Source organism: Myotis daubentonii, chromosome 4 (assembly GCF_963259705.1).
Source record: "Myotis daubentonii chromosome 4, mMyoDau2.1, whole genome shotgun sequence".
NCBI classification, from domain to species: domain Eukaryota; kingdom Metazoa; phylum Chordata; class Mammalia; order Chiroptera; family Vespertilionidae; genus Myotis; species Myotis daubentonii.
The window spans coordinates 79,419,575-79,523,381 of record NC_081843.1 but is presented as its reverse complement, the minus strand read 5'-3'; the positions used below and the strand labels follow the sequence as shown (position 1 = coordinate 79,523,381).

At 41.5% G+C, this 103,807-nt stretch overlaps 2 protein-coding genes, 2 long non-coding RNA genes and 1 other non-coding gene across 14 annotated transcripts; 2 read left to right on the top strand and 3 right to left on the bottom strand.

Moving 5' to 3' along the window:
• The first annotated feature begins 8,436 nt into the window (after positions 1-8,436).
• Positions 8,437-50,008, top strand: OCLN (occludin). Of its 5 annotated transcripts, none has more exons than XM_059694413.1 (9): positions 8,437-8,576; positions 16,558-16,668; positions 17,544-18,219; positions 22,086-22,247; positions 35,525-35,670; positions 43,060-43,275; positions 44,891-45,062; positions 47,397-47,438; positions 48,966-50,008. In XM_059694413.1, exons 2-9 carry the CDS (start codon positions 16,619-16,621, stop codon positions 49,086-49,088), a joined length of 1,587 nt encoding a protein of 528 aa, XP_059550396.1. In that variant the 5' UTR covers positions 8,437-8,576; positions 16,558-16,618; the 3' UTR covers positions 49,089-50,008. The 5 variants fall into 5 exon arrangements, with proteins under 5 accessions (XP_059550396.1, XP_059550397.1, XP_059550398.1 ...); XM_059694414.1 differs by having other exon boundaries at positions 8,490-8,628; XM_059694415.1 differs by lacking the exon at positions 8,437-8,576 and adding an exon at positions 8,645-8,760.
• On the bottom strand, positions 10,575-11,148 carry LOC132233571 (uncharacterized). Its single transcript, XR_009452665.1, has 2 exons — positions 10,779-11,148; positions 10,575-10,745 (listed from the first exon to the last, which is right to left on the bottom strand). It is a non-coding gene; the product is annotated as an uncharacterized LOC132233571 (long non-coding RNA).
• Positions 32,571-32,682, bottom strand: LOC132233932 (U6 spliceosomal RNA). Its single transcript, XR_009452782.1, has one exon. It is a non-coding gene; the product is annotated as a U6 spliceosomal RNA (small nuclear RNA).
• Positions 50,009-50,543: 535 nt separating the features above from the next.
• Positions 50,544-55,357, bottom strand: LOC132233570 (uncharacterized). Of its 2 annotated transcripts, none has more exons than XR_009452664.1 (2): positions 55,243-55,357; positions 50,544-54,410 (listed from the first exon to the last, which is right to left on the bottom strand). It is a non-coding gene; the product is annotated as an uncharacterized LOC132233570 (long non-coding RNA). The 2 variants fall into 2 exon arrangements; XR_009452663.1 differs by lacking the exon at positions 55,243-55,357 and adding an exon at positions 54,934-55,068.
• A 171-nt stretch (positions 55,358-55,528) lies between these two features.
• On the top strand, positions 55,529-82,466 carry GTF2H2C (GTF2H2 family member C). Of its 5 annotated transcripts, none has more exons than XM_059694425.1 (16): positions 55,529-55,645; positions 58,235-58,322; positions 61,340-61,417; positions 61,708-61,744; positions 61,936-62,022; positions 62,605-62,655; positions 62,986-63,040; positions 65,094-65,199; positions 66,902-66,992; positions 67,303-67,390; positions 67,844-67,951; positions 69,688-69,751; positions 73,806-73,909; positions 75,997-76,099; positions 79,212-79,251; positions 81,241-82,466. In XM_059694425.1, the coding sequence occupies exons 2-16, from the start codon at positions 58,267-58,269 to the stop codon at positions 81,358-81,360; spliced, it is 1,188 nt and encodes a 395-aa protein (XP_059550408.1). In that variant the 5' UTR covers positions 55,529-55,645; positions 58,235-58,266; the 3' UTR covers positions 81,361-82,466. The 5 variants fall into 5 exon arrangements, with proteins under 5 accessions (XP_059550408.1, XP_059550406.1, XP_059550407.1 ...); XM_059694423.1 differs by lacking the exon at positions 55,529-55,645 and adding an exon at positions 55,943-56,071; XM_059694424.1 differs by lacking the exon at positions 55,529-55,645 and adding an exon at positions 56,304-56,784.
• Positions 82,467-103,807: the final 21,341 nt, after the last annotated feature.

Sequence of the window (103,807 nt, the reverse complement as noted above, 5' to 3'; positions counted from 1 at the left end):
AATGAAATGCAAGGAATGACCCATGACTGGCTCCTGGATTAAAAAATAGGAAACCACTGAAACCGGTTTGGCTCCGTGGATAGAGCGTCAGCCTGCGGACTGAAAGGTCCCAGGTTCGATTCCGGTCAAGGGCATGTACCTTGGTTGCGGGCACATCCCCAGTGGGGAGTGTACAGGAGGCAGTTGATCAATGTTTCTAACTATCTTCTCCCTTCCTCTCTGTAAAAAATCAATAAAATATGCCAAAACCAGTGGATAGAGCGTTGGTCTGCGGACTGAAAGGTCCCAGGTTCAATTCCTGTCAAGGACATGTACCTGGGTTGCGGGCACATCCCCAGTGGGAGATGTGCAGGAGGCAGCTGATCGATGTTTCTCTCTCATCAATGTTTCTGACTCTCTATCTCTCTCCCTTCCTCTCTGTAAAAAATCAATAAAATATATATTTTTAAAAAATCAATAAAATATTTAAGAAAAAAAAACAAAACAAGAAACCATAAAAGGCTTTTTTGGGACAATTGGTGCAATGTGACTATGTGCTGTATATTAGATAAGATTATGTATTGCTCTTCATTTTGTGAGGGTGTGTTAATGGGATGGTAGTTATGGACTGAATGGTGTCCCCCACCCCCAATTCACATGTTGAAATTCTAACCCCCAATGTGATGATATTAGGAGGGAGGGCCTTAGGGGAGGTGATTAGGTCATGAGGGTGGAGCCCTTGTGAATGGGATTAACGTCCTTATAAAAGAGATCCCAGACAGCTCTCTTGCCCTCTGCACCATAGAAGGAGAAAGCTGCTATCTGCAACCCCAAAGAGGATTCTCACCAGAACCTGCTGTTTAGGGGATCCTCCCCTAAAACTGAGAAATAAACTTCTGTTGTTTATAAACCACAGCCTATGGCATTCTATTATAAGCAGCACAAACTAAGACAGTGGCTATGTAGGAGAATGCCTTGGTTCTTGGGATATGCATGCTGAAATATGTAGGGGTGAAGTGTCATCATATCTGCAAATTACTTTTAAATGGATGAACCAAAAAAGTATGTGTTTGCATATAAGTGGTTGAGCAAAAAGAATATACCAGGTACTGTGCACATTGTGTGTATGAGAAAACAAGAAAACGTGGACAATGCTAACAATTGGTGAATTTAGGTGAAGTTTATACTTCATATAGTGCTATTTTATCAGCTTTTCTAAAGGTTTGGATTTTCCAACATAGTAAGTTAGAAAAAAGTGAAAACATGTCTTTTTCCTAATTGTCAAACATAATATATGCTTGTTCATTGAGGAATTTTAGAAAATCTAGAAAAGAAGCATGAAAAATAAAATAATCATGTGCTATGGCAGAACTTCTCTTACCATCTCCCTTTCCAGTCCCTCCACATCTTGTGTGTCTTAGGCAATCCTTCTAATTAAGATTCAAGCAGGAAGATGAATAGGAATCATTTACATTTCTCCAAGATCCTATCAGTTGGGTTTCAGATTACCTTGGCTCTTTCTCAGGTTTAATCCTTTCTATTCAGAAGCTACACACTTTAAAGATAAATCCTCAAGTGTTAAAAAAAAATTACTTTAAAACAAAGGACAGTTCTTAGGTTGACACTAAAAATACCACAAAATTCAAAACATAAACTCATCATTATGAAATGGCTCAAACCCTCTAAAGTGTTCCCATTGCAGTTAGAAGAAAATATACACGCCGGTGGCTCAGCTTCCAAGATCTAACTGTTGCCTGCCTCAGTGTGTAAATGTTTCCCCCACGTCCTGCGTGGTTCAGGGTTCAGGATCTGGAAGAGGGCCGCACGCAAATGAAAGAGACAAGACAAGAAATAATAATTTGGAAATATTGGGGGGCCAGGCGGGCAAGTCCAACTGAAGGGGAAGGACTTCCACTGGTGCTCAGGCCTCACCAACCTTTAATTGGCTTGGGATACACCCATAGCCCTTAGGCAGGCAATTTCCAGTAACAGGCAGACTTGCAAGGATTTATTTTACATAATAATAAATGGGGAAGTTGCTTCAGCTACCATTGTCTGGACTAACAGTGGGTGCACAGCCCTGACCTTTGCCAGGGCTTCAAGGGTCACCAGCCTTCCGGGTTCCTTGTCCATACCTCTCTGCTAGTGAAGACAATAGGTGGCTTCCCACACCTCAGACTTCATGGCCCACACTCTCCCTTTCTTCTGGCTGCTGTACTTTGAATCTCCAAAATGATCCTAGATTTTGCCCTGCGGTGTTCTTGGCCCAGATTTTTGCTGGGTTGGCTTCTTCACATCATCAAAGTCTCAGCTCAAATGTTATCTCTTCGGAAGGGGCCGCCAGCAACCTTTACCTCAGGCAGCTCCTCCCCTACTACCTCTCCCAGTCCTCTCCGTCCCCCTTAGCCTGTTTTGTTTTTTCAAGTCACTCACTCCGCACGCACTATCTGAAATTATCTTGTTCATTTTCAGTTTATGCATCTTTGTTTTTTGTCTTCTCCCAACTAAAATATAAACCTCCATGAACTACCCTATCTATCTTAACTCCACTGGATCTCCAGGACTTAGGTCAGGGGTCCATACACATCAGGTACAGTGTAAACATTTTTTTTTTGACAGAATAAATATTCCTTTGCTTTTACAATTCACAAATGTGCCACTTTGACCACACTATGTGGGTTGGCATCAGCATTTTGATGTAGTCGTCAGTTAGACAGACAGGAGCAGGGTAGGAACGGTAAGCCTGGGAGGAAAGGTCACCAGGGTGGGAAGTTTCAGGTGCTTAGCAACTAGTAAGGGACAACTCTAAGGTGGGAACTTGCCTCCAGGGTGGCCTTTCCTTCCCTGGCATGTTGGTGGTCATGCCCTTAAAGGAGGAACAAGGGGACCAGAGATCGCCTCATAGGACTCCCATAGAAGCCCTTGCATGGCTACCCCCTCACACATTAAGCCCTAGAGTTAACAGCTAGGTCTCAGCTGTTTTTCAGCTCTGGGCCCGAAAAGCAGCAACGCCAGGCAGGGTGACACTAACATCAGGACCCGCTGCTCTGGCACCAAAGAATGAGTAGAGACCACCCTAAAGGGACAAGGCACACCAGGAAAGCTGATGAATATTCTAGAGAGATCCTCCCCTGAGGCCAACCACCAGGTAAAAGCCCTTAAAAGGAAGGACCCAGCATAGTTTTCTCTATTTTCTTCCCTCAAGGTACATACCTTTGCTTTCATTTTCTTAAACTCCAAGGCCTCTTCTTTTGCCTCTGTAACTTTTTTCCTGAGCCCACACAGCCCAGCTGGCTCACTTCACCCGTGGCTCACTTCTTCTACCTCTTTGACTTTCTAAATAAACTTTTGCTTGTATTTGAGTCTTGGCTCTAAATTCTTTCTTAGCCAGAACTCAAGAACTGAGGTCTAATATCTTGTGCTATTTGCCATTAACAATTGCAGGAGGTACACCGAGTTTCTCTGTGTAGGATCCTAACAGCCAGGTAACCTGCATCCAGGTGAAGAAAGAGAATATTGCCAGCACCCAAAAGCGTCTCCACTCTTTTCTTCCCATCTTTACCCGCTCTTCCCTTCTGGAGGTCACCACTATCTTAACTCTTATGATAATAATTCCTTTGCTTTTCTGTGTAGTTTTACCACTTACATATAGAATCCCCAAATGATGTAGTTTAGTTTTGCCTGTTTTTGAACTTTATATAAATGGAATCATACTGTATTTTGGGTGTCCTCATTTATTTTGTTCAATATTATGTTTGAATGATTCACCATGTTGTTATGAGGAGCTCTAATTGGTTCATTCTCATCCATAACACTCCGTTGTACCCCAATGAAAAAATTTTAATTGATTTTTAGAGAGAGAGGAAGGGAGAGGGGAGAGAGAAACAACAATGTGAGAAGAAAAATCAATCAGCTGCCTCCTGCATGACCCTTACTGGAGATTGAGCCCTAAACCTGGGCATATGCTCTGACCCAGAATCAAACCGGCTACCATTTGGTGCATGGGATGACACTAAACCAACTGAACCACACCTGCCAAGGAGATTATTTTTTTCTATGGCTGCACTCTGAAATCTTTTTATAGGTAGTTTAAAGGCATTTGGGTATTTTTTTTTTAAGAGACAAAAAGCAGTAAAATTGTTAAGAATATTAATTTGGGAATTAGACCTGTGTTTGAATACGGATTCTATAATTTAGTAGATTATCTTGAGTACATGATCAAGCCTTTCTGAGCTTTAGTTTTCCAGAAATGGGAGAAATAACATTACATCATAAGATTGTTGAAAACACACACACACACACACACAAAAAGTCCATAAAGCACTTAGTACAGTGCCTAGCACATGGTCACCCTGAGTAAATGATGATGATTACTATTACTCTTGGTCTGCTTGCTGAAGTTCCAGTTTAGGGGCTGACTCTGTTTAACCGTGGCTCCTCCTTGAGGATCTTGCTTAATATTTAGGAATTGAGGAGGTAGAGCTTTACTCTCCATACGTCATCATCCTCTCAGCAATTGCCTTCCTGGTGACTTCCTCATAAACTCCTCCATGAATCTGTCAAGGAAACTGTCCTGTGTGGACTAGGAGCCTCCCACCTTGTAATCAGGTGGATAAACTATAGGCCCTTCCCACCAGGCCCTCAACAACTCCAAACTGAGTTGCTCTTGAACAAATACCAATCCTTCGATTCATTCATTAAGCAGGTGAGGCAGAGTGGAAGTATTCTAATCCCTTTTCTTTTCTTCTCTAAGACCTAGTACTAGAGATGTAAGCTTCAAAATTCTGTTAAGGAATGTGCTGTTTTCACAATGGCAGGAGACTATCAGAGAGATAGACAAGACTCCACAGGTATGTTGGATGCAAGAATCAGGGTTATAATATGCTCATTCAACAAGTCTTTTTTTTTAATATATATTTTTATTGATTTCAGAGAGATAGAAACAACAAAGATGAGAGAATCATTGATTAGCTGCCTCCTGCACATCCCCTACTAGGGGGGCGGGGAGGGGGGGGATTGAACCTGTAACCCGGGCATGTGTCCTTGGCCGAAATTGAACTTGGGACCCTTTAGTCTGCAGGCCAATGCTCTATCCACTGAGCCAAACTGGCTAGGGCTCAACAAGTTTTTATGGAATAACTTTGTGACAGGAACTGTTTTAAGCTACAGTAATGATTTGGTAAATTTATTGAGACTTGTTTTGTGGCCCGGCACATGGTTTATCTTGTTAAATGGTCCATGTGCCTCTCAACAATCTTATGAAAAGTGTGATATTTATTATCATCCCAAATTGACAGTGGAGAGTAATGAGGCTTATGTACTTCAACTTCCCTTAAGGATTAATTCTATCCAGCTAGTAAGTGGCAACATGATATTTGAACCAAAATTTCTGACATCATATTCTGAGCTCTGAACTTTCTCCTTTACATATAAACTGAAGAAAAAATGGTTCTATTTTTTTTTTTTTTTTTTACCATGCATTTGCCTGTAGGGAAAAATCAACAATTTCTAATCATACCCCTAAGAACAATATTTCCTTTGTTTGAGTCATGAGGATTTTAATCAAATAATGTTCAATAGTGGATCATAGTCCATAATTCTACTGAGTTGCCAAGAAGGAATATTTGATTAAAAGTAATTAAATATTTGCTACAATTTATGATTATGTAAGATGATTGCATTGAGCATAGCATCATTAAGCATCCAACAAATTTTGTTTTGCTGTTGAAGAATGATGTATTTTAGGTTTTGAAGCTGGATTTTCCTTCTGAACATTTTCAACTGATACCTAGTTGCACACTATTAGGCAATAGTTAAAACAACACAGTTTCTAGATTTTTCAGTTTTATGAGCATCATTTGGAAAATTAATCTGAAAAGAATAAAAATGACACACAACAATCCAACAGAAATTTAGCTTAGTATTCAGTTAACCTTCATGAAAATGCCATTTGTAGTTAAAAATGATGAACTATTTCTAATTTCATATAGTTCAACTTAATAAATTCTCATATTTCATATGCATGAATTCAGCAGGAAAGTAAGCTCTGCTAAGACAGGACTCTGGGTTTTGTTCACTATTGTGCACATGGTAGTCACTCAGAAAATGGTTGTTGAGTGAATGAATAAGGAGAGCAAATAAAATGTGGTAACTAACCTTGCATTCTTTTTTAAAATAAAGTTTATGTTTTTATTGATTTTTTTTAGAGAGAGACATCAATGTGAGAGAAAAGGCCATCAGTTGCCTCCTGAACCTGCAACCTTGCAGTGCATGGGATGGTGCTCAACCGGGCCACACCGGCCAGGCCTAATCTTGTATTCTAATACAACATGCCTTTGGGTTTAGGTTTGGTGTGGAAATAAGAACAATATCATGATATGCATTAGAGTAAAATGATAAAAATTCTAATTAAAAACCCTACTCAAGAAAATTAAAAACATATGTCCGCATGAAAACTTGCCCATGAATATTCATAGTAACAGTATTCATAATAGCCAAAAGTGGAAATAACCCAAATGTCCATCAACTGATGAAGATTTAAATAAAACATAGTATATTTATTCATTGGAATAGTATTCAGCCATAAACAGGAATGGTAGGTACTATAACATGAATGAATTTTGAAAACATTATGCTCAGTGAGAGCAGCCAGATACATGTATTATTTATTGACATAAGATGTCCAGGATGGGCAAATCGATACAGACAGAAAGTATATTAGTGGTTGCCAGGGTCCAGAGTCAAGGGAGAATGGGGAGTGACTGCTGATGGACACAGAGCTTATTTTTAAGGCGATGAGAACATTTTGGATTTAGATAGTAGTGATAGTTGTATATCCTTGTGAATATACTAAAAACCACTAAGTTGTATGTATACGTTAAAATTAAGGGTGGCCCTGGCCACTTTGGCTCAGTGGATAGAGTGTCAGCTTGTGGACTGAAGGGTCCCAGGTTTGATTCTGGTCAAGGGCACATGCCCTGGTTGGGGGCTCAATCCCCAATAGGAAGTGTGCAGGAGACAGCCAATCAATGATTCTCTCTCATCATTGATGTTTCTATCTCTCTCTCCCTCTCCCTTCCTCTCTGAAATCAATAAAAATATTTTTTAAAATGAAATTAAGGGTGAATTTTATGGTATGAGAAACATTTCAATTTTAGAAAGTAGGGAAAACACTCTAAGTTCTTTTCAGAACATGTCAACATACACTATAAAATAATAGATATGTGTTTATAAATAAGCGTATTAAGAAATGTTCCCTTGTTTAATTATAAATCGAGTGGAATGTTTGGGGATTTCAGTAATCTGACAGGGAACATTAAGAGGATTAACCTGACCCCCAGTGTTAATGCCACCAACTTAAACTGCATCACTCAAAAACTACAGTCATATTAAAATAATTGTAGAAATGACTTCCACGAAAACAATACCCATCAGCTTAATTACCCATTAAGGTTGTCATCACTTTATTATTATTTTTTGTCATCAATTTAAATACCTTATATTTATATAATGCTTTTACTTCCTCAAGTATTGAATTATGGCTTAAGATCTATTGTATGGGAGAGTCACATCTCTAAGCATTTAATTAAAGGCAGAGAAGTGGGTGGGATTGGACAGAAATCTATTAGCAATGCTGGCATTCCAGACTGGAACACAAAGTGAAGCACGATTTAAGAAACCTGCAGATGGTTCAATAACAAGAATTAAAACTGCTACATTCTACTACTAGTTAAAAAACATATTGAAGTACAACATACATATATATTAGTAAATGTGTATACATCCTGAAGTGTAGACTACGAATTTTCCTAAGTGAACACTCCTTTGGAAACAGCCTCCAGATCAAGAGAACACAGCAGACAAAACTAGTTTTTGTTTTGTTTTTAAGCCAAAGAGAATATTAAAATTGTTTAAATCACGCCCCCGAGATTCTCCATCAACCACAGTTAAATTTGGGAGAGGACCCTGAAGTGGTAATACTGAATACCGTGGTGTGTGCTTAATTTTGATGGCAAATCTACCGACACCAATATGTAGGGTACTTCACCTTCATTTAACTACTCCTTTTTCTGGATCCAGAGATTAAAAACGGTTCCTAAATTTACGCATGGCTTTTGAAAATCTCCCACATCTGGATTTCCAACAAAACTTGAACCAAATTTTTGGAGAAGGAAAGTGCTATGCGAGACGTGGTTTTCCTGCCAAAGTGCGGAGCAAGCCTGGCCCCTCCCTCTTCAGGAGGAAAACAGCCCCTGCAGAACTCACTCCGAAACCCGCGGAGCTCCGAGCGCGCCTCGGGGTGGCCCACGACCACCCCCGGGTTCCCGGGAGCCCGAGCCCTTTCTCTCGCTGGGTCCCCGCACCTCCGCCCGAAACAAGGAGCTTTTCCTTTAACTCCGCGCTCTGCAAGGGTGTGCGGAGCAGGCCGGCTCCTCCCGCCTCCTTCTCCACCTCTCCCTTCCCCCTCCCATCCGAGTTTCAGGTGAATGGGTCACGGAGGGAGGAGGCTGCCACACTACACCTCCACCTCCGGCGCAGACGGCGGACTCCGGGGAGAGCTGGCCAGAGCGTCGAGGAGCCCGTGCCGGGGACAGCAGGTGGGGTCGCCCGGGCGGGGCCGCCCACCTCCCGCAGCCCGGCCTGGCATTGGTGCGCATGCTCGGGGGCTGGGCGGCCGGGGTGGGGTGGGGGGACCCAAGTGGAGAAGGAGGAGGGCTGAGTCCCCCAGCAGGTCCTGGGGTGAGCGCCGGCGGTCCGCACAGCGTCAGGTGCGCCGGCCAGGTGAGCGCGCTCCTCGGCTCCCGCCGTCCCTGGTGGATCTGGTGGGTCGGGCTGGGCTGCTGTTAGTTGGTGAGAGTTGGGCGCGGCGCCCGGGGCGCACGGTACCCCGGAGTCCCCACTGGCACCGCGGCGCCTCGGTCTGGTAGGGGAAGCGCGGGGGAAGGGCGCTCGGGGCTGGTTTCGGTGGCGGTTTCGCCCCGGGACTGGGACTCGCGGGAACCGGGGAGGCGCGGGTGCGCGGAGCGAGGCTACCGTGGACGCTGCGCCCCAGAGCCGGGGCCACTTGGAGGCGCCGATTAGCTTATTTGGCGGAAACGCTTTATTGTACCTGTGCCCGGGCGCGGACAACTTTTCGTTTTCGGAGGCGGGAGGTTCGCGAACAGTGAGACTCCTGGGCTGCGCTCTCCGGGCTGCAGTTCTTGGGGGTTCTCAGGGAGAGGGGCGCGGCGCCCGGCTCCTCCGGGGTCCTGAGCCCAAGGGCTGGAGCGATGGGGGCGCTCGCTGGCCAGGAGGCTTGGATCCCGGGGGACCTCGCCATCCCCGCCCCCACCTCACCTCTTTGGGTATCCCAGGGAGAGAGGGTGGCTGGGTGGAAATCTTGAAATAATGTATTCCTGGAGTGACGGGGCGCGTCGACCGACTGTTTTGAATTTTGAGCGCACTTAGTGGAGCTGGCTGAGCCCCCGTGGATTTAAGCTGGGGGGACGGGGATTTCATTTCGAGTGAGGCAGTACTTCGAGGGAATCTGCTCACGCTCGGATTCTCAGCCGTGACCGAAGGCCTCGGGCGGCCCTCGCCCGGCCTGCGCGCCCCGCCGCCGGGGGTGCTCCTGGGCGCGGCGGGGGCGCGCGGGTCCCGGACCTGCCCCCGGCCGGCCGCGGGGTTTTGAGACCTGCGGGTCCAGCAGACATGTTGCCTTTGTCGGAGGAAGAGCGCGGGGGGGGGGGGGGTTTGAGGGGCCAAAATGGCCTCTGCACCTTGGGGCTGGAAGAGCAATTCCGAGCCCCTCGTGTCCCAGGTGAAGCGACCGGGCGGGAGCTGCCCCGGGGCCGGCTGGGCAGGCTGCCCACCGGGGAAGTGACCCGGAGCGGGGAGGAGGCAGCCTTCCAGGTTAGTGTGTGGCCCTCGGGCACAACAGGTGTATTATTGGGATCCCTGGAAAAGAGAAACCCTTACCTTTAAGGCACTGCTGGCCATTCTTGCTGTGATTGAAATGAGTTCTTTTTATCCAGAGGTAGATTTCTCAAACTGCTCATTCTCAACTGTAACAATGTTTCTTTTGCATTGTACATTGGATCTTTATTTTAAATTGCTGATATTTAAAAAAATAGATATTTTAAATGATGGAGCCACAGTAATAGATAACGCCTCAGACAAAGCAACACTTTTTTTTTGTAATTTTTCATTTATTGAGCCATTAGATGCCTCCTTTGTTGGGTGATGGAGAGGATAGTGAGATTTAGACAACTCGAAGCACTGTTCTAAAGGCTTTTGTACTTCTATCATTTAATCAACCACTCTGAAAGGTAGGCCTTATTAGAATTCCATGGTAAAGGTGAGTAAACACCTTTAAACCTAGTTACCTTCTCAATCTTGAATGTGGTATGAATCACCTGGGGATCTTATTAAAATACTGATTCTGATTCAGTATTCTGATTCAGTAAGAAGTGGGGCCTGGAATTCCGCATTTCTAAGGAATTCTCAGGTGATGCCCACATGTTTGTGTATTTCACCCTTTTCTCTCTTTTTCCTCTCAGACTGTAAGCTCAGTTATGTTTTTGAACTGTTAACGTAAAAAACCACTGAAACCTGTAAAGAATTTTTGTGAGTTTATTTGAGCCAAACTGTCGACATATGCCGGGAAGCAGAACCTCAACGAATTGAGATAGTGCTCCGGAGAATGGCAGGGTTACATCCGTATTTATACATGAAATTCATTGGTGACAGATTTAAGGAGGTGGGATTAATCGAAGCAGGGGAAACCTCTGTGATAGGATAAAAAATAAAATGATGGACACATACTTAGGTGGGTGCAGGATCAATTAACATGATAATGAAGGAATTTGTAGTATCTGTCCTGGCGCCCAGAACATTTGGTTGTGCCCCAGGGGCTCCAGAAAAAAGGGAAGTTACAAGTTACCCAGACATTTCAAGGGTATTGTTATCTTAGAGGCAAAAAGGCAAATGGGCTCAGTAAGGATCAAAGTTGATCTTGTCAGTGAAGATACTGGCTTAGGACATAACTGCCCACCATAACTGCTTTTAGTTAAGGTTTAATTTCAGACCATCCTTTGTGGTTATTTTAGGTCTCTGAGTCTGCTAGGCTGCCACGCAGGCCTTCCCTGAGCTTGTCAGGTCAGCGTGTGGCCCCTTTCATCCACAGAACTTAAAGGATTGTATTTACTGGTGTTATGAGTAAAGAACTTCAATCTGGTCACTGGTGGATTGAAACCCCAGCTGTAATATGGGCTGTTGGTCTTTATAGATCAGGTATTGGTAGATCATCACTTTGTACCAGGGATCAGGGATAACAGTGATGGTTAAAACAGACATCTGAGTGCTTGTGAAGATGGTATTCCAGTCGGGGTGGAGAGGGGAGGGGGAGAAAGAAAGAAAAGAAAAGCTAATAATTTAGTTGGTGGTGGTGGGGGGAAATGCTCTCTGAAAATAAAACAGGTTTAGTGGATGGAGTGAGTGACGGAGAGGGCCTCTGAGGAAGTGAGACACTTGCACTGAGAACTGAACCACAGGCACTGCCAAGTGAAGATCTGAGTGTCCTGGACAGGAAACACAATATCAACGCTTTGATGTGAGACAGTGATTCTCAGAATTATGGTGTGCTTAAAAATTATCTGGAGAGCTTATTTAAAATGCAGTTTCTGACACAGAGCTCAACTATTTCAAAGTTTGCCTAATTTCAAAAATTTAGGCAGTTTACTAATGAAGTGCCTATAACCTAAATATCAGGCACAACTTTAAAAAAAAAAACTTCTTAGACACAAATTAACTATTGCTGTATGAGATTGAGAAGGAGCAGACTGCCCTTCAATACAATGAAGTTTATTTTTTATTTTTTTGACAGTTTGCTTTAAGGAATAATTTTGGGCATAGTATTTTCAGACTTTTCTACTTCATCTTAGCTTGTTTTTGTTTTTTTGTTTTGTTTTGTTTTTAGGACTGCTTTGGACCAGTAAACATTTTCAAGAAGAGAACTTTTGTTATATGTTAACATTAGCTGGCTTTCAGCATAACATTCTACAAGTGTTTGCTGCTTCTCTTTTGCCCCCGACTTTTACTCAGCTGTTTGACTTATGTCCCTTTCACTGTCACAACTTGCTGTGCTGGACATTGGACAACAGTCTGTTGTATCTTGGCTCACTTCCTACTTTGGCTGTCGCCTCAAAGCACAGTCGCAGACTGCCTTGAGAGAGACCTTTTAAGTCCCGTCCAGTCCCCCCAAATATCAAACAACTTAAGCTTTGCATAATTGGCATCAGATCAAGTTGTTAGTTGTTATTTTTTTAGAGGGTGTGTGGGGTCAGGGTGAGGGAGAAACTTCCTAACATTGAGAGGGAATCTGACCCTGGTGGTGGTGTGTGTGTGTGTGTGTGTGTGTGTGTGTGTGTGTGTGTGTGTGTTTCAAATACCATGTCTAGGACGACAAAGGGGGGTCTTCAGCTATTTGAAGGTTGCCAGAGCGGTCCTTCTAATGTTGAGTTCTCCAGGCCAAACATTTCCTGTTTTTCCAATCATTTGTGTTAAGACATGATTTTTCCTGCCAGCACCAGTTTGGCTCAGTGGATAGAGCGTCGGCCTGCGGACTGAGGGGTCCCAGGTTCGATTCCGGTCAGGGGTATGTACCTTGGTTGCGGGCACATACCCAGTGGGACATGTGCAGGAGGCAGCTGATCGATGTTTCTCTCTCATCGATGTTTCTGACTCTCTATCCCTCTCCTTTCCTCTCTGTAAAAAATCAGTAAAATATATTAAAAAAAAGACATGATTTTTCTAGATCTTCAATAATCTTAATCACCCTTTGGAGAGGTAGTTAATTGGAACATGATACACAGGTTTTAAGATATTGCCAAGGTTTGCTTCTTTTTAATTACTGTGTCATTCCTAGATTCAAGCACTATCTCTGTGAGTACTATTTGAGTTTGGAATAATATGTTAACTTTTGTTGAAATTCTCACCAAGGGAATGCACTTTTAAAAATGGACAGTTATTAAGCCAGCTCTCCTTATCCAGTACTTACACTATTAATTTTTAAAAATTGAGTTAACATTTAAAAAATGTTTTTATTCATTTTAGAGAGAGAGGAAAGGAGAGGGAGAGAGATAGAAACATCTATGAGAGAGAAACATTAACATCGATAGGTTGTTTCCTGTACGACCCCTACTTGGGAATTGAGCCGTAACCCGAGCATGTGCCCTGACCTGGAATCCAGCTGTGACCTCTGGGTTCATGGGTGGATGTTCAACCACTGAGCCACACTGGCCGGGTTAATTCATTGTTTTATTTAGTTATCCCACCTCAGAGCTTAGGGTTAGCCCCCATTTGACAGAGGAGGGCAGTGAGGCTCAGAGATGAAAAACTTGTGCCAGGCAATGAGTTTTTACAACCACTAGGTTTCTTTCAATCATCCTTTCATCCTTCCGGCCTTACAGAGAACTTGATCAGTGTGGATAGACTTGTAGCCAGTGGGGTCCTTAGCTGCAAATCTGGATAAGCTTGTTGCCTCCACTTTGTGTGTAGCAGAACCACTAGAGACCTCCCTCCAGGTGGACATAAATGGTCCATTCTTTTATCCTAATTAGATTCCATTCTTCAGTTCCTTAGAAATCTGCCCAACACGGTCTGTACAGCAAGGATGTGCTCAAGATTCTCAGGATTCTCTCTGCACTTCCTTCATCTACCAGCCTGGTAACCTCCAAAAAGGAGATGAAGTTGGTGTGGCATGACTTGTTCTTAATTAGCTTTCTAAAATTAATTTGCTTCACAATTTGAAATCTGTTATTAGAGGAGTCATGACAACTAAACTCTGAATCTAGGAAATAGTAGTTTGGAAAGGGATTTTCTTGTTTGGATTTTTTTTTTTAATATATTTTATTGATGTTTTTACAGAGAGGCAGGGAGAGAGATAGAAAGTTAGAAACATCAATGAGAGAGAAACATCCATCAGCTGCCTCCTGCACACCCCAGACCGGGGATGTGCCTGCAACCAAGGTACACGCCCTTGACCGGAATCGAACCTGGGACCCTTTAGTCCACAGGCCAACGCTCTATCCACTGAGCCAAACCGGCCACGGCTCTTGTTTGGATTTTTGACAAAACTTAAACTGTGGTCTGGGTCTGGATTAATTTAGAATGTTCAAAAGCCATCATTGAGCCTGGAATTTTTGGCATAGTCTTGAGTGAGTGAGTGAGAGGTATAGAAGGAATAAGATTCCTCCTCTCAGGTCAGTCAGTCAGTATTTGACATTCAGCTTCAGAAATAGTGTCTAAATTCAGTTTTTCTTAATATTTTTCTCAATCTCAATTAGGGAGACATTTAACCTGGACTTTGACTCTTTTTTTAAAAAAAATCTTTATTGTTGAAAGTATTACATATGTCCCCTTTTTTCTCCCATTGACCTCTTCTAGCCCGCCCCCACCCTCCCCCCAGCCCCAGGCCTGCACTACCCTATTGTCTGTGTTCAGAGGTTATGCATATATATGCCTACAAGGTCTCTTCCTATCCCTCAACCACCCCACCCCCACCCCCACCCCTGTCTTCCCGCTGAGATTCGACAGTCTGGACTTTTACTCTTATAGCACCATAATATTTTGGCCTAAATTGCTCATTTATATGTGTGTTTGGATGCTAGTTATAGGGCTTTGTACACCTATGACTTGTGGACTTTCTGTATGTTTCAGTCAATTAGGTGGTTTTTAGAAGTAAAAGAATGTAGAGAAGTTGTCTTCCCTCTTTGTGTTTGGAAAAGTTATGTTAACTATTGATGTTACTAACATTCACTGTATTTCCATCTTCGAGGTTTTATGTAATATACATTTAGGCAGTATTTTATTCTAAGACATTTGGAATTCATTGTCCTTAAGGATGTAGGCAATAGCTGCTGTTGCTTTTAAAGAATAAAGTTTAAAGAGTTTGAATTGATTCAGTTTCTAACATAGTGATGCAAGATTACACATACTTTATTTGAGAATAAAAAACATTGGACACTTTAATATATTCAGATATAGATTTTTTAATATTTCTTTTTAGAGAGAGAGAAATATCAATTTGTTGTTCCACCTATCCCTGTATTGATTGGTTGATTCTTTTTTTTTGTCAGTTCTCATTAAGGATATTTTTAGAGTGGGAGGGAGGGAGGAGTGAGAGAAAAAGAGAGAGAGAGAGAGAGAGAGAGAAAGAGAGAGAGAGGTGTGAGAGACATATCGATTGGTTGCCTCCTGCACACACCCCAGTCTAGGTCAGGGATCGAACCTGCAACTCAGGTACCAGGAATGGAACCTGCTACCCTTTCGTGCATGGGCCAGCACTCTAACCACTGAGCAACGCTGGCCAGGGAAGATACAGGTCTTGCTCACTTGTTCTTCCTTCCTTCCTTTCCGCTTCCTCTTTAAGTCTTTGGTCATCCCCATGCTGCACTTTATCACATAATTCGGTCCTAATTAATGCCTGTTGCAGTAGGCTGGGTGACCTTCAGGAGGACTTTGTCTCATACTTAATTTCCACAGGTCCTGTGGTACAGCAGAGGCACTTAATAAATACTCGTTGATTGAATGAAATTGGGACAAATTGAGAAATGTTAGAACAAAATCATTCTGCTTTTGCCTTAGAGGACTCTTTAATACAATGTGCATTTAATGTTTTTCCCCCCATAATTTATAAAAATTATGCCTGGTTTTGAAGATTTAGAAAAGCAGAATGGGAAACTAACTGTCCACAATCCCACCATTCAGAGATGCATCTTGTAATCATTTGTAATGAGAAAAATATACTTTTTAAACCAGCTTATGCTATAGTTAACATTGATGGCCTAGTATGTGTTAGACTCTGCTAGATATGCACTTTTTTTTTCTTTTAAAAAAATGTATTTTTATTGATTTCAGAGAGGAAGGGAGAAAGAGAAACATCAATGATGAGAGACAATCATCGATCTGCTGCCCCCTGCGCACCCCCTACTGGGGATTGAGCCTGCAACCCAGGCATGTGCCCTGACTGGGAATCGAACCATGATCATATGTCGATGCTCAACTACTGAGCCACACCAACTGGGCGATATGCACTTTTATATGCATTCTCATTTTATATGAACTTTCCAAAGTAATATGAAACAATATATTTAAATAATGTTTTTTTCTCATACCCATCTTGTTATTTGAAGAGACTGTTTTGCCCTAACCGGTTTGGCTCAGTGGATAGAGCATCGGCCTGCAGACTGAAGAGACTGTTTTAAAAAAGAAATACAATTTTTTACCTATGCTGTAGAAGCATTGTGAATTTTTTATTAATACAATATAGAATTTCAAAGTAAACAGTGTTTGTACGCCAGTGATGTACAGAGCATGGTGTGAGGTGCTGTGAGGACTCCCAGGCTGAATAATTCCTGTGCCCAGTGATTTCCTCTGCTTAAGGAATTAATGGTCCAATGTATAAAATAGTAATGGGAAGGACCAGAGAAATAAACATGGTGTGAGAAGTTACTTGAGATTGGTATCACTAGTTTTCTTAGTGATGCAAGGAAACTCTGAGCTCAGTAGTAATGCCATTACTCTACTTATGTTGCTTAGATTGGCTTATCTTGGGAGCTACAGGACATTGCTCATCTTGAAGATCGGGTGACCACTGACCATGTCATCGAGGCCTTTTGAAAGCCCCCCTCCATATAGACCTGATGAATTGTAAGTAAATATTTCTTCAGTTTTCCTTTTAAAAGTCTATCACATGTAAAAAAAATTGTACCTATTGTTGAAATTTTCATCTATTCTTTGTTTGCTTTTAAAAATAAAATATGTGTATTCAGTGAAAAATGAGTTTCCCTCTTACCCATAACTTCCAGGATGAGTTTTTCTCTGCAAAGGCAGCTATTGTTACCTGTTTCTAATGTTTACTTCAATATAGTCTAGGCTTATATTTGTATGTATATTTATTCCTTTTGTTTTCACAATTGTTATGACACTTCCATATTAATGCTTTGTTTAAATCACCATTGGCAACATGGCATCAATTTTTTATAACACTTTTTTTGAGGTATAATACATCATACAATCCACTCATTTAGAATGGACAGTTCAGTGATTTTAATGTATTCACAGTGTTGTGGAAGCATCACTATTTTAGAACATTTTTATGACCACCTCACCAAAGACACCCTTACCCATTAGAAGTCACTCCCTATTTCCCCCCTGTACTCAGCAACCACCAGTCTACTTTTCTGTTCTAGGTTTGTCCATTCTGGACATTTCATATAAATGGAATCATACATGTGGTTTTATAATATACTAGAGGCCCGGTGCATGAAATTTGTGCACGGGGGCGGGGGAGGGAGACCCCCTCAATCTGGCCTGCACCCTCTCCAATCCGGGATCCCTCTCGCAATCCGGAACCACTGGCTCCTAACCACTCACCAGCCTGCCTGCCTGATCCCCCTAACTGCCTAACTGCTCTCTCCTGCCAGCCTGATCCCCCTAACTGCCTAACTGCGACCTTCCCCCTTCCCCCTTCCCCCTTCCCTCCAAAAAGTGCTAACTTAACATTGTTTTCATGTGCATTTCAGCAAACCAAGTCATTACGCACCAAGCAATGACATGTACGGTGGGGAGATGCATGGTCGCCCAATGCTCTCTCATACGGCATATTCTTTCTACCCAGAAGATGAAATTCTTCACTTCTACAAATGGACCTCTCCTCCAGGAGTGATTCGGATTCTGTCTATGCTCATCATCGTGCTGTGCATTGCCATCTTTGCCTGTGTCGCCTCCACACTTGGCTGGGACAGAGGCTATGGAAGTAACATTCTAGGAGGTGGTATAGGTTACCCTTATCCTGGAAGTGGCTTTGGAAGCTTCGGAAATGGCTATGGTTATGGCTACGGTTATGGCTATGGAACAGGCTATACAGATCCAAGAGCGGCAAAGGGCTTCCTGCTATCCATGGCTGCCTTTTGTTTCATTGCTGCATTGGTGATATTCGTTACCAGTGTTATAAGATCTGAAATATCTAGAACAAGAAGATATTACCTGACCGTGATAATAGTGAGTGCTATCCTGGGCTTCATGGTCTTTATTGCCACAATCGTCTATATAATGGGAGTCAATCCAACTGCCCAGGCTTCTGGATCTATGTATGGTTCACAGATTATTGCCATCTGCAACCAGTTTTATTCACCTACAACTTCTGGGATGTACGTGGATCAGTATTTGTATCACTACTGTGTGGTGGATCCTCAGGAGGTATGAGTAATTTTGTTTTTTCACACCTTGCGTTAGAGGCTCAACTCGGGATGCTTAATAGAACCACATTGGGAACTTTTAAACAATATTGTTGCCAAGTCCCCACTTCTATTTTAATCAGACTCTGAGAGAAGGGCTAGGTGTCATTATCTATACTAATAAAAGGGTAATATGCTAATTAAACTGGACATCTTCCAAACGACCTTCCATATGTCCTTCCGGACAAGGCCACTGTAATGGGGTCAAGGCAGAGGTGGTTAGGGGGATCAGGCTGGCAGAGGAGAGCAGTTAGGGGGATCAGGCCGGCAGGAAAGAGCAATCAGGGGAATCGGGCCAGCAGGGGAGAACAGTTAGGGGTGATTGGGCAGGCAGGCAGGTGAGCAGTTAGGAGCCAGTGGTCCCAGATTGCAAGAGGGATGTCCGACTGCCGGTTTAGACCCGATCCCTGTCTGATTTAGACCTGATCCCACAGGGATCACATCCCCCGGCAGTCGCACATCCCCCGAGTGGTCCCAGATTGGAGAGGGTGCAGGCCAGGCTGAGGGCCCCCCCTCCGTGCATGAATTTCATGCACCGGGCCTCTAGTCTACAGTAATAAAAGTGTAATATGCTAATTAGACTGGACAGCCGAATGACCTTCCAGATGTACTCCCGGACAAAGCTGGGCCGCGGCTGTGAGGGCCCAACCCCTTGCATGAATTTTGTGCATAGGGCCTCTAGTTGAGATATAATTAACATACCACGTAATTCATCCATTTAGAGTACAGTTCATTGGTTTTCAGTATATTCACAGAGTTGTGCAACCATCACCACAATCAACACTTTCACTATTCCCCGGGGAACATTTCACTAATTCAAACAGTCAGTTGTCATTTCCCGAATTCTTCCCAGACCTATTCTATAGATTTGCCTATTCTGGATTTCATATAAACAGAATCACATAATACATACGCAGTTTTTTATGATTGACTTAATTTAGCATAATGTTTTTTTTGTTTGTTTGTTTTTTTTAAAATATATTTTATTGATTTTTTACAGAGAGGAAGGGAGAGAGATAGAGAGTTAGAAACATCGATGAGAGAGAAACATCGATTAGCTGCCTCTTGCACATCTCCTACTGGGGATGTGCCCGCAACCCAGGTACATGCCCTTGACCGGAATCGAACCTGGGACCTTTCAGTCCGCAGGCTGACGCTCTATCCACTGAGCCAAACCGGTTTCGGCTAGCATAATGTTTTTAAGGTTCATGTTGTAGCAGGTACCAGTACTTCATTCCTTTTTATTGCTGAACGTGGCCTGGTGCACAGATTCGTGCACAGTGAAAGGAAGCGGGGCTGTGCTCCCTCCTCTCTGGTTCCGGGGTGCGTCGCCCGAGAACCACCGCTGCCAAGTCACCGCAGCTTGGCAGTAAACCAGTTCAGGGCTAACAGTGCCCCAGCAACAGTGTAACCCACGGCCCGACCGAAGGTGGAGTCACGTGGCCCCGGGAGGAATCGGGCTCCCTCCTCTCTGGTTCCAAGGTGTGTCACCCGAGAACCACTGCTGCCACCACAGCTTGGCAGCTCCTGCGTTCAGCATCTGCCCCCGGTGGTCAGTGTGTGACATGTGTACCGGCTGGTCGGGACTGTTGGATGGTTAGATGGGCACTTAGCCTTTTATGTATATAGATAATAGTTCTTTATTTGGATATACCACATTTTTTTATTCGTTAGTTGATGGACATATGGGCTAATTCCACATTGGCTGTTATGAATAATGCTCTGAACATTTGTGTATAAGTTTTTGTGTGAACCTGTGTTTTAATTTCTCTTGATTCTATACCTAGGAATGGAATTGCTGAGTCTTATGGTGACTTTGTGCTTAACCTTTTGAAGAACTGCCAGACTTTTCCAAAGTCGTTATATTACTTTAAATTTACCAGAAACATATAGGATTCCAATTTATGCACATTCTCACCAACAGTGTTTTTGCCTCATTTTGGTTTGGATTTGCATTTCTTTGACAGCTAATGAAGGATGTTGAACTTGGTTTCTTTGTGCATATATCTTCTTTGGAGAAATGGCTATTAGAATCTGTCAGTTTTTTAACTGGGCTACTTGTATTTTTATTATTGAGTTGTAAGACCTCTTTGTATATCTGAATACAAGTCCCTTATAGATGTGTGATTTGCAAGTATTTTCTCTCATTTTGTCATTTTCATTTCACTTTCTGTATATGGTTCTATTGTTCTCTGCACAAAAGCCTTTCATTTTGATGAGGTTTGATTTTTCTTTTGTTTGTGCTTGTGGTGTCATATCTAAGAACACCTGACCTAATTCAGAGTCACAAAGATTTACTCCTGTGTTTTCTTCTAAGACATTTAATTTTAGCTCTTTCAGTTAGGTCTGTGATCCATTCAGTTAGGACATAGTATAAGGAAGGAGTCTAACATTCTTTGTGCAGTTATATTAGTATTATTTATTGAAAGGACTATTTCACCATGAAATTGTCCATGCCCTAGTCAAAAATGAATTGACAATAAATGTCAGGATTTATTTCTAAACTCTCAATTTTATTCCATTCATCTCTATTTCTGTCCTTATGCTAGTACCTCACTATCTAGATTACTGTAGCTTTGTAGTATGTTTTGAAACCAAGAAGTGGAAGTTTGCCAGCTTTGTTCTTTTTCGAGATTGTTTTGGCTAAATTCTGGGTCTCCTGTGTTTTCATATGAATTTTGGGATCAGCTTGTAAATTTCTGGAGGGAAAAAGAAGCCAGCTAGAATTTTAATTTTGAAGGATTGCATTGAATCTATAGATCGATTTGGCGAGTATTGTCATCTTTACATCAAGTCTACTAATACATGAGCATAGTATGTCTTTCCATTTACTTAGGTCATCTTTAATTTCTTTCAGAAGTGTTTTTTAATTTTTAGAGTGTAAGCCAGTATTTTTAAAAGCTATCCAGGTGATTCAAATGTGCAGGTGGGGTAGAAAACCCTGCCTTCAGTAGCCATGAGTCACCCCTTAATTATATTCAGAAAATGTTTCTGGGTTACTAACTGACTCAGGAATTCTCATTCTTTTGCCTCTTTTGAAGACTGAAGTGTTTTTCCCTGCAATTGTATGTTTTCAGAATGTTTGTGGTTGACATTCAGATGTATCTATGGTAAACAGGGCTGATGGTCGGTACTCCTGTCTTACCACAGTCCCATCCTTTTTAGTCCTCCTACTACCCAAACCTGTACTCTTTAAGGAAGGATATCACTGTGAGATAACTGCGGAGAGAGCCTACTGCTACCCATATATCCAGGGCAGAGTCCTGGTGCCTGCCTCAACTCCAGGTGCCTCTGGGCCAGCATACCACTTAACACATCTACCGGGCACTGGGAGAACAGTCATGGGTAGGGTTTCCTTGTCACAGAGCCCTTTCTAGTAAGTAGGTGAAAGACTCCAAAACAGAAACACCTGCCAGACTAAATGAGTCATTAGTCAGGTTCCTCTAATTTATAGCTCGGTTAGATTATGTCTGCATACTTAATGGTAAGGCTGATCCTCTGTAAAATACGGCCCTTTGGTGCCCAAGCTTTAGTTGGGAATAGTTTCCTGTAAAATTCTGAAACGGGGATGATGATAGTACCTAACGTTAATTAACTGTATTCTGAGGATTGAATTAAGGGGGGTGTGTGTTTTGCTAGCATTAGCTTAACTAGTATGGGTTGGTTTTATAGTTCTAAAATGTAGCCATTTGTACCAGTTTTATATCAGTTAAGTCACAGATATTTAGTAGGGTATTTGTAGAGGGTGGATTAGGTACTTGTAGAGGGTGCATTGAGCTGAAGTAAGCAATTAAAATGTAATTATATCATTATCTTTCTTCTCTTTAGGCCATTGCCATTGTGCTGGGATTCATGGTTATTGTGGCTTTTGCTTTAATAATTTTCTTTGCTGTGAAAACTCGAAGAAAGATGGACCAGTATGACAAGTCGAATATTTTGTGGGATAAGGGGCCCGTTTATGATGAGCAGCCCCCCAATGTTGAAGAGTGGGTAAGTATTAAAAAAATCAGCAAGCATCCAATCTTTCATTAAACCCCTAGGTTTCTGTCTCTGAACTTGACCTTTAGTGCTTTGTGAAACTCTGTTCTTAGAATTATTGTCTATGTTGCAAAAGTTTTGGTCTCAGGTTTTCCTTTAAGAAGGTGGGATAAGTAGAAATTATTTTACTACAAGGTAAAAATCATATTTCCATTTTCAAGAAGTAGATCTAGGCACTGAAAATGGATTGATTCTAAAGTAATCGTGGGGGGGGAAATAAGTAAACTAATCACGTGGAAGGAACTAACACAACTCAAACAACTCCCCACCCCCACCCCGTCACCTTTTACTTTCCTGCTTACCCTTTGGAGGGAAACACTATTACCCAGGGTACTCTCTGGGGTCAAGATTGCCAAAGGGTGTTTTTGGAGAGGTAGCAGGTGGTGGCAGACTTAAACTTTTTACATGGAGAACAGCCTGGTGAATCCCAGTGTCTGGTTCTGCACTAATATTCACGGTATCTATGAAATACTTAATGAGGCTAAGCGAGATTAGAGCAATTTCCTTTTTTGTATATACTGTTAACCTACTGGTAGGCAGCTTCCTATGTGATGTGATTTGCGGAAAGCCCACAAAGTCTCTCTCTTCAAAAATATCTCCCCAATGCATGTTATTGAAAACCTAACCTGTCTTTAGAGAAGTTTGGAGTAAGACTTCGTTTCTTAGAAATCCTCTGTTAGGATGCTGTTGGGAGCAACCCCAGAAACGGCCATGATAGGTTTCTTTGAGCAGATTGATTGCTTCCATGAGGGTTAGTTGAGAATCCTGGATACTGGTTCCAGGATGGGATTTTTTATTTACTTATTTGTTGGCTGGTGGGAGGTCAGTGGAAAGGGCTAAGGGTGGGTACTGCTGGTCAGGGGTAAAGATATTGATCATCCCGAAGGCTCCTTTATCTGTAGTATCGCGTACATCTTGTGTTGGAAGGATTCTAGAAATGTAGATGAATTGTATATTTTTACTGATTTTACAGAGAGAGGAAGGAGAGGAAGAGAGCGAGAGAAACATCAATGTGAGAGAGAAACATTGATCGGTTGCTTTCTGCATGTCCTGACCAGGATCGAACCTGCCATCTGATTAAGTGCCCTGATTGGGAATTGAACCCGAAACGTTTTTGGTGCACGAGGCAGTGCTCCAACCAACTGATCACTGGCCAGGGCTGAATTATTTTTTTAGTTAAGGAGCAAAAATTAAGCAGTTTTAGGAAAGTCAGAAGATGGGGTATATGCCGTGGAAATGATAGTTCTATGTCCCTGCCCTTGCAGAAATCCTCTTAGGATGGATTGTTCTTTTTCCCTCCTCAGTTTTTCCACCCATAAAGTATGAAGGTGTTCGGGAATGTTTTCCTTTAACCTTTAGCCCCAGGCAAGGCCAACGCAGATGGAATAGGACAGTCTATTGTGAACTATGAAGTAAATGTTTCTTGGGAGTTTCTGGGCGTGTCAGTTTTCACTGGCTGTTGGATTTATTTACTTAAGGTTTCGAGAGCCTTAAAAAAAAAACAACAAAAAAAAAACCTGACTTAAGAGAGACCAGAGCCAGTAATAATAGAGTCCCAGTGAACTTTGGGCTCTCGTCTGATTTTACTGTCATGAAGGTTTAGTCAGTTTCAGGTGCTTTTGATAATTTGGCAAAGGCTAATCATAACTTATGGAATTGACGATGATGATAAAGTGGAAAGGATTTAGTTTATTAAAAGGCATTATTTTTATAATGCTTCCTCACTGAATCTCTAGAAAAATTGATAGACCAGACTAGGCTGTTTGATGTATACTTAATAGTTTCTCTGTAGAAATAACTTTTGCTGTATGAAACTTAAAGAATCATCTGTTAAATAGCAGGTATACAGTTTTGGCATACTAGTGTTTTATGTGATACTTGCAAATTCTTCATTTCTTTCCCTTTCCCTTCTCCAAATGAACTGCGTAAGGAAGGCTAGTATTTGAAACTAGAGGCCCAATGCATGAAATTTGTGCACTGGGGGGGGGGGCGGTCCTTCAGCCTGGCCTGTGCCCTCTTGCAGTACAGGAGCCCCGCAATCAATCACTCCGCAGAGGGAGGACCCGCCGAAGCCCGCTGGTCAGTGGCCTGGGCCTCCCTCTTTGAGGCGATCATGGAGGCGTGTCCCCCCCCCCCCCCCATATCAATTGTATCGCACTCGCCTTGGCACCAGTGTGTCATCATAGCGTGGTCGTCCAGACGGTCATTCTGCTGTTAGTTCTGCTGTTCGGCAGTTTGGTCGATTTGCATATTACACTTTTATTATTATAGATAAGCTACTTGGAGTTGGTTTTAGCCACACGTATATTGCTTTTCCTTTCATTCTCCGCTCACCTGCCCAAGTTTGCTTTGCTAAACTCAAAACCAGCACCTTCGACCTTGCACCCTCCATTTCCCACCTTCTCTGTTGTTCAGCAGATGAGCATCCAGCCTCTGCTGTCTCAGGAGTATTTGATCTATACATAGATGCATATTTCAATGTATTCTTGGGAGGGGCAAGTTCAGCATCCTCCTATGCTGTCACCATTTTGGACCTCCTCAGGAAATGTGCAACTTTCTAATTTCCTGTCTCTGAATCTTTAGCACAATGTTTTCTCTGCCTTCCTAGGGATTTTTAGGGTGCTTTTTTTTTTCTATATCTTGTACTTTATAAAATAAACAGACCATGTTTGCATACTGGGTGTTAACCTAGTTCTTTGAAGTTCACTTAAGCTTGTGTGCCAACATTGTTGTATTTTAAATGTTTAAAGTTTCTTTTAATAAATTTACAGACCTTTATTTTTTCTGTATGTCCTCAAACCCCAGAACTAATAGGTACTTTTTCTGAATTAAAATACAATTAGTCATTGATGAACAATGGGGATAAGTTTTGAGAAAAGCGCCTTAGGCGATTTCATCATTGTGAACATCATAGAGTAGACTTACACAGACCTAGACAGTATAGCTTACTACACATCCAGGCTATATGGTATAACCCATTACTTCTAGGCTACAAGCCTGAACAGCATGTTTCTGTAAAAAACACGGTATTAAATCAATTACAAGAGACAGTGCAATCAAGAGACACAGCAAATGCAAGATCTCTGAGGCTCCTGCCTACATAACACAGCATACTGTTTTACAGCAAACATCTACACTAATAAAAGAGGAAGATGCAAATTAACCATCACTCTGTCACTCCGCTACACCCACAAGCCATGCCCACCAGCCAATCAGAGCAACTATGCAAATTAACCCAACTAAGATGGCGGCAGCCACAAAGCTGGAGCGAGCAGGAGGCTTGGGTTGCCCCCGGCGATGTAGGAAGCCAAGCTTCCCGCCTGCCCTGGGTGGCCCTGGGCTCCGCTCAAGGCTACAAAGTTTCAATTATAGAAGATAAATAAATCCCAGATACCTGCAAAAAAAGGAGAGGCTGGGAGCTTGGGTCACTGGGGGATGTGGCCAGCCTGAAAATGACCCTCAGCCCTTTACCCAGGCTGGCCACACATCCATGGGGTGAAGGTCCCTGCTAGGGGGCTTGGTCAGCCTGAAAATGGCCTTCAGTCCCTCACCCAGGCTGGCCAGGCACCCCAGCGGGACCCCCACCCTGATTTGGGACACCCTTCAGGGAAACCAGCCAGCCCCCAGTGGTGCACCAAGCCTCTAGCTTATATAATAAAAGGGTAATATGCAAATTGACCCTAACAGCAGAATGACTGGGAATGACTGGTCACTATGACACACACTGACCACCAGGGGGCAGACACTCAATGCAGGAGCTGCCCCCTGGTGGTCAGTGCACTCCCACAGAGGGAGCTCTGCTCAGCCACAAGCCAGGCTGACAGCGGCCAGTACAGTGGTGGTGGCAGGAGCCTCTCCCGCCTCAGCAGTACTAAGGGTGTCCGACTGCAGCTTAGGTCTGCTCCCCGCTGGCAAGTGGACATCCCCCGAGGGCTCCCGGGCTTCCAGAGGGATGTCCAACTGCCAGCTTAGGCCTGATCCCCTGGGGAGCGGGCCTAAGCCAGCAGGTGGACATCCCCTGATGGGTCCCAGACTGTGAGAGGGCACAGGCCAGGCTGAGGGACCCACCATGAGTGCATAAATTTTTGTGCACCGGGCCTCTAGTTGTTTTATAAGTAGAAAGAGGACACTCAAATAACAATAAAAAGTATAGTGTTGTAACTAAATAAACCAGTAGCATTGTTCTTTATTATCAAGTACTATGTACTGTACATAATTCGGTGTATGTGCTATACTTTTATACAACAGCAGTACATAGGTTTTTTTACACCACAGCATCATCACAAACAGGTGAGTAATGCATTTCACTACAATGTTACAAGTCACTAGGTGATAGAAAGTTTTCAGCTCCATTACAATCTTACAGGCTAGCCACCTTGTTATTATCCTAACTGCAACACTTGCTGTATGGACTCTCACAGGAGAAACTGAGGTTTGCAGATGACTTAAGTAATTTGTCTGAGACTTGACATTCTAATCTGCAGGACAAGTATTATGTTTGCTGTTATAACTTGTATTTCGTGTGTGTGTGTGTGTGTGTGTGTGTGTGTGTGTTTTTCCCTCTGAGACCCAGTTTTCTTTGTCAATAGAATTGGAGAAAGTAGTATATTTTCAATGCATAGTTGGGAATCTGTGTATGGAGATGGTCAACTTAAGTTTTACATGGGGTCTGGCACTCCTAAACCCTGCATTGCTCAAGGGTCAACTGTACTGAGTATAACTAACAGATTAGAATGATAATATATGTGTCAAATGCTTATCTCTACTACAGATCAGCATACCAGTTATCAATGAGTATTTTCTGCATGTTTGCTAATTTGTACCTTTTTTTTGTTGTTGTTAATATATTTTTATTGATTTCAGAGAGGAAGGGGGAAGGAGAGGGAGTTAGAAACATCAATGATGACAGAGAATCATTGATTGGTTGTCTCCTGCATGCCCCCCACTGGGGATCGAGCCCGCAACCCAGGCATGTGCCCTTGGCTGGAATCGAACCTGGGACCCTTCAGTCCGCAGGCTGATGCTCTATCCACTGAGCCAAGCCAGCCAGGGCTAATTTGTACCTTTTTTTGTTATTGCCACATGATTATGTCAGAAGCAGGTATAGACTAAGTTTGGAAAGAGCATGCCATAAACTTGTTTCTCCATTGTTACCAAGTGGTAATTTGTTTTAAAAAGTTCTATTTTTACCCCTGGCCGGAGTGGCTCAGTTGGTTGGCCATCATCCTGTGCACCAAAAGGTTGCCAGTTAGATTCTGGGTCAGGGCACGTACCTGGGTTGCGGGTTAGATCCCCAGTAGAGGGCATACAGGAGGCAGCCCGTTGGTGTTTCACTCTCACATTGATGATTCTCTCTCTCCTTCTCACTTTCTCTCTCTCTCAAAATTAATTTTTAAAAAATCTTAAAAAAAAAAAAAGATTTTATTTTTAAGTAGGAAATACTTAAAGCTAAGTTTGTTATCTAGGTAGCTTTATTTCTAGAAGTTTCTAAGCCTTTGACATTGTGATGCAACATTTATGTAGCATTGCATCCAGCATTTACCTGACAAGGCAGGAGCTAATGAGGGTGAGTTGGCTGGTGTAGAGAAGGGACAGGGTTCCTGATCTTTGTGGTGATGAAGACTGTCACTTTGTCTGTTTATTTAATAGGTTCCTCACATATAAATTGGGAAAATACAGGTTCCACCTACAGGTTGGCTGATTCTGTAACAATTAAAGGGCTTAGGTCAGTCTGGGCCAGCACATATTTTATTAATGCCCAATACATTTTAGCTAGACTAGTAATTGTTAGCATTTGCAGTGATGAGTGTGAATAAGGGAACTTGGCTAAGAGCACCCAAAACGTAAGTTCATTTAATATTGGTTGCAGTTTAACTTAATTTTCCTCTTACTTGTAAGCTTATAAGCTAGCTACAAGTTCCGATAAAAACATTTTTTTTTTCCTGAAAGGGTATAGGCAGGCCCTGAGTAACATCTCCTTGTACACAGGATGGGGAAACAGATATGGACGGGGGAGGTGCCTGGGACTGAGCAGTGGTGGTATCAGCATTAGACATCTGAAGAAATTTGAATAGCTTTTGGCTGTTGTTGTTAATCCTCACCCAATGATATTTTTCCCATTGATTTTTAGAGAGAGTAGAAGGGAGGGGGGAAGAAAGAGACAGAAATATCAATGTGAGAGAGACACATTGATTGGTTGCCTCCCGCACATGCCTGGACTGGGACTATGGATTGAACCTTCTACCCAGGTATGTGCCCTTGACCAGGCATCAAAATCCAGACCCTTCGGTGCACCCACTGACACTCCAGCTGCTGAGCCACATGGGCTAGGGGCTGAATAGCTTTTTAATTTTCAACCACTACAAGCATTCTTTAATGTAAAAGCAGTCATTTTAAAGGGCTTCTGACTATTGGTATGCTATATTGGTATACTGTTACCTGTGGCCTCAGGTGAGTCAAAATGAAACAAAAGGGGAAGTGCCCTATCTGGCTACTGACTTTTAGAACCCACCAGCATGGAGCACTGCGACCCTGTCTGTCCGGCACCCCTGTGAGTGAAAAGGGGAGGGTGGGCGAGCAGGCCAGGGCATCCCAGGGAGCCGGGTTAAGAGTTGTAAGATGCAGCAGGAGGTGGAGCATGTGGCGAAGCTGGTGCTGCCTTTGTGGCTCTCTGAAAGCAGGAATTCCTAGATTTCAAGCACTACCTAGAACTAATGATAGGTGATAGTATAATGGTCCAAATGGGGCAGTTGTCTGCCTTGGTCAGTGGTTCTCAAACCTTACAAGCACCAGAATCACCTGAAGGAATGGTTAAAACAGCTTGCGGGGCCCCACCCCCAGAATTTCTCATTCAGGAGCTCTGGAATGGTGCCTGGGAGTCTGCATTTCTAATGAGTTTCCCAAGTCACATGGATGCTGCTGGTGTGGGGACCACACTTTGAGAACCACTGCCCCGCAGAGCCAAGCTGCACTGCGTTAAGGTAGGCACAGGGCCTTTTCCACATCCCCGTAACGTTGTACAGAGTCCTGGAGGAAGCTGACGGGGATTTGGAACCCCAGTGGTGACTGTCCACAGGCTCTGAGAACGAAGGTGTTCCGGGCCTTGTGGCATACCTGTTGGGGAGCGCTGGCGTGAGGTTCGTGTGTATTAAAATACAGTCTGCACCAGGATTTCCGTTTCTAGAGCAAGGAGGCCTTGAATGTTATCACTCACTGAGGATAAGGTTTCTCCAGCTCACTCTCTTCCAAAGCTCTCTTAACAATTCGTTGACTCCTAGGGAGGTTCAGAATTCATCTTTGTTGGTATATGTTAGTATTTCCCAACGGGCAGCATGAACTTTGGTTGGGGACATTGTATTTGCTAACTCCTCAGTGCCATTTGAGCAACAGAAAATGAATCAGACAGGCTCACGCCTGGGCCAGGAGCTCTTCACCTGTGGGATTAGCACAGTTGGGAACATCCGCCTTCAGGAGGCCCAGGGTGGAGAGAAGTCTGAGGAACTTTCCAGAGGCAATTTTGAGGCTCTTGTGGGGGGAGCATCTTGTGGGTATAATCTCAGAGAACAGGAAAAACAAGTTGGGCCACGTACTGGTCTGAAAGTGGACGCAGGTTGTAAAACTGGAGATGGTACTTTGAGATTAAGGGACTCCTCCCTCTGATGTCTGTTCTTTCTCCACCATAATTACCAAGCAGGAAAGGCCCTTCTGTTCCCCTTCTGAGGGTGGTGTTTCTACACGCTGACCTAAACAAAGGCACCTGGTGACTGAAGCACAGATTCACAGTAATTTTGTGTGAGAAGCTGCCTTTAAATTTTTCTAAAAGGCAAGTAAGGCTCTTCAAAATGGATTCACCTCACATCTCATTAGGGTGTGGTGAGGAGTTGAGGCAACGAGATTGACTCCATTTGTCACAGGGACTAATCAGTACCCAGACTAGATAGGCACCTCAAGCCATATTTAAATCACTGAGGTTGCAGTTTGTTACCTGAGAAAGCATTGGCCTTTGGCACCAAGTGGACTAGGGTTCAAATCCCCTGTCTACCACATCACCTTCTGTGTGACCTTGAGCAAATTAATTTAATCGTAGAGGCTCAATTTCCGCATCTGAAAATGGAGATAATTGTATCTACTCGGGCAGTGGTGAGGAATAGACAGGTCATAAACACATAACAGGTGAACTTTCCTCTTGTTCTTAGAAGCAGGTGACTTGTCAGATTGCTACGTGAGTTGGATGCAGGTGGAGCCTGCCTCTTTTTCCCTTCTGTGAACTGGGAATGAAGAGGGGATGAAAAGAAACATGGGGAATGGCTGTAAAATCTCCTTTTTGCTTCTACTAATTCCAAATGACATATGAAGTAGCTTTGCATGGAAAGAAATGGTTTCCCCAAACTGTGTTTTGGGGGAGAAAAGATTTTCTTTCAAAGGGCCCAAGAACATTGTATTTTTAATCTCATCTGTGACTTAGAAGGCTCAGGGTGGGAGGCTGGGCATGAGTCAATAGCCTTCCCACACAGGATTGAGTACGGGCAGTCCCCCCGTCCGTCCGTCCCCCCCCCCCCCCGTCCCGTCCCCCCCCCCCCCCCCCCCCCCGCCCGCCAGGCTGGAAGGCACAGTGCTGACAGGGTTTGGAGGAGGGTTGAATAGAGCCACCCTCTGTTCTCCCTTTAGCACCCCACAGGGATTTAGGATATTTTCATAAATTCTCCAAGGAATGTTAGATGTGGTTACAAAGGTGTGTTTTTTCCCCCTACAAGTGGCATAATCAGAGCTCTTCTTAACGAGTAGAATTAAATTTTGAGTAAAATTTTGTCCTCATAATTACCTCTTGTGAAGACCTTTTGAAATGATTTTATTTGAATTTATTTCACATTGACATTTCAGAAACACTTTTGTTCTTCTCTGGATTGAAATATCTTAGTATAAAACTTTTCCTGTGTCTCACCCTAAAGTAATTATTCATGTTCCTTAAACAAGGTCGGTGTGAGTGCTTGTCCTTTTTGAATATAGTCTCCAGAGTGAGTCTGAGTCACTTTTTTGGTTGTTCAGGTGTCTTTCTCCTCAGCGTGTCTTTCCTTCTGTTGTCTTATCTTTCCCTTTTACAGTCTGTATGTGGGGTGTGGGTGCCACTAGGACCAGGACTCCTCCCGCAGATCCCAGATAAGGGAAGCTGTTTGGGCCCTGCTGGGTGGGTTTCTGCTGCCTGCAGCTCCCCTCCGCCTTCATATGGGTCTCCTCCCACTGCATGCCCTGGAGGGAGGGACACTGGATAGCCTCTGAGGCTCCTCTGTGCTTCAGAGCAACAATTGCAGCATTTGATTTCTGGAATGATTGGCGCTCAAACTTTTCTTTCCTCTCAGTACTTAGTAGAAGCCAAGTCTTTCTTAATTTGTGTTTTCTTTTCTGCCCCTAATTTCTCAGAGCTGTCTCAAGGTACTTGAGGAAAAGTGTTCACCATTTGCTGCTTAGAATTAAGCCTAGTTTTTCTCAGGTTCTAAAACTTTAAACACATTTTATTTAAGTTATTAAAATGATGGGGTTTTGTTTGTGTGGGTTTTGTGTTTTTTTTTTAAACAACTTTACGTCACTGAGTCTTATGGGCTGACTGGGTGGGGATCTTATCAATAATACCGTGAAGCTCAGAAATCCTTTTTGTCCTAATAGGATGCATAGGTTGAGGACTCTCTATATAAATTACTAATAGCTGGTCACTCCACACTGGGTCTTCCCCCTTCCTTCTCCTGTCTTTTCAAAGCAGCAGGTTTGTATTCATTTTGCATGGGTACTATGAGAAAAAGTAACATTTTAGCTTTCTTTCAGAAAAAAGTGAAGTGTAAAAAGGAAAAAAATGACCTTCCTCTTTATTTTATAAATATATCTTACCTCTGCCTCTATATCCTTAAGCTCATTTTAAGGACCTGGTCTGCTTCTTATTCTTCTATGAGTCTGTATGGGGATTTAAAAAAAATTAAATTTATTGGGGTGAGCCCTGGCTGGTGGCTCAGTTGCTTAGAGCATCGTCCCAATACACCAAGGTTGCAGGATTGATCCCTGGTCAGGGCACATACAAGAACCAACCAGTGAATGCATACATAAGTGGAACAGCAAATTGATGTTTCTCTCTCTTCTTCTCTCTCTCTAAAGTCAATAAAAATAATACATAAAAAAATTTATTGGGGGGACATTTGTTAATATCATCTTATAGATTTCAAGCGCACAATTGTATATACATCACCTGTCTATTGCATTGTGTGTTTGACATGCTTGGCTGGGGATTTTTAAAAATGTGAACCTATCACAGATGTGCATGCCATCCTTTTGCAGAGACCATGCTAATAATGAATTTTCTTTGTATTACTCCAATTTTAGTATAAGCTCTGACAAAACAAACAGTACCTTGGAATTTTTTGTGCATACATATAAAAAAGGCTAAAGTAACCAAAGACCTGCTGGAGGGTGAAGTCAGTGGGCAAGTTAGTCCTGTCCTGCAAAGAGATAAAGGTCAGCGCAGAGCAGCTCATTTAATAAGATGTTTGGATATACACAATGTCGAGCAGCAGTAAGTGAGATAACCTCTGTGCAGCAAACTCTGGGTTCCTGATTTGTGCCAGGTACTGTGCTGGGCTTTGGAGACTTAAGGAGAAGGTAGGAGACTGCCCAGGGAGAGGTGGTGGACTGTAGCAGAGGCTTTCGGGGGAGCCCTGTGTTTAAATTCCACATTACCACTTACTAGGTATAGGTCTTGGGGAAAGTTGTCTGGCTCTCTGAACCATTGCTTCCTCATTTCTGAAAAAGGAATCGTAGTATTTACCTCTAAGGTTGTGGTTACTAAATGATGCATGAGTTCAGTATCTGGCACATTGTACGCAGGCAGACAGTGGTGGCTTTTAGAACAGTCGACTGCCTACTGAAGTCAGAGATATGGGAGCAAGCCATTATGCTGCGTGTAAACAATTGTTCCCACAGTGCGTTAAGTGCTGTGGTGGGTGGGAGGTTTGTGTGCACAGGTGCTTGAGGAGATGGGAGGACAGATAGATGCCTCGCCCAGCAGGGACACAGGTGGACGGCCTCCAGGAGGTAGTGGCATTACTACTCCTTGGTAGTGAGCCAAGACTTGAAGCCCAATTAAGGATTAGCTGGCAAAGAAAGGACGAAGGACATTCCATTCCACGCAGTAAGCAGTCTCTACTGGGACACCCAGGCACCTTTTTGTCAAGTTTTGGTTTCTGGTTTGTTAGAGTCAGTAGGAAATCTCCAAGCTTTGAGCCTCTGCTAAAGTTGTGAAGGGGAAAGAACCTGGAGTGTTAAATGGGTTTTAAAGAAAAGGAAGTCTTTTTAAACTCTGAAGTCTCCAGAATAAGAATAGGCCTTTGTCAAGTCCTGAGGAATTCATCTGGGGAGCCAAGAATGGTTCCCACCCGCGCCCCCTGTGGTGGGATCTAAGCACACTCCCCCGCAACCCACCCACCGGTTTCCCAGTTGCTGCCAAACTCAACTTCAGGAGGAAATGATTCCATTCTTTTCTGACTCACAGGACTATTAAACAATCAAGAAGACCTCCATGGCCTTAGAGCGCTGGGTAAATAAATATTTCGGAATGTGATATTGCAGTGATAGGAAAAGAACAGGTCATGTTGTAATGCTATGCTTAACGGGAAACAAGATGTCAAGTGTGTGTGTGTTGCAAGGAAATACACTGGGAAACAAGATGTCAGGCGGGTGTGTTGCAAGGAAATACACTGTATTGATACTGAACTTAATTGCTAGGATGCATAATAGCACAATAATCCAATGAAAAGTCTGCTGTCACATTCAAATACTTACAAAGTTCTTTGTTTAGATCCGATGACTTTAATTCCAAAACCTAGCATCTTCCGAGTTTTTACTGTGTTCATAAAGGCACTGTGCTAAATGTGATACCTTGTCATGTCACTTAGTTGTCAAAAAAACTTTATGAAGTAAAAAGCTTCTGCATTTCTTCCAGATGAGCAGACTGAGGCTTTCTAGAGCTTGTAGTTGGCAGATCTGGAGTAAGCCCAGGTAATCTGATGCCATCACCAAGCTAAAGTAGTCCTACCCTACCTAATTTTGAAAAGTTGTTCTTTTTCTCAGAAATGGTTTATGGAGTTTTAAAATTTTATTTATGGATTGATTTGAGAGAGAGAGAGAGAGAGACTGAGAGAGAGAGAGAGAGAGAGAGAGAGAAACACACTGAATTGTTGTTCCACGTAGTTATGCATTCATTGATTGATTCTTGAAAGTATATTAACCAGGGATGGAAACCTGCAATCTCCGCTTGTCGGGACAACTAACCAACTGAGCTATGGCCAGAGCCTATGGAGTTATTTTCAATGTTTTCCCATGCTTTATTTTATTCCTTTACTTTGAAACAACTCAAAATTTAGCAGTTACTTTTAATCAATTGCAAAGTAATGTGTTAAGATTTTTAGGTGAAATTTAAAGCTTGTTGGGTCTGCTTCATGAACTCTAACAATGTTGAGAATCTAATTGTCCATGCTTATTATATTTAAATTTTTCTCTCACAGGTTCTGTGGGAAACCTTTCATATTAACAAAGCATAATCTCTAATATATATTCCTTCTTAGTACAAATTCATTTATGGAGAGCAGAGAGGGACAGCAACGATGGGACTGTACTGTACAGGCTATTAATAATAGTGCTATTGAGCATGTACGTTGAGGGAGAATACTCAAATCTCAATAAAGAATTATAGCAGAAATCAGTTTGCGCTTCTTAATTTCTTCTGTGGTTTTAGTGGTCCATGTTTAGGGTGAATGGGTTAAGAAGAACCGTTGTCCTTTGCCCTAGCTAATAGGTGTTCCAAGTGTGGTCCTTGGAACTTGTTAGAAATGAAAATTCTCACCCTAACACAGACCTGACCTACATAAAATGAGACTAGTCTTCCTAATATGGGGGAGAAGCAATTGCCAGGGATAATTATTCCACCTAAACACACCAGGATGAGAACTGGGTAACTTGGATTTTTTTCCTTCTTCTTTGTAATTCATTATGGACTTGTTAAACTAGCAATAGCACCTTTATGTGTTTGTCAAAATACTGATTTGACAGTGAGCTACAATAACAAGGCAATCATTACAGGTTAATAGTATTTGATGAGCTCAGTAAATACTAGATCATTCTATATGTTTTTTCTTCCCCCTTTAAATTACAGGCTAAATAATACCTGTGTCTCTTTGGGGCTGTTTCTTTAGGTTAAAAACGTTTCTGCAGGCACACAAGACATGCCTCCTCCGCCTTCGGACTACGTGGACAGAGTGTACAGTCCCGTGGCCTACTCTTCCAATGGTAAAGTGAATGACAAGCGGCTGTATCCAGAATCATCCTATAAATCAACACCGTAAGTAGCAGCTTCTTCTGATATTCTGAGTCTAAAACATGAATACTTGCACTTGTACAAATCTGTTATTGTTTTGTACCATTTACCTTTAAAAAAAGAATCCCAACAGTTTGCATAAAGGCTGGAGACTGATCTTTGCATTGTAGGTGGATGCCTAGGGCTACTTGGAGGGTAAGAAGGGTGGGACTGTGCGGTGGGGTCCTCTTCTTCTAAGCTGAAAATGCTTTTCTCCTGATGATTTCATAGGTAGAGGTAGGTTAGGTTCTTTCATTCTAGGAATATGGTTCTCTGTCCTAGTTCTGGTTTTGAGTTTAGGTGTGGGTAAAAGCGCATTACTGATTGATAGCATAGCTTAGTGCATTTCTCAGTCTTTCCTTTTGCCTATAGTTATTAGATCTCATTTAGAGTGTTGAATAAACACAAAAAAATCAGGAAGCTTTGGCGAGAAATAAATGATGATAATTTACTCAAGGATCTTAGAGTTTGCAAGCTGGAAACATATCTAGGCAAAAAACTGAAGCGTTGCAAAGAAGAAAAAAAAGTTAAGAGTTCTTACTGTAGCCTGGCCGGGTAAGTCAGTTGGTTAGAGCGTGGTCCAGATATGCCAAGGTTGCAGGTTTGATCCCCGATTAGGGCAGGCTACAAGTATCAACCAATGAATGCATAAGTAAATGTTTCTCTCTCCCTCACTCTCTCTAAAAGTCAATCAATAAAAATTCTTATAGTTAAAGTCACATCCTTAAAAATAATCAGTCCTGCGTTCTTAGCCTTCAGGCTGGTCCAGGACTGTTATCAGTCAGAGGTCAGGCAGTCTGGAGGATGGGCACCAGGAGCCTGGTAACGTCCTGAGTCCTTTAGGGGTAGTCCGACGGTTATCTGCAGGTTTGATGTATGCTAGGCATTATCTACATACTGGTTCAGGACTGGAAAGTTCAAAAGCTGAAGTTCCCAGGTGAGTTAAGATAAAAAGAATAATTTCTTCATGCCTCAACCTTCATAATGTTAAAAAATTTAGTCGCTTGGTTAAAATGCCTTCATTTTATATTTTCCCTGTCTTCACTCTTTCCTCAGTAGAAAGGTAGATTGCTCATTAATCACCCCTGCCAACATATATTTTTATTAAACTACTAAAGGCCCGGTGCACAAAAATTCATGCACTCGGGGATGGGGGGGTCCCTCAGCCTGGCCTGCGCCCTCTTGCAGTCCGGGACCCCTTGGGGGATGTCCACCTGACAGCTTAGGCCTGCTCCCCAGAGGATCAGGTCTAAGCTGGAGGTCAAACATCCCTCTGGCAGCCCGGGAGCCCTTGTGGGATGTGCAACTGCTGTCAGACATCCTTAGTGCTGCCGAGGAGGTGAGAGAGGCTCCCCCCGCCTCCGCAGCTACGCTCACAGCTGTCAGCCCAGCTCGTGGCCGAGTGGCGCTCACTCTGTGGAAGTGCACTGACCACAAGGGGCAGCTCCTGCATTGAGCGTCTGCCCCCTGGTGGTCAGTACGTGTCATAGCAACCAGTCGTTCTGGTCGTTCTGCCCTTACGTCAATTTGCATATTACCCTTTTATTTTATAGGATTAGGCTTCATTTGAATTCAGGAATTTTGAGATCTCCTTTGCTGTGCTAGAGCCTCCGTATTGCTGATGACGCCTCTAGCTTTTGTTATATATACGGTGTAAAAAACCTCGAATTGAGTTTCTGGCCTAGAGTCGGTATGCCATTATGGTTTTTGAAATGGTATCCCCATTGTGGTTTTAGTTTACCCTAAAGCCTAATTCTAATTCAGCCTAATTCTAATGAACTAGTGAGAAATGGATATTGGAAGTATTATTAAGGACTTGGATGTCATTTTTGCCTAAGGATGATAAGCTGTGTTGCTATATTTAATTCTAGAACTCCGAATTCCTTTGTAGACCAAAAAAAGAAACCTTCCCTTTAGTTAGTTTGATTGTTCTTAGTCACAGGTGTGTCTGCTGGAAAACTTCTTGTGACTCCAAAGTTTTCTTTCCACCCTGCACCCTCATTTAGTGGGACCCACTGTGAGTGCACAGTGTGAGCACCTGGAACCCCCTAAGGTGACACCAGCAGCTGCGTTAACTATGGAAGCAGTTTGAAGGCAATAGGTTGATTATGGGAATGGAATTTGGAGACAGACGGGCAGCTGCCTTACACTCCATGTATGTTGCTTTGGTCTGCAGAATCAACCTCGCTGTTCATTCCAGCTGTGATTGATTGGGAGAAAGCATTTTCTCTGTTCTCCTTCTCTTTGGATTTTAACAAAAACCAAAGCACCTGAAGCTATTAGGGCAAACGTACATAGTGAGGATTCAATCCTTGTGAAAGTTTTGAGCGATGATTTATAGGGCTTTCACACATGCAAAATAAATACCTATAATGCATGTGACCAGCTATGCCTCTGAATTAATTGTAAGACCTGCATGGTTACATAGCATTCCCACATGTTGTCCCTTTTCATGAAAACCAAAATATTTTCAAATTCATTTACAACAATTTAAAAATCTTACTTATTCTTAAGTAAATCAATACATTCATAAGTAAAATTTAAAAGGGACAAATATGAATATTGGTATGTTTTTTCTTTAAAAAATACTAGCATATTAAATGCCTTGTTAGCACTGTATCTTGGAGAGTGTTCATATTGGTATACAAAGAGTTTCCTGTTCTATTTCATAGCTGCCTAATATTCCAGCAGTAACTTATTTTGTTATTCCCATATTGATGCACAGTTTTCCCCCAATGTTTTGTGATTACAAACCACTGCAGGGAATAAACTTGCACTTTTATCACTTTGCACATATGTGAATGTATCTGGAGAATTGCTGGACTTGCGTATTTCATTTTGATAGATGTGGTCAAACTGTATTCCATAATGGTTGTACCAGTTTATACTCCCAACCTACACCCTAGAACTTTTTTGAAGGTCTTGGCAATGCAAATGTGATGATTAATTTTAGAACCCAGAAGGGGAGGATGGGAATGGTGCTAAGGGATACGAATGTGACAGCGAATCCCACAGCGCAGCACCTGATGTGTGCGGTAGTGATGGAAGGAACTTGCTGCCTCTGGGGAGTAATAGAAATTGTCTAGTGTTGACTGTGGCAGAGTACTGAGTGCTGTGGAGGATTCGGAGTGCATCGGCTGTGGAGGTAGAGATGCACATTAAGTCATAGTATGTTTTCCCTCAGGCTTCCTGAGGTGCTAAGAACCCACGAGCACCTCTCCTCCTTGCTATTGCGGTAAGCAGAGAAGGAATTGGAATGGGAGCATTGTGTCTGAGGTCCATGGTTCCTCAATACTAAGATTTTCTTCCCCCAAAAGCATAACGTACATTCAGTAAAGAGCACTAATCTTGCCCTGGCTGGTTTGGCTCAGTGGATAGAGCGTCAGCCTGCGGACTGAAGGGTCCCAGGTTCGATTCCAGTCAAGGGCACATGCCCGGGTTGCCGGCTTGATCCCCAGTAAGAGGCATGCAGGAGGCAGCCAATCAATGATTCTCTCTCATCATTGATGTTTCTATCTCTCCCTCTCCCTTCCTCTCTGAAATCAATAATAAAGATATGTTTTTTTTTAAAAAGCACTAACTAATCTTGAGTATACAGCCTGATGAATTTTCACAGATGTGAACACTGAAGTCACCACCACTGCACCAAGAGAGACATCTCTAGCACTCTAAAAGGTCCCTCTGGTGTCCTTTTGTCCCGCTCCCCCCCCCCCCCCGCCCCAATTTTGATGCCTATCACCATCTATTAGTTTAGCGTGTTATTGGAGTATTTATTTAATGGAATCATAAACATACTCTCATGTCTAGCTCCTCTTCATCTTTATGTCCTATACGTTAGAATTTCAAGGTAGTCAGAATTAATCCTGGATTAGCTGAAGATGGTTGCCTCTTTACCCTTCCTAAGTGAATTTGGGAGAGCCCTGTTAGGTACACTCCCTAGTATACTGTCCACACCCAGGGTGAATTAACCTTAATAAATCAAGGAAGTTGAATGTTGACACTACAGAGAACTTTCAAGGCAGGATGACACCCTAGGGCAGTGGTTCTCAACCTTCCTAATGCCGCGACCCTTTAATACAGTTCCTCATGTTGTGGTAACCCCCAACCATAAAATTATTTTCGTTGCTACTTCATAACTGTAATTTTGCTACTGTTATGAATCATAATGTAAATATCTGATATGCAGGATGTATTTTCATTGTTGGCGACCCACAGGTTGAGAACCGCTGCCCTAGGGCGACAAATGAGACAGTCTGTTCTTTGGTGGTAGCAAATAGGCTGACGGGTAATCTGTTAGGGCTTTTATACAAGCCGTAGGAATTCACTGGTTCACCTAAGGCCCAGGTGTGGGTCTGTGTCAGGCATGGCATATCCAGGGACCCAGAAGATATCAGGGCCTTGTTGCTATGTTGTCTTTATTCTCAGTACAGCTTCCCTTGTAACAGGATGGGTTATCCACGTTCCCATCAGAAAATCCCTCCTTGGCAGGTGTGACTCAGTAGATTGAGCGTTGTACCATGCACTGAAAGGTTGCCTGTTCCATTCCCACTTAGGGCACATGACCAAGTTTTAGGTTTGATGCCTGTTCGGGTGCTTGTGGGAGGCAACCAATCAATGCTTTTCTCTCTCCCTCTCCTCTCTTTCTCTTGCCCCCCTCCCCCTTCCTCTCTCTCTAAAATCAATGAAAACATATTTTTAAAAAAAGGAATATCCCCCCCCCCCCCAAAGTTTGCATATCAATATCAATCTATTGGAAAGATTCTGATTGGCCTTTTGGATCATTGTCATCACCAAGGTCAGAAAGGTGAAGTTCTGTGATTAGCTAAGTTACTCCCCCCAGTAATGGTGACAGTTCTAAACACCATATATAGGGTGTCCCCAAAAATGTATATACATTTTGAATAATTATTCATTCCAATGAGTTAAATCTGAGAAGTAAAAAACATCAGTTGACCTATCAGAAAAAAGTGTGTGCACATTTTTTTGGAGGGACACCAGAAAAACAACGAACATCATTCTGACAATCAAGAAAGACACTGGTATTAATTATGCATTGTTTCTCCCCCCATTGATAGTGGGTGTCCTCAGAAAACAGGATTCATGTGACTGATGTTAACTGAGTAATTACTTTGAACGCCTGCCATGCACACAGTACTGGGCCAGCTGCCCTGGGAATACCAAGTCCATGCTCTCATGGAGGTTGCAGACTAACAGGGCGGAAGAAAGTGCACAGTGACTACATTGAGAGTCACGGCAAGATAATAGCAGCAAAGGCATGTGAGCGTGTGTGAGAGAATAAAGCAAGTAAATAAAAAGAAACAATCCAAAAGCTGCAAAAGGGGGGACTTCCAGACCTGGGAGACCGAGTTGGGTACTGCGGAAAGTATGCAGCTGGTTACTTGTTCTGGGTTATGTGGATTTTGACCTAATAGACTTGCATCTAAAAGTAGGTTAGGAGATTATTGAGAGTATACATATTCCCTAGTTCTTAAATTTATATATTCTTTTACTGCTAAGCATTTTGTGCTTAGCGTTTATGCTACATTAAGTATGTTACTTTTTAGTATTTCGAAGGGTGTGGGAAGAGGAGAGTTGGAAAACTTCCAAGGTAAAGATTTATAATATCAATAACTAATAAAAAAATTAGGGGGAAACCTGCCTTAATGTCTTCTTTTTTCCAATTTCTCTTGCCTTTTAGTTTCCTTCCCTTCTGGCGCTCAGCCTCTCACAGCCAATGAATGCTAAAGGTTTTGTTGGTCATGTCAAAGCAAGAAGCATGCATAGTGCCCGGCATTTTGGCAGTGTGTCTAGGAACTTGTTTAATTATTGACTCATGGAGAAAGTCACATTTTCCCTCCCAATAGAAGTAGCATTAACTTAGCACACAAAGCCATGCTAGCATGAATAAATTCAGAAGGAAGGAATAAATACCACCCCCAACCCCAACTACAAACACATACACACCTTTAGACTTTGACAGCAAAGTCAGGCAGTTCTGGATCACCTAGAAAAGAGAGTAAACCTTGTAGATAATGCTCCAGATCACAGTTATGGTAAGTGGAAAGAAATAAGAAATGAAAATCTTCAACTGTCTTTAGTGGTTGATTTGAATAGCAAGGCTGATGTTGGGAAGCCTCAGGTGCTTTTCTTCCTTTCCTTTCTCTTGCCCTTCTCCAGCTCAGCTACAGGTGAAAGGGAAGCTTTGCGTTTCTGTTACTTGGAAGTGGGATACAGTTGCCATAGCTCTTGGTATTTTACTCCATGTTAGGCTTTGGTTTTAAGCTTGCAGCTGAAACATGTGCAATGTAATATCTGATTCGATACTGAACAATTGCATTAGAAAAATAAGTGTAGCCCTAGCCGATTTGGCTCAGTGGCTAGAGTGTCAGCCTGTGGACTGAAGGGTCCCAGGCTTGATTTCAGTCAAGGGCACATGCTCAGGTTGTGGGCTTGATCCCCAGTAGGGGGCGTGCAGGAGGCAGCCAATCAGTGATGCTCTCTCACCATTGATATTTCTCTCTCTCCCTTCCTCTCTAAAATCAATAAAAATATATTTAAAAAGGGAAAATAAGTGTAATGGTAACCCTTCCGTTCCATTCATTCCATGTGGCTTCAGGATTAACAAAGCAATTTTACAAAAGAAGTCTTTATATATATATATATATATATATATATATACACACACACACACACACACACACATACACACACATATGTAAAAGCATGTTTAATGCAGAGAAAATGCATGGCCAGTGTAAGCACCTAAAAAGAAGTCTTAATGAGCCTTTTCATATATGACTGTATGAAGCTTTTCAGTTGTTTTTAATTTTTAGTTTTTTGAGATATCTTGGAAAGGAAATTGCTATAACGGAGTCTAAGGTTAATATTACAAAGGTCTGTCTCTGCGAGTCAGCTTCCAAAGGTAGGTATGCGTGTGCATTCATTCCTCTTCTCCACTCCACATGCCATGGAACTCGAAGAACCTGTAGAAAGGAATCATGGCCATTGTTTTCCTGACAGCCTTTTGTGGAGTGTATCCCCAGCGCAGGTCAGGTAAACACGTCTTCCAGACCAGCCTACATTAAATGAAAGCTTAGATCCATTTCACTTAGAAGGTTTATAAATGGGCTCCTCCTACAGGGGAACCGGAAAGCTTCTCTTGTGTACTGGAGGATCTGAGCTGGTGCTACATTGAACGCAGGACACTAGGGGGTCCGCTCAGTGTTGAGCATATGAGCACTGTAGGTGCTTGAGTGAATGCACCTACATGCAGAGCTCCTAATAGTTACTGTTGCTGCTCTTCGTGCTTACAGTGCACTGGCAAAGGCTTGCCGTGTGCCCGGTGATCACTGAAAAGTCATTCCTGTGTATTAGGGTGCCGGAAGTGGTGCAGGAGCTTCCCGTGACGTCCCCTGCGGATGACTTCAGGCAGCCTCATTACAGCAGCGATGGTAACTTTGAGACACCGTCCAAAAGGGCTCCCACAAAGAGAAGGGCGGGCAAGTCCAAGAGGCCAGAGCAAGACCACTATGAGACAGACTACACGACCGGCGGCGAGTCCTGCGATGAGCTGGAGGAGGACTGGATCAGGTACGCGCCGCCTCTTTCGCTGGAGCCACCTGCACATTTGATATTAGCGTTTGGGAGCTGTTGCACCCTAAACTGGGGTGGAAGGTATAATTCCATTCTTTGCCAACCAGGACCGGAGACTGGCCTTTTATGTTTTTTTCTTAGTACTCGTTCGTAATAAAGATCGACAATGGAGGGGGTATGCTTGGCTGTAACAGTGTCTTACACGGCCCCCACGCATGGCTGAGCAACTTCACCAGGGCTCTTATTTTTGCCAATAATTACTCAAGAAAGGCCTTTAAATAAATAAAATACAAGTATAGAGGAACTTTATTTTACTGATCACAAATTTCCCAGACTGGTGCTGTGGCTCTGCTTTGGCATTTACTTTTAAGCTTCCACGATGACACCAGGGATTCTTTTAAAAGTTTATCCAAAGGATTTTGGAAAACAGTTCTGTATACAGTTGTTAACAATTTAGTGTTCTGGCCAAGATTGAGGTTAAGTCCTTTGTGTGTGTGTCAGTGGTTTTGTTTTAGGCCATCAGCACAGCTATACTCGTGTTTGATGTAGCCCTTTTATGCCCAAGTATTATGAGGAATGGGATACAAATCAGAAACATTTGTGGTGTGAATGGTGATGGATGAAAACATTGCTTCTCAAGGTGTTAGGGATGCATGGCGTGGGTATAGTTTGAAATCCCCTACACCCGAGTGTTTCTCAGACCTCGTTTCCCCTCTCTCCTTAGGAGTTTTTGGCCTAGCTCAGCCATATACCTGTGAAATGTTTGTTTAACTTATAGAATATTTAAATGAAAACTTTTAGAAATTCTGAATTCTTGTTTCCCTTTTGAGCAAATCCTTTAATTTATTCTCTCTGCAAAATGAAGGTATTAGGCTGACTTAGATCTAAAATCTGAAATTCCGTATTGCTAAGAAGATCCGTAGTTTTGTGACACAATTCAGTATTTCCTCAGTGGATTAGGGATGAATAGCATTACCTTCAGATGTCAAGAACAGCTGGTATATTGAGAGATACAGTGATACAGAAACTCAGGGTTTTTTCCATAGTTTAATGCATTGCCAGGTTATTTGTACAACGAGCGTGCATTTTTATACATGGACATTTTAAAGTCTACTTTTATCATCAAAGGACTTAAAGCTATTTCCACTTAGGAAAAACAAGACCAAGATAAAAAAATAAACAACAACCCATACCCCAAACAGTCTGAAAACTGTAGGTGGTAGCGGAAAATAGCCAGCTGCCAGTGGACTGCCCTGGCCCCGCAATGACGACAACATGCCTCGTGTTCCAGAATACCAGTTCCAAGACATGCAGAATAAGGGGGTTCTTATAACTTGAACCTTAAATTTCATAAATTACTTTTAACTTTATTTCCCAAAATTATGTAGGAATAGTTTTTATTAAAAAACAACAACACATACAACATGATCAGTGACGTAGAAAGTATAATCCTTCCTAAGAGAACGATTTGCAGCCCACCTTCCTCTCCCCATCAGCTACAAAAAGAAGAAGGTCATTCTCCATGTCCCATCAGCTTTATTATCTTTGAGGAAGAAACACTGGATTTTATGTCTGCTAAGGGCACATAGTCATTTTCTCACTCAATTTTTAGGGAATATCCACCTATCACTTCAGATCAACAAAGACAAGTCTATAAGAGAAGTTTTGACACTGGCCTGCAGGAATACAAGCGCTTACAAGCAGAACTTGATGAGATCAATAGAGAACTCTCTCGTCTGGATAAGGAATTGGACGACTATAGAGAAGAAAGCGAAGAGTACATGGTAAGTTCAAATATGGTAATTATATATTGCATATACTTTACTCTGATCTATGGAGATCCAGTATCCTTTATATTGATGTTAATACAAAATGTGTTAGTAATTATAAAACTGTAATTTCATTGACGAATAATTGAAATTGAATCTTGGATGAAAGTCTTTCCAAATTGAAGAGTATACTAATACTAATTTACTTAAGAATTACAAAGCAGCCCTAGCCGGCTTGGCTCAGTGGATAAAGCGTCAGCCTGTGGTCTGAAGGGTCCCAGGTTCGATTCCGGCCAAGGGCACATGCCTGGGTTGCGGGCTCGATCCCCAGTAGGGGGTGTGCAGGAGGCAGCCGATCAATGATTCTCTCTCATCTTTGATGTTTCTCTCTCTCTCTCTCCTTCTTCCTTCCTCTCTGAAATCAATAAAGAAATATATTTTTTAAAAAAAGAATTACAAAGCAGTAGTCTACATACATATATTTCTTCCTCTTTAAAAGGAAATAACTATGGCACTTTTTCTATTTATACACCCAGTTCATTCTTTGTGTAAAAAATTCAAACAATACAGAATTGCCTAAATTCCTTAATTTCCACCACCTGTTTATCACCAAAATATGGGTTGTTGATATAGGCCCTTTGATAAGGAATCATCTTATATGTTTTACCTATATCTCTCCCGTATTTTTACTCAAAAATAGTTTATGGTTTGTTTGTTCTTTGATCACCCGGCAGAGGCAGTATTTATCTGTGTAAAGTTACTCTTCCCGTTGTAATCCCCCTTTCCATAGTATACTATTGATCATACTTAAGAATTGAAGACTTATGCTCCAGCTCTCCAAAGGAGATGTACCTACACAAATTATTTGGAATTCTTCTGCATGGAAAATGTGTCACCTCTCCCATTTTTAAAATTTATTTAGTCAGTCACTTTTCAGTAAGGGCTCATGGATATCTTATTTATACATTAGCTTATAATCAAATACTACTTTATTGTTATAGCTCTGACCATTGGGAACTCTTTCAGCTGCCTCCTTTGTCTATTTGATGTACCCCATCATTGTGGGGGGGTTTCTTTTTTTTTTTTTAATTAAATCTTTATTGTTCAGATTATTACATTTGTTCCTCTTTTTTCCCCCTAAACTCCCCTCCTCCCAGTTCCCACCCCACCCTCCGCTCCGCCCTCACTCCCCACCCACTGTCCTCATCCATAGGTGCATGATTTTTGTCCAGTCTCTTCCCGCATCTCCCACATCCCTTTCCCCCCCAAGAATAGTCAGTCCATTCCCTTTTTATGTCCCTGATTTTATTACAATCACCAGTCCATTTCATCTAGGTTGTCCAGTTTATTGGAGTAGAGTTGTTCGTAGTATTGTTTTACAATCCTTTGTATACCTGTTGGGTCTGTTGTTACTTCACCTCTTGCATTTCTGATTTTGTTTATTTGGGTCCTCTCTCTTTTGTTTTTTGGTGAGCCTGGCTAGAGGTTCATCAATCTTGTTTATCCTTTCAAAGAACCAGCTCTTGGTTTTATTGATCTTTTGTATTGATTTTTGGCCTCTTCTTTTATGGCTTTTGTATGGTGTTATAGTGTTGTCATAAACTTTAATCAGTTCAGTGAATAGTATTGATCATTATTGTGCCCTTGATGTAGAAGTACAGAAGTTAGAAAGATAACTAAAATCCTGTGTCATCCCTCAAAGAATTCATATCCTGAGAGAAACTGACATCTAAACAACTTAGACAATGTGACTAATGTCATATTCATATTATAATGTAGAAAGTACTATACATAACTGCTGAGAGAAGGAATTAGGTCTGCTGAAGGCTTGAAGAGTTTAGGAGAGGCTTCATTGAGAGGTAACCATTATAGATTCTCTGGGCAAAATAAGGTACGGGTGCATGAGTACAACAGCTTCAGGGAGAATATGATAGAAATCTGGAAGCATTAACATGATTAATTATTTAATTTGCAATTAAAAGGAATTGCAAATGATGGGTGCTAAGACTGGATAGGTAGGAGACTAGATCAACAGAGAGGTTAATGGGGAGCTCTGACAAGTTTTATAATGCTATATAACCTGATCAGAACAGTGCTTTATAAGAGACTTCTCTGGTGTCAGCGTGGCACATGGACTGGCATCGGGAAAGATGAGAGCAACAAAATAGTTACCTGCCTGTGTGAATGGAACTCAGGCCTCCTGCTGACCAGTTTCAAGAGCTTTAAAACTTCATTATTTTAATTTCCTGTATTTTTTGCATCTTTAGCTTCAAATTATAGCATCAGTAATGTTATTTTTGAACGTGGAAATGCCCATTAAACTTATTCCCTTGTGTTTCTCATTAATAGGCTGCTGCTGATGAATACAATAGACTGAAGCAAGTTAAGGGGGTAAGTATCCCAGGTTGTAAGATTCTCCGCGGAGTAATTTTTCTGTTGCATGTTTTTCCTTGAACCTTGAGAATACCTTGACACGCATGTACTGATTATACACAGAAGGCCCAACAGTTGCAAGATAAACTATACCTGAGAAGTTGGAACCTTAATTTAAGTTGTTTGCAGCTATAACCGATACTGATTTTTTTAAAAACTTTTTTAAAGGTTGAAGGATACATACATACAAGTATATATCATAAATGTCCAAGTTGGTAAATTCTCACAAAGCAACCACATACCTTTGTACCTGGCACTCAGATCAAGAAGTAAATTCCCTTGTAACTCTGAGAATGCCCTCCTGTACTCTCTTCCAGTTTTTGCTTTCTCTCCAGAGGTCACCACCATTCTCACCTCTAACATCATAGATTACTGTTGCCTGTTTTGAACTTTATATAAATGGAACCATATATGTGTGATTTCTCTTTAAAAAACGATTGATTGATTTGAGAGAGAGAGAGAGAGAGAGAGAGAGAGAGAGAGAGAAACATCAATTTATTGTTCCATTTATTTATGCATTCATTGGTTGCTTTCTGTATGTGCCCTGACCCAGGGACTGAACCCGCAACCTCGGCGTCCAGGGACGACGCTCTAACCAACTGAGCCACCTGGCCAGGGCTGGGTGATTTCTTTTGCTCAGTTCGGTGTGAGGTCCATTCCTGTTTTGGCGTGTGGTTGTGGCTCATTTACTAATTTTGTGAAGAAAACACAACTTACTCACTTCTTCTGTCATTACTGAGCATTTGGATTGTTTCCAAGTTAGGGCTTTTGCAGCGAATGCAGCGTCAAACATTTTTGTGAGTGTCTAAGCACATGTATACGCAGTTGTTAGGTACATACTTAGGAGTGAAATTGCAGGGTCATTGGGGAAGTGTGTACTCAGCCTTGGGTAGGTACTGTCAACCAGTGTTCCTGGTTTGGGCCAGTTGAGATTCCTACCAAGTTGTATAGATTCCTGTTGCTCTATCCTTACCAGCACTTGCCATTCCCAGTCGTTCTTGACTTCAAATGTTTTGTTTTAAAAGATTTTATATTAAACTTGTAAAAATTACAAAACATCGTGATTTTAAATGCCTGAGTTTAAAAGCATGGATAGTAAGTTTCCTGTCTCATTCATCATTAATCCAGTCCCCTTTTCCCAAACTGGTATCACTAGTTTGTTGTTTCACTAAATTTTTAGGCTAGGTATGTTATTAAAAAGGCCAATAGGTGTTTGTTTGTTTTTTTGTCACTTTACAAATCATTAGAAATTCGTGTGTCGTTCTGAAAACTCAGGTTAGAAGATTTTGTTCAGCAAAGAGAATCAACTGCCTATCTGGCTTGAGATACTGCCAGGCGCCTTATGTATGTTACGGCATTTCACACTCCCAACAATTCTGATGACGAATAGTCCCCTTTTTTGATTGATCTCTGCCTTCCCAGCAGCTGCACATAACTCATTTTTATTTTGTTAAATTTACCTGATTCATTTTTTTCCCTTTTTAGTCTGCAAATTACAAAAATAAGAGGAATTATTGCAAGCAGTTGAAGAGTAAGTTGTCCCACATCAAGAGGATGGTTGGAGATTATGACCGAGGGAAAACAGAAAGCAAATTCCAGATTGTCTGAGTGATGGAGAAGTATCCGACATCTCTGCAGTGGTGTCAGCATGCAAAATGACTTTGGACTCTAACCAGAAAGGCCAAACCTTTGTGATCATTACAAAGTTTTGGTAGCTTTCATATCATTGGTATGGAAGCATTTTATAAATAGCTTTTGATAATCAACTGTGCTGAACACTCCAATTAAGGATTTATGCTGTAAACACTGGTTCTGATATTAAGAACTGTTGTTTGAGGTTTTCAAACCTTTTCAGGAAGGTTGCTGAGTGTACTGTGCTGTGAACTTTCACGCCCTAGGCAGTCATGTCTTAGTGCTTCATTAGTTCCAATAGGTAATCTCATTGAATCCTCCCAGGATCCTCTCTTCATGTAACTGTTATTTATAACCATTCCTTTTCAGAGAAGGAAACTGGGTCCCTGCAGTGAAGTGAAACCACTTGTTTCCTAGCTTGCAGTTTGGTTAAGTCTGTTTTATGACTCCATTAATGAAGTCCCTAACCGTTCATATTGTAGCTACTACGGATATACATTCTACCAACTTCCCTACTGATTTTTTTTCTGTGTGTAAATGGTTAAAAGAGCTTTTTATTGTTTTATGTTATCTTGGTAATAAAGACCATATAAAAGTAACAAATTGTGAAATTTAAAGATTGTAAATATGTATTTACTTTTTAAAAATCAAAATTTAAAACCACTAGCTAGAATTTTATTGTGTATTTTTAAATACTTCTTAATCTTTTATGGTTTACATGCTTTTTTTTTCTTTCTTTAACCAACTAGGCGCTTTCATTATATTAGAGTACCTGATTACATTTATAATTCAGTTGTGACTTGAAATGTATCTTACAGGAATGTTCAAGTTCTGTACATATTTTATAAGGTATTAAACCAGGTGTTTTCTTTCTATAATATACCTGTTTGATGTCATTAGTGCTGTTAATTTTAAGCTTTGCAAAACTACACTCAGCAATTATATCTGTTACTGTTTTAAACTCTTTTGGGTGTTATGCTGGTTGCTTGTTTCCCAATCTGTTAATAAGGAAGCCGATTCGTCTGCCCTTAAATCTCAGCACTTTCTTTTCATTCAGATTTTTATTAGTAAAGTAAAACTAACTGATAATACAGGGCATGCCACTAGCCAAGTTGATTGTGGAAATATTTTGAAGAATCTGTAAATTAATCATTAGTCTGCAATTCAAACATTTAAGTGTGTCAACGTACCTGTAGAGATTTAAAAATTTTTAATGACACTATTGCAGGATTCCCCCTCCCCACCCTTTGCCCACCGCCACTCTCCCCGGCCTCTCCCTTCCTTGGCCTTTACCAAATTACTGTCCATGCCCATGGGCTATGCATATATGCCATTTTTAAAGGAGTTTATTTGAGCCAAATGTTTTGACAACATGTCAGGAAGCAAGATCTCAAATGCTCCAAGAATTACAGTTTTGCAGTTTCTTTTGTATATTTGGAAATAAGGAAGCTTACACGAAGGTCGGAGAAAGCAAGGTAGGGATTGTATCACAAGAAAAATGATGTGCTCTCTTGAAGGTGGTTATGCCTCAGAGGAGTCTGAAAAAGAGGAAGACCCTGGTATTTCAAAGGTGTGTTAACCTAGAAGCACAAGAAAATGGACAGGGCTTACGTAAGGCAAAGATAAACCTTTTACTGAAGAAGTTACATGCCACCACAATCAGCACAGGAATTTATGATCAGCCTTGGACTTTTCAGGTTTATTACAGAGCCCCTTTTTCATCTACAAGTATGTCATTTTTTATATACCAGTCTGAATCATTTTCCAAAGATAAACTTTTGTTTATTATTGATTTTTAGAGAGAGAGACACATCAACTCGTTGCTCCATCCATTCATGCATTCATTGGTTGCTTCTTCTTTGTGCCCTGACCTGGGTCAAACCCATAACCTTCACATATTGGGACAACGCTCTAACCGACTCGCCCGCCAGAGCCCAAAGATAAACTTTTAAGTAATGTTTCCATTATAACACTGATTCATTTCTTCAAAATTGAGGAAATTCTTAATTTCCCAGGTGTTTTACATATATGAGTAAAGATAATAGTCTATGCTTTTCATACCTGTTGGGCTCACATCAAATGGTAAGGACTCTCTTGAGCCACTTAGCTGATTTTTACGTGTGCTAAAATTTTAACTTTGTGCTTGGAAGTCAATGTAATTAGTTTATGAAGGCAAGCTTGCCAGTGTTCTGACAAAACCAATTCAGCTGAATACAGAAAATCAAATAGCATAAGTCTGCGTTGTAAAATTGTGCCATAAAATTGGACTTTGAAATACAAAAACAAAATCATTTTGCAAATGTGGTACTTACTACAGACCACTTCAGGAGCCAGGATCAGGGCGTTTCTGATGGGATTGACATTAACTAGCTGGCTAGAACTGAAAAGCCACTCAAGCAGTTTCCTAGTCTGGAAAGCAAGAGGTTTAGATTTGATTTCTGAGGTCTCTTCCATCTCTGACCTGTGGTTCTTATGTCTGCATATACTTGTTCAAGGTCTTGTTGTGAAAGCATGTGGTCTATTTGATAAAGGTTCACTGCATAAGATTTTCTTACATGTGTGTTTTGTATTAAAACTAGATGACATCAACATTTTTATTTATTTTGAAAAATTTAAAGAAATATTGAAAACTATAAACATACCTGTACCTACCACCCAGAAATAAAAGGTGTTAGTTTTGTCACATATGCTTTGTATTTTTTGAAATAAATTTAACTCTTAGTATTTATAGTAAAAGTTACATTCTGTATACACGCACACATACACAGAATATTTAATTTCTTACAACAGTTCTATCGACTTGCAACCATTTCTCATTTTACAGTAAAGTAATGATCTGATGGATTCACTGGTCCATTGTCACATTCTATCAAGTGACTAAACTAGGTATCTTTGATTATGAGGTTCTATACTCCCAGCCACTTTAGCTTGATTTTCTTAATGAATTAATGGGTTGGATAAGGTAGAGTTGCTCTGTCCTTTTTAATTTTGAGTGCATTTTAAGTACTTACAATAATGTGAAATGTTTTCATATAAATATCTGAGGTTTCTATAACGACCTGAATGGGGGGCATGCATGTATAAAGGGTCAGGGCAGAAGAATTCTTTAGTCATGGTTCCAGGGATCTTAGATTCAGTTGGCTGGGGAGCGGGTGGGGGAGTTCCCTAACATAAACACACTTGTCCTTTTTCAGCATTGGGATTGGAAGTATCTCAACTGGACATTTTAAAAGCTCAGCCATAGAAATAAGAATTCAAACTCAATCTCCTGGCAGCTCATGGTTCTGCTTACATTCACCATATAACTCTTCTTGTATGAAAGCACAAATACATTAGATGGAAGGTGATCTCATCCCTCCTGTGTTTCATATTGTTAACATTTCTCCTAAAGCAGTGGTTCTCAACCTTCTGGCCCTTTAAATACAGTTCCTCATGTTGTGACCCAACCATAAAATTATTTTCGTTGCTACCTCATAACTGTAATGTTGCTACTGTTATGAATCATAAATATCTGATATGCAGGATGGTCTTAGGCGACCCCTGTGAAAGGGTCGTTCGACTGCCAAAGGGGTTGTGACCCACAGGTTGAGAACCAATGTGACCTAAAGGGACTAGTTTTCATGAATAAAATGTCCAAGTATCGTGTAGTTTTTGGAAAACACTGTTAAAATTAATGCCACTTTGGAGTTAGAAAAAGAACATGCACACAGAACGCGGGGGCGGGGGGGGGGGGGAGGGGGGTGCGGCGGTGCACTCGCACACACACTGTGGAAGGGTGTTCCCAAAACATCTTTAGTTACTGCCAAAGAGCCTCCTTGCTCTTTCCTGCAAGTGGTCTTGCTTTGCCCTCCAGCAATTACTGTGCTTATGTGTGACCTTGGGCAAATTACTTAGCCTTCCTGTGTCTCATTTTGCTTATTTGAAAGATATCTGTACCTAATCTAGTTAAATGAAGGTAGTTAATGTGTAACTTAGACCAGTCCTTGTCAGAAAGTAAATAAAAAATATGGCCAGTTACATCTATTTCCCAAAGCTGGAAGGTGAAATTTGAAACGACTTCTGAAAAAGCAAATTGTGTCTTAAAAGTTTATGTATTATCCCAATCCCCTATGTACTTCATCTGTGTTGGGTGCAGGTTAAATTCTGAATTGTAGACATCACTGCATTAGGCTTGGCACTGTGACTATTCATAAATGATGAACAAATGCTTAAAAGAATAGAGTTTACATATCAAGATAAGGATTATTAGGTACTATTATAGAAATTCTGGAGGTGTTTAATGAGTCTCTTGAATGATTTAAGTTCCATCTAAAGGTACTGGAATAGGCAGGTTCACCTCTCCCAGTCTTTGAGGTTGCACACTTTGCATATCGGCTTGATTCCACTGGCTGAGCTGTTCATGAATTTCCTCACTGTGGATGGTGTCCAACCACCGACGGGCAAAGAACAAACTGTTCCATTCGTTATAGTTGTCCCTTAGTTTTACAAGTTGGAACATTTGGCTGGGTGAGATCACTTATTATACTACTTGGTACACGATTAGAATATTGTGTCATAATTATGGCAAGGGATTATGGATTTATGCATATTTCAGTTAGCTTTGCTTTAGTACCATTCCTACTTGACTCACGGTCTAAAACTACAATCTGTACAGAGGAGAGTAAACTTTATAGTTGCTAAAAGTCTGAATATGCTTCTCTCCACGAATATGCTTCAACTTAAATTTATTGGAGAGCCCTCTGTTTCCCCCCCGATTTTCCATTAGAAAGTTTCTAGGGTGGTAAACCTAAGTGAGAAACTTGGAGCTTGGGACTGTGGCTGTTGGGAATGCATCCCATCTTGGAATAGGATGGTCCAGCAGAATGGAAGGAAAGAAAAGAAAAAGAAGAAAGCATGGCGTTTATAGAGAGAAGGGAGGGAGGGTGGGAGGAAGGGAAAGGGAAAAGTGTGGTGTTTGAGTGAGTCCTGTAGAGGAGTCAAAGATGTGAGGGAGGCAAAGATGGAAGGTGACTGGCACTTTGGGAAAAATCATCAACACTAATTTCCCCTCGCCCTTTTAAAGACAATAAGGCCTCATCTTCTGGTTATGGAGTTGCCACTAGTGATGGATAAAACCTGTAGAGTAGGTGGAGGTATCCCCATTCTATAGATGACTTGCTTGAGGCCACCCAGCTAGTCAGGCAGAGCCTGACATTAAAGCCGGGTCTGTTCATTCCACTACTACGCAGGATGGCTTCTGTTTGTTTTTGAGGGAGTAGAACACATGGGGAAATAATGTTGGTGCCAATAAAGCCATACCTGTAACGAAGGGGAAGCAGATGCTAATGGGGAAGCAAAGCAGCTCCAGACCCTGTAGTTCCTTTCTGCTCTTCCTCTCCTGGGCCTAACCTTTTAAAAAATATTCTGGGGTTGCTGTGCCTCTCCATTGCTCGAGCATGGGAAACGCTAGTACCTAATTCCATATGTCCTAGCAGGCATCTCTAACAACTTTTCCAAAACAACGGATCTTACCCACCCCCTACCCTCTCAGTAATTGCAACTCCAACCTTTCAGTTGCTCAACCAAAAAAGTTTGGAATCACTGGTTCCTTGCTCATAATACACAGCCAATCTATCGACAAGATTGTGAATCCAACCGCTTCTCACTCCCTGCACTGCCCTACTGCACTAGTTCAAGCCACCATCCTCCCTCCGAAGTTCTCACGATGCCCACAGCCACCCACCCTCTGATTTCTGGGGCCACCATTCCCCCCCCTGCTCGCTCACGTAGTCCCTCAAACACGCCAATGTTCTTCCACCTTTGCGCTCGCATCTCCCTTTACCTGGAGAGATCTTGATCGTCCCTAATACCAGCATGGTCAACTCCCTCTCTCATTCTGCTGGTGGCTCAACTGTCCTGGTGCGAGTTCCTCTGACCACGCGATTTAATACAGCCGCCCATTCCTCCTTTCATGCTTCATTTTACTCAATGCCACTATCACCATTTCATCGAGTCTGTTTTTCTTGACAACTGTCTCCATAGAAGAAAACCCCAGGAAGCCAAGGATTTCTGTCCGTTTTTTCACTGCTGTGTTCTCAGCGGTGAGAACTGTCTCAGGCCCCAAGTTAGTGTTCAATAAAACATTCCTTACATGAACACCGGGAGCAGCAGAGGCGTCCCTGAAAACTTGCCCAGCAAGGTCCTGTTTAGCTGCTGCCGTTCTGCATGCCAACCCTTAGAAATAAGCAGTCATGCTCCTCAGTTCCCGCATCGATGGCTACCGGGACTCCAACCTTCCAAGATGGGATGATGCTTCTGTCGCCTCTTCCTTAGCTGGAAGGGGGGGACAGTAAGTCCCTTTCCGCACTCGAAATCAGCTGCGAGAAGCCGCGGCCCGGGAACTCCAGGCTTCCACCACCTCCACTTGAAGCGGTCGGAACGTTTCTGCCACGCCTCCGCGTGCGGCGGAAGGACTTCGGGGGCGCCCTGAGAGCGGATTGGGCGGAGATTCCGGGCAGAGCGGCTTCCGGGCAGAGCGGCGTCGGGCCGGACTGGTGAGTCCCCGGGTGGAGGCCCGCGCGGCGCGGAAGCGTGGGCCGGCTGCTTGGGGCGGCTGGCGGCGCGAAGGGCCTTCACTCCCCGGGCCGGAGGCTGAATGGCCTGACCGGCGTCATGGGGAATGAGGGTGTGAGGGAGCGTGCGGAAGAGGAGGGCCGTTTCCGTGTGGGAGCTGCGGGGGAACATCTTGGGGAATGTCCCTACCGCAGAGCGCGAGCTTTGGGGATTGGGACCCTGGGTTCGAGATTGCGACCTGCCTCCAGCCAGGTGGCCTCGAGGGAGTGACGAACCATCGATCCTCGAGTTCCGCACCTGAAAACAGGACAGTGGTCACCCGAGCCTGCCTCACAGCACTTGCTGGGATCGGGTCTGCGGACCAGCTTCCTGGTGTGGGCGTCCGCGCAGGTCGCAGTTGTTGGCAGGTAGCGGTCTGCGCTCCTGTGACAGGAAGCACGCCAACAGGCTTACGCGGGCTTTTCTGGGGTTGGGTTCCCAGGAAACAGATTAGTGATATTTTGAGAAGATGGGCTATTAGGAAGTTAGTTCCAGGAGCTGACCCACCTGAGGGGTCACCAAGTGCATCTTTCTTTTTTTTTAAAAAAAAAATATTTTATTGACTTTTTAGAGAGAGGAAGGGAGAGGGATAGAGAGTTAGAAACATCGATGAGAGAGAAACACCGATCAGCTGCCTCCTGCACGCCCCCTACTGGGGATGTGCCCACAACCCAGGTACATGCCCTTGACCGGAATCGAACCTGGGACCCTTCAGTCCGCAGGCCGACGCTCTATCCACTGAGCCACACCGGTTAGGCATCAAGTGCATCTTTCTCCAGGATGCGTTGTAAGCCTCCAGCCTCCCTTCGAGCGCCTGCAGTCACCGGGAGCTTCATTCACACCGTCCAGCGCCTGCAATTTCCCGTCGCGTCGCGCAGCTCGAACAAAAACAAAGGTGCTTGCCTGCAGAGAGCCGGGAGTGTTCCCACCTGCAGTGCCTACTCACTCGTGTCAGAGCTTTCAGGGGATTCAGTAACAAAAGTAAAATACATCTTGATGTGATGGGTGCCAGTAGCCACTTTTTAAAGAATTGGAGTTGAAAACACTTGCTTGGAGAATCAAAATGTTCCATGTATTCACTGTACGTTACGTTACTACACATCATTAAACCTACAAGGGCATCAACATAGTCAGCCGTCGAAACAGTACAGAAGTTAGAATTAAGTCACTTCTCTACTTCAAGATGTTAAAGTGGAGCGCCAGATTTCCTGCAGCAAAAGAGCCTCTTTCGGTGCCGTGGAGTGGTTGATTCAGTGAGAGACTTGGAGCCTTAGTAAATAATACCTAATTATTACAGGTGCCACAGGAAACAGTGTTGCCATAAACACAGTGTACAACTTGTCAATAGATTTTAATTCCAGAAGTCCATTTATAGGTCAGTTCTTCAAATCCTTAAATGTCTGTTTTAGAAACAATAGTATAAAAGGAGGGTAAGGTCTTGGTTATGGTCCACATCGTAAAGATTTATCTTTGACTCTGCCAGCGAGGGGATTTGTTTTGTCCTTAATGTCTTGGCACTTAGGATTCCTTTGAGCCTTCATTTATGCACCAAGGAAGCTGAGAATGAGAGTGTGGGGTAGGCAGGGAGATTTCATTGGAGAGGGTGGAGGTGTGGATGTGGTGGGATGTTTATTACTTGGTTATGGTTAATAGGTTCCCCCTACTACCTGTTTTGTCCTTGATTATTCAAAAAATGAAGGTTCGTATTGAAAATACAGAAATGAATAAAGAAACAAAAAAACCCAATCACCCTTAATCCAGTCATACAGAGGAAACCTATTTATTGAATTACTAAATTTTTTTCCTTTAATAGTAGATATCTGTGTAGGTTTAATAGTGTGTCATTTTTTGAATTATGAGCCATAAGCATTTATCATTTATAAATAATAAATTTTATTTAAAATTTTGATTATGAAACGATTCACATATACACAAAGATGGAGGGGTAGTACAGTAAATCACCACATCCATCACTCAGCTATAATAATCACTAGTTGTAGCTCATCTTGCTTTATCTACACCCCTACTCACTTCTCATAATCCATGGTCCTGTCCTATGACACATCTGTAATGCATTTTTGTTTTTTTAAAAAATTATAAAAGATACTTTTATTGGTGCCAAATTTATGTGTAAATATTTTTAGTCTTTCTTGGGGATGGGAAAAGTTCCATGAGGATTTTGTAAATTTTTTTCACCCAACAACAATTATTGACTATATTTCAAAGAATATAAGATGACCTTGCATTCTGATTTTTTTTTTTTACTTTGTATGTTTACTTCCCCCTCTTTACTTTTCAAATTTAATTGTATAAAAAATGTCATTCAACCAAAGGACTTGTATGCATGCGTATAAACATAACCAATGGATTCAAACACGGGGCGGGGGTGAGGGCATGAGTTGGGGAATGGGGGGAAATTGGGGGGATAAGGACACATTTGTAATACCTTAATAAAGGGAAAAAAAATCTAAAAGTCATTCAACAACAAAACAAATACTTTTAGGAAATTTACAATGTAATGATTTTTATAGGATATTGAATAATATAATACTTTTAAGAAAAAATGGATGAAGAACCTGAAAGAACTAAGCGATGGGAAGGAGGCTATGAAAGAACATGGTGAGTAGAGCATTATTACAATGTCTCTCTTTTTAGACATTTTTTAAAAGTATATTTTTATTGATTTTTAGAGAGAGAGGAGGGGAGAGGGATAGAGAGATAGAAACATCGATGAGAGAGGAAGTCATTGATTGACTGCCTCCTACACAGCACCCACTGGGATCGAGCCCACAACCCGGGCATGTGCCTTGACTGGGAATCGAGCTGGCGACTTCTTAGTTCCTGGGTTGACTCTCAACTGCTGAGCCACACCAGCCAGGCATCATTTAGACATTTTTTTACAACTTAATTAAAGTATATTTTACAAATGTTAAAATTAAGCTGTTTCCAGTGTGTAACTGAGTGATCTTTAGAAAATTTGTTCAGTTGTGCATTCATCACCACAAATCAGTTTTAGAACATTAAACAATTTTTAGAGAGAGAGACATCGGTTTTTCTCCACTCCTTTGTGCATTCATTAGTTGTTTCTTGTATAGGCCCTGACTGGGGATCGAATGCAACCTAGTTACACTGGGATAACGCTCCAACCAATTGAGCTACCTGTCAGGTCCTAGAACATTTTTAAAAGCACCCCAGTAAGATCCCTCCTGCCCACTTCCAATTAATTCAATTTATACCTCTAGCCCTAGCCAACCACTAATCTACGTTCTGTCTCTATAGATTGCCCTTTCTGGACATTTCATGTAAATGTAATCTACACTAATAAAAGAGAAAAATGGTAATTGGCGTACGACGATACCCTTTTCATTGGCTAATCAGGGCTATATGCAAATTAACTGCCAACTATGATTGGCAGTTAACTGCCAACAAGATGGCGGTTAATTTGCATATGTAGGCACAATGCAGGGAGGCGAAAGGGAAAGCAGGAAGAAGCCCCCGCCACTGACTGTGATCGGAAACCCAGGGGGGAGCTAAGAGCTGGGGGGCAGGGCAAAGGCGGCCCTGGGGCCGCCTTTGCCCTGCCCCCCAGCCATGATCGGAGAATCAGGCGCCTTTGCCACCCTGGCCAGTGATAGCAGGAAGTAGGGGTGGAGCCAGCGATGGGAGCTGGACACGGTCTAAGCTGGTAGTCCCGGGAGCTAGGGGTCCCTTGCCTGGGCCTAAAGCGGAGCCCACGATCGCGGGGCCGCTGCAGCTGTGGGTCCCTGCTGCCCGAGCCGGACACCTCAGCCAGAGGCGTTAGGCTTGGGCAGGGGCGGAGCCTGCAACCGCGGGGAGCTGGGGGTCCCCTGCCCAGGCCTGACACCTCTGCCGGAGGCCTCAGGCCTGGTCAAGGGGCCGATCCGGTGATTGGTGATCAGAGGGTGATGAGGGTCAACTCCTCTGGCCGAGGCATCAGGCCTGGGCGGGGGGCTGAGCCGGGGACTGGGGGGATATGATGGTCCCCTTGCCCAGGCCTGAAGCCTGGGTCAGAGGCGTCAGGCTTGGGCGGGGGGTGGAGCAAGCGATCAGAGGGTGATGGGCGTCCCCTGCCCAGGCATTATTCCTGGGCCAGAGGCCTCAGGCCTGGGCGGGGGCCAGAGCCAGTGATCGGGGGGAGGTGGGGGCCCCCTGTCCAAGCCTGACACCTCTGGTGGAGGCGTCAGGCCTGGGCAAGGGGCCGATCAGGTGATCAGAGGGTGATGGGGGTCTACGCCTCTGGCCGAGGCATCAGGCCTGGGCAACGGGCAGAGCCAGCAATCGGAGGAGTCTGGGGGGGTCCCCTGCCCAGGCCTGATGCCTGGGCCAGAGGCATCAGGCCTGGGCTGGGGGCAGAACCAGTGATGGGGGGAAATGAGGGTCCCCTGCCCAGGCCTGACACCTCTGTCAGAGGCGTCAGGCCTGTGCAAGGGGCCGATCCTGCGATTGGAGGGTGATGGAGGTCAACGCCTGAGGGCTCCCAGTATGTGAGAGGGGGCAGGCTGGGCTGAGGGACACTCCCCCCTCCCACACCCAGTGCACGAATTTCGTGCACCGGGCCCCTAGTAATATAATAGGTGGTCATTTGTGTCTGGCTTCCTTTCACTTAACATACTGTTTTTCCCACTAGCCCAGTAGTTCAAGTGGTGAGAGTGTTGTCCTGATATGCCAAGGTTGCAGGTTTTGTTTTTGTTTTTGTTTTACATATATTTTATTGATTTTTTACAGAGAGGAAGGGAGAGGGATAGAGAGTGAGAAACATTGATCAGCTGCCTCCTGAACGCCCCCTACTGGCGATGTGCCCGCAACCAAGGTACATGCTCTTGACCAGAATCGAACCTGGGACCCTTCAGACCGGCCAGGGCAAGGTTGCAGGTTTTATTGTTGTTTGTTTGATTTGATTTTGTTAATCCGAGGATATTTTTTTTTTCCAGGGATTTTTTTTTTTAGAGAGAATGGGAGGGAGAGAGAGAGAAAGAGAGAGAGAGAGAGAGAGAGATACATCGATTGATTGCCTCCTGCACATGCCCTGACCAGGGCCTGGGATTGATCCTGCAACCCAGGTGCGTGCCCTTTGACAGGGAATGCACCCCTTGACCCTTCAGTGTATGGGATCAATGCTAACCACTGAATACACCAGCCAGGGCAAGGTTGCAGGTTTGTTCTTGGGTCAGGGCACAAATAAGAAGCAGCCAATGAATGCATAAATAAGTGGAACAACAAATCAATGTTTCTCTCCCTCTTCCTTCTTCCCTCTCATTCTCCTTCCCTTCCCTCTTCCTCTTCCTTCCTCCTTCCCTTCCTCCCTCCCTTTCTTCCCCTCTCTCTCTAAAATCAACTTTTTTAAAAATGCTATTTTCAAGGTTCATTCATGTAGCATATGTCAATAACTCATTCTTTTTTACTGGAGAATAATATTCTATTCTCTTGTTATACCATATTTTTACTCATCTGTTCATCAGTCGATAGACATTTAGATTTCTTACAGTTTTTGGCTGTTATGAATAATGCACCAGTGAACATTTACATACAGATCTTTATATGGACATATGTTTTCGTTTCTATTGGGTTAATAAATTTTTAGCTTATCTTTCTAAACAAGTCATTACTGCTTATAGGGAGATTCTTAAAGAAGATGAGTCAGGATCACTGAAAGCTACAATAGAAGACATTCTCTTCAAAGCAAAGAGAAAAAGGTATGTAAACTTTTTTGTAGGTATGTTACAAAAGCTAAAATATATTTCTTTAAGCTTTTCTGTGCACCTATACCCACTCCTCAGTACTTAATTTCACCAGTGTTTCAAGGAACCAGGAACCTAGTACTTCAGCAGGGAAATGGGTCTTTAGGGACTATCCAGAATGCCTATAATTATGTGGCTTCTGTAAGTTAATAATTTACTAAATAAATGCAGGCTGTTGAAGCATTGTATTGATTTTTGGGGGCAGTATATGATAGTCCATTAAAATGTTTGCATAATTTTAACAGAGTATTTGAGCACCATGGACAAGTTCGACTTGGAATGGTATGTTATTTTTTCTTTTACTGGTACAGAACTATTTTGGGGTTAAGAAGCATTCTGCCTTGATAGAGTAAACAAACCTTTTAAAACAACATATTAAAAAAATATATAGACTATGTGAGTACTAAATGCCGTTTTTACTTCTTGGTCAAAAAAGTATTTAAAAACGGTCCTTCTTTGTATTTTTTTTGTAGATGCGCCATCTTTATGTGGTAGTAGATGGGTCAAGAACAATGGAAGACCAAGATTTAAAGCCGAATAGACTGACATGTACTTTAAAGGTAAAAGAAAATTTTTTACATACAATCTTCTTTTTTCTTTTTCTTTTGAGTTAATACAAACTATAGCTAAGTAGAAGTGCTACCAGATCATTTAGAAAATGATACACCAAAATAGCTAATTATAGAAGTCCCCCTCCCCCCCATCCTCAGTTTCAGTTACCATGGTCAACCAAAGTCTGAAAATATTAATTAAAAAACTCCAGAGAAAAAAGTTCATATGTTTTATTTACTTAATCCTCATCCGAGGATATATTTGTATTGATTTTAGAGAGAAAGGAAGGGAGGGAAAGAGAGAGAGAAAAACATAGCTGTGAGAAAGAAACATTAATCGGTTGTCTCCCGTGTGCGTGTGCCCCAGCCAGGGATTGAACCTGTATTTGGAGTATGGGACAATGCTCTAACCAACTGAGTCACCGGCCAGAGCTAAATTTTATCATTTTTTATTTAATATTTTTACTACTGAACATTTTTGAAAATCTAATAACTTAAGAATCATGCTTGATAAATAGGTTTCCCAAAATATGTTCCCTACGGTTGTTATTTTGCTCTTACCTGGTATTTCCTTTTGTTTTATTTGAACAGTTGTTGGAATACTTCGTAGAGGAATATTTTGATCAAAATCCTATTAGTCAGGTATGTAAATAAGTGATGGAATTCAGAATTAGTTCCTGATATTACTGCCAAATAAAATTTATTTTTAAAACATTGGGCATCTGTTCTATAAATTATTAAGTGATTCAGACTGTGTACCAGTTGTTAGCACATTTGTCAATGAAAAACAAGATAACTCTAAAAGTTAAATTATGTACAGTGAACTCATAGCTAAATTTATGTCTAACGCATCATGAAAAAAGGTTTCTCACATGTTACTTATTCCTTTTGTAAACACTAATTTATGTTAATGTACATTCTTACCAAGAAGTAATTTGTTAAATTAATAATCCTTTTTGTTTTTATTTTTAGATTGGAATTATTGTGACAAAGAGTAAAAGAGCGGAAAAACTGACAGAACTCTCAGGTATGCATAAAATTACCTTTATAGGACTCAAGGACTTGGTTTTATTTACTCAGCCTTGAAACCCTATCCAAAGGTTGCCTAGTAAGTAAAATTAGGCCTTCCTGTATGTTCTCTATTAAATTTGGTATCAAAGATGAACTGTTTTTATTGTGTGTGTGTATCTTTATTTTTTTAATCCTTACCTAAGGATATATATTTTTTAATTGGTTTGAGAGAGAGAGAGAAAGCGACTTTACTGGTTGTTTCCCCACCAGAGATTGAACCTGCAACCTGGGTATGTTCCAGGGCTAAGACAAACTGTTTTATTTATTTATTTATTTATTTATTTATTTATTTATTTATTTATTTATTTAAAGTATATTTTTATTGATTTCAGAGAGGAAGAGAGAGGGCGAGATAGAAACATCAATGACGAGAGAGAATCATTGATCAGTAGCCTCCTGCATGCCCCACACTGGGGATTGAACATGCAACCCAGGCATGTGCCCTGCCTGACCAGGAATCGAACCATGACCTCCTGGTTCATAGGTCGATGCTCAATCACTGAGCCACAGTGGCCACGCGGTGAGTTTTGATTATCATTACTTAATATGAAGACTGTGAAAATAGGAGAAAATGTCTGAAAAATACTGTATTTCATTGAATCTCAAATTTCATAGTTTTTGAGATACCATCAAGAAGAAAATACCACCCAGCTGGAGGGGCTCCATTGTTTGAGTGTCATCCTGTGCACCGAAAGGCTGCCAGTTCAATTCCTGGTCAGGGCGTATACCTGGGTTGTGGGTTTGGTCTCCAGTGAGGGCATGTAAGGGAGGCAACTGATTGATGTTTCTCTCTCACATCAGTGTTTCCCTCTTTCTCTCTCTCTCTCTCCTTTCCTCTCTTTAAGCATGTCCTCTGGTGAGGATTAAAAAAAAAGAAGGAAACAGTAGCAATTAAACTTTGACACAAGATCAGTGATACGTGACTTGTTCATATCAGCTTCTTAATGATTTAATGTGTTTATCAACCATTCTAAAGAATTTGGCAGTTTGTCCTCCCTTCATTTGTATAACTTGGCTTGAGATGGAGAATTTTTTCATAGATATTATTTCTATAACAGAAGATAACACAGCTTTGTATATTTGTGGAAATCCTCCTTAGGTTTTTTAAAGCTCTTGGGGTTTTCCCCTGAAGAAAAATGTAGAATTGCAGACATTCTTCTATCAATGAATTTTTGCTTGACTAGTACAAATTTACACCTCACTGCTCTGTGCCATGTCTTTCTACATAAAGATTTAACCTTTTGTATTAATAACCTTTCTAAACACTTTAAATCACAGTTAAACTTGATGTGAATAGCACAAACAGTGTACATAATGCAGTTGAAGCAACAGCACATCGATAGCCATTCATAGGTTTCCACATGCTGTGTGGCTGCCAGTGATGTAAGACACAGCATGATTTCAGAGATAGTAAAATGTGAACATATGTTAGTCTTAAAAGTGATGAAATAGGGAAATAGTAAAAGTAAAAAGTTATGCACTCTAGGTTAATATTTAAAATGTGTGCTAATAGGTAAAAAGTGATTTGTACAGCAGATCCTTGAATAACATCAAGTTCAGCATCATTTCATTATAGCAGTGATGAGATGCTGTAGGAGCTTAACTCTTGTTTATATCAATTAGTAAAATCGGTCTCATTTTATGTTGTTTCGTTTAAAGCTTTAGAACCTATCGACAATGTTAGTGTGGACTTACTATATTTTTTTAGTGTGAAGTGAGACTTTATATAACAAACATCTCTCATAAAAATGCAAGTTGCTAAAGACATAAATTGAAAGGATTCTGTTCTTTAACATAAATATGTAAATTTTGGGAGAGACATAAATTCCATAATGTATAGAGTTTTATTAAAAGTAAATTAATAAGGGATACACTTTGTAAAGTATATGATTGTCTAACAACCATGCTGTGCACCTGAAACTAATGTAAAATGATATTGAATGTAAACTGTAACTAAAATAAATAAAACTTAAAATAAATAAAAGTAAATTTTTCCATTTCTATTTTAGGAAACCCTAGAAAACACATAACATCTTTGAAGAAAGCTGTAGATATGACCTGCCATGGGGAGCCATCTCTTTATAACTCCTTAAACATGGCTATGCAAACTCTAAAGTTAGTGTTTTATATTTATTACATATTTGATCTCAAAGTGTTTTGTATAAGTTGTTGAAAGGATAATATATTAATATGTATCTCTATAAACCCAGCTATAATGAAATCATTATTAAGAGAAATATGTAATGTCATTTATGATGTTTAGTATGGTGTTTTTATTTTATATTTTAATTGGTGAGGTTTTAGAAAAATATAATTAAAATTGTAGCAATGTTAGTATTACAAAAGAAATGTTTTGTTGAAAAATTATTTTATTGAAAATTCATTGTATATGGAATTTAATGTGGTATAATAATTTGAGTTTATTGTATATTTATTGTCTTTTATTAGCTTACTAGACGCCCAGTGCATGGATTTGTGCAACAGTGGGTTCCCTCGGATTGGCCTGTGGGGATCAGGCCAAAACTGGCTCTCCGACATCCCCTGAGGGTTCCCGGATTGCTAGAGGGCACAGGCCAGGCCGAGAGACCCCACCGGTGCACAAATCCATGCACCGGGCCTCTAGTATGCATATAAGATCTTTGGTTAATCTTTCCTCGCCCTCCTCCCTCCCCCCTTCCCTCTGAGATTCATCAGTCTGTTCCATGTGTCCATGCCTGTGGTTTCCACTCTTGTGTTGAACATCTGCCCCTGGTGGTCAGTGCGCATCATAGCTATCGGTCGACCGGTCAAACAGTTAGCTGGTTGGCCAGTTGCTTAGGCTTTTATATACATAGATTTTGTAATCTGTAAATTAATAGCACTCTTTTCCAACAAGTTCAACTATATGGAATATAACTTAGATCCAAGAGGAAGTATTCAGTATAGTTAAAGCTCATATATTTTGTCCCTGGCTAACCTGTCCTGACTCAGGTTTTTATACCTTTATATAATAGATATTTTTCTAGTTTCAAAGTAGATGAGAAGGTAATATGTGTAATAAAGGTAGGCACCATAGCAACATCCACAAGTGAAAGCTAAGAGCCTAATAAGGAAGATATAAGCAGGTTGGCTATAAATAACTGATAAAATTGCTCCTAAAAACGTAGAAATCTCTATTTAGTATAGGGGATAACTGCTTATCACATCTTAAAAGTCCATAAGCCATCATTTAATTAAATGGTACACAAGGCCCTAACTAGTTTGGCTCAGTGGATAGAGCATCGGCCTGCAGACTGAAAGGTCCCAAGTTCGATTCCAGTTGGGCATGTACCTTGGTTGCCGGCACATCCCCAGTGGGAGGTGTGCAGGAGGCAGCTGATCAATGTTTCTAACTATCTCTCTCCTTTACTCTCTGTAAAAAAAATAAAAAATAAAAAAAGTCAATAAATGGTACACAAAAATTAATGTTTATGCTTATTATGACTCTGAATCACCCTGAACTTTAAAAAAGAATTATATTACTGTTGTCACGCCACATGTATACATCCTAAAATTGACCCATATATGGTATTATTATACTTTCCAATGTACCCTTTAGATTTCGTATGAAACAAATCTACTGGAATGTAAGATTAATGATGTCAAGAACCTTTGTCAGTCTTGTTTATCTCTCTATCCCTAAAACTTACAAGAATTTTCAATCCCTTTCTTTGCAGTGTTGAAACAAATGAAATATTCTATAGTCTAGATTTATAAACCATGTATACTGTCCTTTTTGGGTAAACTATATTATTGTAATTTGTTGTACCTAATTGGATTGTATTTTGTCTTTCTTTAGACACATGCCTGGGCATACAAGTAGAGAAGTCCTAATCATCTTTAGCAGCCTCACAACTTGTGATCCATCTAATATCTATGATCTAATCAAGGTAGATACAACAATTTTATAATCACAACCAAAATTACAGCTCTAAAGAAAATTCTGTAGTGGTTTCCACTCTTGTGTTGAACATCTGCCCCTGGTGGTCAGTGCGCATCATAGCTATCGGTCAGCCGGTCAAACAGTTGGCTGGTTGGCCATTCGCTTAGGCTTTTATATACATAGATTTTGTAATCTGTAAATTAATTCTTGTGAGTTTTACAAGTTTTCAGAGCATTCTGTTTATTTTTCAAACACTAACTGTTTAATGCTCTTTTTTTCTTCCCCCCAAACCATCCATTTCCTTGGATTTTATGAAGACCCTAAAGACAGCTAAAATTAGAGTGTCTGTTATTGGATTGTCTGCAGAAGTTCGGGTTTGCACTGTACTTGCTCGTGAAACTGGTGGTATATATCTAGAATCTTCAATATTTCCTCATAATTACTATGTAAGAAGTAACAAGCTATTAATTAAATTGGGTGTTTTAGCCTGTTTAAGCTTTAATTAAACAGTTCATGTCCTGAAGTCCAAAATATGGGTAGTCATCTTAAATATATCATTGCTTCTGTTGATGTCTCAAAATGCAAGGAATTTTCAGAAATTATGTCAGTGTGCAAAGGCAGTATACTCTTGAAAAGCTAGAAATTTCATTAGATGTAATACTTTGTAAAGATCTTATAACTTGGCTTTAATTAAATTGTAATTATAATTATTCCTAGAGAAGACAAGTAAAGGTATTATTTAAATAAGATTTTTGAAAAATGATAAATAATGTTTTTATAGAAATACATAGAACTTATATAATTCATTATTCTCTCTGGAAAGCAGATTTGATTATATTTTGCTTTTTATCTTGTTAGGCACATACCATGTTATTTTAGATGAAAGCCATTACAAAGAATTGCTAACACATCATGTTAGTCCTCCTCCTGCTAGCTCAAGTTCTGAGTGCTCACTGATTCGTATGGGTAAGTGTTTATTTTAAAATAGACATTTAACACATATATATTTTTTGGCTTAAACTAGACTTTCTATTTTCATTTGCACAAGTTATTTTAACATTTAAGATTTTTTAAACTCATGTTTTATAATTAGAGAAAATTATGCTGGTGAAGCAATTTTGGGAAATACAGAGATATAAAAGGAAAATTAAAACCATTTGTAGTCCTATCACTCAGAGAACACTACTGGTTTTTATTGTTACAGCGCGAAAGGTTTAAAGACACTGTATTTATAGAAAAATCTTTATACTAGGAAATTTAACAAATAAGCTACAAAACGCTCAGTAGTGTTTAATCAAAGCTGTGTAATACAAATTGAAAAGACACAGAACGTTGTAGGAAGTTACATCAGATTGCTCAATGTGATTTTTTTCAGGAGACAGAATGATGGGTTTTGTATCATGTAAAAAATTCTTTGTTTTCCTTTATTTTCTAAAAATTTTATAATCATTCATTACATTTATACTTAAAAAGATACAACTTTTTAAATATAAGAAGAATCTCCTTGCTTAATATGCATTTTTTTACCTGTAAGTGAAATGGAATGCTTTCCTGCCTTGTTTTGTGGCATTTATAGTGCTGGTCAAGAGCTCTTTCCTATTTACTCATCTGTAAAATGAGATTAGTATCTGTCTTGTGTATTGCTAGGATGGAGTTAATGCAGATGAAGCATTTAGAATAATGGTTGCCATAAACACCCAATACATTTTAATATATCTTTATTGATTTTAGAGAGAAGAAGGAAGAGAGAGAGAGAGATAGAAACATCAGTGGTAAGAGAGAATCATCGATCAGCTGCTTCCTGCACACCCCCTACTGGGGAGCAAGCCTAAAACCCTGGCATGTGTCCTCCTCATTCATGGGCCGACACTCAGCCACTGAGCCACACCGGCTGGGCAACACTCAATACATTTTAGAGAGTATGTTGGCTAATTTTTTTTTTTTGTCAGTGGGGGCACCGGGCCGGGTTTATTGCACTGCAACAGAGTTTAAATAAGTCCCGGGTGTCCCTTGGCTAATCTTTTTTGAGATGATACATTTCCTTAACCCATTTTAAAGTTATTGTTTAATCTTATAATAATTTATTCTTCAAATTAATTTGTTAGAGCCATTTAGGAATATCAACCCAATCTCTATCACCTGATGTAAATATTTTTTCAGTTGGTCATTTACCTTAAATTTGTTTTGATATGTACATATATTTAACATTTTTATGTAATAAAATACCATTTTGTTTATGGTTTATGTTTTTCTTGGGTTTGTCTTGAAATTGAAAAATATATGTGAAAAGCACATTACATGTGTTTGGATATTCCAAGATTTTAAACAGGGACGTATATTTTTATATAAAGTGAAAGTAGATTAAGCAATAGATTCCTCTGTTGTATCAGTAACTATTTAAAAATTACATTTTCTTCTTAAAAAGCAATATGTGTTGTTATTAAATTAGAAAATATGGATATGAACTTGAAAATCTGAGGTCATATGTGTGGACAGATCTTTCCCCCATTTCCTTCACTTTTATTTTTCTTGTAACCTGGAATTATAGTCAGTTTGACCACGCTATATTAAACATAACTAAAGGCAGGAAAGAGAACTTTTGTACAACTTTGTGGGCTTTGTGGTAGGAACATTTTTAGTTTCTGGTCCTAGAATTTTGTTATTTGCTTGGAAAAAGGAAGTAATACATTTTTTCTATGAAGGATTTCCTCAGCATACCGTTGCTTCTCTGTCTGATCAAGATGCAAAGCCCTCTTTCAGCATGGCGTAAGTAAAAACCTGGAAACTGTCAGTGATGATGTTTTTATAGTTTTAATTCCCTTCTATAAGTTACAAATGAAAAAGATGTGCTTGAAATGTAATGGCTTTTGTAAAATATTACATTCTATATAGCTGTAAAAAGGAGTGAGAACTATCTCTCTATACTCCTATGTAGTAATATTTAGAGTGTATTACTAAGTAAAACAAGGTAGAGAAGAGTGTATAGAATGCTACCAGTTATCTAAGAAGAGGGAGGGAATTAGAGTAGATATACATACTTGCTAATATTAATAATAAAAATAGTAATGGAAATCAAAAGAGAAAACTAAAAAATGGTTACCTAGGTGTGTGGAGGAAGGCAAAGAGATAGATCATAGACTTTTCTGCATATACCTTGTTTTAACTTTGGAGCTTTACATTTTACATAATTATAAAACTAGTAAATTTAAGAAAGTAATTTTAAATATTATAAAAAAGATTGCTGTCTCCAGCTATAAATAAGGTGTAACAGGAACTGGATTTACTCTCTTGCCTCCTGCCAGAAAACCAGACAAAATATATAAAACAACAGTTTTCAGATATTGGAAACAGTGCAGATAAGAATCCCTAAAAGAAGGGAAACAAAAGACATCGGCCCTCTGATTGCAGTTCACTGTCTAGAGAGAATTTCCAGGCTGCAGTATAGGGAAGGAAAACCCACACAGAGCCTGGAGGTCTTGCTCAGTTGAAGAAACCAAGTTCAGAGTCTGGGGAGGCTGAAATGGCTGTTATTTTGTAGGGCAGAGTATTAGAGTGTAAAGAGCTTCACACAGCTCTCAAGATCTACAGGGACTTCCTCATGAGTCACTGTGAGCAAACTCCTGGAGCTATGGAAAGAGCCAGTGGACAGGAGCTGGCAGGACAATCCCTAGAGCTCACACGGGGTAGGGAGTAGTGTATATCCCCACCAGTCAGTTTGGAAAGGCCTCTTAACATAATAAGCATTGAACAGAGTCCACAGTAATGGAACCAAATTAACACTAGACTAACAGCTGCACTGGGCAGCCTAACAAGCTTAAAAGCAAGTCTTGAACAGATCAAACTATTTCAAGTTACTTATGTATATTTCAGAAAAAGCCTTACCATACGTAAGGGAATATAAAGAAGTTCACCACCCCAAAGCAAAATTCATAATGTCTGGCAGGCAATCAAAAATTACCAGGCATGCAAAGTCAGAAAATACCCATAAAAAGGGGAAAAATCATAGAACAGCAACATATCCAGAAATAACAAGTGACAGAATTAGTAAAGTGTTAAAAGATAGATAAGTAGGTATGTATGTGCGTGTATATTCCATAGGTTCAGGAAAGTAGAGAAGAACATGAGCATGATAAGAGACATGGAATATAGGGGAAGAAACCCCAATTCAGATTTCTAGAGATGAAAAATACAGTTTGTAAGATAAAAAATTTAACAGCAAATTAGTCACTGAAGAAGAAAAGATTAGTGAATTCAAAGACATTAATGGAAACTATTCAAAACAAAAATGCAGACAGGAGACTTTATATCAAATGAGACACATAGGTTGACCGTAAAAACAGAAAAATATTCCATTCAAATAGTAACCAAAAGAGGAGAAAAACCAAGATGACGGCATAGGTAAACACCAGAAATTGCTGCCTCCCACAACAACTTCAGAAATACAGCTAAAAGACAAAACGGACATCATCCAGAACTACAGGAAGGCTGGCTGAGTGGAAATTCTACAACTAGAAGGACAAAGAAAAGCACATTGAGACTCAGAGGAGGTGCGAAAGTAAAGTGGAGCGGTATGGAGGCTCACGTGGAAAGGGCTGGCAACTGAGGATGCGGTTGTCTTTTTCAATTGGGAGGGAGTCACAGGCTCCCGACTGCTCTGAACTCCAGTTCTGGGCGAGTCTCTGGGGGCCCAGATGCATATGGGGAGAAACTGACTGTCTGGCATCGGTCGGAGCTCAAGGGCAGCTTTCTCTCAGAGGAGCTTGCAGCGATTACCGTGGGCCACTGAGACCAGGGGCAGGGCTGAGGATCAGCCATAGCTGTTTGCTCCGCCCGTTGATTCCCTGAGACCCCACCCCACCCAAGCTGTGAGCAGAGGCTTTTGCATATGAATGCCCTGGCCCTTTGCAATCTGAAAATTACTTAAGAAACTACAGCTGGGCCAGACAGACCAAGAACTTCCAAGAGAAGGCCTAAGGCCCCACAGCAGCTTGCATTTCTTCACAGCTGGGCCTCATCTGGGCACCTCCAAACCCTAAACAAGGAAGGGGAAACCAGATCTCTTCGTAGCTCCTGCTGGGTAGCCTCAGGCAGAGGCTAAATTAGCAACTCCTTAGAGATCCAAGACCCAGTGTACCCAGTGGTCAGAGTGGGACCATCCAGTTTACAACTTCTCAGATCCATAAGGGACACACTCAGGGGGCAGACTCATTGAGCACCAAAGCCCCACTGAAGCAAGTCTTGCCCCAGAAGGGTGTCTTCAGCACAGAAGTTCTCCCACCTTAGACACAGCTGATTCTCACAGCCAATTGGCCTGGAGGCCAATTCCTCCCAGTGATACCTACAACAATCAAGGCTTAACTACAACAAGACTGTGTACAAAGGGGTGCACCAAGAGTATCCACCTCAGATAATTAGGGAGGCTGAGCCACTGGGCCCTATAGGACACCTAGCACAGAAAGCCACTCTACCAACCCAGGGAAGCATACAAAATGCAGAGACAAAGAAACAGGTCACAAATGACAGAAACGGAGGAAAGCAAACTACTAGACATAGAGTTCAAAACCATGGTTATAAGGTTTTTCAAGAATTTTCTAGGAACCGCCGATAAATTTAGTGAGACCCTGGAGGATATGAAAAAAGACCAACTAGAAATTAAGCATACACTGATTGAAATAAGAATATTATACAGACTCCCAACAGCAGACAAGAGGATCCCAAGAATCAAGTCAAAGATTTGAAATACGAAGAAGCAAAAAACACCCAACCGGAAAAACAAAAAGAAAAAAGAATCCAAAAATATGAAGATAGTGTAAGGAGCCTCTGGGACAACGTCAAGCGTACCAACATCAGAATTATAGGGGTACCAGAAGAAGAGAGAGCAAGATATTGAAAACCTATTTGAAGAAATAATGACAGAAAATTTCCCCTCCCTGGTGAAAGAAATAGACTTCCAAGTCCAGGAAGCACAGAGAACCCCAAACAAAAGGAATCCAAAGAGGACCACACCAAGACACATCATAATTAAAATGCCAAGGGCAAAAGACAAAGAGAGAATCTTAAAAGCATCAAGAGAAAAACAGTCAGTTACCTACAAGGGAGTACCCATACGACTGTCAGCTGATTTCTCAACAGAAACTTTGCAAGCCAGAAGGGAGTGGCAAGAAATATTCAAAGAAATATTCAAGAACCTACAACCAAGATTAGTCTACCCAGCAAAGCTATGATTCAGAATTGAAGGTCAGATAAAGAGCCTCACAGATAAGGAAAAGCTAAACGAGTTCATCACCACCAAACCAGTATTATATGAAATGCTGAAAGGTATTCTTTAAGAAGAGGTAGAAGAAAAAGGTAAAGATAAAAATTATGAACAGCAAGTACATATCTATCAACAAGTGAATCTAAAAATAAGTGAATAAAAAATCTGATGAACAGAGTAAACTGGTGAATATAATAGAATCAGGGGCACAGAAAGGGAGTGGACTGACAATTCTTGGGGGGAGAGGTGTGTGGGTGTGCAGGAAGAGATGGGGCAAAAATCATACACCTATGGATGAGGACAGTGGGAGGGGTAAGGGCAGAGGGTGGGGTGCGAACTGGGTGGAGGAGAGCTATGAGGGGAAAAAAGTAGAACAACTGTAATAATCTGAACAATAAAGATTTAATTAAAAAAAAATGCAGACAGGAAAACCCCCAAAATGAACATAAGTGAGCTATGAAACAACTTCAAGATTTTAAAATCAAGGTAGCATACTTTTCTGTTGCTCTAACTTTTCACATCTTTATATATCATGTTTTTAAGGTAATGTTTTTCTCCCCACAGGCATTTGGATAGCACTACTGAGCCAGGACTTACATTAGGAGGCTATTTCTGCCCACAATGTCGGGCAAAGTATTGTGAGCTTCCTGTTGAATGTAAAATCTGTGGTAAGAAACCAACTACTTATTAATTCAGTAAACTAATTTTTAATAACTTCTCGTATATATTTCTATTAAAATAGATGTAAATATTAAGCTCTGCCTATGTTTCTAGATTTAATGTGAGAAGAGAAATAAATAAATTACTTTTTTATTTTATTTATTTATTTTTTGTTGAAAGTATTACATATGTTGTCCCCCCCACCCCACCCCCATTGACCTCTTCTGGCCCTCTGCCCACTCCCCCGCACCCCCAGACCTTTACTACTCTATTGTCTGTGTCCATGGGATATGCAAAAATGCATACAAGGTCTTTGGATGATCTATTCCCACCTACCCACCCATCCTCTCCTTCCCTCTGAGATTCCACAGTCTGTCTTTGCTTGAGGATATTTATTTTTTTTAATATATTTCATTGATATTTTACAGAGAAGAAGGGAGAGAGAGAGTTAGAAACATCGATGAGAGAGAAACATCGATCAGCTGCCTCCTGCACATCCCCCACTGGGGATGTGCCCACAACCCAGGCACATGCCCTCGACCGGAATCGAACCCGGGACCCCCCAGTCCGCAGGCCGACGCTCTATCCACTGAGCCAAACTGGTTTCGGCTTGAGGATATTTTTTAAAATAGATTTTAGAGAGAAAGGAAGGTCAGGGAGAGAAAGAAGCATTACCTGTATGCCCGACCAGGAGGGAACCCACCACCTAGGTATGTGCCCTGACCCAGAAATTGAACCCACAACCTTTTTGGTGTATGGGACAGTGCTCCACCCAAGTGAGCCACATGGCTGGGCTAGAATACTTTTTATTGAGTGCCCAGTACTCCATTTCTAAGACCAAACATGGCATTCCAGAAGAGTTTCCTGATTCTCTTTCTGAACAAAGCATATTCTTTTTTCTTTTTTTAACTGATTAAGGTTTTACATGTGTGTCCATTGCCCCCGCCCTTGCTCATGCCCTTACCCCCTGATGTCTATGTCCATTGGTTATGCTTATATGCATGCACACAAGTCCTTTGGTTGATCTCTCTCCCTTATCCCAATCCTCCCCTGCCTTCCCTCTGAGGAAAGCATCTGATCGATGCTTCTCTGTCTCTGGGTCTGTTTTTGTTCATCAGTGTATTTTCATTATAATCCACAAATGAGTGAGATCATGTGATATTTATCTTTCTCTGACTGACTTATTGATTGGCTGCCTCCTGCATGTCCTCTACTGGGGATCAAGCCTGCAACTCAGGCATGTGCCGTTGACCAGAATTGAACCCAGGACCCTTCGGTCCACAGGCTGACGCTCTATCCACTGAGCTAAACAGGCTAGGGCAAGATCCTTCTTTTTTACAGCAGTGTAGTATTCCATTGTGTAAATGTACCACAGTTTTATAATTCACTCATCTACTGATGGGCACTTAGGCTTTTTCCAAATCTTAGCTATTCTAAATTGTGCTGCTATGAACATAGGGGTGCATATATCCTTTCTGATTGGTGTTTCTAGTTTCTTGGGATATATTCCTAGAAATGGGATTACTGGGTCAAATGGGAGTTCCATGTTTAGTTTTTTGAGGAAGCTAGATACTGTTCTCCACAGTGGCTGCACCAGTCTGCATTCCCACCAGCAATGCATGAGGGTTCCTTTTTCTCTTCACCCTCGCCAATACTTGTCATTTGTTGATTTGTTGATGATAGCCATTCTGATAGGTGTGAGATGGTACCTCATTGTTGTTTTGATTTGCACAGAGCATATTCTTTAAAGGAAATGAATCAAGTCCGATAGACATTTTTGCAACTCTTAACTTCATAAAGTAAATATATATAAGAAGAATGAGGAATTAAATTAATTGAATTGTAGAATTTTATTTTATTTAAAAGTGACCAAATAAGAAAAGAGTGGTCACACGCTTAGTGACAGAACTAAGACTCCATCTATTCTGAAATCTCCTTTTATGACCACAGGTAAACTGAAGAAATGAATAGTTGCAATTGAAAAAAAAGAAAAAAAACACTTGAAAATACTTAGCCTCAGTTGTATAATTTGACAGTTCAGCCATTGTCTTTATGAGGTTTGGGCTACTAATATGTTTCTCTGCTGTCATGTCAGGTCTTACTTTGGTGTCTGCTCCCCATTTGGCACGGTCTTACCATCATTTATTTCCTTTGGATGCTTTTCAAGAAGTTCCCCTAGAAGAACATAATGGCGAAAGGTATATGCATTTTGATTAATTTATGTTGTAAGAGGTAATGTTTGAATACATTGTTACTACATTTTAGTTATATTAACCTGCCGGGAGCTGGTCCATGCTTGCTGTTTCAAGGGACCTGGCATATATGGCATACTGTTCTTAATATGTTTGCTCACATTCTTGGCACTATGTGTTTTAACCAAGGTCTCTGAGAAAGGTTGTTTCCCCAGGTAGGGATTTTCCCCTGAAGTTAGGGAGGGAATAAAACCTCTTAACTAAGTGCCAGGCGGGTAATTAATCACTTTAACTATGAACAATCATGCTTAAGCTACATAATCTTTACTCCCTGGAATGGAGAGAAGAAACGCCCTAACCTTTGGAATAGAGATTGATAGGATTGGAATCAACTGGTATAAATACAGATGTAACAAGACAGAACTAAGAAGACAGAACCAAGAGAGACAGAACTTAGACCAGAACCTACACAGAACCTAGAGACAGAAGAACTTCGCTGGAGAGAACATGGCAAAAGATCCTGGACAGAAACTGGCAACAGAACCTAGAGACAGAACCTAGCGAGAGAACATGGCAAAAGATCCTGGACTGAACCTGACTATAGAACATGGCAAGAGAACCTGACTAGAACCTGGTGACTGAACCTGGCTGGAGAACATGGACACAGAACCTGGCTGGAGATCCTAACCAGAACTTTGCTGGAGATCCTGAGCAGAACCTCTCTGGAGATCCAGACCAGAACTTGGCTGGAGATCCTGGCTAGGCTGCTTATCAACTGAACACTGTCTCCGTGTCCTTCCTTCTTCGCCGACTCCGTCTATGCCTTTGGGAACCCCTGGACCTGCTGGGATTGGACCCTGGCATTAACCTGGGCAAAATTATTTCTTACTTTAAAAAACAAGATGTATAATGCCTTGGTTATGACTGAAATGACTCATTAAATAGATCTGGATCTCCAGAAATCTATTAGTTCCCTAAACCCATCTATGTGGTATACTAGTAGACCAGCTCTCCAAAAATAAAAAAATAAAAAAAGCCCTGACTTTTAGCATTTGCTAATTTCTATGGTGTAAAACTGGAGAATTTATCCAGAAGGTCTAATGTCAGAATAATATGAAAATAAAGAAAAGATCAAATGAAGAGAAGAGAAATACTTCAAAGGCATTTTCTACTATTAATGAACAAAACTTTCTGGATTGAAAGGACTATTGAAGGAAAACACCCACACTAAAGTATATAATTGTGAAAATTCAACATATGAAGCAAAATCTAAACATTTCTGAAAAAGAAAAATTAGGTCATATAATCTGGAATTAAAAGTATTTGGCTTCTCATCAGTAGCACTGGATACTGACAAGGAGCAATTTCTTTCAAAATTTATAGTGAAAACTATTACCAACCTAAGTTATATACCCAGTCAAGATAGCAATTAAACGTAGGTAGGTAGAATAATAAAGGCATTTTCAGACTTGTAAGATCTCAAAAGAGATTTTCTGAGGTAGTTGTAGAAGAGATGCTTTAAAGGAACTGGGAATGAATGAAAGAGAATAGGAATATCTATCTAATTCAAAATTGGCTAAGGAAAAGCCTACAATGATGATGAGTGGAAACCCCAGAATGTCTCTTGTATGTCGTGTGGAAATTGATCAGTCCAGTTTGGAGAAGGTCAAAATGTTCCAGGAGAAATGTCACCAAGAGGACAAAAGCTGTATAATTCCTGATGTGGTTGCACATAATGAGAGGATCTTTAGAATTCTCAGGGAAAGGTTGGGGCTGAGGTAATGGTAATTCCATAGAAAACTAAGCTTGTGGATGGCTATAATAATTAGGAAAAAATGTTTTAAATATGTTTTTATTGATTTTAGAGAGAGGAAGGGAGAGAGAGAAACATCGATCCGCTGCCTCCTACACGCCACTACCAGGGATTGAGCCCATAACCCAGGATGTGCCCTGACCAGGAATGGAAGCAGCGATCTCTTGGTGCATGGGATCATGCTCAACTAACTGAACCACACTGGTTAGGGAGAGGAAAAAATGTTTCAAAGAGAGAAAAGTTATATTACATGTCTCAATTGAATGTTTATATAGTTATAATAAACTAAATATTTAATATTGTTCTACCTAAGATGATTTAACTATATAGAATTGAGAATGACGTTAGTTATTCATGTACATACTATTGATTCAAGAGGATAAAAGAGAATTAAATGCTCATCTTCCGTAGTAAGAGGTTCATAACTAATGCCTATGAAAAAAACAAGAGATAGCACTTTATCCATAGGTAACTATTAGACAAAAGTTTTGAAGGTGTTTGCTCTGGGGAACTGGAAATGAAGTGTGGGGTGGATAGGCAGGGAACTGTTATTTTTTTGTAATAAGTTTTGAGAATTATTAACTCTAAATCATTCCTTGAAAATTAAGCCTATAAGCATCTATTATAGGTAATAAATTAACTCCTCTCCTATTTATCTAGAATTGTACCAGCTGTCTATAGCTTTGGGAGGGGTGAAAAATAGTCACTTAGATCATTTTCTGTAGGGTTTAATTCCCTTGTACAATCCCAATTGAGAAAGCATCTCATGTTTAACCTTGACGAGAATAAAAGTATTTTTTCTTTTTGCTGTTTTTAAAATATCACATTTATTGCTTAATGATTTGGTACAGAACAGCTTTTCTTCTCATTTTGAATTTGGAAATACTATACAGATGAATACAAAGAGGAACAAAAGTACCAAAACCAAACTTATGGTTCTCTTCACGTGGCATAAGCCACTTTTATAGATAACATGTTGCAGTAGTTTATAAGTTCCCTTTAGAAAACATGAAATCTATACATTTATATTGCCTCCTGTTTAATGCATGGGCTGAAATCACTAGGATCAACTTCCTTCTTAAAGAAAAGTAAATTTTTTTTGAAGTATGATTTTGGGCTGACTGTTAGATGACTGAATTTACCATGGAATTTTTAAAATTACTGGTATTCTTAACTCTTTCTCTTAAAAGTCATGTGTAAATAAATTGTAAGATTACTTATTAATTAAAGTATTTTGTTAATGAGCTTTTGCTGAACTATTTTAATGAGTTAATTCTAAACAATATGATTCTTAAACTTTTTCAGATTTTGTTATGGATGTCAAGGGGAATTGAAAGACCAACATGTAAGTTTATGTACTTTCTAAATATTAAATATTGTACAAGAAATATTATAAGTTTTCAGTATATTATTGAAGAGCAAACTCCTATCAGGATATTCCTCAGAAGTATAATAATAGGTAGAGATAAAATGGAGCATAATAGTTTAAACATTTATTTGTCATTCTGCATTCTAATTTTGCTACAGATATATTTTAGTACTTTAAACTGTCTTCAGTTTGCAAGCTAAACTGCATTTAGTTTGGAAATAGTAAATATTTTTTCTCTGTATTGTGCTTTAAGTGCTGTCATAAAACATTTTGAAGTGAAGTTACCACTTAAGATGGCCACAGATCAAAGGTTATTCTCCCATTTGGCCAATAAGAAAATATTTTAAAATTTTTTGAAAGGGGCCAATTTGAATGTATAAATTTATATAAAGACACAAGTAAGATAGGTAATTGTCTAGCTTTAATTTTTTATTAATTTACTTGTTCATATTTAAAACTATGCCATATATATACATATACACACACACACACACACACACATATATATATGTGTGTGTGTGTGTGTGTGTGTGTGTGTATATATAAAAGGCTAACATGATTGCGCGCTGTGACGTTCACTGACCATCAGGGGGCAGCTTGGAATGAAGGCCCCGATCAGCCCCGATCACCGGCCAGGCCTAGGGACCCTCCCCGTGCACAAATTGCGTGCACCGGGCATCTAGTAACCAGGGGTCCTCAAACTTTTTAAACAGGGGGCCAGTTCACTGTTCCTCAGACTGTTGAAGGGCCGGACTATAGTTTAAAAAAAAACTATGAACAAATTCCTATGCACACAGCAGTGGCAAAAACACCCGGCAGGCCGGATAAATGTTTTTGGCGGGCCGCATGTGGCCCTCAGGCTGTAGTTTGAGGACCCCTATAAGTAAACTCTATAAAATGTTAGTGGGAACGATTGCTTGTTTATTCTACTGTCACATTTCATCAAACATTACTATTACATTTTACATTCCTCTTTGATATCAGTAGCTTCATCCTCACTGGAATCTCTTTTTGAATTATTTGACAGTTTTTTTGTTTGTTTGTTTTGAAATCAAGAAAAAGGGATAGGGGGAAATAGAAACATCAGTAATGAAGTCATTGATCAGCTGCCTCTGGCAAGCACCCTACTGGGTTTTGAGCCCAACCTGGGCATGTGCCCTTGACTGGAATTGAACCTGGGACCTTTCAATCCACAGGCCAATGCTCTACCCACTGTGCAAAACCAGCTAGGGCATATTTAACAGTTTTTAAGAACCTATCATAATCTTCTATGCTGTTTAGGATTTAATGATTTTTGAATATGTGTATGATGCTGCTCTGGAAGTTTTACCCAGGCACATATATCTAAATACTAATTAATACTAATAGAATAATGAATTTTTTCCTTTTATCTGTCTCACGTGTCTTTTGCCATATTCTTTAGGTGTTTAATTAAAAGAGTAATGTAACTTTTGCAATTGTGAGGTCATTACCGAAGGAATAGCTAAATCTGTGTTCTATTGTGGTGCTTCTCCTTTTTAAAAAATTTTAATTAATTTTACTTTATTTTTTCATCACCATTTATCCCCATACCCTCTTCCACCTCCACCCTCCACCCCCATAGTGCTTCTCTTTTTAATTGAACCAGCAGATGACCTCTCTCTAAGCTTTCAAAACTAGTGCTAATTTCAAGTTTGTGTCTTCTCCAGATAGTTACTTAAAATGAAATAATCGAGAATGTCCCATAATAGAAGGAACTTTAAGACTCAAAGACAAAGTTATTTCTTCATTTCTAAGGAATTTTTTTGGAAAAAAATAATCACCTTAGATTTGAGAACATATAGTACATTGGAAGTAATAATGTAGGTGGGGAAAAATTGATAAGAGCTATAAAAGAGCAAAGCACTTTTAGTGTCTTCTAGGAGTGCTCTACTTAACGTTTAGAAACTGCTTTTTATAAATTTACTTTTCTTCTTTTCACTGCAGGTCTATCATTGCACTGTGTGCCAAAATGTTTTCTGTGTGGACTGTGATGTTTTTGTTCATGACTCTCTCCACTGTTGTCCTGGCTGTATTCATACTATTCCAACTCCTTCAGGTATTTGATTCCAGCATATAGTACACATTAAAAAGAAACTTACAACTGTAAATAAAATGATTCTTTAGAAGAAGCTCCAATTAAAACATGAAAAGCAGTTCAAAAGGAAGATCTGACTTAAGAAACTTTTTTGCTAAGAAAATGTAATATTTTATTATATTTTAAAATTTGTGTCCTGCTACAGCAATCCTTAGAATTCAATAATAGTTCTTTTAGTTAATTTTGTTTTCTATTATTTTTGAGTCATAATGTTTTCTTTTTTTAAAAATAATTATTTATTGTTGAAAGTATTACATATGTCACCTTTCCCCCATTGAGTTACATTATTATATTTATAATTTTCAGTGATTTAGTTTTATTGATTATTAGTATAAAAAGAAATTAAGTATAAGTGTTAATTCAATGTAGGATAAAAATTAATTAATGGTTATGAAATTAATGCCTACTGATATATTTGGGTTTAAATCTCTTATCTCACTTTATGTGATACTATTCCATCTTTATTTTTCTCTTCTTTCTTGCCTTTTTTGGATTGATTCTTTTATACTATTCTAGGTTTTTCTTCAACTAGCTTGGAAATTACATACTTTATTTTTTTAGTGATTACCCTAGAAATTACAATTCGCATAATTTATTAACTTGGGTCCTCTGGGTGTGGTTGGGTGGGAAGAGATTAACCAAAGAACTTATATGCATATATGCATAAACCATGGACACAGACAATAGTGTAGTGAAGGCCTGGGGTGGGGCGTAGATGTGGGCTAGAAGAGGTCAATGGGGAAAAAACGGGACATCTGTAATACTTTCAACAATAAAGATAAATTTTTTTTTTAAGTAGAACCTGAGGCAAAGATGAAAGTATTGTTCCTTTATTTGGGAGGTTCTGGAAAGTGAGGGTAGGGCAGAAAAAGGAATGAGGTTGAGGTCATGTCGATTTCCAGTCAAAGGCACCTACCTCTGCTTGTACGTGCAGGAGGCAACCAGTTGATGTGTCCTTCTTGTATCAATGTTCTCTCTCTATCTCCCTCTTCCTCTCCCTCCCTCCATTCCACTCTCTCTAAAAATCAATGAAAAAATATCCTTGGGTGAGGATAAATAAAATTGATTGTGATGATGATTGTTCAATTCTGTGAACATGCTAAAAACCATTGAACTATACACTTCAAATGGGTGAATTGTGTGGTACGTAAAGTATCTCTATATATAAAAGGCTAAGTGACCAAACGTCCATCTGTCAGACCGGCCACTACATATTGCACACACTGGCTTGACTTGTGCATACTCGATACATACAAAGCTCTCACTGGTGCCAATCGCATGCATGTTTCGATCTGTCACTGTTGATCGTGAATTTTGTTGTTTTTGTTGACATTCTGAAGCTGAAAAAAAGGCATCTTTGATAGAATATGTCTGAAGACCAACTATTGGCACAACGTACCTCTAAAGCTGGCTGAGTATTGTAGTGTTTGGAGATGTTTTAGACAGTTGTCTCTTAAAAGAAACATGAGATCAGAGGATTTTGCTTATAGCAAATGGTTAGTAAAACTTGGAGATGGCAAACTTGAGAGCAGTTTTCATTTAGGAACTAGAGGCCTAGTGCACGACATTTGTGCACTCGGTGGTGGGGGGTGTCCCTCAGCCTGGCCTGTGCCCTCTCGCAATCTGGGAGACCTCGGGGGATGTCCGACTGATGCAGAGGTGGGAGAAGCTTCCGCTACCATCGCTGCACTCACCAGCCGTGAGCCTGGCTTCTGGTGGTCAGTGCGCATCATAGCGACCTGTCATTCCGCCATTCGGTCGATTTGCATATTAGCTTTTTATTATATAGGATGGATATTAGTGAAATCTCTCGTGAAATGATTTGTAATGGATCTATTACTGAAGCTACCCTTGGAGATAGTATATCTATATATAGTACTAAAAATATATCTAAAGCCAAACTGGTTTGGCTCAGTGGATAGAGCGTCGGCCTGCGGACTGAAAGGTCCCAGGTTCGATTCCGGTCAAGGGCATGTATCTTGGTTGCGGGCACATCCCCAGTGGGGGGTGTGTAGGAGGCAGCTGGTCGATGTTTCTCTCTCATTGATGTTCCCTCTCCCTTCCTCTCTGTAAAAAATCAATAAAATAAAAATATATTTAAAATATATATATATATATCTAAACGTGCGATTTTTTTGTCCTAAAAATGAGCACGTTCATAAATTAAATGAAGGAATTTTGGATATACTTGATGGAGATTTTCACACCTATTTGAGTGATGATTCCATTGATTCAACAGATGATGCCAAAAAGGAAAATATTCCGATCAAATTTCTTAATAGTATTACTCCTTTGGGAATGCCGTGTTATAAATTAAAATTGAAAGTAGGTGCAGTCATCATGCTACTGAGAAATCTTAATAGTAAATTGGGTCTTTATAATGGTACTAGATTTATTATCAAAAGATTGCGACCTAACATTATTGAAGTTGAAGTATTAACAGGATCTGCGGAAGGGGAGGTTGTTCTGATTCCAAGAATTGATTTGTCCCCATCTGACACTGGCCTCCCATTTAAATGAATTTGAATACAGTTTCCTGTGATGCCAGCATTTGCGATGACTATTAATAAATCACAAGGACAAACTCTAGACAGAGTAGGAATATTCCTACTGAATCCATTTTTGGACATAGTTATATGTTGCTTCCTCTCAAGTTCGAAGAGCATGTGATGTTAAAGTTAAAGTTGTAAATACTTCATCACAGGGACATTAGTCAAGCACTCTGAAAGTGTTTTTACTCTTAATGTGGTATACAGAGAGATATTAGAATAATAGAGGCCCGGTGCACAAAAATTTGTCCACTCGGGGGTAGGGAGTCCCTCAGGCCGGCCTATGCCCTCTCGCAGTCTGGGACCCCTCGGGGGTGACCACTTGCTGGCTTAGGCCTGCTCCCCGGGGGATTGGGCCTAAGATGGCAATCAGACATCCCTCTGGCAGCCCGCCAGCCCTCGGGGGATGTCCATTTGCCAGCTGGGAGCAGACCTAAGCTGCAGTCAGACATCCTTAGCGCTGCTGAAGAGGCAGGAGAGGCTCCCACCACCACTGCTGTACTGGCAGCCATCAGCCTGGCTTATGGCTGAGCAGAGCTCCCCCTTGTGAGAGCGCACTGATCACCAGAGGGCAGCTCCTGCATTGAGTGTCTGCCCCCTGGTGGTCAGTGTGTCATAGTGACCAGTCATCCCCAGTCTTTCTGTTGTTAGGGTCAGTTTGCATATTACCCTTTTGCTATATAGGATAGAGGCCTGGTGCACGGGTGGGGGCTGGCTGGTTTGCCCTGAAAGGTGATCCAGATCAGGGTGGGGGTCCCGCTGGGTTGCCTGGCCAGCCTGGATGACGGGCTGATGGCTGTTTGCAGCTGGTCACACCCCCTTCAGGGTGGGGGTCCCCACTGGGGTGCCTGGCCAGCCTGGATGAGGGGCTGAGGGCCGTTTTCAGGCTGGCAGGCGACTGAAGCTCCCAGCCTCTTTTTCTTTACTTTTTTTTTTTATTATTATTCTGGGATTTATTTACCTTCTATAGCTGTCACTGGAGGTGAGAGCTGGCTCCAACTCTGAGGCCGTTGCTAGCTGAAAGCAGGTATCTGGGTTTGTTTAGCTTCTATAATTGAAACTCTGTTGCCATCACTGGCGCTCTAAGCTCTGAGCCCGCTGCCAGCTGAAAGCAGGTACCTGGGGTTTGTTTAGCTTCTATAATTGCAACATTGTTGCATTTGGAGCTTAGAGCTGGGCCGCAGCAGGCGGGGAACCGTGACTTCCTCCATCACTGGAGCAAGCAAGCCTCATGTTCGCTTCAGCTGTGTGGCTGCCAGCCGCCATCTTTGTTGGCAGTTAATTTGCATATCCTTCTGATTAGCCAATGGGAGCATAGCGGAGGTATGGTTAATTATCATGTTTGTCTATTATTAGATAGGAAGTTTCATCAATTTATCAGTCATGGTTTTTATCAATATTGTTTTTATATTATGTTTTTGTTTTTATATCATGTTTTTGTTGTTATATCATGTTATTGTTTATTTATTATTAACTTATATATTATTTTCATATACATTTTACTAATTTTCTTTCATCTCTGACACTTCTATTATAAAGAAAGAGTGAATAGCGATATTAAAATATTTCTTCTAATTAATTTCCTTTCAATGTGCACAAATCCGTGCACCAGGCCACTAGTATCTCAATAAATCTGTCTTAAAAGTGAAACACTGGGAGAATACAAAGGGGTAGGGTGTAGAGGAGTAGGTGAATGCAGGGCTGAGAGAGAATTATTTTTTAGCGTTTTAAAATAGTTTTAATTTTTGAGACATGTAAACAAAAGTATTCAAAAATAATAACATTGCCCTACCTGGTTTGGCTCAGTGAATAGAGCATCGGCCTGTGAACTGAAGAGTCCCAGGTTCGATCCCAGTCAAGCACACATACCTGGGTTGCAGGCTCAATCCCCAGTGGGGGATGTGCAGAAGGCAGCTGATCAATGATTCTCTCTCATCATCGATGTTTCCATCTCTCTCTTCTTCTCCCTTCCTCTCTGAAATCAATAAAAATATATTTTTAAAAAAATTATGGAATCCTGGGAAGTTGTGGTGAAGCAAATGTAAATAATGTTTTAGCCAATGTTAGCTTTTAGTTGAGGGCCTGAATAATAACACAAAAGCAATCCTGTTCATCAAATAATGCAGTAGTAATGGAGCTGGAGGTTGGAGGGGAACTGCAATCAAATTTCTTTTTCATTTATTTGGGTTATGGCTCAGTGATACATTTTCCACCTATATGTGGCAATATGTGCACTGTTTCTATTTTGTTGTGACTCTTGCCCTTGAAAATAACTATATATATACAAAACAAAGATGGCAGTACTATTTGAAAATTTAGATTAAAAATGTGAGTCTTGTATTTAAGGACCACGGGTGACCCACTATATACTGAAGGCATGTCACAATCAAAATACTAACATATTTCAAAACTGAGGGGACAGCAGGACTTCTTCTCATAATGACAGTAGGAAAGAAGAACCATAAACATTTTGTAAGTTTTCTCAATGCTTTTTAACTTCCTCATGTTCCATCTGTGTTCAGCTGTCTGTATCACTGTAATGATTGGCAAACTCATAACATGACATAATTTCAAGTGGTGAGAAAGAAAGGGCTCAGCCAGTCCTTGGGAAATGGGGTGGTAGAAATGCAGGCCTTTGGTGGGTGGCAGAATTTAGGGGAAAGGGCAAGAAGTTTGAGTCCGTAGGGCCTATTCTGTTCTGGGGAAACCTATTACAAGGTGGACTGGGGTTCTGATGGGGTCCTTTATGGGATTTAAATTCGTGATTTCACCTGACTGAATTGCTATTTGAGTCACACCTCAGGCCAGGGCCCTGAAAATAATACACAGTTTGTTCAAACCTGTACATCTCTATCTATCTGATAGTAACCTACGTGGTAGGATATAGAGTATAGACCAGCCGTGGGCAAACTACGGCCCGCGGACCGGATCCGGCCCGTTTGAAATGAATAAAACTATGGGAAAAAAAGACCGTCCCCTTTTATGTAATGATGTTTACTTTGAATTTATATTAGTTCACACAAACACTCCATCCATGCTTTTGTTCCGGCCCTCCGGTCCAGTTTAAGAACCCATTGTGGCCCTCGAGTCAAAAAGTTTGCCCACCCCTGGGATAGACACTAAAAAGAGGACATAAACCCTAACCTCGTGGAACTGTGAATCTCCCAGCCTAGAAGGGAGACCTATAAAGAAGTCACTGTGAAAGTGCAAATAGTATGCCAAGGGCTTCGGGAATGCAGAAGAGGTGCTGTAAACCCCGTGCATACAGAGGCCAGGCAGATAATGCAAGTGAGTGGAAAGGGGCCAGGTTGCTGCCAAGTGGCGGCATCTGGAAGCACTTGTTCCATCTAAAAGAGGTAGCCTCTGGATGCTGGGCTCAGGGATAGAAGAAAGACACCGTTTTCACTATACATCTTTCTGTACCTTTTGAGTTTTATGCATGTGCATTTTTTACCTAGTTTTTTTTAGAAAGTTTTATTAGAGGAGGTAACCATTACTTGGCCCCCACCTATTTTTTTTTTCTGGGAATGTCGGTCCCCTGGTGCCACCTATTTTGATAAGAGAAACTGAAAAACTGGATTTTTAAGTGAATTCTCCTAAATTTTAAACATTGGTGTTTAACTTTTAAAAACTGAACAGGCTAAATAAAACTTATCACAGGACACCAGTTTACAAACTTTGGCCCTGCCTATATCTTCTCTATTCCTTATCAGGGCAGATCATCTTAATTTTCAGGAATCAGGCTTTCCTGGGATAGATCCCTTTTAGGGGATAATTCAGTTTAGATGTTCAATATTAAGAATTGACTAGACAAATAACAAGTGTTGAAGAGCATGTGGAGAAAAAGGAACACTCGTGCACTGCTGGTGGGAATGCAGACTGGTGCAGTCACTATGGAGAACAGTATCTAGCTTCCTCAAAAAACTAAAAATGGAACTCCCATTTGACCCAATGATCCCACTTCTAAGAATATATCCCAAGAAACCAGAAACGCCAATCAGAAAGGATATATGCACCCCTATGTTCATAGCAGCACAATTCACCATAGCTAAGATTTGGAAACAGCCGAAGTGCCCGTCAACAGATGACTGGATTAAAAAACTGTGGTACATCTACACAATGGAATACTACGCTGCGATAAAAAAAGAAGGAACTCTTGCCTTTTGCAACAGCATGGATGGAACTGGAGAGCATTATGCTAAGTGAAGCCAGTTAGAGAAAGATAAATACCTCATGATTTCACTCATTTGTGGAATATAGAGAACAACATAGACTGATGAACAGGGACAGATCCAAAGACAGAGAAACAGCAATCATACTATTAATCCCAAGAGGGAAAGTAGGGGGGAGAGGGGGTAAGGTGAAGAGATCAACCAAAGGACTTGTATGCATGCATATAAGCCAAACCAATGGACATGGACAACATGTGTATGAGAGCATGGGGGGGGGGGGGGATGAGGACACATTTGTAATACCTTAACAAAGAATTTAAAAAAATAATAATAAATAAATTTTAAAAAAGAATTGAATAGAGGAAGAGGGTCTTTCAGGCTCTCTCTAATCAGTGATTCACAGGTTGTGTCTGGACTTGTAGCATCAGCACCACCTGGGAAAAGTTAGAAATGCACATTCTTGGCCCTGTCAGACCTTTGGAATCAGAAATTCTGGGGGTGAGCCTATCAATCTGTGGTTTAACAAACCCCCCAGGTGATTGTGATAAACGCTGAAGTATGAAAACCACTGCCACTGCCTCTGTTATAGAGGTAGATAAGCCACTTAAAAACAGGATAAAAGAATTCTATTGAACTTAAAAAGAAAAAATTAACTCAGGTAACTACAGAAAACAAATCCAAACATGGAATTGCTTTTTCATTTCTTTAGATTCTCCTTAAACTTTAGTGGATTTGTGTGTGTCCTTAGAATTTTTTAAAAATCAAAGTGACTTACAATGAGCATACAATAAAATGCTCCCATTTTAAGTAGATGGTTTTATGTCTTTTGGCAAATGTATTTTAGTACATCCATGCAATGACCTCCACAATTGAAAGAACATTTTCATCTGCCCACCTGGCCCTGTTTCGGTCAGTACTTCCCAGGACTTCCAGTACCAGGTGCTGCTGATCAGTTTCTGTCACTATAGATTAGGTTTGGCTGTTGTATAATTGCTTACAAATTGACCATGCAGCATGTGTGATTTCTTTTGTTTAGCATAATATTTTTGAGATTTGTCCATGTTATGTGTATTAATAGTTTATTTTTTACTGCATACTAATATTCCATTTAATGGATACATTATCATTTGTTTATTCCCAATGAACATTGAGGTGGTTTCTGGTTTTTTTGGTTGTTATGAATAAAGCTACTGTGAACAATAATTTTTTGTGTTCGTATGTTTTCATTTTTCAGATGTAGGAATGGAATTGGTAGGTTGAATGGTAAATGTGTACATGATGCTGCCCAGCTATTTTTCCATTGTGTTGCACCATTTTACACTCCCACAAGCTATGTATGTGCTTGCATATTTGTTTTTGGCTACTGAGTATTTTAGTTCCCTTCATTTGGGGATTTCTTCCCCCCTTCCTGCCATATAAAAGTGATATTTGGATCTTTTTCCAGTTAAGGCTATGCAGGAGTTTTCAGTGTCACTAGGAGTAAAAGGAAAATGGATAAAGGATACCCACTAACAATCTATAATAAATATCATACTTACTGGTCAAACTTCAGAAAAATGTCTACCAAAGTCAAGAATAAAATAGGATATAAATTTACACAATGGAATATTACTCCACCATAAAAAAAGGAAGGAAATTTTACCCTTTGCGACAGCATGGATAGACCTAGAGAACATTATGCTCAATGAAATGTCAGTCAGAGGAAGAAAAGTACCATATGGTTTCTCTGATGTGGAATCTAATGAACAAAATGAACTAACAAGCAAAATAGAGACAGATTCATAAATAAAGAGCAGGCTGATAGCTGTTGGTGGAGGGTGGGGGCTGGGGATGGTGGGGGGTTGAGCAAAAAAAGAAAAGAAAGGTAACTCATTGATATGGACAATAGTGTTGTGGTTGCAGGGGGTAGGGGGGATGTGTAAGGGTATAGGGGAGGATAAATGGTGATGAAAAAAATAAACTTTAAAATAAGATAGGATATCTATTATCATCTTATTAAGTAACATTATATAAAAGGATAGCATCTCCCTAGCCAGTTTGGCTCCGTGGATAGTGTGTCGGCCTGTAGACCCAAGGGCCCCAGGTTCGATTCTGGTCAAGGGCATGTACCTTGGTTGCAGGCTCTTCCCTGGTCTGGGCCCTGGTCAGGCTCGTGCAGGAGGCAACCAATTGATGTGTTTCTCTCGCATCGATGTTTCTCTCTGTCTTTCCCTCTCTCTTCCACTCCCTCTAAAAGATCAATGGAAAAATATCCTCGGGTGAGGATTAACAAAAAGATAAAAGGATAGCATCAATGCAATAAGACAAGAAAATGAAATGACTGTAAAAAACAATACTAACATAATATTCAGATAATACAAATATCTCCTTAGAAAATTTAAGAGGATTTCTAATCATTAAAAATCCTATACATTTCTGCCGAAACCGGTTTGGCTCAGTGGATAGAGCGTCGGCCTGCAGACTAAAGGGTCCCGGGTTCGATTCCGGTAGAGGGCATGTACCTGGGTTGCGGGCACTTCCCCAGTGGGGGATGTGCAGGAGGCAGCTGATCAATGTTTCTCTCTCATCGATGTTTTTAACTGTCTGTCTCTCTCCCTTCCTCTCTGTAAAAAATCCATAAAATATATTTAAAAAAAAATCCTATACATTTAGAAAACAATAGTGAAATAAGGGCAACAAAATCTACAAGTTACAACATCAAATGTACTGCATTGGGCAGAGATGCACACAACATAAATGGAAAGTGAGGTTTACTGTCAGAAGGGTCAGCTGTGTGGAGAGGTTGCAACTAGATACATCATGGAAAGTGCTTCAAAAGAGGAAGGGAGAGAGAGAGAGAGAGAGAAACATCAATGATGAGAGAGAATCATTGATTGGCTGTCCCTGTAACATTATACATGTTAATACAAAAGTTAGGAGGGACCAGGGAACAGCTGGTCAACTTTTTAACAATAATTGCTTCTTGGCTGGGAAATTGGCCTTGTTGGACCAGCGCTTTAGCCAGAGGAGATCACATGCCAGGCCTGCTGGTGAAAAAGCTTTGCTACCTGCTCAAATACCAAAATGAGAGAATGAGCTTTCTGGGACACCTGGGGTTGCCTTTGTTTAAAATCTAGCCTTTACGGCAGCATCACATAGTGGTTAAGAGTGCAGACTCCGTAGCGAGACTGTTTCATCTGAACCCCTATCTGCCTAAGTTTCCTCGTCTGTAAACTGAAAATAACATGCCTGCTTTGTTACTGTTAAAGGGATTATATGTACATGTCTAAAGCACTTAGAACTGTGTCTAGCAAGTACTAGTCTCGTTTTAATTATTTTTAAAATATATTTTTATTGATTTCAGAGAGGAAGGGAGAGGGAGAGTTAGAAACATCAATGATGAGAGAGAATCATTGATTAGCTGCCTCCTGCACACCCCACACAGAGGATCAAGCCCGCAACCCAGGCATGTGCCCTTGACCGGAATCGAACCCGGAACCCTTCAGTCCACTGGCTGACGCTCTACCCACTGAGCCAAACCAGCTATTTGGTAAATCAGAGATAGAAAAAAGTAATTCCTAAAAGAAATGGGCTTAGGAAACAAGTTATAGAGGTAAAGGAAGGGCCCTGGGAACTTGGGAGTGAAGAAGGTAATGGTAAACATGCCTGAGGCAGGGAGGGGAAAGAGAAAGGCATAGACAGACATGCTCCCCGGAGGGAGAGCGCCTTAGTTCTTATTTTTTATAATAATTACACAATATTGAAATTATTTTTAAAGTATAAACCCAGAAAAAATTAAGAAAGCAGGAGGGGACTATCAGCACATAGAATATTTTAACAAACTTTTTGGAAGGTGGAAACTCAAATTGAATAATAGTAACCAATGAAGTGGGCCAAAGGAAACCACAGCCTGAACACACATATCACCTGTGGGAGACTTCACCCTGCAGAGAATCCTGGAGCAGCGGGGGACTCCGAGTGCCAGGTATGCCAGGTAAGAAGGAGGGCAGAAATGATGGGAAGGGCTGAAAGTCGATGGACTAATTTAAAATCTGTGCACGGGACAGTTGACTCCCTCCACCCCACCATCAGATTATTTGGTAGGGTTTAAACCTGAGGCAAAAAAGATTAGATGATTATCTTTAAAGAAACTGAATAAGCTGTTTCAGCTAACTTGAGCTAGTGTGGGCACTGGCACGCCCAGACAAGGAATCCTTCTAGAACTGGTCATTTTCTGGTCAAGGAACATGCCCAGTGTGCTTTCAGCTGCCAGCTCTGACAGGTGACTTGAAGTAGTTCCTCTGATTTAGGGCTTCTCCAGGGTAAACCCTGGCTCCCCAATCTGGACTCCAAGTAAAGGGCTTAGTTCAAATCAAAATTATGTGGCTTTAATTAGATTTTAACCGTAATTCTGACCAATCAGCTTTTCAATGGCCTACTTCTTTTTTTTTTTTTAATTACATCTTTATTGTTCAGATTATTACATTTGTTCCTCTTTCCCCCCCCCCCACAACTCCCCTCCTCCCAGTTCCCGCCCCACCCTCCGACCCCACTCCCCACCCACTGTCCTCATCCATAGGTGCACGATCTCCACCCAGTCTCTTCCCGCATCTCCCACACACCCCTCCCCCCCCAAGAATAGTCAGTCCATTCCCTTTCTATGTCCCTGATTCTATTATGATCACCAGATTATTTATTCACTTGATTCTTAGATTCATTTGTTGATAGATGCATGTTTGTTGTTCATAATTTGTATCTTTACCTTTTTCTTCTTCTTCCTCTTCTTAAAGGATACCTTTCAGCATTTCATATAATACTGGTTTGGTGGTGATGAACTCCTTTAGCTTTTCCTTATCTGTGAAGCTCTTTATCTGACCTTCAGTTCTGAATGATAGCTTTGCTGGATAAAGTAATCTAGGTTGTAGGTTCTTGGTATTCATCACTTTGAACATTTCTTGCCACTCCCTTCTGGCCTGCAAAGTTTCTGTTGAGAAATCAGCTGACAGTTGTATGGGTATTCCCTTGTAGGTAACTGAGTTTCTTTCTCTTGCTGCTTTTAAGATTCTCTCTTTGTCTTTTGCTCTTGGCATTTTAATTATGATGTGTCTTGGTGTGGTCCTCTTTGGATTCCTTTTGTTTGGGGTTCTCTGCACTTCCTGGACCTGTAAGTCTATTTCTCTCACCAGGTGGGGGAAGTTTTCTGTCATTATTTCTTCAAATAGGTTTTCAATATCTTGGTCTCTCTCATCTTCTGGCACCCCTATAATTCTGATGTTGGTACGCTTGAAGCTGTCCCAGAGGCTCCTTACACTATCTTCGTATTTTCGGATTCTTTTCATTTTGCTTTTCCGGTTGGGTGTTTTTTGCTTCTTCACATTTCAAATCTTTGCCTTGATTCTTGCGCTCCTCTGGTCTGCTGTTGGGAGTCTGTATAGTATTGGTTATTTCAGTCTGTGTATGCTTAATTTCTAGTTGGTTCTTTATCATAACATCGAGGGTCTCATTAGATTTCTTGAGGATCTCACTACATTTATCGGCGGCTTCTAGACAATTCTTAAGAGACCTTAAAAGTGTGGTTCTGAACTCAATATCCTCCATTTACAATTTTGTCCTGTTTCTTTGTCTCCGCATTTTTTATGCTTTCTTGGTGCACTCCCTAGTGGTCTTTGTGCGCAGTCTTGTTGTAGTTAAGCCTTGATTGTTGTCGGCAATACTGGGGGTGATTTGACCTCCAGGCTAACTGGCTATGAGAGTCCGCTGTGTCTGCAGTGGGAGAGCTTCTGTGCTGGATCTCTAGGGCGGTGCTAATCTAGCGTTTGCCTGAGGCTATCCGGCAAATGGCTCTGCGCAGGGCTTGGGCGGGGCGGGTCCCCAGGGATCTACAGGGCAGGCCGGAGCGAGCAGTTATGGCTGCTCTCAGTTCCATCCCCAGGGGCTCTGCCTCACAGAGTCCCAGCAACCGCTGCAAACCTCGGAGAGAAAGCTGCCTTCGAGTTCCAACCGAAGCCAGACAGTCCCGCTTCTCTGCCGGAAGCCGGTCCATCCTTGCTGCTTGACACAGTCGCTGCAGGAAAGAAACATCTGCACAGCATATGTTTCAAAGGACCTGGCGTATATAGCATACTGTTCTTAATATGTTTGCTCCCCTTAACGCTGTGTGTTTTAACCAAGGTCACCTCTCCGAGAAAGGTTGTTTCCCCAGGTAGGAATTTTTCCCTGAAGTCAGGGAGGGGATGAAACTCCTTAACTAACTGCCAGGCGGGTAGTTAATCACTACAAACAATCATGCTTAAGCTACATAATCTTTACTCCCTGGAATGGAGATAAGAAACGCCCTAACCTTTGTAATAGAAATTGACAGGATTAAAATCAACTGGGATAAATACGGATGTAACAAGACAATAAACAGCAGAACCTCTCTGGAGATCCAGACCAGAACTTGGCTGGAGATCCGGGCTAGAGATCCTGGCTAGGCTGCTGATCAACTGAACACTGTCTCCGTGTCCTTCCTTCTTCGCCGACTCCGCCTACGCCTTTGGGAACCCCTGGACCTGCTGGGGCTGGACCCCGGCATCTGGCGCCCGAACAGCGTTCCCTTAGGTAAGTCCCCCCGTACTTGGGACGGATAGGACTGCACCGTAGGGTGCTTCAGACCCCCCCTATAGAGGATAAGTAGGGTAAGCGGGTAGTTAGTACAGAACTTAGATTGACAAGATGGGTCATACTGAGTCTAAAGAAAAAAGACTCTGTATTAATCTTTTAACGCATATGCTTACTAGCAGAATTGGAGTTGAGGTTACTCCCAGTGAGACAGAAAGTTTTATAGAAGAAGTATGTCAATGGCTTCCAGAGGATGGAACTGTTAATTTAAAAACTTGGGTTGAAGTAGGAAAGCAATTAAAGAAACACCATGGATCTGAGGAGGTCCTGCCATGTTTCTTTTCCCTCTGGGATTCAATCTGTGACACCTTGGCACCAGAGGCAAAAACGGTTGAACTTTCTCAAAATTTAAATAGTCCCTCGGCTCCACCCAGAGAGGATACATCATCATTGTCTTCAGCTCAATCTAAAAGCAATTTAGCTATGCCTACTGATCGGGAGGAGAATAAATATCATAAACATGACCATGGGTCCTTTCCAGTCAGTAGAGAGGAGAGTGGCCCTCCCATTCAAAACAGGCTCCCCAAATTAGAAAGGAAGCCTAAACCAGGTCCTGTGGCTCCTAGGAGCTCCATGTCTAAATTTCAAAGGGCGATAAGAGAAGCTGAAGCTAATGGAGATCTTGAATTCTCACTCTGCTTCCCAGTTACATATGAGAATGAGTCTGGTGGGAATAGAAACCCCACCTTGGAGCCTATACCTTACAAAGTACTTAAAGAATTAAAATTGGCCTGCTCTGAATATGGACCTCTAGCTCCTTACACACAAACCTTGGTAGAAACCCTAGCCAGTAAATGGATGACTCCTTATGATTGGTCACAGGTTTGTAAATCCTGTCTCTCAGGAGGCGATTACTTATTATGGAAAACTGAATATGATGATCTTGCTAAGAAAGCTGTAGCCACTAGCGAAAAAAACAGAAAAGGAATAACCCTAGACATGATATTAGGAGAAGGTGATTTTAACACGGCTGAGGAGCAAATGAATATGCCCACAGAGGCACTTACCAAAGTAACCAGTTGTGCAGTAAGTGCCTGGAAATCCCTACCTTGTACAGCAGGAAAAACAACCACCCTTACAGAGGTTAAACAGAAGGTCGAGGAACCATATCAGGATTTCCTTTCTCGCCTCATGCAGGCAGTCAAGAGAGTAATCAATAACAAAGAGGCAGCCGATATCCTAATCAAACAACTGGCTTTTGAAAATGCTAATAATACCTGTCAGGCTTTATTAAGGCCGATTCGCAGAACAGGAACTATAAATGATTTTATAAAACAGTGTGCTGATGTAAGTCCAGCATTTATACAGGGTGTAGCTATAGCTGCAGCTCTCAAAGGGGAGACATACCCTCAATATGTACAGGCTATAGGACAAGCCAGCAATAATACAGGTAATAAAAGAAATATGAACTGCTACTCTTGTGGCTTATCTGGGCACTTTAGCAGAGAATGCCCAAATAAAAATAATAATAATACTCAGGCCAGATGGCAAGCTCCTCGACAGCCTGGAAATAGATTAGGGAATAATATTAATCCTCCAAAAACCGTTTGTCCCCGATGTCAGAAAGGATTCCATTGGGCAAAGGAATGTAGATCAAAATACCATAAAAATGGTCGGCCTTTAAACTCTACAAATAGCTCCCAAGGAGGTTATATCCCATCACCTCAATTGGGAAACTTGAGAAGGGGCCAGCCCCAGGCCCCTGCAATAATAGGGGCATCAACCTTCAACCCCTCTGCAAATTTCGATCAGTCAGTGACCTCTTCAGGGCAACCCCAGGCAGTGCAGGATTGGACCTCCACTCAACCACCCACGCAATACTAACCCCAGACTCGCCAGTAGCAGCCATTCCTACAGGAGTGTCTGGGCCGCTGCCTGAGGGAACCGTAGGTTTAATATTAGGGCGGAGCTCCACCTCCTTACAGGGGATCTTAGTCATCCCAGGAGTTGTTGATGCAGACTACACAGGAGAAATACAGATTTTACTTTCCCCACCCACCACAACTATACAGATTCAGCCCAACCAGAGAATTGCCCAATTACTCCTGTTACCAATACATAAAATAGGGACAGCTGTTACCCAGGAAGCTAGAGGGGCCGGAAGCTTTGGATCTAGCGATGCAGCATTTTGGATACAAGAAATCCATGCTACTAGACCTACAAAAATTTTACAAATTCAGGGAAAACCAATTGAAGGTCTATTGGATACAGGAGCAGATGTTTCCTGCATAGCAGGGAAGGATTGGCCCTCTTCATGGCCCACGTACACCACCTCCACTTCCCTAGTAGGACTAGGCAAGGCATCTAATGTAAAAAAGAGTTCTCAGATTTTAACTTGGGCTGATGAAGATCAACATTCAGGGACATTCTGTCCCTATGTAATTACGACTATCCCCTTTACATTATGGGGAAGAGATATCTTGTCTCAAATGGGAGTTGTATTATATAGCCCCAGTGATAGAGTAACATCACAGATGCTAGACACGAGATTTAATCCAGGAAAGGGATTAGGAAAGGAAAGTAATACCTCACACTCCTCGACAGGATCTGTAATTGGGGCCATTGCCCTTAGGACTGCTGATCCCATAGTCTGGAAATCGTCACAACCAGTATGGGTTGAGCAATGGCCCTTAACATCTGAGAAAATATCAGCAGCCCGATAATTAATTGATCAGCAATTAGCAGAGGGACATATAGAGCCATCAAATAGTCCCTGGAACACACCCATATTTGTAATAAGAAAGAAATCAGGCAAGTGGAGACTTTTGCAAGATCTAAGAGCCATAAATGCCACCATGGAAGATATGGGCTCCTTACAACCTGGATTGCCCTCCCCTGTGGCAATTCCACAGGAGTATTGTGTTGTTGTTATTGACTTACAGGATTGTTTTTTCACTATACCTCTTCACCCAGCTGATTGTCAAAGATTCGCATTCAGCATACCATCAGAAAACTTTAAACAGCCTTATCAGAGATACCAATGGAAGGTTCTCCCACAAGGGATGAAAAATAGTCCTACATTATGTCAAAAGTTTGTAGATCAGGCATTGCAAGTTATTAGAAAGAAATTTTCAGATCTATATCTTATTCATTATATGGATGATATTTTACTAGCTCATAAAGATCGGGCTACTTTACAGGAAATTCTTACTCAGACCATCCTTGCTTTAGAAGAACATGGTCTAAAAATAGCCCCAGAAAAGATTCAGACTGAACCTTCTTTTTCATACTTAGGCAGAATATTACATACCTCTACTATCACCCATCAGCCTCTACAATTAAGAAAAGATCATTTAAACACATTGAATGATTATCAGAAACTATTAGGTGATATCAACTGGGTCAGGCCATATCTAAAAATAACCACTCTTGACTTAAAACCTCTATTTGACATTTTAAAGGGAGATTCTAACCCTAAGTCTCCCCGACAATTAACTGTAGAAGGAGAAAAGGCTATAGCAAAAATAGAACAGGCCATCAATAAACAGCAACTACAGTATCTAGATTATTCCAAATCTTGGGCCTTAATTATTCTAGCCACTAAATATACTCCTACAGGATGCTTGTGGCAGGAAGGACCATTAGAATGGATACATTTACCTGTCACTCCTAGGAAGATTGTACCACCCTATCCCTCCCTAGTGGCCACTCTCATTATCAAAGGTAGACGACGCAGTATCGAACTCTTTGGAAGAGAAGTTACTGAGATAATAATACCTTATAAAAGAGAACAATTAGACACACAATTACAATTTGAAGAAGAGTGGCAAATAGCTATAGGTAACTTCCCAGGACAAATTTTACATCATTTGCCAAGATCACCTATATTGCAATTTCTCTCCCTACATCCGTTTATATTTCCTATTAAATGTTCAAAAGAACCATTATCACCTCCTGCCTCCTTAGTATTCACAGATGGTTCCTCTAATGGTAGGGCAGTAACAATCATTGACTCAATAACCCATGTTCAACAAACTCTAGAGACGTCAGCTCAGAGAACAGAGCTTTTGGCAGTCATTTATGCTTTTGAACAATTGCAACAGGTTCCCTTTAACTTGTACACTGACTCTCAATATATAGTTAAATTATTTCCTCATATTGAGACCGCCTCTCTCCCACAAGGAAGAACAGCCATTTTCTCTTTGTTAACTCAGCTACAAACTTGCATTCACAAACGAGAAAAGGCTTTCTATATCGGACATATTAGAGCTCATTCCTGCCTACCAGGACCCTTAAGCGAAGGAAATTATCAGGCGGATTTACTAACTCGCCCAGTAGTTTGTACAGCTCTAGAAGAAGCCCGGCGGTCTCATGCCATTCACCATCAAAATGCTTCTGCTCTCCGTCTATATTATCGCATATCTAGAGAAGCTGCTCGAAGTATTGTGCGTGACTGCGGCCATTGTCCTACTCATTTTCCTAGCCCTGCTACTGGAGTTAATCCAAGAGGACTTAGACCCTGTGACTTATGGCAGATGGATATTACTCATGTCCCATCTTTTGGCAAACTTTGCTATGTGCATGTTTGTATTGATACCTTTTCTCATGTTATCCTTGCTTCTGCACGTACAGGAGAAGCCTTTAAAGATGTAAGTCAACATCTATTCCAATGCTTTTCCTACCTAGTAATACCAAGGGCACTTAAAACTGACAATGGGCCTGCCTATACCTCTAGAGCTTTTAAAAACTTATGCTCTACATTCGGCATCGCACATACTACAGGAATACCCTACAATCCTCAAGGCCAAGCAATAGTAGAAAGGGCTCACCAAACTTTAAAAACACAAATTAAAAAATTACAAGAAAATGAGTTTAAATATTCCTCTCCTCATCATGTTCTACAACATGCTCAATTTGTAATTAATATACTAAATGTAGATTCTGAGGGAAATTCCCCGATGTACAGGCATTGGAACCCTGATCTATCTAAACCTAAAGCCCTCGTCAAATGGAGAGACTTGCTTACAGGAGCCTGGAAGGGACCTGATGTACTTTTAACCCAGGGGAGAGGATATGCTTGTATATTTCCACAGGACGCAGACTCACCTGTGTGGATTCCAGACCGTCTAGTCCGACTTTATGTCTCACCGCCCGCCATCTCTGCCTCATCATAGCACACCTGACCAGTGCCCGTCTGCAGCAGATGTGCAGCCCTGAGCTGGAACTATCTGTCCATTGGGAGGATCACATGTGCCTCCTTTTTGTCTTTCCACATGTCCCAGCTTTGCCCCACATCTTCCCTTTTTCCTTTTTTTAAAAATCTAACTACTTGTTTGCTGGTTCTTTGGCCTTTCTCCTTCTTTCCTGAACACAGCCTTTTCTAGAATCTCCCTACCCTACTGTTCCAGGAAGGGCACCTCCCTTTTCTGCCATGACTAGGGGGTGTCTAGTATATGTCCCATACATGGAGTTGTCTTGTGCCAAGAGCCTGACATCCTGGGCTGAGAAAGCCCTGTTCCAGGACTCTCCTTTGTCCTGTATTGGCGCCTCTTACCCTTGTGCCAAGAGGGACCCTCTTCTTACAATCCAATTGCCCATAAGCTGTTGCCTGAGCTCTCTGTTCATGCTGAGGTTGAAGCCTCATGGTGGCTGGTACCATGGATCTGTCTCTGGCCCAATGGCATAAGCTGGGCCCTCTCTAGAGAAGAAACCTGAGTTCCCTATGATCAATGCCAGAGCCCCGCCAGCAAGCGAGGGAATCCAAAGGCAGTTGCTGGGCATGGAGGCCAGAGGGACATAGGCTATCAAGGAGACAAAACTGAACCTCACATCACCCTACTTGGCCCAGAGATGGCTGGTAGTCAACGACGGGTAAGACTCCACAGGGTGGGGCAACCTAAGACAGGCACAGTCGGGGGCCAGTAGGAGAAAACTTGGGGTGCAACAAAGGTGGGGCACAGACCCCCCTCCCCAATGGTGCAGGGGCTTGAACACTCGCCCCTTCTGAGGAAGGTCTCCTGTCCCCATGGCTGCTTCCTGCTTCCCATGCCCAGCTCAGATCGGGACCCAGGTAAAGACAGAGACTGGCTGACAGCAGCTGCCCTCTCATTGCAACAGGACTTGTTTCCCATTTCTACCTGGGACCACAGGGAAAGGGGAAGCTGAAGGAAAGGGCTGTGTCAGGATGCTGCCTTCTTCCCTTTCTTCTCCCTCTTTTTTCTAAACACTTCCATGCCTTGTAGTTCTTTTGCTTTCTCTTCTTTTTCTACTACCCTCCATTTTCCATATCAGCTGGATCCAGAGGGCACAGCTTACTCCTCCTCGTACATCGATACCACCATCAACCACGGCCCTGATGGACCCTTTGGTGCAGCCCTTCAACTTGTTGACGCTTTGGGAAGCCTGTCGCCAGTGACGCCGCCCGCTAGCCAGACCAACAAAGACAATCAAACCAACAACTTGAGGACAGCTGAAATCCCTTGACTGAAGAGGCTGGCAACCTTCTACAGGAATGGGGCTCCTTCTGCGCTCCAGCCACTATGTTTATAGCTATGCTCACTATCATTGCTTGCCACTCTTCTTCTGAGACTTAAATGGCCCAATCTGAGAGGTGGCCACTGATTTGCATGCGTGAGCATTTAAAAAATAAAAAAGGGGGAATTTGCCGGAAGCCGGTCCATCCTTGCTGCTTGACACAGTCGCTGCAGGAAAGAAACATCTGCACAGCATATGTTTCAAAGGACCTGGCGTATATAGCATACTGTTCTTAATATGTTTGCTCCCCTTAGCGCTGTGTGTTTTAACCAAGGTCACCTCTCCGAGAAAGGTTGTTTCCCCAGGTAGGAATTTTTCCCTGAAGTCAGGGAGGGGATGAAACTCCTTAACTAACTGCCAGGCGGGTAGTTAATCACTACAAACAATCATGCTTAAGCTACATAATCTTTACTCCCTGGAATGGAGATAAGAAACGCCCTAACCTTTGTAATAGAAATTGACAGGATTAAAATCAACTGGGATAAATATGGATGTAACAAGACAATAAACAGCAGAACCTCTCTGGAGATCCAGACCAGAACTTGGCTGGAGATCCGGGCTAGAGATCCTGGCTAGGCTGCTGATCAACTGAACACTGTCTCCGTGTCCTTCCTTCTTCGCCGACTCCGCCTACGCCTTTGGGAACCCCTGGACCTGCTGGGGTTGGACCCCGGCACTTCTCCCGCCTGAGTCTGGGTCCCTAGAGACTCGCCCGGATCTGGAGCTCAGAGTCTGAAACTCCCTCCTGATTGAAAACAACAACCGCGCCCTCCGCCTCCAGCCCGCTCCGTGTGCACTCCGCACCTTAGTATTTCACTTCAGCACTGTGCCTCCTCTGAGTCTGGGTATGATATTCTCTTTCCTCCTAGTTGTAGAATTTCCACTCAGCCAGCCTTCCATGGTTCTGGATGATGTCTGTTCCGTCTTTTAGTTGTTTTTTGAAGTGGTTGTTCGAGGCAGCAATCTCCGGGGTTAACCTATGCTGCCATCTTGGTTTCCCAATGGCCTACTTCTTAAACATAAATTGCAAACCAAGAATCAGTGTACATTTGAGGATGTCTGGAAATGTGAAAAATAAACAAATGTAAATGGTAATAGCCTTGGAGAAAATATAATTTAGGAGACTGATGAACTAAACCTTACTATTGATAAAGTTAATTTATGAGGACCCACAAAATGGAGGCCACCCCTGTGGCCTAGCCCAAGTCATAAATCTGAACCTCAGTCAGCCTGCACTTATGGGACACACCTGTCAGGGAAACTTAACATCCACCAATCACAATCCTCCAACTCGGCTTTAGCTAGTTTACCTTCCCCTAGGAAAACATACTGGTAAGCAAACCCCCACCCTCTTAGCCAACCCTGCCCTGTTTCCTGTTGCCTCTTCTCTATAAAACTCACTCTTGCCCTGAATCCCTGGAGAACAGTGTCCACTGCTTGTGAGGCACCCCTCCCCAATTCCAGGCTGTTTTCCCTTGAACCAGGACAGCAAACTCCTTATTAACCTTAGTTTTATCATCTGACAATATTGTAGGAGAGAGCCAGAAAGGTTGTGTTGGATAAAAATAATAAGATGTCATGAAAATAAAGAACAAGAGAGAGGGAACCAAGATGGCAGCATAGGTAAACACCGGAGAATGCTGCCTCGCACAACCACTTCAAAAATACAACTAAAAGATGGAACGGACATCACCCAGAACCACAGGAAAGCTGGCTGAGGGGAAATTCTTCAACTAGAAGCAAAGAGAACAGTATACCGAGACACAGAGGAGGCGCAGTGTGGAAAATACAAAGGTGCGGAGGTTGCGCAGAGCGGGCTGGTGGCTGAGGGCGCGGTTGTCGTTCTCAATCGGGAGGGAGGCTCAGGCCCTGAGCTCCAGTTCTGGGTGAGTCTCTAGGGACCCGGACTCAGACGGGAGAAGCGGGACTGTCTGTCATCGGTCGGAACGCGAGGGCAGCTTTCTCTCCGAGGTTTGCCGCGGTTGCTGGGACTCTGAAAGGCAGAGCCTCTGGGGATGGGACTGAGAGCAGCCATCACTGCGCCCTCCACCGGCCCTGTTGATCCCGTGCGACCCGCCCCGCCCAAGCCCTGCACAGAGCCATTTGCCAGATAGCCTCAGGCAAAGACTAGATTAGCACCTCCCCAGAGGACAGAAGTTTTCCCACTGCAGACACAGCTGATTCTCACAGCCAGTTGGCCTAGAGGTCAAATCCCCCCAATATTAACTACAACAATCAAGGCTTAACTACAACAAGACTGCGCACAAAGACCACTAGGGAGTGCACCAAGAAAGCATAAACAAAAAATGCGGAGACAAAGAAACAGGACAAAATTGTCAATGGAAGATATAGAGTTCAGAACCACACTTTTAAGGTCTCTCGAAAACTCTCTAGAAGCCGCCGATAAACTTAATGAGATCCTCAAGAAATCTAATGAGACCCTCGATGTTATGATAAAGAACCAACTAGAAATTAAGCATACACAGACTGAAATAAAGAATACTATACAGACTCCCAACAGCACACCAGAGGAGCACAAGAATCAAGTCAAAGATTTGAAATGTGAAGAAGCAAAAAACACC

Bases quoted from the DNA above. Each gene is read 5' to 3' on its own strand.
- OCLN (XM_059694413.1), top strand. From the start codon at position 16,619: ATGTCATCGAGGCCTTTTGAAAGCCCCCCTCCATATAGACCTGATGAA. The intron at 18,220-22,085 runs GTATGAGTAATT...TCTTCTCTTTAG, and splicing joins GTGTGGTGGATCCTCAGGAG to GCCATTGCCATTGTGCTGGG. The intron at 22,248-35,524 runs GTAAGTATTAAA...CTGTTTCTTTAG, and splicing joins CCCCCAATGTTGAAGAGTGG to GTTAAAAACGTTTCTGCAGG.
- GTF2H2C (XM_059694425.1), top strand. From the start codon at position 58,267: ATGGATGAAGAACCTGAAAGAACTAAGCGATGGGAAGGAGGCTATGAA. The intron at 58,323-61,339 runs GTGAGTAGAGCA...TACTGCTTATAG, and splicing joins GGAGGCTATGAAAGAACATG to GGAGATTCTTAAAGAAGATG. The intron at 61,418-61,707 runs GTATGTAAACTT...TAATTTTAACAG, and splicing joins TTCAAAGCAAAGAGAAAAAG to AGTATTTGAGCACCATGGAC.